Source organism: Euleptes europaea, chromosome 18 (assembly GCF_029931775.1).
Source record: "Euleptes europaea isolate rEulEur1 chromosome 18, rEulEur1.hap1, whole genome shotgun sequence".
In the NCBI taxonomy this organism is placed as follows: domain Eukaryota; kingdom Metazoa; phylum Chordata; class Lepidosauria; order Squamata; family Sphaerodactylidae; genus Euleptes; species Euleptes europaea.
Window position 1 is genome coordinate 20,093,619 of NC_079329.1, and position 142,759 is coordinate 20,236,377.

The following is a 142,759-nucleotide window of genomic DNA, read 5'->3' on the forward strand; positions in this document are numbered from 1 at the left end:
CAGGCAGAAAGGTAATGACTCGGGACTTTTCTGAAGCACCTGCTGTTTTGCTTGGGGAAAAATATGCTTCAAGGAAGAAGACACCACATTGGAGATCATAAAAGCAAGGGTCATCATCCCATCTCAGTCATGCTTGCACATGAAAAGGAAAGAAACCCAGACCATGGTCGTGCAGATGAAGAGGTGGGGCAATGCAGAAAGAGGGTGGCTCCCACTGAAGGACAAGCGCTGAAAGAGGGGAAATACTGAGGTTTGTGTTAGGGAAACTGTTCCCTGGGTTGCTCAGTGTACAGACTGACAAAGAATGTGCAAACAAGCATGGGAAAGCATCTCACCCATGTGATACACCAACAACATGATGTAGTGGCTAAGAGAAGTGGTTAAGAACAGTGGACTCTAATCTGGAGAACCAGGTTTGATTCCCCACTGCTACAACAAGAAGTCTGCTGGGTGACCTTGGGCCAGTCACAGTTCTCTCCGAACTCTCTCATCCCCACCTACACCTCACAAGGTGTCTGTTGTGGGGAGGGGAAGGGAAGGTGATTGTAAGCCAGTTTGATTCTTCCTTAAGTGGTAGAGAAAGTCGGCCTGCAAAAACCAACTCTTCTTATCAATAACAAGCTTATGACCAGTGTACCCCATTTAAACACCAGTGAGGAAAATACCAACTGTAGTTGGCCACCCAGAAATTCTCCTTATAGGCATGCGACAGAGTGAATTCTCTCTTCATAAGGGGGATGAGGGATGAATCATTCTACAGCTGAAAAAGCAGGATATATGTCTACAGGTGTCATTACAGTAATAGCTATGAGGATGGAAAACAGGGTGTGGCAGGCACCTCCACACACTCAAGCAAAGTAGACAGAAGCTCAGGCAAGCCGAGGCTTTCAGCATGTATTATCCTCTCTCCTTTTTGTACAAGGCCATCTCCTCAAGTTGGAGGAGAGTGTTACGGATTCCGTGGACTGCCAAAAAAACAAATCAGTGGGTTATAGATCAAATCAAGCCTGAACTGACCCTAGAAGCTAAAATGACTAAACTGAGGCGGTTGTATTTTGGTCACGTCATGAGACGACAAGAGTCACAGGAAAGACAGTCATGCTAGGAAAAGTTGAGGGCAGCAGGAAAAGAGGAAGACCCAACAAGAGATGGACTGACTCAATAAAGGAAGCCACAGCCTTCAATTTGCAAGATCTGAGCAAGGCTGTCAAAGATAGGACATTTTGGAGGACTTTCATTCATAGGGTCGCCATGAGTCGGAAGCGATTTGACAGCACTTAACACACACACCTCCTCAAGTACTTGAGGCTCTTTTCCAGACCTATTCACAGAAAGCAGGAGAAACCGGGGGGAGAGATACAACTATAAGAGTGTTCAGTTCCCTGCTCTGCCTTGAGGGTTGCCCACTCCAGGTTGAGAAACGCCTGGGAAGGGCAGAGTTTTGGGAGGGAGCTCAGTATGGTGTGATGCCCTGGAGCCTGCCATCCGAAGCTGCCATCTCCTCCAGGGGAACTGATCTCTGTCGTCCGGCGATCAGCCGTAAATCCAGAAGACCTCCAAGCCCTGTCTGGAAGCTGGCAACCCCCCACCCCCGGGGCCAGACACAGACAACCTAGCCTATTTATTCATTGCATTATTTCAAGCGTTTATTAGCCGCCTTTCAGAACTCTCGGCCGGCTTAGGGCAGTCGCCTACCTCGCAGGGTCATTGTGAGCATAAAAGGACAGGAGAGCACCCATCGACACAGCCCTGAATTTCTTAAGGGAAAGAGTCGGGTGAATGAAATTGTCTGGAGGGTGCGAAGGACAAGAGGCAGAGGGGGATGGATGAGTAGCTGCTCACCCTTCATGTGCCCCTTGCACCCTCCTCAGATCCCCCACCACCCCCCACCACCACCCCCCACCACCACCCCAGAGGATGATGCCACCACACTCAGAGGAAAAGGGGAACCCCAAGGGGGCGCCTCTCTCGACCCCTGCCCGTCCTTACCCAGCAGCAAGAACCTACAACCTCCCTTTGGCTTCCTGTTGTTTCCTCTCCTCTCTTCTTCCGCCTTGGCCAGTGACGTCACAAGAGCGGCGTTCCTGCGTCAGGGTCACGAGGGGAGGAAGGCGTCACCAGGCGGAGGCCTCCCTTCTGGGGCTGAGTGGAAATGGGTGTGTGTGTGGGGGGGAGGATCATAGAAACCGAGCGGGAGAGAGAGGCGACGCGCCTTTGTAGGACACTTCCGGTCTAGGAATTAACCTCGGGGGGGGGAGAAGGAAACGGGGGAAACCTATCAAAGGAGGAGGGCGTCGCCATAGAGACGGTCCGGGAGAGAGCGACGCCACGGCACGAGCGCACAGGGGAACCGTGGCCAATGAGCGGCCGCCCGTTGATACCGGAACTTCCGGCTCTGTCTCGCTGCAGCCTTTTATTCTCTGCACGGGACAGCGTGAGAAACGCAACGTGGCTAGTCGATTAAAGTGTCTAGGCTAGTAGGTGATGAGAAAGACCTCTGCCTGAGACCCTGGAGAGCCATGGGGAGGGGGCGTGGCTCAGTGGTAGAGCCTCTGGTTGGCACGCAGAAGATCCCAGGTTCAGTCCCCGGCACCTCCAGTTAAAGGGACCAGGCAAGCAGGTGATGTGAAAGACCTCTAGCCTGAGTGCCATGGAGAGGGGCCATGGCTCAGTGGTAGAGCATCTGCTTGGCACGCAGAAGGCCCCAGGTTCAATCCCCTGCATCTCCAGTTAAAGGGACCAGACAAGTAGGTGATGTGGAAGATGTCTGGAGAGCTGCTGCCGGTCTGAGTAGACAATACTGACTTGGGGAGGGGCTGTGGTTGAGTGGCAAAGCCTCTGCTTGGCATGCAGAAAGTCCCAGGTTCAATCCCTGGCATCTCTAGTTAAAGGGACTAGGCAAGCAGGTGATGTGGAAGACCTCTAGCCTGAGACCCTGGAGAGCCGCTGCCAGTCTGAGTAGACAATACTTTGATGGACCAAGGGTCTGATTCAGTAGAAGGCAGCTTCACGTGTGTTCGTGTGTAAGAGGTACGTCATGGAAGCCTCTGGGAGCTCCTTAACATGGGCGGTGGAAAACAAAACGGGAGCTGCTCTTCGCAACACGAATCCGCATATGAAGACATGAAGCCGCCTTATGCTGAGTCAGACCCTTGGTTACATCAAATCAGTATCGTCTACTCAGACCGGCAGCGGCTCTCCACGGTGTCAGGTGGTCTTTCACATCGCCTACTTGCCTAGTCCCTTTAACGGGAGATGCCGGGTTTGAACCTGGGACCCTCCTGCGTGACACACAGATGCTCTGCAAACTGAGCCATGGCCCCTCCCCTAATGAACACATGCAAAATTTATCCAGCAGCTCGTTTCTTTACGGCCACAAGTATAAGCGCCTGTTTCGAGGCGGCCACTTGCAGATCCTGGGCTTTCCATCAGGCCTGAAACTGTCTTCTCCATCTTCAGGGCATGGATTAGGGATCACTGTGGGTGTAGGAGGGGGTGAATTTCCTGCATGGTGCAGGTTAGACTAGATGTCCCTGAGATCCCTTCCAATTCTATGATTATATGATCTTTGGCATGACCTGCCACTCAGCACATCCCCTCGGCTTTAATGTCTAACATTCAAATGCAGCTTTGATGCTTTGTGCTGTTTCTCAATCAGTATTTTCCTGTCACCTGCCAAAGTACTTTCGAGTCTGAGGCAGCTTTGAAAAGTCAAAGAGGAGCTTGCATGGAATGGTAGCCAAAGCATCCCACCTTACCTGCATGTGTGCCTTAAGGTGGCACTAGGGATGCCCCCCCCCAAAAACAAAACATGGTATGTGTGTGAGAAAGCAGGCAGTTACCAAAGTCCATTAAAAATGTAACAGCCAAAGTAAGAAAACCCAAACTCAGAATACTTTAGACTTTTGCACACTGGAATCATTGGAATCATTCCCAAACATCTAAAACAGGACCCTTAGAATAACTAACCAAATTACAGGTAAATGTTGCCTTGTTATATCTCTTCCCCCTCCGCCAAATACATATCTTTTCAGATGCAGAGAGATGCCAACCTTGTGATCACAAGGAATCTGGGTTTAGCTCAAGTCATAGTGAGCTACATGAAGGTCCTTACTAGTGGAGGTCCTTGCTACTTTCAGTTCTCGCTTTTCTTAACTCTCCAAACACGATTCTCAAAAGTAGAATAGGCCACCTACCCCTAAAAGTCTGAAAATAGCCAACAGCCGGGGCAAAGGTAGGGAAACGAGTCAAACTCAACCATTATGGTTCCATAAAGTGCAAACCATGTGCACATCTTTTCCAATAGCACACAAAATAACAGGAAGAACAAAGTGGTATGTATGTAGATAGTACAAATAAATATTTCCCAAACTGTGGGTCTCAAAACCTCTGCAAATGGGTCACAGGCCAGCCCTCCCTAATAGCAGCTTTCCTTTCCTTTCTGTCTTCCTTGTCAACTTCTCACATTCTCATCTCCCCGTCCCTCTGTGAGACAATGGGGGGGGGAAGTCATCTGATAACTAGTAACTTCATGGTAGTGTCTGAAAGAAAAGGGAAAAGGTTGGAGAATAGGTGGGAGATGTTCAGCATGCCATAGAAAAACCAGATAGAAAGGCACGCTGATGCAACCCATGCACATCATCACAGTACTAAGGTCTGTAGCCATATTCACAGTCCCGGTACAAAGCCGTCATTTAACCAGTCATGTAAGCAGGAACAGGTACTATCAAGGCGCTGTATTTTTAAGGCAGATATGAGAATTCCTAATTCTTAAAACAGACTTATTTGAGGACTGAGCTTTATCTTTGGCTGTGCTTGCAGTTGCTACTTCTGGGTTTTCTTACTAAGCTATCCCACCACAATATCCACTTTTCCACAGGAATGCTTAAAGTTGGAAAGAAATATTCCCAAGGGCTGTCACAGCTCCTGTTCAGGTGTTTTTAAGCCATTCCCATATACACAAGTAAGTAGAGGGTCCTTTTCAAATGCAGATTTCTTTATCTTACACCAAAAGCCACATCATTGCGAACCTGGGTAGAAAACAGGAGTAGCCAGATGGCGAGAAATCTGCCGCTGACTGGAAATCCTAAGGAAGCAGGATCAAAATGCTGGATTGCTCAGGCAGGGAACCGATTCAGCAGCTTCGAGAAAGCCGGTCTGCATGTGTAAAATCATGGCAAAAATCACAGCCCACAGTGCAACCAAGGTAAGGGCAAACCACTCAGAATGTACAGAAACAAGGGGGAAATCTGTGCAGACTCCACCTTTGCTAGGAAGTTTTGCTTCGCTGTGCGACATGCAAACGCTTCTTTCTACACTCCTTCCATGACTACAGAGAAAAACAGAACCCTCTCAGCAGTTTGGGAGTTGTCGCTACCCAGAATGGAACTGCCTTTAAGGCCTTTAGGATTTCCACCACCCCTAACCCGGTCTCCTACTCACACACTACTACACACATCTCCTACTCACCCTTCTTTTCCTTTATCCCTTAGAAGCTCCTTGATCCATTGATCTTGAGCAGCATAAATCTAATGTTTGAGGGATAGAAGGACTGAAATAAATTTTGCCACTGACAATGTAGCCTTGGGATCCCTGTCAATTAATTAAAAAGGCATGTCAGAGACAGAGGGGCATTAGATTTATATGTTAAAAGGGGAGAGAGATAACATGATCGAAGTTCCTCATAAAAGCGGCATTCTGAAAGGGCATGAGCTAACGAATCAATAGAGCCAGAAGAGCCAGGACAGGTCCTTTCTGGGTAAGGTATATTCAAAATTATGCCTTGCATGACCATAGAGGGGTTAGCATTCAGTCTAGCTAAACAGAAGGCTCTAGAAAGACGAGTTGTCGTCAAATAATAAGTATAAGCGGGCAAACCGCGTGGTGGTGGTATTCCGAAAAACTGAGACAAACAAGCGCGGCGAGCACGAAAAGTAGTGCTGTTACTCACCCTTCCAAGGTTAAGCACAACAGAACCACTCGTTTCATCTTGAGTGTCGTAAGAAACGCACCACGCCCTTACTGAAGATTAGGAGATTACCCCCACACACACACACACACAAATATCGGCCTTCGCTTTCCCCCAGCCTCCCCCAACCAGGGCAGAAGGAGGCAGAAAACAAGAGGAGACAAGAGGGCTTGAATTTTGAGTGCGCTTAACATTCCCCTTTAATAACCCGACACACTAGAAGTACAGTGGCTTTATTTTGGCCAGGGGCTCGCAGGAGTCACTTATCAGGCAGCGAGTTGGTTGCTGGGCAGGCCCCGGTGGACACAGCACCGCCCTGGTTACATTTTTTTTATTACTACTATTATTAGCACTGGTTGGTTTGGTTGTTGTTTTTATTTTATTTTTTCCTTAAAAACCAGACACACGAGTGAGTGGAGTCTAAAAGGAATATCCCAGGACTGACCCAGCCCCTCCCCGAAGCCCCAGTTCCCGGAGCAGCAGGAAGGGGGCCTAGCGCCCCTCCCCAGCCTTCCAGACTCATCCAGCCCCTCGAGAGCCTCCCCCCCCACCTCCCCATGTAATAAATATTTAACTCAGAAGCCTTGGTGCCCAGCAGGGGAGGAGGAAAAGAAGAGGCAAAGTGGCCCGTAGATTGCGCAGGGCAGTTGTGCTGCATGGCAGGCGGGGGGCGCCAGAGCACAGAGAAGGAATCTTTCTGATCTTAGCAGCAAAACCACCGCCCACCCCCAAAGGCAGACGGGCACCAGCGTGGGGGTCCTGCACACTCACCCACCCCTGTTGGGCAGGCGGCTACCCCGACACATTGGGTGGGGCAGAGAAGCAGCAGTCACCTCCCCCCTCACACCCCGCAGCAGCACACAGGAACACGCGGAGAGGGAGGTCCGAGGATTTGGTGAGGCAGTGGCTGCTGAGGCCCCAGGCTGGCAACGGGCGGTAGGAAGGCGAGCAGGCTTGGGGGGGGGGAGAGGGGGGAGAAGACGGGAAGGGGGCCCCTGCCAATTCCTGACTCCTGTGCCCCCTTGGTGGCCGAAGGCAGCAGTGTTGGCAGAGTCCCTTAGGAGAGCTGGAAGGGAAATGAAGGGGCAGGGGGAGGGCATGTTTGGGCCTGGAGCCGGTCAGTTCTATTTGAGGCAGCGCTCAAAATAAGTGGAGCCGATGTAGCCGCCCCGCATCGAGCGCTGGACGTTCTGCTCGAACAGGCGTCTGTTGTTCTGGAGGACTTCTGCAGCCTCTTTGTTCAGGGGGTCTTCAGGGTTTGGCTCCTGGGGAGATAGGGAGAGAGACAGACTGTTAAATTCTGCCATCTTCATTCCTGATCTATTGCTAGCTCCTCTCCAACGCTATTCAAAACTTAGGACTTTGAAAACTCATGCTTTGACGGATTCTGTCCCCAAGTACAAGATTTCTCCGTTAGTCCAATATAAACAGCAAATTACCCAAAATTTGGTAAAATCTACAGCAAAAGGTACAAATTCCGTACTCTTAAGGGCCAACCGGCTCCCATAGGAGTCTGCCAAGCAGTCAGGACACTCTTCAGAGCCTCTCTCCTCCAAGATTTTTGGGTTTAAGGTGCCGGATGAACAAATTTTTATTTGCCAAAGACTCTGCTGACTGTGTGGTTTTACTGGTTTTTATGCCCCAATTGCTTTCTAGAACCTAGCGTTCTGTTTTTGCTGTGAAGTATATACTGTGGGTCAGATCCCATGGAACAGATCCGCACATGCAAGATTTTTGCTTGTTTTTATGCTGTGTCTTTTGTACTGTTCATTTGATTGGAACTCTCTTGCTGGCACTACTCTGCCAGTTTTTGCTTAGTTTTTTCCCCTCTGCATTGTGTGTTACCCTCACAGCTTTGTCAAGTTAGAAGTACAGGAAGCAAACGCTTTCATTCATTCAGTCACCGCTCTGCTCAGTCTCCCACGTCAAGTGGCAGGAAAAGTCATGGTCCAGCCAGCACTCACAGAGCTTCAGACAGAGAGGTCTTTCAGATCGACAGAGAAAATTACTATGTCTGCTTTAAAACATGCCCCACAACTTGCTCTGGGCTGAGGCAGATTTAGTTCTACGTTCTCTTTACAAGACATGCACATGATTTTCGTCAGTTTCCTAAAACGAGTCCTCTTCCCCACGGAGGAAATGAAAGACAGCCCTCCAAACGATGCCCTCGAGAAGCGATTAGAAAAGCCACAGTAAAGGGGGCCAAACTAAGAGCCAGCTTCTACATTCATCAGATCCCTGCCTGTGCCACCAACCGGCCTTAAGTCTGATCTAAATGGATCATGTGGCCCTCAACCCTTACGTCCAAAGGGCTTCCGATTCCTGGGCTCGCGCTGAACCGAGGGCAGAGCGTTTCAAGGCATCACAACGGTCACTTTTCATCTTATTTTGAAAAAATTGCTCTACTGCCTCCCTATTTTAGGCTCCAAAACACGGAGCAGCTCAAACGTCAGAAGTGCGGCAACGCAGTCAGTTAACGCCTGTTAACGGGAAATACAAGGGAGGGCCAAACTCGGCCGCAGCAAGAAGGCCAGAGAATCCGCCGTCCAAATTGTCTCGGGCACTGAAGATACTGACGAAGCGTATTGCACAAAAGGGAAATCCTCTCGCCAAGCTTTTTCTCACAGGTTGGCACACCATTCATCAGTACACACATTCCCACCCAAGCAGAAACACTTCCCATGTAAAGGGAAGACCAGTCTCCTGTTTGCCTTTCCAGGACACATGCCTCCTCACACACAAATTCACCCAAAGCATGGGGAGTGGGGGCTGTATCCCTTCCTACCTCCTATGTTGTCTCCCCCTTTCACATATACACTGAACTCAGCTTCCGTACAAATAAACGGAGACGCGGAGTTCTGGACAATACCATTCTTCCCAATGCTCCCCACCATTCGTAGGCTTCCGTTCCCACATATACTCACCAAGAAGAGATACTGCAGGCCATAAATTATAGAGTTTATTGTTAGTACAGGCTTCCAGTCCTCTCTGCAGGACAGAAGAACAGAAGAGAGATAAGAATGGTGATCCAAATCAAAGGAAAAACACAACCAAAGGATGCAACGTAGGATCAGAGTTCAGTAAGCAGCAACGCAGCACCAAACACAGGAAGAAGCGGTCACTTAGCAAAGGGGCAGGACAGCGTGTTTTGCACAGTGAAAACACTTACCCATGTCTTGGAGAACAAAAATAACCCCTTTAAAAAAATCTGGGTTTTGGTGGCCAAAGTCAGTGGGTTTCACAACCCCGAGCCCGTTTTAAACAGCCAAAACCTTTATACAGTCTTTCACATAAGGTGAAATGAACAGCCTGACTCCAGCCAGGTTTTGCCCACAGTCCTGTACGACTCTTCTTCTTCCTGCACCCCATGTAGCTTTTGCCCAGGCAAGTCCCATAATTCCCACTGTAGCCTTTTTTGGGTTGTCAAAGGCAACCCCTTCTCTTTTTTCCTAGCAGAAATAGCTGATGGGATCCAACACCCTTTGTTTAGATTTCTTTCCCACTGCTCTACGAAATATTAGGCGGTCATCTTTCTGCAGAAAGAGGAAGGGGGCCATATTGCTCCAGAGCGCTTAACACTGTGTCCCTGGATCAATCTCTGCTAAATAAAACACTGGATTCTTTCTTACCCCAATGCATGCTACCTAGAGTAAAAAAAACTTCTGTTTGAAGGAAGCAGGCCTATCCAAAATGCAAGAATCCGTTGATTTTTCTGAGGCTGTTTTATACCCCAGTGCTTTCTGTTTACAGCAGTGGTTCTCAAAGTGGGCAATACCACCCCCTGGGGGGGATTACCTAGGGGGGCACTAAGTGGCAAGGGGGCAGCAGGGGGGTGCTAGAGGTGAGCCCCTTCAACTGTGTTGTTCTCTAATTTACAATAGATCAAGCTATGACACCATGCTGGCAAATTTGGTGAAAACTATCAGTTTGAAGAGCTGGTACCACTAGATCAAGTACATCAGTTTTGTTGATTAAATTTCAACTAAAACGTTTTAATTTGATTTTGAATAGATGTGCAATTAATTGTTACTGTTTTGAAATTTTATTGTTATCTTCTTTAGTGTATCATGCAAACCCCTATTTTGAATAATGCTTTTTATAGGATAGGGTAGGGGGTGATGGGGTTGAGTTTGTGGAACCAAGGCCCAAAAAGTTTGGAAACCACTGGTTTACAGGGGGGGGGGGCCAGAACCGTTTAAGCAGCTGTACTTTGCGGACACTGTTTACTAATGTCCAGGTGACAATGTTCTAAAAGGACAATGTTATTCAGCCACTTCTCTGGGCATTCTGCCAAAAAACACCCAACGCAACTGCCAAGGAATTTTGCCCCAGAATGTTGATGAACAGCTTCGAATGCTTGGAGATCAACTAAAGGCACGTTTTGTAAGTGCAATGCCCAGCCATTAATCGAGTCAGACCCCATTTCTGACACTGCAGTTACAGAGAAGCCCACCAGGTTATGATCCCACGGAGGGTCAGAGCAGTGTTCCAGTCCAAACAAAACAAAACACAAGCCAAGTTCAGGCACTCAACTTAGAGAAAGCAATAAGGGGCCACAACGATATGGTGGAGCGGACGATAAATTACCCCTGCGCTGAGGGAGTCAGTACATGCAATTATCCCCACAACTAAAAAAAGGCACTACGTCGAGTAAGCAAGATAACGGGGTGTCTAACTGGGCAGCAGATCCTGCTCGGTACCTGAGGATATTTAGGCAGACGTTGCCTTCTAGATCGATGTTGGGATGATAAACCATGGTCTCACACTTCACCTTGGGTGGGTCATGAGGGTAGCCTTGCCCCACCTGCAGCCAAGATTTGAGACAAAAAGACAGAGGTTAACCTTCCCACGATCATCAAAACTTCATGACTCCCCACGCCCCATATCACAACCTCCGCTAGGTGACCAGATGAAAAAAGATTAGGACCTTCTGAGGGCATCTTCCCCCATCTCCCACTCTTAAGTTCCTTGACACGGTTATATTATCTAACACACTGCCAGCGTGGTGTCGTGGTTAGGAGCGATGGACTCTAATCTGGAGAACCGGGTTTGATTCCCCGCTCTACCACATGAGCGGCGGACTCTAATCTGGAGAACCGGGTTAGTTTCCCCACTCCTTCGCATGAAGCCAGCTGGGTGACCTTGGGCTAGTCACAGCTCTTTTAGAGCTCTCTCAGTCCCACCTGCCTCACAGGGTGTCTGTTGTGGGGAGGCGAAGGGAAGGAGATTGTAAACCAGCTTGGTTCGTCTTTTAAAATGTAAAGAAAATGGGCATATAAAAACCAACTCTTCTTTATTTATCCATTTTTATCTTCATAATCACCCTTTGAGGTAGGTTAGGCTGAATGTGCCTGACTGGCCTAAGGTCACCCCACAAGCTTCCCTGGCAGAGCGAGGACTCAAGCCTGAGTCTCCCAGATCCTAGACCACCACTCTAACCATGGCACCACACCGGCTCTCTTAAGTGAAAGCAATCCCCCAAAAAACCCTTTAAAAAAACGCTGCAACATGTCCTCTGTGGACAGGGATCTGTCCTGTTACAGCAGATGAGTCGTCCCCTGAAAAGCGAGGCGTTTTCCAATCGCACTAACATCAAACCCAAATGAAAAAACCAAATACGGAACTATTCCTGCTGGCTGCTCACTACCATTAACTTCCTTGTCAAGTTGCAGATATCATTTGGAAGCTTCCCATTTGTGCTTCCTAGTAACATCTGTTCTTGAAAACAAGTCTGAAGGGAGCTACAATCTAAAGTTTTATCACCCATCCTCCAATTCGGGAGGCAAATATCCAGATTTGGCACAAGGCAGCTTCAGTTTAACTGAAGGTAAAACCAGAACTCCAGACAGACAGACTGGATTATGTTTGGGGGGTTTTTTTGCTACAGAAGCAGGAAAATGCTTTCGTCTTTCAGCCAGGGCGGTGCAGTGGCTAAACCACCAGACCAGAACTGGGGAGACCCAGGTTTGAATTTCTGCTCATCCAGGAAACTCACTGGTTGATCTTGGGTCAGTCGCTCTTCTGCAGCCCAGCCTACCCTCTCAGGGTTGACACGAGGACAAAACGGAGAAGAGTGTACCATGTAAGCCACCTTGAGTTCTTTAGACAAAGGCCAGGAAAAATGAAATAGATAAATTTCCCAGGACATGCTGACTTAAAAAGGCACCACTCTTCAACAAAAGAACTTTAAAGGGAAATTGTTGAACTGGAATTTATAGGGGGGGGAGAAGGAGGAGAGCTGGTTTTATATGCTGACTTTTTCTACCACTTAAGAATCAAACCGGCTTACAGTCACCTTCCCTTCCCCTCCCCACAACAGACACCCAGTGAGGTAGGTGGGGCTAAGAGAGCTCTAAGACAGCTGTGACTAGCCCAAGGTCACCCAGCTGGCTTTGTGTGTAGGAGTGGGGAAAACCAACCCAATTCACCAGATTAGCCTTTGCTGCTCACGTGGAGGAGTGGGGAATCAAACCTGGTTCTCCAGATCAGACAGGGCATTTCTCGCCCAGTACAGGTGTTTATCTCCATAACAAATGTTTGGAGACCAACGACCGCTCTTGTGAACGGTCACTGTGTTTCTCTTCAGCACATCTGAGTTTTTAACTGCCAGCATCACACACTGTACTGCTTGTATTTCATGACCTTCTGGAGCCTGCTGTTTACACCTCTTACCATGTACACTTATGTTTGCCAACCAAGGGTTTTTTGTTTTTTTTAAACTCCATTTACACTCCCACCTTTAAACCCAATTGGCACTCCAAGTGGCTTACCTCATCCTCCACTCCTCCATTTTATCCTCACAACCCTGTAGCACTTTAGGCTGAGAGAAAATGGCCCATTTCCAAACAGCCCTTTTTATCCGTTTGATCAGCCGGTTGCTAGCAGGGTTTTTTTGGTGTCATTTCAAACACAACTGTTTTGCCTCCCGGCTGCTAACGGATTTTTTTTTTTTTTTTACCTTTTTCAGACAAAGAAGAAGAGTTGGTTTTTATGCGCCGACTTTCTCTACCACTTAAAGGAGACTCAAACCAGCTTACAGTCACCTTCCCTTCCCCTCCCCACAACAGACACCCTGTGAGGTAGGTGGGGCTGAGAAAGCTCTAAGAGAGCTGTGACTAGCCCAAGGTCACCCAGCTGGCTTCGTGTACAGGAGTGGGGAAACAAATCCAGTTCACCAGATTAGCCTTTGCCGCTCATGTGGAGGCCGCTTGTGCCCTGCTGGCATCCCAGCGCTCAGCCATTTCTTATGAAAACTGCTTGCTCCCGTCTTCAGTTCTTCCTTGCACTTCTGAATCGCTGCAGTCTGTTGTTTGAAATGTCTGGAGCGCTTCCGAAAGGACTGTGCTTCCGCCGCCGCCGCCTTTTTGGATTTTTGTAACATTCTAAGATGGCCTATAGCGCTAGACCATCACAGCAATCCAATGCATCTGAATGCTGGGAGGGGAGGGGCCGCCGCTCAGTGGTAGAGCCTCTGCTTGGCATGCAGAAGGGTCCCAGGTTCAATCCCCGGCGTCTCGTTAAAGGGACTAGGCAAGTAAGTGATGTGAAAGACCCCTGCCTGAGACCCTGGAGAGCTGCTGCCGGTCAGAGTAGACAATACTGACTTTGATGGACCAAGGGTCAGATTCAATCCATGGCATCTCCAGTTAAAGGGACTAGGCAAGTAAGTGATGTGAAAGACCCCTGCCTGAGACCCTGGAGAGCCACTGCCAGTCTGAGTAAACAATACTGACTTTGATGGACCAAGGGTCTGATTCAGTACAAGGCAGCTTCATGTGTTCATGTGATACAGTAATTCAGTGCTGCACCACCAGCATTCAGATGCATTGGATTGCTACGGTGGCATAGCGCTATAGTACTAACCTTAGAACCTTTTTTTAAAAAAAGCCAAAAAATAACATGCCGTGAAAAAAGGCGAAAGGAAAAGTGTGGCACTGTTCGAAATGGCTAGAGAGCTTCAGAGCACTTTAGAGGCAGCTCATAGATGGAGTGCAACCAGCTGCATGAAACACCCGTCCCTGTATTGCTTTACTTGGAATCAGGCCAACAATGCATAACATCCGGTTTAGAACGGTAACCTGAACGAGGCCAATGACTGACCCCAAGTCACCCAGGAAGCTTCCATGGTGGAGCAGGGACTTGAGCCTGGGTCTCCCAGAGCCTAGTCCAACACTCTCACCACTGCAGCACACTGGTGCTATTTCAAGAAGAAGAAGAAGAGTTGGTTTTTATATGCCGACTTTCTCTGCCACTTAAGGGAGACTCAAGCCGGCTTACAATCACCTTCCTTTCCCCTCCCCACAACAGACACCCTGTGAGGTAGGTGGGGCTGAGAGAACTCTAACAGAGCTGTGACTTGCCCAAGGTCACCCAGCTGGCTTCCTGTGTAGGAGTGGGGAAACCAACCCAGTTCACCAGATTAGCCTCCACCGCTCACGTGGAGGAGTGGGGAATCAAACCTGGTTCTCCAGATCAGACTCCACCGCTCCAAACCACCGCTCTTAACCACTACACCATGCTGGCTCTCATGGACACATGAATCTACCCTTGTACTGAATCAGATCCTTGAAAATAGTTTTGTCTACTCTGACTGGCAGGGGCTGTCCAGGGTCTCAGACAGAGGTCTTTCACATCGCCTATTATCGGACCGTTTTAACTGGACGCGCTGGGAATTGAACTTGGGACCTTACGAATGCAAAGCAGACGCTTTACAGCCAAGCTCAGCCCCTCTCATTAAATCCATCTCTAAGGTGCTGCCAGTACAATATTGGGTGAATAAAATATACCACACAGCAGTAACCTATAGCAGGTCATCTTCAGTTTGTAGTAAAACAGGATCTCACAACCAATGTAAACCGCGCTAGAGACAACACCAAGAGAACAGAGAGGCTGCTTACCTTAAAACTGAAAACAAACTTCCCGCCTTTATAGAAGCCCTGTAAAGCAAGAATTAAAAGGGGAAAAAATCATAACCAACTTTGGAACTCCATGCAAAAAAAAAGAAGAAAAACTCATAAAGATTAAGTAAGGAGGCGAGCTGAAGTTAGAACTCTGCACTAAGACTTTCCCAATCTGTGAACCAGAGCAGTCAAATTGGAAAAACAGTCTGCGAAAGTGGCAAACTCCGTGTAGGTTGCCCCGCCTTGCCAATGCCAAATTTCAACAAACAGGTTGGATCTGGATTAAGCCAGCAAGTTCCCCATTCCCACGACAGACTCCTCATGTCATCCCTTAGGGTCCTCTGCCCCCTCGGAGCCGCATTTCATGGGGACTAGAGGGCTGCAATGAAAAGCGGGGAAGTTTCATTCTGGAAAACGTAGTCTGGATTCAACCCACTGACTCCCTACCCCACCCCCAGCCCAACTCTTTGCTGCAATTTGGTAGACTGGGAATTCCAGAGGACTGGAAGGCACACAGACACAAACACAAAAGAGTTGGAATCATGGGAGAAGGGCCAGAATCTTCTTAGGGAAGAAACCACCTGGCAGTACAATCTAGCAATCATGGATACCAGAAACTTTCTGTCTGAAAATGCAAACAACTCCTTGGGTTTCTAACATCTAACAAAGATGGTGAGGGGTCTGGAGACCAAGTCCTATGAGGAAAGGTTGAAGGAGCTGGGTATGTTTAGCCTGAAGAGGAGAAGACTGAGAGGGGATATGATAACCATCTTCAAGTACTTGAAGGTCATATAGAGGATGGTGCCGAGTTGTTTTCTGTTGCCCCAGAAGGTCGGACCAGAACCAACGGGTTGAAATTAAATCAAAAGAGTTTCCGTCTAGACATTAGGAAGAATTTTCTAACAGTTTGAGCTGTTCCTCGGTGGAACAGGCTTCCTCGGGAGGTGGTAAGTGCTCCTTCCCTGGAGGCTTTTAAGCAGAGGCTAGATGGCCATCTGTCAGTAATGCTGATTTTATGACCTTAGGCAGTTCATGAGAGGGAGGGCATCTTGGCCATCTTCTGGGCATGGAGTAGGAGTCACTGGGTGTGTGTGGGGGAGGTAGTTGTGAAATTCCTGCATTGTGCAGGGGGTTGGACTAGATGACCCTGGTGGTTCCTTCCAACTCTTATGATTTTATGATTCACATGTGCAACTGCACCCACACTAGACATCACAGGTCACTCTCCACTGTGCCACTGTAGCTTGGCTCTTATTTATGGCATTTCTCCACATGAAAAACAATGGAGAAAGAGGGAATTCACAGGCCCACGTTTTGAGGCACTGAAAATTCCCCCTTGTTACTGGCACATTAACCTTGCATGCGTGCTTCACATGATGAGGGTCAGCATTTATCCACTCCAGCAACCTCTGGCTGCTCATTTGGCATCTCGCCACAGGGTGGCACAGTCAAAATATATGGAATCATAGAATCATTGAGTTGAAAGGGGTCATACAGGCCATCTAGTCAAACCCCTGCTTAAAGCAGGATCAGCCTAGAGCATAGAAAAATGTTTGTCCGGCCTCTGCTTAAAGACTGCCAGTGAGGGGGAGCTCACCACCTCCCTAGGTAGCTGATTCCACTGGAAAGCCAACATATGCTGAAAATCAGGCCAGATTCCAAAGGCTTCCTGCGTTCATGTTATCAAATGGCAATTGCAAACATCATGCCCATTATTTGAACTCGGTCCAGAGTTGAACACATTCATGGTCTTGTGGTCTGGATTAAGCCACCAGCTCTCCACCACAGGACAGAATTAGATGCCTGGCACAGCAGAGAGCATCAGTTTCAGCGTGCTCATGGTCAGGTCAACCACCGCCCTCGAGGAAACAGAACTGCAAGAAAAGAGCGTGGCTGGAGGTGAGTTACATGCAACACAGTCTAGGAAAGCTCTGTGTTAAAGATGTGCTGAAGGCTAGAAGAAAACAGAGTCTGTGAATGCACTGAATTAGCTGAACTGCAGGAGTCTGTGTATTCCAGAGGACTGAGAAAGTAAAATACAGGGATACTTTAATCCAGTGGTTCTCAACCAGTGGGATACAGAAACAGTGTAGGTGGGATGCAAGATTCTCATGACAATCCCAAATAATTCAGTCTTCCTCAATCCCAACACTACTGCAATTTCTTATTTATCATCTGTGTGTGTTTATAGTCACTGTAGCAGTAAAATTTACACTCAAGAGCATTATGTCGGTTTTCAGCCGCTAATGGTATTATTTTTGTTTGTGCTTTAAAACCACAGCAATAAAATTTGCTCTCAACAAAACTACTCTGTTTTATGTCCACACTACAAACGATAAACAGAATGTATAGAAGCGTATAAATGTCCTCCTTTTAAAAAGTGGGCTTTTTGCTTCTATCGTGGTGGCACCCAGGTTCTATGACAGCCCAATTGGTGGGGCACAAGACACGGACAGCTGAGAACTACCCCTTTCATCTGTTGTTAATACTTTGCGACAGGCAAAAAAAAAAGATCTAAAGATCTTGTGTACGGCTTGCTGAACTGTTATTTATAGCCAGCCTTGTTAGGACTGAGAAGGAGGGCAGGAAGAGTTGCAGTAGTGTTTGGCGCTTGTGGCCCTTTCTTACACGCCCAGGGTAATGCTGATCGCCACTTTGGGGTCAGGAAGCAATTTTCCCCTAGGCCAGATTGGCCAGGGATCCTGGGTTTTTTTTTCCTTTGGCCATCCTCTGGGCATGGAGCAGTGGTCATTGGGGGTGTGAGAGGGAGGTAGTTGCGAATTTCCTGCATTGTGCAGGGGGGGGTTGGACTAGATGACCCTGGTGGTCCCTTTCATATGATTCTATGAAATAAAAGCGCTGCACAGATACCAGTGGAAGCCCTTCTCATCCCTCTCTCACCCTACCACAACCACAGTGGTTGCTACAAAACTCTTCACTGTTTAGGCTGCAGAGTAACACCTGATTACAGTTCAGGAACAAAACCCCGTTATCAGGGCCAGTATGGCCAAAGCCATCTGTATTACAGATGGACGGGAAGACAAATTGTGTCCCCCGCAAATCAAGGAATTGAAGTCAATCTGCAAATACACAGCAAATACTTGAGTTTTCAAGGAGGCTTAACTCCTTCACCCTCCTGCCCCAGAGGCAAAAGGGCAGCAAGAAGACACATCAGCATGTAGACAGCAGCATTCAAGGGTATCACAAACAGAAAATGGGTGCAGGGAAGCAAAAGATAACAAAGACAGTAAACAAGACAGGAGCCCACAGGCTAAGATAGGACAGAGCGTCTGATCACTGGAGTCTTTCCAATACACTGCATGAACAATTTCAAATGCCACCACAGACCTAAGGGCTAGAAACATTTTTAAGAAGCAGAAGTTCTACAGGAAATCAGGCACACAAGTAGAATCATGGGATAGTGGAAAATCAACCAGCTATGGGCACAGACTGCTAATTTTGGGGGGGGGGGATCCAAAGATGCTGCATACTCACAATGGGTGTTATTGCTTGCCAGCCAATTCAAACTAAGCTCTAATCCCTTTACAGAGCTGGACCGTTATGGGATCAAGTTCCTTGCCCCGTCTCCACCTGGGTTTTCTATGGCCACAAATAGAATGGCAAGTCCCAACACGCCGCATTCGGCCAGCTCGGTGCTTTTGGCTGCCATGCACTTACCTCATCAGGGGAGATAACTAACTTGAAGTTGAGGAGATCGTCTTGGTCTGAAAAGTCTATTTCACATGTTTTCGGCAAATTCAGTTCATTAATATCTGGAAGCAAAAACAGAGGAGATTGTTAATTTGCAGAGAAAAAGAAGATTGTTAATCCAGCAAATGGGAAAGGAAACCTCTATTATACACATATCCACCAGGACCCCACCCCCGTTACTTTTCTGATTTCATGATTCAGTGAAAATCAGCATCTATTCATCTAAAGCCTTTGGAAAATAGATGACAGAGTCAGCAGCACTGACTACTTAGCAAAAAAATAAGGAGTCCTTCAAAATATACCACATACTTCACAGATATTTAAAAAATGAAAATTGCAATATCTAATATCTTGCAGTGCTAATGTCAGGTAGACTATTTTCCTCATCTCTTTCTTTAGGGAATGTGTGCTGTAGGGGACACACTGTTGAACAGGAGAACCGGAGTTCAAATCCTTGCTCAACCACACAAAATGACCTAGAACAGGCATGCACACTGTCTCACAGCTCGAGTTACCGCAAAGTAGTCATAAGAATAAAAATAGAGAAGCCCCAGCATATGCAACAGAGCTACCCTGAGGAAAGGCAGGATATATGGAGCACACACCCCATTTACCCCCTTGAGAACCAAGGCGCTAACACAGATACAATGTTAGCGCTGAATGGGGAAATTTGGATTCATATCTCCACTCAGACATTAATAAGCTGTTATAGGATTTTGTCAGGGCAACCCACACACACATTACCTTGAGATCCCTAAAGGAAGTTTTTTTCAAATGCACTTTGCAGACAAACAAGTTACAGAAAGGCTCAGCACTAAAATTCAAACAACTGCAAACTTCCTGGGGCATACACAGAGTATTTTTAACTTCATTCATGCAATCCTGGTCACCCTTCAAGATATATACAGAATGTGGGAGTCTCCAAGTGGAGTGATCAGAACATCAGACTACAAATGTGTGGACCTGGACTGCAATCCATACTACCATGAAGTTCGACAATAACACTGCACCAACTATTCTCTCAACATACATCACAGGGTCACTAAGAGAAAATGGGAGAAGACCTTGCAACGGTGGAGTGTACTCTGTCACACAGAATTCCTCCAAAGAAACAGCACTTGCAGAAGGGGGAAGCTGCAATTTCCTGTCTCACAGGGGTGTTACAAGAAGGAACTGGGGAAGGAAGGTGCTTCTGTCTCAAGTTAATCTGCCTCACGGGTGGTGGGAAAACCTCATGCCCGCCATCCTCTACAAGCGTCACCAGATTTTTGCAAGACCAAAAGAGAAAAATCACCATGGGTAGCCATGTCAGTCCGTCACTCGCAGTAGAAGAGAACAAGAGCCCAGTAGCCCTTAAAGACTTGACAAAATGTCTGGCAGGGTGTGAGCTTTCGTGAGCCACCGCTCACTTCTTCAGATAACCTGAAGTGAGCAGTGGCTTACAAAAGCTCCTACCCTGCCAGACATTTTGTCAAGCCTTTAAGAGGCTGCTGTACTCTTGCTCTTTTCTACTAAAAGAGAAAAGGCCACCTCCTTGTGCAAGTTCATCCTTTCTGGGCCTCGCCTTCCTCACAGGGGTGTTATGAAGTTAACATAGGGCTCCTACCCTGCCACAAATTTTGTCAAGTCTTTAAGGGGCTATTGGACTCTTGCCCTTTTTCTACTAAAAGAGAAAAGGCCGCCTCCTTGTGCCAGTTCATCCTTTCTGGGCCTCGCCTGCCTCACAGGGGTGTTGTGAAGTTAACACAGGGAGAAAGGGAGAGGGAGATTGTGCCACATACAACAACCTGGAAGAAAGGCACCTGGCTGGCCCCTGTGTGAACAGACTGCTGGACTTGATGGGCCTTGCTCTGATCCAGCAGGGCCTTTCTTATGTTCTTATGCCTATTATATCTGGTGCGGTGGAACACAGGCAGGATGGTGCTGCTGCAGTCGTCTTGTTTGTGGGCTTCCTAAAGGCACCTGGTTGGCCCCTGTGGGAACAGACTGCTGGACTTGATGGGCCTTGGTCTGATCCAGCAGGGCCTTTCTTATGTCCTTATGATGCATACCTATTCTCTCCAAGCATGTGTAATATATTAGGCGCTCTCCAAGCATGTGTAATATATTAGGCACTGTGGAGCACAGGCAGGACAATGCTGCTGCAGTCGTCTTGTTTGTGGGCTTCCTGGAGGCACCTGGTTGGCCCCTGTGTGAGCAGACTGCTGGACTTGATGGGCCTTGGTCTGATCCAGCAGGGCCTTTCTTGTGTCCTTATGATGCATACCTATTCTCTCCAAGCATGTGTAATATATTAGGTGCACTGGAACGCAGACAGGATGGTGCTGCTGCTGTCCTCTTGTTTGTGGGCTTCCTGGAGGCACCTGGTTGGCCCCTGTGTGAGCAGACTGCTGGACTTGATGGGCCTCGGTCTGATCCAGCAAGGCTTTTCTTGTGTCCTTACGATGCATACCTATTCTCTCCAGGTTCAGATGAGCATGCCTATTAAATTAGGTGCATTGGATGGTGCTGCTGCAGTCGTCTTGTTTGGGGGCTTCCTGGAGGAACCTGGTTGGCCCCTGTGTGAGCAGACTGCTGGACTTGATGGGCCTCGGTCTGATCCAGCAGGGCTTTTCTTGTGTCCTTACGATGCATACCTATTCTCTCCAGGTTCAGATGAGCATGCCTATTAAATTAGGTGCATTGGATGGTGCTGCTGCAGTCGTCTTGTTTGGGGGCTTCCTGGAGGCCCCTGGTTGGCCACTGTGTGAACAGACTGCTGGACTTGATGGGCCTCGGTCTGATCCAGTAGGGCCTTTCTTATGTTTATCTTAAAGGCTGGCTAAGGAGAGGGGGGGGGAGCCCCAAACCCTCTTAAAAATTGGAAAAATTCAGAATTAGGGAGGAGGACCAGAAGCGCTCCCTTGCAACGAGAGCAGCGGGGAGGCCCCCTCCCTCCATACCTCTTCTCTCCGGGAGGCCCCCTCCTTCCCCATCTCTCTTCCCCGCCCCCCCCCATCTACCTACCCACCTACCTACCTACCTTTCTGGATGCGGAGCTGCGCGGCGGAGGCTTTCTTGCTGGAGCCTTTGGTGCCGCCGGCCGATTCCTCCTCCTTCTTCTGCTGCTTCAGCGAGAAAAGCTTGATCATCCTGGCTAGCGGGCTGGCGGGCGGGTCGGTCTCCGCGCGCCTCCCTTCCGGCCCCGGCCTCTCTCCCGCCTTCCTACCGCGGCCCGGGCCTACCCAGCCCGGGGCTTGGGGGGGGGGGAGGGAAGAGGGGCGGGAGGGGGGGTCGCCGCGGCCTAGCCTGGCCTGGCCTGGTCGGGAGGGTGAGGGAGGTGAGAGGGCCGGGGGGAGAGGGAGGGGAGGAGGGAGGGGAGGCGCGAGAGAGCCACGCGGGACCAGCAACCGGGGCCGCCCCCTCCGCAGAGCGCCGCCGCCGCCGCTTCTCCCGCTGCGGGGCTCCTTCGTGTCGGACGGCAACGGACAGCCCCTTCGGCCCTTCCCGGAAGGCCGTCGGCAACTTCCGCCTCGCCGCTTTCTTTCACGCCGCGCGGGCCCCGCCCACTCGCGCGCCGTCTCCGGAAGCACTCGGCTCCTCTTCGGGAGGGAAGAGGTGGGGGAAGAAAAACAGGCCCTCGGCTCCTTCCGGTTAGCAGCTTCCGGCTTTGGCTCCGCGGACCAAAGGGGCGTCGACGAAGGAGCGTCTAGGAAGCCCCGCTAACACTTCCGGTTGCCGAGCGGGGGCGGCCACGTGCGGGGCGGCCTGCCCAGAATAAAGGCGGCGCCGGCGTGGCATTGGCTCTTACCGCGCTTGTATTCCCAGCGATGTATTGAGTTTGAAAACGTTATAAAAAATACCGTTCGCACTTTCTATGGATTGCCTCCAATGCGTTGTTTGAAAACGTTATAAAAAATACCGTTCGCACTTTCTATGGATTGCCTCCAATGCGTTGTTTGAAAACGTTATAAAAAATACCGTTCGCACTTTCTATGGATTGCCTCCAATGCGTTGTTTGAAAACGTTATAAAAAATACCGTTCACGCTTTCTATGGATTCCCACCAATGCATTAAGAGTTAGAAAGTGCAAACGGTATTTTTTATAACGTTTTCAATGTATTCCCACCGATGCATTAAGTTTGAAAACGTTATAAAAAATACCGTTCGCACTTTCTATGGATTCCCACCCATGCATTAAGAGTTTGAAAACGTTATAAAAAATACCGTTCGCACTATGTATTCCCACCCATGCATTAAGTTTGAAAATGTTATAAAAAATACGGTTCGCTCTTTCTATGGATTCCCAGTGATGCATTAAGAGTTTGAAAACGTTTAACATCGCTTTAAAAGGGTTTTTAGATACCACGGCTTATAAATGGTTGGAAGACATCTTCACAGCTAAAGGGGCCAAACAAAGTGCAAACAGTATTCGCTGGGAATACAAGTGCGGTAACAGCCTTTGTTTGGCCCCTTTTGCTGTGAAGACGTCTTCCAACCATTTATAAGCCATGGTATCCAAAAACCCTTTTAAAGCATTGTTTTTTATAACATTTTCAAACTCTTAATACATTGCTGGGAAGATCAGAGTACCTGGAAAAGACAATCATGCTAGGAAAAGTTGAGGGCAGCAGGAAGAGGAAGACCCAACAAGAGGTGGACTGACTCAATAAAGGAAACCACAGCCCTCAGTTTGCACGATCTGAGCAAGGCTGTCAAAGATAGGACATTTTGGAGGACTTTCATTCATAGGGTCGCCATGAGTCGGAAGCGACTTGACGGCACTTCACACACACATATTCCTTGGCTCCATCATCAGCCAAAAGGGAGACTGCAGCCAAGAAATCAGAAAGAGATTGAGGCTGGGAAGGGCAGCCATGAAGGAGCTAGAAAAGATTCTGAAGTGTAAGGATGTTTCACTGACCACCAAGATTAATTTTGGACAGGCAGGGTTTGGGTGCTGTTCCGATAAAAACAGCAAATTGTAAAAGCTTGGTGCATCACCCATTATTTTTCAGGCAGAGTTCACACTTCGAAGTTTTATGGTGAAATTTAAACCCAACTTTTCTACCTCCCCGCCCCCCGCCAAAAACACACACACAATTCACACTTGGAAGATTCATGACTGAATTCCCTCTTTGCCTTAAGCCCCCACCCCATGATTTCTTCCTTAAGTAGAACCCCAGGTTTGATTTCACATATCTAAAGTACTGAGTGGTGACTCATGAAAACGTATATTCTAATTAATGTTGTCAATCTAAGGTCCACAGGGCTTTTATTTTGCTAAAATAGACTAACATGGCGACCCCTTTGCATTTTAGACTCTCATGATAGGAATGTCTTCCTCAAGCCCAATTCAGTTTGTCTACATACCAGAACGGTTGTAATTATGAAATGTTTGGCTGGAAACTGGTTGAAATTCCTACTCAGCCATAAAGCTCATTAAATAGCCTAGGTAACCCCTTCCTAATCTACTCTTAAAGCTTTCATAGAATCATAAGAGTTGGAAGGGCCACACAGGCCATCAAGTCCAACCCCCTGCTCAATGCAGGATCATCCTACCTAGAGCATCCCTGACAAGTGTTTATCCAGCCTCTTCTTAAAGACTGCCAGTGAGGGGGAGCTCACCACCTCCCTAGGTAGCTGATTCCACTGTAAAGCAACTCTTAGTATAAAAAACGTTTCCCTGATATCCAATTGGTACCTCTCTGCCTGCAATTTAAATCCATTATTGTAAGTCCTATCCTCTGCTGCCAACAGGAACAGCTCCCTGCCCTTCTCAAAGTGACAGCCCTTCAAATGCTTAGAGAGCAATCATGTCCCCCCGCAACCTCTTCTCCGGACTAAACATTCCCAACTCCCTCAGGCTTTCTTCATAGGGTTTGGTCTCCAGGCCCCTGATCATCCTCGTCGCTCTCCATGCACCCGCTCGATTCTGTCCACATCCTTTTTGAGATGAGACCTCCAGAACTTCACACAATACTCCAGGTGCAGCCTGATGAACCCAGTGTACAGCAGGACTACGACATCTTGTGATGATGTCATCTTTCTGCTCGAAAGGATAGGTTTTTTTTTTAATAAAAGTGCCACCAAGGTGCCCACATCCTTTCGATTATGGTGGTTTTCAACAGGCCATTTCCTTCAACAGGCCAGAATGGCAAGCGAGATAAGGACAACTGAAAACACAGGAGACATGCCTTTGACGGTGCTGGATTATGCCTACAGGGTAATGTGAATCCACCCTGTTCCCCCGGCCCCAGACCGCGACAGAATCAAAACACCGCTTCATGAACCGAAACCCAAGTCACAAACAAGATTTTATTTCTTGAACATGGAAGAAGCAAGTTCTAAAATATACATAAGCCAAAAAAAAAAAAAAGTACAATTCCATGAGAATGGCTCTTGGGAGATAGTGTGGAAAAACTACTAGGCCCAAAAAGCATTTGAAAAAAACGTACAGCCAGAAAGAACGGCTACACGGAGAGGGGACAAAAAACTGGATTTTAAAAACTACAACTACCTTTCGCCTATGGAGCGGGGCACCTCTTGAATAAACAGAATGAAAAAATGAGGCGGCCTTCTGGGACATTGGGGGGGGGCGCAAAATTAATTCTGCGAGAGACTAATAATTGCCTCAGAAAAAGGCTCAAAGTGGAGGCACCTGTCAGATCAGAGGGCGGCAGACGTCTACGCTGAAGTTGGCAAAAGGGGGACCAGGAACCGAGTGTGAGGAACTCTTATGTGTCTAGAAGCGTCACCCCTCTTATCTCAAGCCAGATTTGCTGTCACAGCAACAGTGCCCTCGACTCTTGGTATGGTTGGGAATCTACCCGAGACAGACTAAGAACCGCCAGTACATAGAGAGTGGAAACAAGAAGATCCACTTTGGGTGGTGGGCCCACGAGAGCTTTCTCTGGATTGGGGAGGGCAAGGAAAAAAGAATAAAAGAGCAGTAAAAGGATGGAAGAAAAAAAATAGCCTGCTCCCCCTTCCCCAAGAATAAGGAATACAAGAGGACAAACAAAGGGAGAAGGTCCTGATTTTAATTTCAATACAAAAAAAAACGAAATGTCAGAACAAGGGCATAAAACTCATCAAGCAAAAAAAAGGGAGGGGGGGGAAGTGTGAAGAGAGACAAACCATTGATAACCATTTACCTAAGCAGTCAAATTCTACAATAACTCTCCCAAAAAAAGGCAGAGGTGCAGAAAGGGGGAGACAGAGGGCTGCTTAAGGAAGGACCAGAAAGGGTGGAGGGGCAGAGAGAGGTGAGGGCGGCTTCCCTCCGTCGCCTCTCCTCCATGGAATGCTGGCCCAGGAGATGGGAGGCAGGGTCTGTTATGCTGCCGTCCCATCACCCCCGCCACTTCCCTCGGGCTTGGAAGAAGCGACTTCGCCCGGGTCGGTGGCAGGGGAGCTGTGGAGGGAGAGGCTGCTCTCTCCTCTCGGCAGCTCGTCCACGTTGATGGGGTCCGCCTGCACAGAGAACTTGCGGTCCCCAAAGGCGGCGCTCAGCTTGGACTCGAAGAAGCGCTGCAGCACGATGATGGACTGGACATCCTCCTTGTCCTGGGAGGGGGGGGAATACAGCCATGGGGAAAAGAGGTCAGTATCCCAGAGTGCTGACACCGCACAGTATCCCTCTTGGTAGGCAAGGAACATACAAAAAGTGGCTGGGACCAGCCTGTCCACATGGTCCTCGTCGATGAGGAAGCCATCTGCACTCGTTCCCGTCCCAAGCGCCATTATCCCAGCTGTGCCAATGTGGAGGGGAGGTTTAAAAATTCCTCTTGCCCTGCTAAGAGCAGTGATTTCCCCCCTCCCCTCAAAGGCAGAGGAGGGAAAGGACAACGCCTCAGAGCCAACCACTGCCGCTGCCTTCCCCGTGCGAGGCAGGAGAGAAGCTGGAGAGGGCGGGCGATTCTGGCCAGGAACAGGAAGTTCAAATTGATCCTGCCTACCCTGACCACAATAAGGGGAATCACACGTCTCTTCAGATGCCCTTCCCCCTCAGAGTGAGAACATAAAAAGTACTCTACTAGTACTTCTGAGAAACCAGGCAAAACAGACGGCCAAGGTTATTTTGAGCTCCTGAAACTGGTGACAGCCCCCCCCAACAGGTTCAGGGGCCTTCTCAATGTCCAAGGAACCATAACTGATTTAATGAGCCATTCACAGTTCCACGGTCGTACCCATGTGAACAAGCTTGTCTTAATCTTTGAGCCAAGCATACATTACTGGCAGGGTCAACCAGGTAGCCCCATCCCAAGGAGTCTCCAAACCTCGCTGAGACTTTTGGAATTTGAGGAAGCGGTGAGGCACCGCCACAAATTGTAATGGGCCAACAACCAAAGGGCCATCATGGGAGAAGGGGGCAACCACAAAATGTGCAGGAATGGCCTAAAGTCAATGACTGAGGCCACTGGTTCTGAATGGCACTGCTTCCTACAGATGTGCCACGGGTGATACAATGCCTCTCAGGGGTATTCCAAAGCACCTCCCCCTCCACTAAGGGAAAGCAGAGGAAACCCAGGACTTTTCCTCTGGGGAAGACAAACAAGTGGCCGTCAGAACATACACTGACCAGCGCCATGGTGCTCAAAGGTACCACTTTGGGGATCACCAATTGAGCCTCTTGTGGACCAGCTGTGCTCTGCAGAGATGCCTGTTCAGACATAACCTGGAGGAACATCGGCCCCATCCTATCAAACTGGCACAGATTCTCCCAGGTCCTACAATCCTCCACCAGTGAGCAGGTCAGCTCCGTCACTTCCGAGGATGGAAAAGCCTCACCTCTGTCAGCTTGTTGAACTGCCTGAACATCTTCCAGACGTCGTCAGCGAAATGATCGGGAGAGTTGTAGGGTGGCGAGAGCTTCCCCTGCAGCTTGGCTCTGATCAAGGTCAAGTCAATGGTGTTCTGCCCCTCCTGGGAGATGCGCAAGAAAAGGGACACGGGGCCCCGGGATGAACAAGGGAAATGTTACAGCTCGCCTCAAGCAACCACAAGGGAAGAGGACCTGCACTTATGCTCAGAGACCACAAGCCCATGCATCTTGCCAGCTTCATAACTTTGGAGAGGAGCTCAAGAATGCTCATGGCAAAAAGGGAGGGCTGGGAATGAAGTTTGGAGATTTCTTGCCTTGCACCAAATAACAGCGCAGGGTGATTTAGGCTTGCTATAGACAGGACTCTCCCCTCCCCGCACGCATCCGCCTTTCCTCCTGCTCTCTTCAAGCCTGGAGCAGACAAGGGCCTTAACTGGCCACCATTACTCTGGATCTAGGGCTTTACTAGCAGGGGCCAGAGCATCCTCCCTGCCCCCAGGCAACTCCCTCAGGTCAGGGAGTGCCTGGATGTATGGCCAAATCTGAGGCATGAAGAACCCAGGCACAGCAAACAAGACGTTAGTTTATGAAGCAATATTGCAGCAAGTAAAATGGGGCAGAATTCATACAGGGCAAAACTCACGAAGGAAGAAGCCAGCCAGAAAACAAAGCTTCCTGATTTGGTTCCTACTGTTTCACTACCTGCTCCCAGAAGGCCAGATTCACCATACCATGGGGGATAGATCAATTCCCTCCAAAAGCAGCCTCATTGCTACTCAACTTCAGAAAGAGGAGTTGGTTTTTATATGCCGACTTTCTCTACCTTTGAAGGAGAATCAAACCGGCTTACAATCTCCTACCTTTCCTCTCCTCACAAGACACCTTGTGAGGCAAGTGGGTATGGTTGCCAACCTCCAGGTAGTGGCTGGAGATCTCCTGCTATTACAGCTAATCTCCAGGCAGCAGGGATCAGTTCACCTGGAGAAAATAGCTGCTTTGGAAGGGGGACTCTTTGGCATTACACCCCATTGAAGTCCCTCCCCTCCCCAAACCCTGCCTTTCCCAGGCTCCACCCCCAAACTCTACAGGTATTTCCCAACCCGGAGCTGGCAAGCCTATAGAGGTGGGGCAGAGTGTTCAGAGAGCTGTGACTAGCTCAAGGTCACCCAGCTGGCATCATGGGGAGGAGTGGGGAAACCAACCCAGTTCCACCAGATTAATTAAGAGTCTGCCGCTCGGAACTACTGCACCACTACTTCCTCCTTCCCTGAGCAGGGCCTTCTACGATCTGTTAGAGCTCTGCCTCCTTGGCAGCAACTGGTGCCTCTCTTCCCTCCATTTCCCCTCAGTGCAATTCTAAAAGCTTGGAAAGTGCCTGGGAAATACAAGCCTATTGCAGAATTTACACAAAGGCCTCAAAACTTTGTGGAACAGGGGCTTTCTTGAGGCCTACAGGCCATTCACTCTTCAGCCTTCGGCCTAGGAGCACGACACCCCTGGATGCTGGACCCCCGAACTAGAGCCAGCCTCTGACACTTGGGAGCAGCAGGAAAAGCACAGCGCCCACCAGAAAGGTGTCAATATCTGTAACTAAGGTGGCGTTTCTTTGGGCCTATACATGCCCATACCACCTTGTAACACAGACTCACCGTGGCGTTGGAGAGCCGGTGAAGAGGCCTGCAGGGCTCATAACACAGCAGCTCCAGGAGGACCCGTTCACATCTCTGTTGGGAGACAATAAGAGGTGTGAGGGATCTGGCCTCCCCACTGAAGGGGGCAACTTCATCCTGACAAGCGTTCCTAAAATCAAACTTAGCTTTCTGTTGCTAGCATAACGGTTCAAGAAAGCGTTTTAATATTTACTCTTTGTTCATCTAAGGATACTCTGGTCACATGGATGAATCAATGAAGTCCCATTTGGACACCCCCTGCCATGTTTGGGGACAGTTGACTTGCCTTACAATGGAGCTAGTCTTCCAAACGGAAGGACTTGCCTTCCCCTGTGCTGCAGGGCTGGGTAGGATGCTTCCAGCCCGCGCCTTTTAGAAGCGGAAAGACACAGCCACCAGCAAACTTAGGCGGCTGCTGTTGAGGCTGGCAGCGCATTGTTGATGCAGGAGGCTTGGTGTGCTGCTGAAGGCCAGGGAGTAATGCCTGCAAGTAATGTTTGTGTTTTGATGTGTGTTGTCACACTGGCTCGAAAACTTTCCGTTTTCGGATAAGGCAGGGGTGGGGAATGTCAGCCCCGGGGGCCATTGAAGGCCCGCAAAATCATTTGGTCTGGCCTTTCATGGGTCCTGGCAGATCTCTAGCTCAGAAGGATCTAAGGCTGGCGACCCGCCCCCTTCCCGCGGACAGGAATAGCCTCTATTCAAGGCGGATGTTTGTTTTGCAGAGAAAAGGAACCTTTTTTCCACCTTGCAAGAGTCATTAGCTATGGAGCTGCTAGGACTGCCCAAGAAACTGTGTTAACCCTTTCCCACCCGGGCCATGGAGAAGCATATTCCCTCTGTCCTACAAGAGGGCTGGGGGCGGAAGTGGCGACAATGGAGGGGTTAAAGGGGGCAGGGCCAGAATGCGCATGGGGGGGGGGAGTTCTTAGCCAGTGTGTCCTCATTTTTATCCCTGCAGGTGGAGGTAGCAGGAGCCGGCTGTAGAATCAGGCCCCGACGGTGCAGAGCAACTCTGGCATGCTGCTGGACTGCTATGCCCGGCTGGTGCAACAGACCATCCTGTGCCACCAGATGGGCAACCGGTTGGATGCCTGCCTGCTTGCCGCATGGGGGAGTCATCTGGGGCAGCTGCCTGCTTGGAGCTTGGTCGGCTAATTTTTAAGTTGATAATTTTGTATGGCTCGCAAATGATGTTACAAATATCCAAATAGCCCTTGGCGGAAAAAAGGTTCCCCACCCGTGAGATAAGGGATACACAACCTATATGATAAGCCTTTTTTTTTAGTGTTAAAAGATGCGCTATATATCAGTGAAGGGAAAAGCAGTGTGAATTCCCTTTTCAAGCAGGTATTTCGCTTAAAAGCGGATCTCATTACCGGTTTCAGGTCCACCCCTGTTCAAATCCTCATGGGGCTGTTGTGAGGATAAAACGGAGGGTGACTTCGCATTGACGGTAGCAAGATTCTTGGAAACCTCCCTAGGAGAGCTGCGCCAAGCTCCTCCACACAGTTAAACTCTATCAAACTGATTATATAGCACTTAAGATTTATAGATTTTAACTAGGTTTACTGATATTTTATTGTTCAAAGATTGTATTTTAACATATTGTCGAAGGCTTTCACGGTCAGAGTTCATTGGTTCTTGTAGGTTATCCGGGCTGTGTAACCGTGGTCTTGGAATTTTCTTTCCTGACGTTTCGCCAGCAACTGTGGCAGGCATCTTCAGAGTAGTAACACTGAAGGACAGTGTCTCTCAGTGTCAAGTGTGTAGGAAGATATAGTCAGAAAGGGGTTGGGTTTGAGCTGAGTCATTGTCCTGCAAAAGTAATGTGCTAATCATTGTCCAGTAAGTACAATGGACTTCACACATTAACAGATCACTTCAGGATACAATGGTTCCATATTAACATACCACACCGTCATTAGCACATCTTGATACTTACAGGACAATGATTAGCACATTACTTTTGCAGGACAATGACTCAGCTCAAACCCAACCCCTTTCTGACTATATCTTCCTACACACTTGACACTGACACTGTCCTTCAGTGTTACTACTCTGAAGATGCCTGCCACAGTTGCTGGCGAAACGTCAGGAAAGAAAATTCCAAGACCACGGTTACACAACCCAGATAACCTACAAGAACCAATTGTATTTTAACCATTGAGTAAAGGTCCCCTGTGCAAGCACCGGGTCATTCCTGACACATGGGGTGACGTCACATCCCAACGTTTCCTAGGCAGACTGTTTTACGGGGTGGCTTGCCAGTGCCTTCCCCAGTCATCTTCCCTTTACCCCAGCAAGCTGGGTACTCATTTTACCGACCTCGGAAGGATGGAAGGCTGAGTCAACCTCGAGCCAGCTACCTGAAACCGACTTCCGTCGTGATCGAACTCAGGTTGTGAGCAGAGCTTTTGACTGCAGTACTGCAGTTTACCACTCTGCGCCAATAAAGGCTTGAATTAATAAAATGGAGGACAGGAAGATGTCAGCCCCTCTGGATCCCCACTGGGGAGAAAGGCGGGAGGGTGTAAACGACGCAAAGAAAACAGCTGCTCAGCACACCGCATCCACCAGCCCCACCATGCCGTCCTCCCTTCCAACCGCAGCACCGTCCGCCCCGACCCACCACCAACGTACCTGCTGGTCGGCATTCCTGAGAATGCTCTGCTCCCCATCGACGGAGATGGCGGCCAAGGCGGCTCCACCTTCTTCGCTGGCAGCCGCCGGCTGCTCGCACAGCAGGCACTTCCATTCCTGACTGCGGGGGGGGGGGGGGAGCGAGAAAACAGTCAGGTCTTTGATCACTTGTCCCATCCCCTTCCCCTCCCATTATTTTGATAAGTGTTGTCTGCAAATCAGGGGCAAACCCCGCTGCCTATTAGCAGCATCATGCAAGCAAAGAAGCCCCTACGCTCTTGACTGCTAAATTCTGCGCCGCAGCTATTAAAAAACGTCGTACCCTGACAGGGTAAGAGCAACAGAAATACTTTATTACTCAAAATATTAAGGGGGTCACACCAAGTTATATGATGTTTATATAAATTTTATTTATACACGTAGTATGTAATTTTTAGGCTCAGATTATCTGTAGTTGAGGTAGTAGCTGTTGTGGTGGTTTTCTTATTATCTATTGTGGCTGTTTGTTTTTGCTGGTCAGTGACCCTATTTTTTATTTGTTATTGTTGGTATTACTGCATCATGCAAGCATATTACCCAGAAGCCTTCAGACACTGACACAGCAGTGAAATTTCAGTGCTGATTAGTCTGACTTATTTAACCTGGTGAGCTGCTAACTACGTTTCCTTTACAATGTTGGAGCACAGTAAAAGATCAGAGCCTGTTTGAAAAGCTGCCACCTATAAATTTAACTGCAAGTTGGGTGTACAAGTGTAGCGTGAGGCTCTACCTTATAGAAGTTGTCTTCCCTCTCAACCACTGCAAAAGTTAAGAACGTAGGAGCGTAAGAAAAGCCATGCTGTACCAGACCAAGGCCCACCAGGTCCAGCAGTCTGTTCACACAGTGGCCAAACAGGTGCCTCTAGGAAGCCCACAAACAAGATTGCAGCATTATCCTGCCTGTGTTTCACAGCATCTCACAGAAGAGGCATGCTCCTCTGATACTGGAGAGAATAGATACTGTAGAAGTCAGCTAAGCAAGAGCTGTGGGAGTGTTTTCTGTAAATTCTTCATCACTGTCTTGCACAGAATCAGACTCTAGATTGCAAATTCAAAAAAAAAAATACACACACTGGGGCCAGGGACAGACAGGGGAAGCAGTTACTACAAACCCAGGGGAAGCTCAGGATTTCAATAAGATCCCATTTGTAAGTGGTTGACGTGGTAAGATGTGAGATTTTCCATCCACAGAAGTGAGCTTTATTCAGGCAAGTGTTAAAAGCCACAATTTCATGAGCGGTCGCGGTTTCAGTTAGTTAGATTTTAGAGGACTTCAAACATTTTATGTTTCTTTTTATAAATTTCTTCTTTCTTCCTCTTTGAGTTCTAATTTGAGACTAAAATGTAAATATAAATGTTGTAGCAGATTGTCATACAAATTTAGTTTTTAGTGTACTCCTTATGATGGCCTTTGGTTCTATGCAATAAACGTGAAATTTGAATTTGAACAGGGAGCGGAATTTGAAAAAACCCCAGAGCACATAAGCGACGAGTGTACAGGCACACACGGCTTGAAAAAATCTTGCAAGATTATGGCCAACGTAACTGGGTCGCCTGGAAAACCCATGAATGAGGTATAAAGGAAAAAGCGGTAATGTGGGGGAGAGAATGGATTTGAATCTAGGTCTCTCATTTGAATCTTCAGTCTCCAGAATCCTAGCCCAACCATACTTGTCTTAAGCAGAATTGCAAAGACAAGAAAACCAGGCACTCTCAAGGAGAATGCTGAAGTCTTCAAGTTGTTTTTGCCACCACCACCACCCCCTTCCTCAGTCACATCTTGAGTCCACACCTCCACAACCACATATCCTTCCTTTCATCTCCAGGGGAAAGGTAGGGGGCAAGCTGGGAAGGGGGAGCTCGCACCTGGGGATGTCCTGAAGGGAAGGCAGGTGACAATCCAGGTGGTAGCACTTCTTGCACCCGTCACACATGACGACGGCGCCAGCTTTCAGGCATACCCGGCAGCAAGCCGCTTCGTCCCCATTGGCTGTGCCATCGTGGCTCAGAACGGACTGCATTTCCGTGGCGGAGCTGCTGCTGCCGCTGGGAGAGATGAGACGGGGGGCCGAAGAGCCTTCTGCCAAGGGCACGTCCTGAGGCAGGACGACGGGCTTGGTGTCCTTCCCTTCGGTGGTCACAGGGTGTTCGATGGCTGCCTCCATCTGCTCCTCCTGCGAGCAAGCACAAGTTTTAAAAAGGGGTTGGGGCAAGGAAGTGCATGGAGGCCTCTGACAGCCCCCAACAGGAAAATTCCCAGGGGCCTTGCTGGCATCTTCATAGAATCATGGAGTTGGAAGGGACCACCAGGGTCATCTAGTCCAACCCCTATACAATGCAGGAAATTCACAACTACCACCCTCCCACACCCCCTGTGACCCCCTACTCCATGCCCAGAAGATGGCCAAGATGCCATCCCTCTCATGATCTACTGAAGGTCATAGAATCAGCAGTGCTGACAGATGGCCATCTAGCCTCTGCTTTAAAACCTCCAGGGAAGGAGAGCTTACCACCTCTCGAGGAAGCCTGTTCCACTGAGGAACAGCTCTAACTGTTAGCCTATTCCACTGAGGAACCGCTCTAACTCTAAAGAGTGGGTGGCTAGCCCAAGGTCACCCAGCAAGTTTCCATGGCGGAGTCAGGATTTGGACCTGGGTTTCTCAGGTCCACACCTTAAGCACTACACTACACTGGCTCTCTTGGGATTAATACATCATGTAATAAATTATAATACATCATGTAATAAACTATAGGAGCCCCGTGGCGCAAAGTGGTAAGCTGCAGTACAGCAGTCCAAGCTCTGCTCACGACCTGAGTTCAATCCCGACGGAAGCTGATTTCAGGTAGCCGGGTCAAGGTTGACTCAGCCTTCCATCTTTCGGTAAAACGAGTACCCAACTTGCTGGGGGTAAAGGGAAGAATACTGGGGAAGGCACTGGCAAACCACCCCGTAAACAAAGTCTGCCTAGTAAATGTCGAGATGTGTCAGGAACGACCCGATGCTTGTACAGGGGACCTTTACCTTTAATAAACTACAGGGCCTCCTGCACCAAAGAGATAATGCATAACACTGTCCTCTCAATCTCAAAGAGGAAGGAGGCTTACCTTCACTGCAGTGGAGGCTGTCGGCAGTCCTGCTTGTTGGGCAGCGGCGGCTGCAGCGGCGGCTGCAGCTTGCTGGGCCCCACGTTCAATGACAATGAGATTGTAGTCTTCGGTCGAAGTGCCTGGAAAGACTTTGAAGACAGGTGGCTGGCTGTCTGATGTCAAGTCCACATCCAATCGCTCCAAACTCACGCGGGGCACTTTGCGCATGACGCCCGATTCTCCATCTTGGCCACGGGGTCTGAGACAGAGAGCATTAGAAGTACAAACAGAGCCCCAACGACCAGCAGGTTAAACCTGCACAATTTCTGGTTCTTCAATGTTTGAAGAAGCCCTGCTTTGGTCCCCATGAATCTTCCCCTCAAATATGGTTTCTTTTACACTTGCCTGATGTCTGTTTTATGCTTAAACATGTAAGCTGTCTGGTTTCAGGAGTCTTTACTACAGTACCTTCATGGACTATTCTATTTATTTCCCTGTGTATGGAAGAGGCCAATGCTCATGGTCCCAAGTTTACTCTCTGACATCTCTTGTTAAAAGGGACATGAAATAGGTGGTGTGAAAGACCACTTAAAGGCCAATCGTCATTCAGTATACGGCAAATTATTGTGAATGTTAACATCTTCTACAGAAATCGGTGGGATCCAACTACTCTACGCTAATAAAGTTTGCAAACATCTTCCCTCCTACCAACGTCTGCACGACTTTTAAAAAGTCAACCCATGTTTTTCAATTGTATCCATTACAAGTAAACCCGGAACAATTCAAAACACGCTGCTTTTGTTTTGAGCCACGGCATGTGAAAATGGCAGGGATGGGAAGGATACAGACAGAGGAAAAAATTGCTGTCACTCAAAAGGAGCGATGTCTTGGGAGGCATGGATTGGATGGGCACAAGCCCCACAACCTAGAGGACTCAGATATACTGTGTCTGCATTGCCATCTACACACACCTGTAAGAGCTAAAAATCACATTTGTTTGTGCTTAGTGTTAGGACAGTCCACTAACCTCCGGATACCAAACACACATATGATATCCCTAAAAAAGATGGTTGGAAAATTAAGGGCTACAGGGCTACTCAGAACTGCCCCAAAAGCCTCAAAGCAGATGCTGAAGTCTAGCAACAGGAAAAAATAGAAGCCATACCTTTTCATTCCGGACACATTTGCTTCACCAGAATACGATCCTTCTGTGTAGGGGGGAGGGAGGATATAAGAACGTTAAATAAAAGAACACTTGCCCCACAACTTAGGCCTCTGTCAACTCTGTTCAGTCCAAAGGAAGCATTCTACAAGGCCATAATATTTTTGACATTTAGAGCTCGATAGATGTGTGAGAAGGTCCATGATTAACCCACCACCTTCGTCCCATCACCATTAACAAAAGGGCTCCCCAATTAACAGCCTTCCCTAACCCCCCTTATTTTACTCACCAAAGCCGTCACTGATGTCCATTGGCTGTAAAAGAACAAAGCAAGGTCAAAAAAGGTATATGCATCCCCCTCTCAAACTAGGCAAAATTAGGTCATCCACAAATAGGGCAGAGGTCCACAAACTCAGGGGACTCCCTAGGTATACAGTACGGTTTTGTAAGCTAACCCTAAGAACAGCGAAGGCCTAAAGCTTTGCCCAATAAGGACTGAGCAAGGGTGTCAAACTCAATTGTTATGAGGACCGGATAGGACATAAATGTCACTTGGTCGGGCCGGGCCATGCCTCACCAGCCCAGATAGGGAGAAGATTCTGCAGCCCAAGCACTGGTTCTTCCCTGGACGTGGCACACCTGAGGACTCCCAATAATAAACATACCCAGAAGTACTCTGCACAAATGTTTATTTTATTGCACTAGAAGTCTGTGCGTTGTTCTCATTTGGATTACTGGCAATTCCTCAGCTCTATTATTTCCCTTTTTGTAAAGCAAGCTCACAGAAGCCCATTAAAATGTCCCCTTTCATATACTGATTATTCTAGCACCTGCCGTTCCAGTGTATCTTTCGTTTCCAATGGTTTTATTTTCTTCCTCTGAAAAGCCATATTTGGTCCTGAACCAAGCCACGTTTGGGTCTGGGGCCACAGGCTGAAGATCCCCCAATTTAAGCGGAAAACAGGAACAAGACAATCTGGACACCAAATTCCCTTCCCCCCCCCCAGGACAAAACGGCCACCCTCTCACTGCGTAACCGCTATACCCAGGCGATAATGCCACGGGTCGCCATCTAGGCAGACTTCCCTCGTCCTGGAGGAAAGCTCACCTGCCCTGCAGAAGAGGCGCCGGCATCATTAATGTAGCAGTCAGGGATAGCCTGGCTGTTGGAAGGCAGCACAGGCTGAAGCAGGGCTCCCTTGTTCATCACGCCCGTCTGCAGAGACATTTGCTGGACCCCCTTCGAGGAAAGAAGAGGAAAGTCCTGTAACTGGAAGGACTGAGCATCTCAAGAAGAGTTAGTTTTCTATATGCCGACTTTCTCCGCCACTTAAGGGAGACTCAAACCGGCTTACCATCACCTTCCCTTCCCCACAATAGACATCCTGTGAGGTGGGTGAGGCTGAGAGGGCGTGACTAGCCCAAGGTCACCCAGCTGGTTTTGTGTGTAGGAGCGAGGAAACAAATCCAGTTCACCAGATTAGCCTCCACCGTCCCTGCAGAGGAGTGGGGAATCAAACCCGGTTCTCCAGATCAGACTCCACCGCTCCAAACCACCACACCACCAGCTCCTCTGTGGAGACTCCACAAGCTGTGCAGAGGCATCTCCCCTTGCGCAAGGAGCACCTGCGATGGGATTTGGCTGCCATGCCAGCTAACACATGGCTCACAACCACGAAGGGCTTTACAGGGGGAGACTGGTAGCCCGAGCAGCCAGTACCTGAGCAGGTGGGGCACCGGGCGGTCTGACTGGTCCTCCTCCAGGCGCAGCGCCGGAGGTGGCATTAGCGTTGAGCACCACTGGCACGCCGCTCCGTTCCGAGATTATCTGACCTGGGTTGGAGGAGAATGATCTGGTTATGATCTGTGCATCAAAACACAATTACAGTCCAGCTACTAGAAGAAGAGTTGGTTTTTATATGCCGACTTTCTCTAGCACTCAAGGGAGAATCAAACCGGCTTACAATCACCTTCCCTTCCCGTCCCCACAACAGACACCCTGTAAGGTAGGTGGGGCTGAGAGAGCTCTAAGAGAGCTGTGACCAGCCCAAGGTCACCCAGCAGGCTTTGTGTGGAGGAGTGGGGAAACCAATCCAGTTCACCAGTTTAGACTCCGCCCCCCCCTGCTCCTATCCACCACTCTTAACCACTACACCACACTGGCTCCGTCGAGGTGGTATAGCAGCGGGTGGGATGGCACTGTGCCCATTCCCAAATCAAACGTTCCTTCCATTCCTCTCCCCAAGTGGGCAGGAACCATAGAATCATAGAGTTGGAAGGGACCACCAGGGTCATCTAGTGCAACCCCCTGCACAATGCAGGAAATTAACAACTACCTCCCCCCACATCCTCAGTGACCCCAACCCTCCCCCCACCATGCAGGATCCCACAATCAAAGCACTCCCGACAGATGGCCATCCAGCCTCTGCTTAAAGACCTCCACCACCCTTCGAGGCAGCACATTCCACCTTCGAACAGCCCTCACCGTCAGAAAGTTCTTCCTAATGCTTAGGTGGAATCGCTTTTCTATTAGTTTAAATCCATTACTCCGTGTCCTAGTCTCTGGAGCAACAGAGAACAAGCTAGTTCCCTCATCATAATGACATCCCTTCAAATATTTAAACATGGTATCATGTCTCCCCTCAACCTTCTCCAAACTAAACAAACCCAACTCCCTAAGTCTCTCCTCATAGGGCATGGATTCCAGACCTCTGACCATTCTGGTCGCCCTCCTCTGGACACCCTCCAACTTGTCAACATCCTTCTTAAATTGTGGAGCCCAAAACTGGACACAGTATTCCAGTATTCCCCTTCATCATCGCTCACCAAACGTCTCTGCGCTTTTGGTCCAGGCATTTAAGTCCCACTGGAATTTCATGTCCCCGTGGGGTTCCACAGGGTCAACGATCATTTTCAGAGCCCTATGCAGCTGGAAGTAGATCTACAAGCAGGAAAAAAGAAGACCGTTTCATCACACCCGGAAGTATCGCTTATAAAAAAACCTCTGGCGTTTCCACCATCGCGGAAATTTGTGGCTGGCCAACTCCAATCCTTTAAGGAGGTTTGGGATGGACCCAGCTGACTGCCGGACTTGAGTTATTGCTGGGTTTTCACTGCTCCACCTCATGCGGGTGTGGCCCTAACCCCCCAGGGATCAAAACCAAGCTAATGCCGCCCAACCTGCCCAAAAAGGAACCCTAAACCCAGGTGGTGTCAACCATGTCAAGGTGCTGCCCTCAATATCTGATTCAATACCCAAGCCTGGGAAAAAGTCAGAGTGACTACCTTTTAAAAAAAAATTAAAAACCCTAAAATGCAAAGCGTGGATTTAAAAAAACACCCTAAAATGGAAAGCGTGAATTAAAAAAAACCCTAGAATGGAAAGCTTGAAGAAAACCAGCCCATCTTACCAACTTTTTGGAGAGCAGCAGGGCAGTGTTGTTGTCACTCTCTAGGGCCCAGTTAGCAAAGCGCAGGATGTGCTCCTGGTGGCGCTGGAGCTTAGTCATGGTCCAGTGCTGTCTCTCCAGCTTCTCCTGCTGCCCTTCAGTAATTTTCTAATGTTGGGAGGGAGAAAAGAGAAAACTCACGATGTTCCCTGTTTGTACATCAGCCTCCTAACATGCCACACAATGCTGTTTTTCAGCTCATGCCCGTTATTAGAGCCAGCACTGCCACAAACAGAGATGCGGACTATCCATCATCTAAGTCTGAAAAAGCCCCATTTATGAAATCTACTCTGCCTAATAATTGCAGAGAACAAACTTTTTTTAAAAAAATTAATTGTATCCTAAGGTTTAAAGAAGTTTTAACATTATCCAATATTTCTTCCCATATCGTGTTTTCTGAATTTGGGTAGCGAGTTGTATGTTTCAATTCCGACCCACAGTTTTTAGATTTATGATGAGGGTTCAAATAAGCATGTAAAGATTTCTGTGCTTTTGGAAATTATTCTACAGATGTCAAGAAAGACAACGGGGCTGGTACATCTGAAGCCTGAGTGCATCCAGGCCAAATCTGGCCGCTGACAAAGTCAACGCGTGAACTGTAGATACTGGCATTCCAATTGACTCAAAGATTAAAAAGCTGATTTGTCAATGATGCACTGGGGATTGCACCCCAATTTAAGAAAGATGTAGACAAGCTGGAGCGTGTCCAAAGGACGGCAACAAACTGAAGTTGGAGTAAAAAAAACCCTTCCCCATGAGGTTTGCCCAGAAAACATTGCTAACAGGAAGCATTTTTAGGTGTTGTTGAAAGATATGGCTCTTCCTAATAACCTAGTTCACCTCAAAAATGTATGTCCACGGGATTCAAAAATAGCTCAAATTCAAACCAAGCCTGCAAATGGCTACAAATGAGATTGTTTTCTGCTTCATCTGAAAGTATGTTTTCATGCCCTAGGTATTGGGTTTCCCAATGTTTTCTGCCACCACAAGTAGTGCTTTTCATGAAACCTGTTCTAGCCCAAGAGACATTAGAATTATACTTGGGCTCTAAGCAGAAGGAGGAGGGTTGGTATTTATGTGTGGACTTTCTCTACCTTTTTAAGGAGAATCAAACCTGCTTACAATCTCCTTCCCTTCCTCTCCCCACAACGGACACCTTGTGAGGTAGGTGGGGCTAAGAGTTTGGAGAGAACTGTGACTAGGCCAAGGTCACCCAGCAGGCTTCATGTGGAGTGGGGAAACCAAGCCAGTTCACCAGATTAGCGTTCGCCACTTATGTGGAGGAGTGGGGAAATCAAACCCGGTTCTCCAGATCAGAGTCCGCCACTCCTAATCACTACACCACGCTGGCAACTGCAGATACATGGGTGTTTCCTACTGCTTCCAGCTTGGAAGGCAAGTCTTAATGGAGGAGGCTTACTTTCCCCCCAACCCCCCAGGATGGTGCTACTGCAGTCATCTTGTTTGTGGCTTCCTAGAGGCACCTGGTTGGCCACTGTATGAACAGACTGCTGGACTTGATGGGCCTTAGTCTGATCTAGCAGGACCTTTCTTATGAGCCCTTCCCCAGAAAACCCTGGGCCACATAGGTACAGGAGCCCAAGCCACCTGCCTCACCTGTGCATCGCTGACCAGGACCTTGCCCCTCTTATTGAGCTCCTTCATGATCTGCAGAATAGCCATCTTCACGTCTACCTGTACTCTCTTCTGCACGTCAGCCACCTGCCGGATCCTGTTGGGGGGGAAGATGACCCAAAAGTTTTAGTGCAGCCTTTTTCTCTAAAGCAGTTTTCATAAAGACCTGCCACTCAAAGGTGCAACAACATGACACCGGGGGTCCCCAAACAGGAGGGGAAAGCCCCCTTTTCATGAAGTGAGCCCAATCACTACAAAAGGGGGCGGTGCTCTCTCTTCAGATGGTTTAAGTATCACTTAGCTGGGTCACAGAGTAGAGATGACAGACCTTTCCCCACAACCTGAAGTCAAAACAAAAATGTTTGTGTTTTTCTACCAAAGGAGCTCAGGACCAGCTGACACAGCCCCTTAGTCAGCCTGTGAAGGTCAGGGAGCACAAACCCCCTGCTACTACCCTAGAGGCAGTACTGCAATTTAAACTGTGCTAGCCTGCTAAAATTCTTAACTATATGTAAAATGGTTACACAGATGCATGAACACATGAAGCTGCCTTACACTGAATCAGACTCTTGGTCCATCAGAGTCAGTATTGCCTGCTCAGACCGGCAGCGGCTCTCCAGGGTCTCAGGTAGGGGTCTTCCACATCACCTACTTGCCTAGTCCCTTTGAACTGGAGATGCCGGGGATTGAACCTGGGACCTTCTGCATGCCAAACAGACACTGAGCCACAGCGTCTCCCTACAAGATCACTTGTACTGCACGTGTATCAAGGCCAGTCCAGAGCGGATGTAGCTTTGGTAGGCTTTATCCCTGGTTAATTGTTGCTTTTTACATTCGTATTTCCTAGGCCTTTGTTCCCCTAACAGCGGATTAACTTGAGGATTTGTATATAACTTTTTTTGTTGGTAGCAATACTATTACTTTCCGAAGGCACTCTTACTCTACATTTCTGTATTCTAGCCTCCCTGGATTTGTGTTCTAGCCTCCTTGGTTTTGTGTATCTGTTAATATATAATAAACTTCTTTTAAAAAGAACCCCTGAGCACCAAGCACCAAGCAAGAGTTTCCATCAGATTCTTTTCCTGCAAACCTCCAAAATCACAAGCCAGATCAGAACGCAAAGGTATTATCCACAGCCCTTCCCGGTGACCTGGTGCTTCGTAGCACCATTCTTCAACCTTCTCCCCGATAAGGCCTTCAGTGACTGGGCTACTTACGAGGAACGCACGTCCTTGGTTGACTTCTGGAGATTGGCATGCTTATCGCCGAGGCGCTTGACCAAGGAGGCCAGCATCTTGCGCTGGTTCTTGACCGCATCCTCCAAGAACTGGTACCTGCGGGAAGAGAGGCTGTCCTCAAGTACCTGGCAATAGCGCTTTAACAGTTGTCCCACATAAAACCAGTGCCCCTCTAGAAAGTATGCTATTATTCCTCCAGGCATACAGCATGTTATCTGGACATGGGGGAGGAGGGAGTCAGGCGTACAGCTGCTTACTCATATCATAACCTTCACGTTGCCAGTTCCAGAATACTGAGGCATCACCAACGTTTACTTTAAATGAACACACACAGGGGCAGCTTCCTTTCCCTTGCCATAAGCCCAACAGGATTGGGATACGGGAGGAGGAGAGGGGGAGACTGAGAAACAAGCCCAGGATGCCTGTTCAAGTTTGGCATAGCCAATCCTGTTCATCATTTTGTCTTGAAGGGTAAACTCCAGTGATTACAAGAGAACTTACAAGCAAGCGCGCACAAGACTACACCTTAAGAAAAAGATATAGTAAAACTTGAGCGAAAATATGTTAATATAAATAAGACTGAAGCAGAAATACTATAGACAGATATTATAATTTTAAATATAGAATCTAGAAGGTGGCTAAAACAGTAGGACGAGAAGGTAACCTCTTCTAAGAAATAGTCAAAATAGAATACATTATAGTGCAAACAGAATAGAATGATTATACAAATTGTCATGATGACTATGGATCGTGATTGTAAGAATTTTTAAACGCTAACCCTGGAAGAAGTCCAATCTGTATGTGAATGGGAATGTATACAGTGTATGCTGTTTGTATGTTAAGTGTTAAAATTTTAATAAAAATGTATTTTAAAAAAGGACTACACCTTAAGAAGATGAACAGCATAGGGAAATTGACTCTGGGGTTGACCACACAAAACAGCAGGTGGCATTTATGCATGGAAACATTTTTAACCGGCCTTTCTTTCTCGCTCAAGGAAGTACCATTCCACAAGCTCCCATCTACCCCATTTGTAACCCCCCCCTTTCCCCATGGAGGGCGCGCTCCCCAACCCTTTTTATCTTACCCACCCAGCAGGGTGGCTTAGGCTGAGATAGAGCGAGTGGCCCAATGTATTCCAGTAAACTTCAGGGCTGAGAGGGGATCTGAACACAGGTCTCCCCAGACATGGTCTGATATTTCAACCATGGTGGCCAACAGGAATGCTTACTGATGATCCTTGTGCGCGTTCAGCTGGCAGTCCCGGCAGGTCAGGGTGTCACACGTGTCACAGAACAGCACCAGTGGCTCGTGTTTGTGGACAGAGCAGTAGACAGTCTTCTCTCTCTCCTGGGTCTTGGGGGAGCCTAGGGAGATCAAGCATCAACCTATTGGTAGACTGCGAGGGTCTGCCATTGAAGGTTTACCAGAATGCTTTCTTGCATGCGGCCAGAGACTATTGGCAAAAACGCATGGTTGCTTTAGCCTCCTTTATTCCCTGTATCAGCCAGGATTCAGCCAGGATCAAACGCATGTTTGGCGAAACACATGCGTTCAATCCGGGCTGAATCCTGGCTGAAACAGGGAATAAAGGAGGCTAAAGCGACCGTGCATTTTCGCCCTATGAGAACTTAAAGCCTTTCTCTGCCACTCAAGGCTCTGTGTCCTCCTTCAGAGGTACAGAGCTTTAACTGGACTTGGAAGATGCAGAAGGGAAACCGTTTTAGAATGCAGGACATCAGTTTCTAAGGGAGGGACACGGCTCTGGGACAGAGTAGATTTAGCAAGTTTTTATACTGCCTCTTCAGAGAAACTGCCCCCCAAGGCCGCTTACAAAATAAAAAATGAAAACACATTAAAAATTACATTCCCAGCATTGAAAATTCAGCCACAGCATAATGACAGAGACCACTGCACAGCTTAAAGTGCAAACTAAATGCACACTAAAATGGTGTCAAAAGTCCTGTTCATTAAAAGCCTGGGTGATCATGTACCAAAGATTGTAATCCTTGCCGAAAGTATCTTTTAGAATCTCTTTTAATACCATCTGACTGAAATGTGCTCAAGCATTCTGACATGTTACATTAATCACCTCTCCTCTTTTCACCATGTCTATCGGATTCATTCAGGTCTAATTTCTGACTCGGTTGAAGTTTTTAAATTCTACTACCAAAAAATACCAATAATTTTGAGAAGGGAGCCTTGACTACTTACCGTGAGGGCTCCTTCTCTTCCGAGGCGAAGGGCATCTTGGAGCTGTGGGTTACCAATAATTTTGAGAAGGGATCTTTCCCCAATGAGCTCAAGGAAATTACATCAGCCAGTGGCTTAAAAGCCATTGTTCATAAGCAAAAATTAGCCCACTGAGATGGGCAAAAGAACAGAACCCAGTGGAACCCCAATAGGCCTGACCGTCTCAATTTGTTTCATTATGGGTAGTACCTTCCTCTGAAGAAAGGCACTAGAGGAAGCGGCTACCCTTAAGTGAACACAGACTCCAACCCAATGAAGCTCAACTTTTTATCTCAGCCATGAAAACAGATCCCCAAGGTTTTATATACCCCGCATTTGTGCACGCCTTGGCCACTGGGGTTAGTGGCTTTGGTGCCTCCACCCAACCTCAGACCTGCAAGCAGGCATGGCTGTCCGCAAACCCCCTTGGAGGAAGCTTACCTCCTACCACATTTCAGTGCCCATGAGCGGGGGGGGGAGGGACGGGGGGGACAGCCCATGTGGACCTTTCTGTGTGCAGCTGCCTACCTGTGGACCGGACAGTGTGGTCCTTGGTGTACTTCACTCTCTGGTGAGCTTCCACGCACGTCTCACACAGGGGCTCCGAGCATTCCACGCAGTAGCTGGTGGCAGGGGCGTTGTCTTCACAACTGGTGCAACACTGTTTTGGACAAGTGAAGGGGTTGAGCTAACCAAGGAGAACACAAGACAGGCCCCTTCCGTGTCAGACTTCATGCCCTCGCTGACATTCCGCCAATCCCAAGAGGATGTGTGTGTGAGTGCTATTCAAGTCACAGGTGACTTATAGCGACTCCATAGGGTTTACAAGGCAAGAGAGGTTGGGAGGTGGTTTGCCATTGCCTGCCTCCGCATCACACCCCAGGTAGTCCTTAGGTCTCCCATTCAAATTCTAACCCGGGCCAACCCTGCTTCGCTTCTGAGATCTGACGAGATCGTTTGCATTATGCAAAAACACATTAACATGAGGAGCTCCTGAGGGAAGACTGCATACCTGGTTAGCATCTCTGGCATCCCCAAGAGGCTCTGGCCCACCGTCCCTCAGGAAGTAATTCTCCACTACGTCCTTCAGATAACATTGGTGCTTGCACACAGGACAGTCAACCACTGTAAAAAGATGAATCAAACAGACAATCAGGCAAGAGATGCAAGAGCCTGCACATTTTTAAAAAATTCTCCTTTCCAGCAATGTGGACAAACTGGCTTTATCCTCTATTGGCTGTTTCCATCGTTACAGCAAGCTAGAAAACAATTTCCTTCAGTCACCAATGGTAATCTTTCCTCTTTGTACCAGTAAATATTATTTCATGCCAACAGAGCCCTCTCTCCCCACACAGAATGAATCTATGCCATTTCTCTCTTTTCGTAGAAATCAACCCCTTTCTTTTCAGTTTAAATCACAACTGTTTTTGGTTTGGTGTGACCTTATTTCCCAGGCATATTACGCAAACCTCTGAAGGCTGAAAAATAAACATCTGGCTCCTAAATGTTTAGGGTGGCTCATAAGAAAATTTTGTCACGGCTTGCACTGGCTTACACGCAACATGAAAGGGCATAGATTTCATGGGAAACAGCTTGGATAGGACTCGTTTGCTGCCCCCAGTTAAATGGAGTCTCCAGGTTCACAGGTAGTCTACCTCTGATTAATGGATTCTACACTGAAAAAGAAAAGCAGATCGCTAGCTACCCTAAGCGCCTTGAAGCAAATGTGGGATGTAAGAAACAGGATTAGGAAGCTTATTACAGGTACCTGGTTGTTAGAACGCCAGGCTGACCCGAGTCAGACCCAACAAGGCGCTTTGTGTTCTGAACCGGTGGGAGTGACCACAATGGAGGAGGAAAGTGGGAGGGAGACCAAAAACAGGAGATACAGTGCTTGTCTACACTGCAACTATTATCTCAGCAGCAGCAATATTTACAAGACTGTGGCAATGGAATTAGCAAAATCTGAACAGCAGCAGTAGGCATATTCATTTGTGCAACGTATGCAGAAACGCAGATGGTCTACTACAACTGATCCACTGCAATGTACTCTACTATCCCTCCTGGAGTAGACATGAGCCAACATACAATGCTGCTTATTGCCCTCAGGACTCTTCCAAAAGGAGCACATTTGATTTATAATATGTATGCCTGCTTTAACTCCTGACACTCAAGACAGCTGACAATGCAACAGCCAGTTGCAAATGCATCAACATAAACCTAATAATCCACCAACCAGATAAAAACAGAAGAGAAATCACATACAGCTGAATCTGCCCAAACGGTTTACCTTCCACCCAGAACTCTCTGAAATACGCCTTCATGAATGCAGAAAAGTGAAGGCAGCTGTGCCATTCCAAAGGACTGGCGCTACTGTATGAATGAAAAGCCCACCATCTGACCTTTGCCAGATGTGCAAGCCTAACAGGGCACTGCCTGACAGCTGTGTGAAACTCAGCCACTGTCCTATACTCAGAGATGCAGAGTATCCCGGGGCTACCACTGCAACAGGAAATCCAGGGCACTGAGTTTAGAAGAGCTATAAGCAATTAGACAAGACAAAAGGCCATCCACATTTTATCTCTGCAAAACTTAACTGGACTGTATGTTATATTCCACCCTGAGCCTTCACATTATGCCAGCAAGACTGTTAGGCAACTTGTGCATGGGGGGGGGGGGGTTTGCCTTGGATTTGCTGCTCTCTATATGCACATTTCCCCCATCTGAATTCTCAAAACTCTGCATTGGGGCCTTTTTTTGAGTTTTGAGGATTCGGATGGGGAAAATGTGCATCTAGAGAGCGGCAAATCCAAGGCAAAACCTCACATGCATAAATGGCCTTAAATTTCCATTTATAATGCGAAACCTGGGTATTGTCACTATTCTGAAATGAAGGTTGCTTTGCTGCATTTCCTTTGATTCCAAGGACCCCTGCCAAACCGCACTTCTGAACAATGACCCTGAGCCAGGCATGACATCATTCCCCCAGCGAGGCAAAAAAGTTGCTTTGGCACCTTATTTTCTGCTTTTGGACTGGGCTGACCAGGAAGCATCTCCATGCCAGGCAACTGCATGCCTCATGTGTATGCGCACATGCGCACTGGCAACTCAGAACTGACTTGCGGCGACCTCATGGGGTTTTCAAGTCAAGAAATGTTTGGAGGTGGGCTGAGAGTTCTCAGAGGTCTGTGGCTGGCCCAGGGTCACCCAGCAGGCTTCATGTGGAGGAGTGGAGAATCAAAGCCAGTTCTTCAGATTAGCATCAGCCACTCTTAAACCACTACACCACGCTGGCTCTCATCAATATATGCAGTGCACAACAGATTGGTGACCAGAACGTCTAAGGCGGGCTATGCATACATTAGGAAGTCACTATGAAATGCTACATAGTAGGGTTCAGTTGATGTTAATCCCTGCCAGGGTCACCATTTTCACAACTCAAAGATGAAGAGTTGGATTTTAATATGCCGACTTTCTCTACCACTTGAGAATTAAAACCGGCTTACAATCACCTTCCCTTCCCCACAATGGAAATCATGTGGGGCAGGTGGGGCTGAGAGAGCTCTAAAAGAGATGTGACCAGCCTAAGGTCACCCAGCTGGCTTCATGTGGAGGAGTAGGGAATCAAACCCAGTTCTCCAGATCAGAGTCCACCACTCCAAACCTCCACTCTTAAGCACACCACACTGGCTTGCAAGAATGTCCAGGAGAGGTTTTTAGCAGTCTGTGCACACCAGGAGGGAGAGTTATTTATTTATATCCCCAGCAGGGATCCAAAATCGCTTTATCGCCTCTCCTCCATTTTATCTTCACAACCACCCTGCAAAAGTTGGTCAAGCAGAAAGAGTGACTGGCCAAATGTCAACCGCCAAGCTTCCCTGGCATACCAGGTACTCTCAAACCTGGATCCCCCAAGATCTCAATGCATATCCAGAATTTTGCTTAATACTGCCATATGCACAACCAGTGAATCTGTTAGTGCAAAATTAAATTCAACGCTATTTGACTTGTTCAAAAGACGTATGCAAAAAAAAAAAAAAGCCAAGCACTGTAAGTAGCAAGCCACCGCTGGTATAATTTTACGCTGCCAGTGCTAGAAAAATCCTTTACTCCCCTTGCATGAAGCCTGACATAATGGAAGTGGCAACCACTGATTACTAACCCTCTAAAGTTCCTCTGGACAGCTCAGCACAAAACCTGGACAGAACTTATTTCCCTCAAGTGTGCAAAACTGCACTCAAATGTGATTTTTCTGCAACTGTCCTCCATTCAAATTAATCAAAGCAATTTCAACTCTTCTACTCAGCTTTCCAATTACTAAAAAATTCTTAATTATGGAAGACTGCAAAGTGTGAAAATCATGTGCATAAGATGAATAGTGTGAAGCATGGTAAGATTCCCTTCCCAAAAAAGAATTCTCTCCCCCATCTTGTCCTCATTTACTTTACAAAGCAAAGAATCTGCAACCATTAGGTAGAAGATAAATCCTTCTCAGAATGGGAGGGGAGGGGAGGAAAGCTAATTGTTTGCATAGTTGAAGGTATACCAACTTGCCCTTGAGACATTGGAAGCTTGGGAGAAAGAATAAGATTGCTGATAAGACCAACTCCCACTACATTCCCTCAGCACAAAGCTCAGGAGGAAGGTATTTGTCACTTTGTTAGAAAAAGAACTTTTGAAATCAACTGAGCTGTAAAGAAGATAATCATATCTTAAAGCAGAAGTTAGTTTAGGACAGTAACATTTCCTGCTTTCCACAAGGCATTGTGACAATGGAAAAGAGTCCATGGACTTTCAACTTAATTATTTTCCTTGTCCTGCCATGAAAGAAACTAAAACCACATTATCATTGCCTTTGTCTACCCTCAGTATATCATGAGCAGTTTTAAGACAACCTCTCCTTGCATTTGGACAGGTTTTCAAGGAGGAAGTCAATGGGGGTTACCGCACTTGTATTCCCAGTGATGTATTAAGAGTTTGAAAACGTTATAAAAAATACTGTTCACACTTTGTTTGGCCCCTTTAGCTGTGAAGACGTCTTCCAACCATTTATAAGCCGTGGTATCCAAAAACCCTTTTAAAGCGGTATTTTAATAACATTTTCAAACTCTTAATACATCGCTGGGAATACAAAGTGCAGTAACCCCCTATAGCTTCTAGCACATTTTTGTGGGTTCTCCACTACAGCAACAATTTCCATCTAGGGCTCAGGAAGCAGTACCCAACACTGAAGTAGAGAGCCAGCATGGTGTAATGGTTAAGAGCAATGAACACTAATCTGGTGAACCCGGTTTGATTCCCCACTCCTCCACATGAGCTGTTAAGAGAGCTGTGACTAGCCCAAGGTCACCCAGGTGGCTTCATGTGTCGGAGTGGGGAAACCGGGTTGGTTTGATTGTACCTTAAGTAGCAGAGAAAGTCGGCATATAAAAAAAAACCTTCTTTCCCCCATTTGTCCACTAGCTCTTATTTAGCTGGACTGGAAGAAGCATCCTAACTGACCAAAGAGCTCCAGGATCCAGCATCAGTATTTCAGTCCTTCCCAAAGCTGGGTACAGTACCTGTTGAGATACAGTTTCTTTCAGAGGTTATTTCCCTTCAGCAAATACTGAATGCCAGAAGAAATGGGAGCAAGAGATTTTGCCAACAGCACTGTATGAAAGAACCATGAAAAATCCACATCCACTGTTAAAACCAGCGCTTCCTTTAAGGACATATTATGAAGCAATACCCCAAAACTCCCTCATCGCTCATGAAACACTGCAACTTTTTGATGTCTACTGAATCCAATAAGAAAAAAATGCATGTCCCTTATCTAAGTGTGCTTCTTTACCATGCCTTTCCTCTGGGCTCACAGCAAGAATACCACCAGCTACCCGCGAATGATGCTGAAGATCCTTTTAATTACTCCCTAGGGTTTCCCATGTGTATGGTACTGCAGGCAGCCATAAAGCAAAATCCCAAAAAACAGACATAACTTCAGTATCTTCTCCCCAAAATGGCCACTAAACAGTGTGCCCCTTCTGACTTCTCCAGAACTCTTCATCAGGCTGGACGCCTACAAAAACTGGGGAGGGGGGGCTGACCTTAAGATAATGAGTTTTTATTTAAACCTCCAGCCTGATGGAAGAGTTTGACTGTTGAATGTCATTTCAGATGGGCTTAATAAAACACTGGCTTTCGTATTTGGGCAATGCAGATGCCACAAGCTTTAGCTTGACTCGGAGCCCAAACAGTACAATCCTAGGCAGAGAAACTCCAGTCTATTCCACTGAAATCAACGGGTTGGATGGAATACCTCTGCTCAGGATTAACATCAGTCCATTTAATTATCAGTTATGGAGCCTTTAGAACTACTGCAACTTCCGTTCAACTGCTGGCACACAAGAACCCTGCTAAAGTCTTCATTCACTGACTCCTACTGACGGAAGAACACAAAATACCGTCATACCTTCTACAGAACATACTCCTGATCAAATGGTAAGCATTAGAGTCAGCCCTCAACAGTACTGAGAGAAACTCTGCTCAGAAACACTGCCTAAAATGTTATTTTGTCTGCTTGGCACTGTACAGTACAGCTTTTCCAGATTAGCTGCTGAATACCTCTGCATGACAAAGGTTTGTCTTCCTATGCCCGCAAAAGGTGACTGAGTACCTATTTAATAAGTCTTAAGTGTACATACAGCCCTGTATAACCCAGGCAGGCACCACATTGTGCCTAGCTTTCAAAAATCCTTCCACTATTGCTTTTAGGGTCTGCAAAATGTAGTTTATGAAAAGCAACGGATAAAACCGTTAGCAGACTGGGGAGAGAAAGCAAAGGAAGGTTTAGCTCTAGACTGCTGCAAAAATTCTCACAAGGCATGCCCCAGAGGTCTGTCTTCCTACACCATTCCATGACAGCAGTGATAGGGAGGGTGCTCCTAAAACAGAGCTAAGCTTACTTCAGTTTCCTCTGGACAGGGAAATTCTGCTCTGAGGCAGAAAAAAGATCTCTGAAGTCAGCAAGTTTTCACCTGTGCACCAGCAAGTCAAGCCAGAAATCCATGACAAGAGAAGTTCACAATAGGCCTGGAAGAAATAACGGCCTCCTTAATGTATGCAAGCTGGTACCTGGGAAAATTTTTGCCACTGGCTTCTGGGAATTTGAAGGATTTGGCAATCTTGGTTTAAAATGTGCTCTGAATGGCTGTTTGTGTTAGATTGTTTGTACCAAGGTTAATAAAGAAGAAGAAAATATAAAAACTTTGCTAGTATTGTGCTATTTAGAATGCTCCTTTAATGTAATATACTATATAAACAGTATTATAGGATCAAAGCATAAACAAGCCCAAACCTCGATTGTGAACAAAGACAAGAACATTAAAGCATTTAGTCAAATAAACATCGTGAGATAGATATAGATACACACACATGAATGATCTGGAACTGATCCAGCACATATAGTAGAACCTTGCATACAGACTTGACACTGCTGGAAACTACACTTTCCTTGACTGAAAGTCTCTCAAGAGAATGAAAACTTTTCTAAACCAAGACTATATAAACTGGGCTGTTTGCTCAAGTCTCCCCACGCACACAGTTAATAAAGCCAACTCCAAACCTAGGGAAAGAAAATGAGGAACTGGCTTACAGGCAGCGGAACTGACTTAGGCAGCGAAAAACTGTTTCTTTTAAGTTAAGATGGCCCATAAAAAGGTTTTTACTATGGCAGTGTACTGCAAATAGATCTAGCAGCCTGGTAAAGCAGTGGTAATTGAATTTGAGTTCCCACTGGTAGCCAGGTATTCGGATGCAACCTTGGAAACATGGGGGGTGGGAGACACACAAGATTTGCTGTTAAGTACTTTACACACTCACTGTACAATTCAAGTTGAATCTGCTGTTGTGAAGAGTAGTTAGGGGATCAAGACAACTATCAGAAGGAGCTGCAAGAATGTTTGAGCTGGAACAGGGTGAGAAGCCTAAAAGAGTTGGGGCACATGCAGATCAAGCCAAGCAACTGAATATTAGGGAGGAAAAGCAGAGAACAAGAGAAATGATGAGAAAAGCACATACATTTTTTTAACTTCCTCCCCAACTTCAGGCTTAAACAGCTTACCTGTGTTAGCTCAAGTTCTGAGATAATTAAGACTTCTCAGAATTTGAGGTTACGCAGGTAAGCTCTCCCACCTCCCATATTTCCAAGGCTGCATCCGAATACCTGGCTACCAGTGGGAACCCAAACTCAATTACCAGTGCTTTACCAGGCTGCTAGATCTATTTGCAATAGACTGGGTTATGGGCCAACATGGCAAATACTCGGTTTTGGGGGGAACTCTCATGAGGAATGCTGAGGTTTAACATGGAAGGGCAAGCTCTGCTTCCTGACCCAAGGCCCACCCCACAAGCAGCTTTTCTGGGATCCAACTACTGCAATTCCTTCACACCATTCAAAGGGGACCCCCTCTAATTCATCGGGAACCAGCAGCCAAGATGAAAGAGCCATTAAAGAAGAAAAATTGGTTTTTATAAGCTGACTTTCTCTGCCACTAAAGAATCAAACCGGCTGACAATCACCTTCCCTTCCCCACAACAGACACCCTGTGAGGTAGGCGGAGCTGCAAGAGCTCTAAGGGCAAAAAGGCATGGAAGGTTTTTGCCTTGGATTTGGCACTCTCAAAACGCACATTTTCGCCCCCACAAAAGTTTTGAGGATTCAGATGGGGGAAAATGTGCATCTAGAGCGGCAAATCCAAAGCAAAAAAAAAAAACCCATGCGTTTTCGCCCTAAGAGAACTGTGACTAGCTTGTGGTCACCCAGCTGGCTTCATGCGCAGGAGGGGGGAAACCAACCCGGTGCCCCAGATTAGTAACCACTACTCCACGCTGGCTCTCCAACTCAAAAGGCAGAGAGGAAGAGAATGCAAAATCTGCTAAACCATCAACCAAACCCAAACATAGAAAAGGGCAAGAGTCCAGGAGCACCTTAAAGACTAACACAAATATTTTCTGGCAGGTTGTGAGCTTTCGTGAGCCACAGCTCTCTTCTTCAGAAAGCTCACACCCTGCCACAAAATATTTTTTTTAAGTCTGTCTGCAGTAGTAGAAAAGGGCAAGAGTCCAGGAGCACCTTAAAAGACTAACAAAAATATTTTCTGGCAGGGTGTGAGCTTTCTGAAGAAGCGAGCTGTGGCGCACGAAAGCTCACAACCTGCCAGAAAATATTTGTGTTAGTCTTTAAGGTGCTCCTGGACTCTTGCCCTTTTCTACTAGAAAATATTTTTGTTAGTCTTTAAGGTGCTCCTGGACTCTTGCCCTTTTCTACCAGAAAATATTTGTGTTAGTCTTTAAGGTGCTACTGGACTCTTGCCCTTTTCTACCAGAAAATATTTGTGTTAGTCTTTAAGGTGCTACTGGACTCTTGCTCTTTTCTACTACTGCAGACAGACTAACACGGCGACCCACTGGGAATTGAACCCAAATATGTTTCCCGCACTACATTCGTTTTGCACACGCACAACATCCTTAGGGACTTGCAAGGAACTGGGGAGGACCAGCGAATAGGCTCGCCTTGCAGAGCAAGAAGGCGGGAAAAGGAAGCCATAGATAGCTGGAGGCATCCCCCCCCCGCCCGCCTTCCTCCCTCCTCTCCCACCCAGGAGCCCCGAGACAGAGCAGGCCCCGCACTTCTCGCGAGACTCCCAGCCCCGCCGATGCCCCCCTCGTCGGAATGCACGTGGCCACGCCTCCCTCGCTGCACAGGCGCCCTTTTCTCCCACCCCGCCCCCCCCCTCCCAATAGCTGCGCGGCCCGGATCTTCCCCCCCACACCATGCCTATCTGAGCAACACGCTCCCCCTTGCAGCCTCCCCGCCTTTTCTTCCCATGCATCGTCCCCGCCCCCCCCTCCGTTTACACGAGCGACTCTTCCCCCTCCCCCCAAAAAAAGAAAACCCTCCCCCGCCTTTTGCAAGGTCTTTGCACGAGAACCCACGGCCCTCCCCTCGAGCACTGCTCCGTTCACACGAGACGCGCGTCGGGGAGGCCACGCGTTTGCGCGGCAACCGTTCCCAAGGGTTGTTTGCTGGGCTCGCCCTTTCTCCCCCCCCCAACACGCCAGCCCACCCCCCCGATCTGCACCCCCCCGGGCGAAATGCACCCTCCCCAGGGCGAAATGCACCCTCCCCAGGGCGAAATGCACCCTCCCCCCGCAGTTTGCACGCTCCCGGGAGCCCCCCCGCCTCACCTTGGCCTTCCTTGTTGTTGCCCCCTGCGGCGGGGGCGGGCTCGGCCTTCAGGCACTCCTTGCAGACGGTGTGGAGGCAGGGCAGGAGGCGCGGGTCCCGCTCGGAGCGCAGACGCTCCCGGCACACGCCGCACTTCTCCAGCAGGTCGATGCCTTCCGAGGCCGAGGCGGCGGAGGAGGACTGCTTGTCCCCGCCGCCCGCTTCTGCAGGAGCCGGCGCGGTCGCCGAGGCCGACATGTCCGCCGAGCCAAAAAAACAACAACAAAAAGCCTTTCTAAAACGGCGCGAGCCGCCCGAGAAGAAAAGGGGCTGGGACGCCGACGGAACGCTCCGCCACGGGAAACCGGGGTGGGGGGGGCCGCCGCGGCTGGCACGAACAGCGCCGGAGAGGGAAGAGCGCGCGCGACACAGAGAGAGAGAGAGAGAGAGAGAGAGAGAGAGAGAGAGAGAGGAGACAAGGGGAGCTGCGCGCGCAGCCAACACACCACGCAGGCCTCGGCTCGCCTAAGCGCCACCCACCCGGCCCCGAGGAATGACGGGCAAGAAGAGGGAACTCGCACCCCACGCGCGCCTCCTAGGCCGCAGATAAGCCTCCCGCGAAGAGGCGGGGCCGCCGCCGACCCCGCCGCCCAATCGGCGCTCCCGAGGAGGACACAATGCTCGAGGGGCGGGCCAATCCTCGCGTTGCCCTCCTTGGACCGACGTCGGCTGTACCCTATGGGCGCCCGGCTGGGGGGGGGAGGAAAGGCGTGGTTCAAAGAGAACGGGCACGAAACCGGCCCAATCAAACAGCCCGGAGAACCTACAAGGACCAATAAACTCCGGTCTAGTCGTGTATCCCATCCTTTAAATGGGGAGGCGGGGGGGGAGAGAGAGACTAATAGATCAAGGTGGTTGAAAAAGCGCATCGAGCGACGCCCCGCCCTCAGCGAAGGGGCGGGACGTATGAAAAAATATTTAAAGGATGAGGTGCCATGGCAACCTTCTCTTAGTCTTGGGAGGGTGATTGGCAGAAAGACGCGCCAATGGCTTTCTTGCGTGGGAAAGGGACCTGTTGGGCGGTAGAAGCCATCGTTATCGCCCGTCCCTTGTTTCACGTGTAGGGTTTTGCCACCAGCCCGGTTTTTAAGTCTCCATGTTGGCTGTTAGAATGGATACTAGTCGTGCTGCAGGCCTATTCCCTCTAGTATCAGAGGAGCAGGCCTATTCTATTAGGTGCTGTGGAACACAGGCAGGATGCTGCTGCTGCAGTCGTCTTGTTTGTGGGCTTCCTAGAGGCACCTGGTTGGCCACCATGTGAACAGACTGCTGGGCTTGATGGGCCTGGGTCTGATCCAGCAATGGCCTTTCTTATGTTCTTAAATCAGCTGGCATAGCTTTGTAGCCCATGGCTGCAAATTCTGTGTACCATCTCCTTTTACAACTATATCTCATTCAGCCAAGTGGGTATGTGTTGGTGTTTGGAAGAAGTATCCGACACCCCAGAGGCGAGTGAATACTGCAGAGTCAGCACGTATACAAAAGTGCTCTTTTATTTCACAGTGTCAAAGTGCTTCGCAAAGCATTCCACTTCTCACAACCCACAACCAAATACATATATGTTACACTTATATACATAACTGGCGTAGTCTCCCAGCCAATCAACTGTTGGCTGCCTCGTCTCCAGGACCATCTAGCTCAGTCCAGTGCAAGCCCGTTTTTCTGCTCAGTCATTGAGCTGTCATGTGACATCACCAATCACCTGGCTGTCACTTAGATCTTTTCTATCTGCTTGCCAATGTGCAGTCTTACATGTCAACAGTATGAAGTTCCAACTCAACATGCCTGAGGTGAGGGCTGTAGGCTGCAATCCAACCCTGGTCTGATCTAGCATGGCTTTTCTTATGGGAAGTGGGGAGATGCTTCAGGTCGTGGTGAAGAACCATCTAGATCACAGTATATGGAGTTTTAAAGTGGAGCAGCAAATGGGTTTGATATGTTAGGTGAAAAATATGTTTTGTGATCCTTTGGCTAGCCCTGTTAATGCTGCTGCGGTCGTCCTGTTTGTGGTCTTCCGAGAGGCACCTGGTTGGCCACTGTGTGAACAGACTGCTGGACTTGATGGGCCTTGGTCTGATGCAGCAGGGCCTTTCTTATGTCCTTATGATGCATACCTATTCTTTCTAGGATTAGAGGAGCATGCCTATTATTTTGGGTGCGGTGGAACACAGGCAGGATGGTGCTGCTGCAGTCGTCTTGTTTGTGGCTTCCTAGAGGCCCCTGGTTGGCCACCGTGTGAGCAGACTGCTGGACTTGATGGGCCTGGGTCTGATCCAGCAGGGCCTTTCTTATGTCCTTATTCACAGTGGGTTGCCGTGTTAGTCTGTCTGCAGTAGTAGAAAAGAGCAAGAGTCCAGTAGCACCTTAAAGACTAACAAAAATATTTTCTGGCAGTGTATGAGCTTTCTGAAGAAGTGAGCTGTGGCTCACGAAAGCTCATACCCTGCCAGAAAATATTTGTGTTAGTCTTTAAGGTGCTACTGGACTCTTGCTCTTTTCTACTTATGTTCTTATGACAGGGTTTTTCGTGGGATAGGCTGTGGCAAAACATGCAGGCCCAGCTGTCATGGAGTAATTCTTTTTTGAATAAGGAACATCAGAAAGGCCATGCTGGATCAGACCAAGGCCCATCAAGTCCAGCAGTCTGTTCACACAGAGGCCAACCAGGTGCCTTTAGGAAGCCCCCAAACAAGACGACTGCAGCAGCACCATCCTGCCTGTGTTCCACAGCACCTCATATAATTATACATCATATAATTATAATAAGGAACATAAGAAAAGCCATGCTGGATCAGACCAAGGCCCATCAAGTCCAGCAGTCTGCTCACACAGTGGCCAACCAGGTGCCTCTAGGAAGCCACTAACAAGACGAGTGCAGCACCACCATCCTGCCTGTGTTCCACCGCACCCAAAACAATAGGCATGCTCCTCTGATACTAGAGAGAATAGGTATGCAGCATGACTAGTATCCATTCTAACTAACAGCCATGAATACCCCTCTCCTCCATGAATATGTCCACTCCCCTCTTAAAGCTCTCCAAGCTGGCAGCCATCACCACATCCTGGGGCAGGGAGTTCCACAAGTTAACTATGCGTTGTGTGAAAAAATACTTCCTTTTATCTGTTTTGAATCTCTCACCCTCCAGCTTTAGCAGATGACCCCGTGTTCTAGTATTATGGGAGAGGGAGAAAAACGTCTCCCTGTCCACTCTCTCCAAACCATGCATAATTGTATAGACCTCTATCATGTCTCCCCTCAGCCGTCTTCTTTCCAAGCTAAACAGCCCTAGCATCTTAACCACTCCCCATAGGACAGTTGCTCTAGTCCCCTAATCATTTTGGTTGCTCTTTTCATGGCGACCCTATGAATCAATGTCTTCCAAAGTGTCCTGTCCTTAACAGCCTTGCTCAGATCTTGCAAACTGAGGACCGTGGCTTCTTTTATAGAGTCAATCCATCTCTTGTTGGGTCTTCCTCTTTTCCTGCTGCCTTCAACTTTTCCTAGCATGATTGTCTTTTCCAGTGACTCTTGTCTTCTCTAATATGTCCAAAGTACGACAGCCTCAGTACATAATATAATTATAATAAGAACATAAGGAAGGCCATGCTGAATCAGACCAAGACCCAGCAGTCTGTTCACACAGTGGCCAACTAGGTGCCTCTGAAAAGCCCACAAACAAGACGACTGCAGCACCATCCTGCCTATGTTCCACAGCACCTAAATGGTAAATGAACTAGAGCCAGCACCTAGGGTAGCCAATAGGCCTGAATAAAAATGAATATACCTTGTCCTAGGAAACTGTGCCCACAGTCCTGTATTCATAATAGCTTTCTCCCCACCCCTTGGTTGTAGCCCAGAGTGGAAATCTCTCCGGTAATGGAATGTAACACTAAAACAATTGACAAAGTGAGTCCTGGCTCATTAAAGTTTATCTCATAATAACAGTGCTTTCCTAAGGAGAGTTACTCCAGTCTAAGCCCATTGAAACAAATGGGCTTGGACTGGAGTAATTCTCCTTAGGAATGCAATGTTATTATGAAACTAGAAGGGTACAGCACTGTTTAGAATTAGGACTGGCCATCAGTTTCATACCTGAGCAGGCATTTGAACCCACGTCATTCTACTCTTCTTTCTACAAAATCACCTGTTGAATTACATTGATGAACAAAGCAAAGTGTGCATTTTTGTGGTGCTGAAAATAGGGATGCTGGCTTCCAGGTGGGACCTGGGGATCCTCTGGAACTACAGTTAATCCCCAGACTACAGAGATCAGTCCCCCTGGAGAAAATGGATGCTTTGGAGGGTGGACTCTATGGCATTGTGCCCCTCTGAGGTCCCTGTCCTCCCCAGGCTCCGTCCTCACATCTCCAGGAGTTTCCCAACCAGGATATGGCCACCCTACCCCCCCATCCCCCACAAAGCATGTTATTTACCTCTTGAAGCGTTTAAACACATAGTCATTCTTCTTTGTCTAGCTCAAGTGACAAACCACCCACAGGCCAAATTTTGCAAAAAGGACCATGAGTTATCAAGCACTTATACCAGATGGCCATTACATTTAAACTGGAGATCAGAAGGTTTCCGAGTATCACTGATTGTAACAACAACTGGAAAAATGGAACAACCCTCTCTCCCAGGAGGGACAGAGGTGTTCATGCTCAAAGTCTTAACAGTCATAACACTGTACCAGATTTGAGATCAGCTGGGTATTTCTTATGCATCTGATGAAGTGGGCCCATAAAATATCTTAGACCAGAATAAAGTCTTTAAGGTGCTCTCAGTAGAATACCTCATTGTGTGTAGAATTGCTTGATTGAGTCTGCCGGGTGTGTTTTATTCAACTTATTTAAATATAACATTCAACAGGAACATCTACAGCCAGTGTGGTATAGTAGTTAGTGTTGGACTAGCATATTGGAGGCCCAAGTTCAAATCCTCCATGGAAGCTTGCATCGCATACTCTCAGCTTAACCTACCTCAACGGGTTGCTGTGAAGCTAAAATGGAGCCGTGAATGATGTACGCCACATTAAATCCCCACTGGGGAAAATAGCAAGGTATAAATTGGGTTGCCAGCCTCCAGGTGGTACACAAATGCACAGAGCCAAGTAGCAAAAATGCAAATGTTAATAAGTGCAAAACATCAAAGACAGCAGTGTGAGACAAATAGACCTAACAGTAGTGACTATACAATGTACACTAACAGCAGTGACTACACAATGTACAATATATATGTGTACCTTTTACCCGTGCTAATTTCCAAACCATATGGTATAGGCACGGGAGTGCTTTTGTTTTGTTTATATTGAGCCTCCAGGTGGTGGCTGGAGATCTCCCACTATTACAACTGATCTCCAGGTGGCAAAGATCAGTTCCCCTGGAGAAAATGGCCTCCCTTCCAAATACTAGCCAGGGCTAAGTTTGCCAAGTGCCCCTAGCCACCAATAGGATTGAGTGGAGTGTAGGGTGGCCAGCTCCTGGTTGGGAAACTCCTGGAGATTTGGGGATGGAGTCCAGGTAGGACAGGGATCTCAGTGAGGTACAATGCCATTGAGTCCACCCTTCAAAGCATCCATTTTCTCCATGGAAACTGGAGTCTGGAGGAGCTGTGATTCTGGGGGATCCCCAAGTCCCACCTAGAGGCTGGCATCCCTAGCTTGAGCAGACCCTGCTTAGCTCCTGAGATCTGATGAGATCAGGGTAGCTTGGGGCTATCCAGGTCAGGGTGTTACAGGGCATAGGTGGAGCTATTTGGATGCTAATTTAGTGGAGTAAAGCAACAGGAAGAACTCAACTGCTCCAGGCATTTACTTTGTCTTTGGGGAGAAGAGCCTGCCTGCCTTTTAATTGTTACACTAATTGAAAGTATGTTCACTGTGGCCATTTATGCATGGGAGTTTTTGCCTTAGATTTGCGCTCTCTAGATGCACATTTTCCCCATCCAAATTCTCAAAACTCAAAAATAAGCCTCCATGCAGAGTTTTGAGAATATGGATGGGGAAAATGTGCATCTAGAGAGTGGCAAATCCAAGGCAAAACCTCCCGTGCATAAATGGCCAGAGTCTCCTGGATGGATACAATTCCAAAGAAAAAGCTCTTGCAGTCAAAAACAAAAAACTAAAACACCCAACACATAGCCTTCCTAGAGATTTGGAAGTGCAGCCTTGGGAAGATGGGAGTTTGGGGAGGAGAGGGACCTCAGCAGGGTTTAAGACCATACAGTTAATCCTCCAAAGGTGCCATTTTCTCCAAAGGAATTGGAGATCAGGTTTAGTTCCTGGAGATATTCAGGCAGCATCTGAAGGGTTAGCCTGTGGAACAAAATAAAACAGGAGTCCAGCAGACACCTTAAAGACTGTCCGAACTGATTCCAGACGACGCTTTAATGAATCAGAGCTCACTTCATCAAATGCATGGAGTGAACGTGTATAACTCTGATAAATAACTGCTACTAGGGTTGCCAACCTCCAGCTACTAGCTGGAGATCTCCTGCTAGTACAACTGATCTCCAGCCGATAGAGATCAGTTCCCCTGGAGAAAATGGCCACTTTGGCAATTGGACTCTATGGCATTGAAGCCCCTCTCCAAACCCTGCCCTCCTCCAAAAACCTCCCGCTGGTGGTGAAGAGCGACCTGGCAACCCTACACTGAAAAGCCACTGCCTCACCATTTTGTTTAAAGTTCAGCCCCCCGCTGCTTGGAGATGGTGTGCTTCTCCCATGGTTCGAGAATGCATTGCTCACGTTGAAAATAGGCAAACAGCAACACAGTGTTTACAGAAGGCTCTTTCTGCCTCCCTTCAATACATCAATGGACGAAATGCTTCCCTTTGGCTATGTCTGCCTTTAATATATCCTCATATTCCTCTGACAGCCCTTGGCTAGTCTGAGACCATCCCTTCGGTTCGACCCAAATTCCCATTTGTTGCCCAAAAACCCTTCTCCTACTTCCTGTGTTCGCATCTTATCTTGGAACTCCATTCATTCCCTGGGCTCTGCCCTTCTTACCCTTCCTGGAGAAAGATGTTTTTACATGTCTTTTCTAATCAGATAAGATGTTCAGGAGGTCTACTCTCCTTCCTGTCCCTCATGTTTCTGTTTAGACTGTAAGTCTGCAGATAGTGCTCTGAGTTTTGTACAAATGGGAAAGCATCTTGGTGCTTTTTAGATATCATAATTAGTTTCTAAGGACGAAGGCTTTTGGAAGTATGATGTAAGGGATCACGTTTGATAAGGACAAACTTTGTTGAACTGGGGGTGGGTGGGAGTATAGCTCAGGGTTTAAAGCACACAATTGGCCCGCCGCAATTCTCAGCTTCAGTCCCTGACATCTCCAGTTCAAAGGACCTTGGTCCTGATTTAAAACCTGGCACTGGGGTGGGGGAGACAAAAGAATGCAACCCATGTGACTTTGTGCTCATTCCTGTCTCTTCTATAGAGGTTTAATGAGTAGGAATGGGCAACTGAAGCTTTTCATTGCAGGAAGCTGGATAACACAGCTGGGTAGTTGCTTCAAGATCAAACTGATATTGAAGGGATAGCTAGAGAGACCAGTTTAAAAGTTGCCCCCCCTACCGAGTTAGCCTGCTAGAGATCCATAGCCTGGGAAGGTGTTACGGTAATGTTGCAGAAATATCCACATTGCATGTGCAGCAACTAGGATAACTAATCTCCAGGGGGGTTCGCGGTTGGTGTTAGACCATGAGGCCTGCATTGTGTGATAGGCACAGAGCAGTTTCAGGGGCAGTTGGTTTCAAGTTACTCCAAGGCAGAGGCAATAAATCAATCATTCTTCAACCGCAATAGAACTAGGACAAATGGCTCTGGTGTCTCTGTAAAAACAGCAAGACTCTTAATGCCTTTTTGGAAGTGAGATTTCACTTGCAACATTAAAAGTAAAAAGGTAAAGGTCCCCTGTGCAAGCACCGGGTCATTCCTGACCCATGGGGTGACGTCACATCCTGACGTTTACTAGGCAGACTGTGTTTATGGGGTGGTTTGCCAGTGCCTTCCCCAGTCATCTTCCCTTTACCTCCAGCGAGCCAGGTACTCATTTTACCGACCTCGGAAGGATGGAAGGCTGAGTCAACCTTGAGCCGGCTACCTGAAACCAACTTCCGTCGGGATTGAACTCAGGTCGTGAGCAGAGCTTGGACTGCAGTACTGCAGCTTACCACTCTGCGCCACGGGGCTCATTCACATTGACAGGAGATAAATTGAAAGTCTTGCACAAGGTATAAAGTCCAATTGCCAAAGCGACCATTTTCTCCAGGTGAACTGATCTCTATCGGCTGGAGAGCAGTTGTCATAGCAGGAGATCTCCAGCTAGTACCTGGAGGTTGGCAACCCTAATCATGACCAGTATCCATTTTGACTAGTAGCCGTGGATAGCCCTCTCCTCCGTGAACATGTCCACACCCCTCTTAAAGCCTTCCAAATTGGCAGCCATCACCTCATCCTGGGGCAGGGAGTTCCACATCTTAACTACGCATTGTGTGAAGAAATACTTCCTTTTATCTGTTTTGAATCTCTCACCCTCCAGCTTCAGCAGATGACCCCACATTCTCATTGGGAAGAAAAGTGGGGTGTAGATATCCAAATCAATAAAAATCAGACATATTTTGCATTATCCTCCATTGGTGGGTTGAGTGCACACACACACACACACACACAGAAAGCAGTGGTTAACATTTAACAGTCTAGATTTAATTTGTGGCACGCCGGCCGAACCAGAAGATAAAATCCAGACTACCGCTGATTTATACAGCTTTCTTCTGTTCACCTATTCAATACAGATACCACCCTCCTTTTTACACTTTGCCCAGCTCTGATTTGAAAAGGGGAAGAAGCAAAGTGCAGCTTTTCCCTTCACAGTTCCCTGGCAGGGGAGAAATGATGAAGGAACAACTCCCTGGACCTGTGAAGGAGAAGAAAAGGCCTTCCTTCCCCCAAAAAACTGCTGTCTCCTTGTGCATGTGATCCAATCATTGTGAAGAATCTGCTGCTTGCCTCATAAATCAAGCACTTAAAATGGAAATGGTCTGTGTGGGGAGCATCTCCACCTCCCCGGGTATTTAAAAATGCAGTTTTTCAGCAGGAAAAAAAAAAGTTTTAAAGGGAGATTCCCAACCAGAAGCTGCTCAGTTGCCACTCACATGCAGATTTGATACTATCAGACTTGGACTCAATGGGAAATTAGGATGTTTCGCAGCGCATTACAAAAAGGAATTGTTCCACTTTACAGGTTAAGTCCATTGTTTTAAGGTTCATCCATAGTTGGGAGTGGACCACACCCTCTGAAATCACTCTTTGGATTAGATCTCATTTATTACCTGGGCTCTGCAATGTAATGTAGCACACCTTATCCTGGGATAGTAGAAAAGGGCAAGAGTCCAGTAGCACCTTAAAGACTAACACGAATATTTTCTGGTAGGGTATGAGCTTTCGTGAGCCACAGCTCACGTCTTCAGATAACTCCCAAGGAAAGCTCATACCCTCCCAGAAAATATGTTAGTCTTTAAGGTGCTACTGGACTCTGGCCCTTTTCTACTACTGCAGACAGACTAACACGGCTACCCACTGTGACTTATCCTGGGAAGCTGAGCTCCCTCTCCTCCCTTTCTTTCTGCTGATTATAGCCCTGGGTCTAAACCTCTCTGCCCTGCCAGTCCAGTGTAACACTTAATGCATCTGAGAAAGTGGGCTCTGGTTCAAGAAACCATATGCCCTATTTTAAAGTTCTTAAACGTGGCTGTTTTGAAAATACGGCTGCCTCTCTGGGATGTATTTGAACGGGCTCCTTTCCTGCTGGCGGCAATTCAGCAGTTGTTTCACCTAGCTCAAAAGCTGCAGGAACCCACTGTGATTCCAAACAAAAACTGGAAGCGAGATAGGGTTGCCAACCTCCAGGTGGTGGTTCGAGATCTCCCGCTATTACAACTGATCTCCAGCCGATAGAGATCAGTTCACCTGGAGAAAATAGCTGCTTTGGCAATTAGACTCGATGGCACTGAAGTCCCTCCCCTCTCCAAACCCTGCCCTCCTCAGGCTCCATCCTCAAAATCTCCAGGTATTTCCCAACCTGGAACTGGCAATCCTAAAGTGAGATCTTTCTGGGATGAGGCACAGCACACACACACACACACACACACACCCAGAGGCTCACTGTTCTGCTTGTGTTTCCTGTGGTATGTAGCCATTTTATTGCCCCCATTCATAAAAGAGACGGATGTCACTGGGTACTGTTGTGCCGACCTAATGGGCTTTATAACTACTATCTATAGCCCGATACAGACTATAGCAGGATTTTACATCTTCTTCCTATTATATTTACAGATTCTTCCTATTATATATTTATTTTGTAGAACATCCAGGCTGAAGAGTTTTAGTACTTTCTACTACTACTGAGCAAGGCTGTCAAAGATAGGACATTTTGGAGGACTTTCATTCATAGGGTCACCATGAGTCGGAAGCGACTTGACGGCACTTAACACACACACGCTACTACCCTGCCCTCTCCTTGTGATTTACACCAACACTTCTGTAGTGAAGAGGCCAGAGCACAGCCATGTAGGGGTTTAAGGTTAAATTAGCTCAATCTTAGCACTTTCTGTCTTTGTTCCTTGCTTGCTGGGAAAATATGTGCTATGTGGCTGAGTTTCAGCCAGCTTTTTTTACTCTGTACTGCACTCCCCTCCACCCAACATAGCTTTTGTCCATGACTGCTTATTGCAGCCCCTTCCCAATGCGGCTTTTGCACACACGCATGCCTCATCGTAGCTTTTGGAGTGGACAGAAGGGAGCTCACCTCCCTCTCTCACCAGCAGAAGCGCAGGTTGGATCCCACCCAGCTTCACAACACTTATGCATGGGAGGTTTTGCCTTGGATTTGCTGCTCTCTAGATGCACACTTTCCCCATCCAAATTCTTAAAACTCAAAAATAAGCCCCCATGTAGAGTTTTGAGAATTCGAAGGGGGAAAATGTGCATCTAGAGAGCAGCAAATCCAAGGCAAAATCTCCCCATGCATAAATGGCCTGTATTGCAGATAATGTTGCATATCCGTGCCCATTCCGTCCCACTCGGGCTTCGAATTGTTGCCTATTGACATGATTTTTTTAAAGCACCTATCTGAGGCTATCATATTTGGGTCACATTTTGAGAAGGCCAGAGTCACTGGAAAAGACAGTCATGCTAGGAAAAGTGGAGGGCAGCAGGAAAAGAGGAAGACCCAACAAGAGATGGGGGGTTACCGCACTTTGTATTCCCAGCGATGTATTAAGAGTTTGAAAATGTTATAAAAAATACTGTCCGCACTTTGTTTGGCCTCTTTAGCTGTGAAGACGTCTTCCAACCATAAGCTGTGGTATCCAAAAACCTTTTAAAGCGATGTTTTTTACAACATTTTCAAACTCTTAATACATCGCTGGGAATACAAACTGCGGTAACCCCCTATGTATTCCCACTGATGTATGAAGAGTTTGAAAAAGTTATAAAAAATACTGTCCGCACTTTGTTTGGCCCCTTTAGCTGTGAAGACGTCTTCCAACCATTTATAAGCCGTAGTATCCAAAAACCCTTTTAAAGTGATTTTTTTTACAACATTTTCAAACTCTTAATACATTGCTGGGAATTTTGGATACCACGGCTTATAAATGGTTGGAAGACGTCTTCGCAACTAAAGGGGCCAAACAAAGTGTGAACAGTATTTTTTAGAACGTTTTCAAACTCTTAATACATCGGTGGGAATACATAGAAAGCGCGGACAGTATTTTTTTATAACGTTTTCAAACTCTTAATACATCGGTGGGAATACATAGAAAGCGCGGACAGTATTTTTTTATAACGTTTTCAAACTCTTAATACATCGGTGGGAATACATAGAAAGTGCGAACAGTATTTTTTATAACGTTTTCAAACTCTTAATACATCGGTGGGAATACATAGAAAGAGCGAACAGTATTTTTTATAACGTTTTCAAACTCTTAATACATCGGTGGGAATGCACAGAAAGTGCGAACAGTATTTTTTTATAACGTTTTCAAACTCTTAACACATCGGTAGGAATGCACAGAAAGTGCGAACAGTATTTTTTTATAACGTTTTCAAACTCTTAATACATCGGTGGGAATGCACAGAAAGTGCGAACAGTATTTTTTTATAACGTTTTCAAACTCTTAATACATCGGTGGGAATGCATAGAAAGTGCGAACAGTATTTTTTTATAACGTTTTCAAACTCTTAATACATCGGTGGGAATGCATAGAAAGTGCGAACAGTATATTTTTATAACGTTTTCAAACTCTTAATACATCGGTAGGAATGCACAGAAAGTGCGAACAGTATTTTTTATAACGTTTTCAAACTCTTAATACATCGGTGGGAATGCATAGAAAGTGCGAACAGTATTTTTTTTATAACGTTTTCAAACTCTTAATACATCGGTGGGAATGCATAGAAAGTGCGAACAGTATTTTTTATAACGTTTTCAAACTCTTAATACATCGGTGGGAATGCATAGAAAGTGCGAACAGTATTTTTTTATAACGTTTTCAAACTCTTAAGACATCGGTGGGAATGCATAGAAAGCGCGAACAGTATTTTTTTATAACGTTTTCAAACTCTTAATACATCGGTGGGAATGCATAGAAAGTGCGAACAGTATTTTTGTATAACGTTTTCAAACTCTTAATACATCGGTAGGAATGCACAGAAAGTGCGAACAGTATTTTTTATAACGTTTTCAAACTCTTAATACATCGGTGGGAATGCATAGAAAGTGCGAACAGTATTTTTTTATAACGTTTTAAAACTCTTAATACATCGGTGGGAATGCATAGAAAGTGCGAACAGTATTTTTTATAACGTTTTCAAACTCTTAATACATCGGTGGGAATGCACAGAAAGTGCGAACAGTATTTTTTTATAACGTTTTCAAACTCTTAATACATCGGTGGGAATGCATAGAAAGTGCGAACGGTATTTTTTTTATAACGTTTTCAGACTCTTAATACATCGGTGGGAATACAAGCGCGGTAACAGGTTGGCTCAATCCAGGAAGCCACAGCCTTCCGTTTGCAAGACCTGAGCAAGGCATTTTGGAAGACTTTGATTCAATAGGGTCGCCATGAGTCGGGAAGCGACTTGCCGGCCCTGAACGCACACCTCTCGGTCAAAGCAACGCGCCAAGCGTGCACGCTCGCGCCCTCTTTTGTCCCCAGGCATGCAAGGGGCTGCCCTTGCCACCCAGCGCCGCCGTTCGAACGCCGGCTCGGCTCCCCTCGGCACGGCGAGGGTTAAAACCACCGAGCTGGAGGCGCCTCGCCGGCGGGGCGGGGAGGGGACAGGATGCAGACGGGGCCGCCTTTCCTGTGCGCCGAACCCGCCGCCGCTCGCGCGCTCCAGGTGGCTCTTCCTCCCCCCCCCCCCCGCTCCTCCCAGGCCGGAGACTGGAATGCGGCCGCCCGAGGCGCGCGCCGACCCTGCTCGGACCCCCCGGGCTGGGGCGCATCGGTGAGAGCGGCTGGCGCGGCGGTGGGGGGCCGTCCAGCGTAGGGGGCGAGGCAGGGCAAGGAGGGGGCCCCCGCGTGGAGGCGCCCGCTCCCATTGGGCGATGCCTCCGAAGGGCGATTTCCCTCCATTCCTCCCCGATCAGTTTGCAACGGAGATAGAGCCTCCTCCTCCTCCTCCTCATTTTATTTAATAATTATAGGAGCTATAGCCTTCATTTTTAAAGAATTTTGTTTTATTTAATAATTATAGGAGATATTTCCTTTTTTTATTTTATTTAATAATTGTAAGAGATATATAGTTTTTTTATTTAATAATTATAGGAGATAGATCCTTTTTTTTCTTTTTTTCTTTTATTTAATAATTATAGGAGATAGATCCTTCTACTTTTTATTTAATAATTAAAGGAGCTATCCTACTTTTTAAATTTTATTTTATTTAATAATTAAAGGAGATGTATCCTTCTTTTTTACTTTATTTAATAATTATAGGAGGTAGATCCTTTTTCTTTTTTCTTTTATTTAATAATTATAGGAGCTATATCCTACTTTTTATTTAATAATTATCGGAGCTATCCTTCTACTTTTTAAATTTTATTTTATTTAATAATTATAGGAGATGTATCCTTTTTTATTTTATTTAATAATTATAAGAGATAGATCCTTTTTCTTTTTTCTTTTATTTAATAATTATCGGAGCTATCCTTCTACTTTTTAAATTTTATTTTATTTAATAATTATAGGAGATATATCCTTTTTTACTTTATTTAATAATTATAGGAGATAGATCCTTTTTCTTTTTTCTTTTATTTAATAATTATAGGAGATAGATCCTTCTACTTTTAATTTAATAATTATCGGAGCTATCCTTCTACTTTTTAAATTTTATTTTATTTAATAATTATTGGCGATATATCCTTTTTGTTGTATGTAATAATTATAGGAGATATATCCTTTTTATTTTATTTAATAATTATCAGAGATATATCCTACTTTTTATTTAATAATTATCGGAGCTATCCTACTTTTTAAATTTTATTTTATTTATTAATTATAGGAGATATATCCTTCTTTTTTACTTTATTTAATAATTATAGGAGATAGATCCTTCTTTTTTATTGTATGTAATAATTATAGGAGATAGATCCTTCTACTTTTTATTTTATTTAATAATTATAGGAGATACATCCTCCTTCTGTTTTTTTATTTTAATTTAATAATTATAGGATATATATCCTTTTTTATTTTATAATTATAGGAGATATATCCTTCTTCGATTTCTCTTTTTGTCTTTTTCTTTAAAAAAAAAAAAAGATACACCTTGCCCTGCTTTTCCTTTTCTCTCCCTCCCATTTGGGCAGTTAAGCGTGGCTCCAGTTGGGAGGCGTGTTTTTAAAAAAACTATTGTGAGTTATTTTATTTCAGACGGCAGCTTTATCCTTATGCATAACGAAGCGATAGCTGGCTATACCAGCACTTTGTGGACTGCTGCGCTATTTTTGTACGGTAGCAAATCATTAATCCGGATTGCCTTGTCCACACAGGAAAATACAGTGAATTAAACCTAGCCTGCAGCAGTGGCGCAATCTCCAGCCATGTGCGAATGTATCCTCTGTGATGTTGTATGACTCATTTTGTTCTTACGGTTGGTGGGGGCCATTTGTAGGGTTGCCAACCTCCAGGTGGTATATATAATATAAGGCAAATATGCACTAGTACTAACAGGATAGTTAGGAAAACTCTAGTACCAGGCTCACCAACCAAAATAAATAATTACACAAGCAAACTATGCAAACATGTATTGTGAACGTAAACATCTACAAACAAGTGCAAACATCAAAGAGAATATATACAAGTGAATCCACAAGGGAGAATTGGGAAGTCTCTTTCAAGGTAGGTCTCTATCAGAGTAAGTGAAAGTCTTATCTCAAGGTAGTTTCTTCAGATAATAACCCCAAGTGGAACAAAGGGGAGAAGGTCCACAGTAACGCCGTCCGGATGTTCACGAGCGTTTTCACTGCGTAATTGCAGCTTCATCAGCTAATATCTTCTTAATATATATCATTTATCTTAGTAGATGCAATAATAGCAGTTTAATACAAGTATTCAGTCTAAATGCACATTTAGACTGAATACTTGTATTAAACTGCTATTATTGCATCTACTAAGATAAATGATATATATTAAGAAGATATTAGCTGATGAAGCTGCAATTACGCAGTGAAAACGCTCGTGAACATCCGGACGGCGTTACTGTGGACCTTCTCCCCTTTGTTCCACTTGGGGTTATTATCTGAAGAAACTACCTTGAGATAAGACTTTCACTTACTCTGATAGAGACCTACCTTGAAAGAGACTTTCCAATTCTCCCTTGTGGATTCATTTGTATATATTCTCTTTGATGTTTGCACTTGTTTGTAGATGTTTACGTTCACAATACATGTTTGCATAGTTTGCTTGTGTAATTATTTATTTTGTTTGGTGAGCCTGGTACTAGAGTTTTTCTAACCTCCAGGTGGTGGCTAGGGATCTGTTACTGCAACTGATCTCCAGGTGACAGAGATCAGATCACCTGGAGAAAATGGCCACTTTGGAAGGTGGACTCTATGGCATTATACACCAGTGTCCCTCCCCTCCCCCAAACCCCACCCTCCTTTGGCTCCACCACCATCTCCAGGTATTTCCCAACTCGGAGCTGGCAACCCTAACCATTTGAGATTGAAATTGGCTTGTATGCTCCTTGTGGCAGGGACCTGTCCATTTTTAGTATTTATTGTTTTAGATAACGTACTTTTTGCCTCTCCAGAGAACTGACAGAGGATACTCACCTTGCCCGCTGATGCTACTGTATAAAGAATCCAAAATAAAGGCTTGCCTAGTTACGGACGTACTAAGTGCTGTACAGAACAGAGAGACTTCGTCTCTGCCTGGACCAGGGGTCCCCAACCTTTTTGAGCCTGCGGGCACATTCGGAAATCCGAAATAGCATGGTGGGCGCAGCACCAAAATGGCTGCCACAAAATGGCTACTGCCGGAGGTGGATCCAGCCACAAAATAACTCCAGTAACACAGTGTAGATCCTTGTGCTGTGGTGACAGTCGCCGCCAAAGCAACGTTTTAAAAAAATCTGCACTGCCAATCAGAAACCTTGCTGGGCAAAAGCCCTACCTGGCCCCACTTGCTTCCTAAAAACACTTGGTGGGTGCCAGAGAAGGTGTCAAGCAGGCGCCATGGCACCCACAGGCAACACGTTGGGGATCCCTGGTCTAGAGTGTTTGCGATTAGATGGAGAGAAGGGAAGAGGTTGACATTAGATGGAGTGGTGTTGGGGGAGGCATAGACTCCTAGAGTTGGAAGGGACCACCAGGGTCATCTAGTCCAACCCCCTGCACAACGCAGGAAATTCACAACTACCTCCCCCCACACACACACCCAGCGACCCCTACTCCATGCCCAGAAGATAGCCAAGGTGCCCTCCCTCTCATCATCCGCCTAAGGTCATAGAATCAGCATTGCTGACAGATGGCCATCTACCCTGTGCTTAAAAACCTCTAGGGAAGGAAAGCTCACTACCTCCCGAGGAAGCCTGTTCCACTGAGGAACTGTTCTAATTGTTAGAAAATTCTTCCTAATGTCTAGATGGAAACTTTTGATTTAATTTCAACCCGTTGGTTCTGGAGAGGTTGTGGCTCAGTGGCAGAGGATCTGGCTGGCTTGCCAAAGGCTCCAGGTTAGTTCAGAGGATCAGGCAGTATGAGACGCGAAGGACCTTTCTCTGCCTAATACCTTGGAGCGAACCAATGCCAGTCTGAGTAGACCATCCTGACTTTAATGGACCGACAATTTGACTTGGCAGAAGGCTGCTTCAGGAGTACGTTGTAAAGGTTAGGTTGATTCAGGACATTCTGTGCTGAGCAGGGGGCTTTTAAAGTGGATATCAAGAAAAGAAAAAAGAGACCAGAAATCGAGTGGCTGTTGCAAGCATAGGGATGGGAGGAGAAGACAAAGACGGCGGGTCTCTGTCTTGTCTAGATTAGATAACTTCAAGGCGTCATTCTTGCAGGTCTCTTGTCTTGTCTAGATTAGATTACTCTTTCCTCCTTTTAACAGTCCCCGCACTAAAGTGGGAATTAAATTGTCTCCATGCATGTACTTTTTTTTCTGTGTATCACTATGGAGATAGCGATCAGAGACAGAAGACACCATGTCTATCTCTTAAATAAGAGAGACTTAGCACATGTTGACTCTGCCCTATGGTTGTGAGGATGAAGTGAAAGAGAGGAAAATAATTATGTAAGCTGCTTTGGGTACCCACTGGAAGAAGAAGAGTTGGGTTTTCTGTGCCGACTTTCTTTACCACTTAAGGAAGAACCAAACCGGCTTACAATCACTTTCCCTTCCCCTCCCCACAACAGACACCCTGTGAGGTAGGTGAGGCTGAGAGTGTGTGACTAGCCCAAGGTCACCCAGCTGGCTTCATGTTTAGGAGTGGGGAAACCAACCTGGTTCACCAGATTAGCCTCCGCCACTCATGTGGAGCAGTGGAGAATCAAACCCGGTTCTCCAGATCAGACTCCACCGCTCTTAACCACAACACCATCCTAGAGAAAAAAATGGGGTATAAAATATCTAAATAAATAAATTGTCAACGTTTTCCTGCTACGGGAGCAACCCCACCCCCCTCAATTTTTATCAGTAATTGATCTCTGTGTCTTTGCTGATTTAAAAGACAAAAATTGTTTTTCCAGATTGGAAATGAACAAGAGGAAAGTGGGGGGGGGGGTAGGAAATTGCCGCTGATTCCTTATTAATAGGGCGATGAAATGAATAATATATTATCCCTATGTATAAGAGAAAAGAGTGAGTTGCTTTAGAAAGACATTTGTCAATTGCCTCCCTTTTCTTAATTCACATCAAAATGTAAATTTAATGATGCTGGCAACATGTCCTAAATCAATACCGGTCCACCTGAGGAAGGTTTCCTTCTTTTATGAGCAATCAAAATGTGAAAGAGTCATAACTGAGTTGACTGCTAATTTGACATCAGTTCCTGTTAGGGTGCCTTTTTGAATTGGAGCTCCTTTGTGAATTTTAACATGTGTAAGGTTTTTAAATTTTATAATGTGTATTTATACTGAATTGTTTTCTGTTGGTAGCCGCCCTGAGCCCGACTGTAGTCGGGAAAGGGCGGGGTGTAAATCTAATAAAAGGAAAATACATCAATAGTGTCCTTTTGTCAAAAATACTCAGCTCAAGGTGCAGGTCTGGATCCTATGAACGAACTCTTAAGTGCTTGACAGCCTTTGCCACGGAGGACATTTCCTCTACTACTACTACCACTAGCTCTCATGTTTACACAAGATCAATGGTGTTCATTGAGCCCTTGTGCAAACCGAAGTGCTACTGGAAGAGGATGGGCCCTCTGCAGCAAAAGCTGGACTGTGGCTCAGTGGTAGAGCATCTGCTTGGCATGCAGAAGGTCCCAGGTTCAATCCCTGGCATCTCCAGTTAAAGGGACTAGGCAGGTAGGTGATGTGCAAGACCCCTGCCCGAGACCCTGGAGAGCCACATCCGGTCTGAGTAGACAATACTGACTTGGATGGACCAAGGGTCTGATTCAGTATAAGGCAGCTTCATGTGTTTATGTGCTGGTGGAACTCATTCATACGATCCAAGTCTCAATATACCAGCAAAATCTTGCCAATGCTTGCAAAGAGCCCTCCCACCCATCATTCACACAAGTCTGACCCCAGATGTCGTCCACTCCGCTTACCTAAAGTATCTGAGTTAGGGTGTGTTGGTTTGGTTCGTATCCTGCACATTGACTTCAAGGTGGTACTTGGAAAGATTCTCATCTGTAAATATTGGAACGTGCACCCCAAGAGCCAGTGTGGTGTCGTGGTTAGAGTGTCTGTCTAGGATTTGAGAGACCTGGGTTCAAATTCCCCACTCTGCCATGGAAGCTTGCTGGGTGAATGAGTCCCGGTCAGCCTAACCTACCTCACAGAGCTGTTTGCAATGATAAAATGGAGGAGAGGAGAATGCTGTGAGCCCATTTGGCTCCCCATTGGGGAGAAAGATGTATAGGTTAAGTGTCCCTTATCCGGGCATCCGATATCCGGACTGATCCGAAAACCAGACGTTTTGAGCCGGCATGCAGTCATTATTCACAGGCCCTCAATAAAGTTCAATGTACACAAAATTATTAAAAATATTGTTTAAAATTACTTTCAGGCTATATGTATAAAGTATATATAAGACATATACAAACAATAAATGAATTTCATGTTTAGACTTGGCTTGCATCCCCAAGATGTATATGCAAAAATTCCACAATATTCCAAAATGTGGAAAGATCCAAAATACTGACCACCTCTGGTCCCAAGCAGTCCAGATAAGAGATACTCAACCTGTTGTATAAATGAAGTAAACGAAATATAAAATAACTTTACCCACATATCTTACGTTCTTTCTTTTTTCCTCTCTTTTTCCCCCCTTAGTAGCTGGTGGGAGTAAAGGAAGTACTGAGGATCCAGAGACTGGTACAAAAGTTTTCGAGAGAAGGTTTCGAAGGAAGCAAGGCTCGGAGCTCAAACCAGACATCTGACCCTGGAGAAGTGGCTACAGGATTGCCCAGCAGGAGAAGCATTTGGGGCAGGTAAACGCTGACAAGAAGTCTCCTGGACCAGACCGCGAGGCTGAGGAGAGGCGCATCAACGCAAGGGCTCCCTTTCCCATCAAAATAGCGTTCTGAGGAACGGCAGCCATGGGAGAGAAGTCCCACACCTGCCCATACTGTGGGAAAGGTTTCCGGCGCAGCTCACACCTGACGCGGCACCTGGCGACCCACTCTGGCCTTCAGCACCCCTTAGGTGGGAAACGCCTCGGGCAGCAGGTGCCGGAGGAAGACCGCCCGTACAACTGCAACTATTGCGGGAAGTCCTTTGCCCGCAGCGCCCACCTGGCCCGGCACCAGGAGACCCATTCGGGAGAGAGGCCCTACAAGTGCACCTATTGCGGGAAGGCCTTTGGGCGCAACTCCCACCTGACCCGCCACCACAGCACGCACACCGGCGAGCGCCCCTATGAGTGTGGGGTCTGCGGCAAGGCCTTCACCCGCAGCGCCCACGTCACCCGCCACCAGGGCACGCACACGGGAGAGCGGCCATTCCGCTGCGCCCGCTGCGGCAAGCGTTTCACCCGCAGCGCTCACCTCCAGCGTCACCAGGGCATCCACAGCGGGGATAAACCCTTTTCCTGTGACCACTGCGGGAAGGGGTTCACACGCAACGCCCACCTCGAGCGCCACCGGGCCACTCATTCAGGCGAGAAGCCCTTCAAGTGCGCCAGCTGCGGGAAAGGGTTTGGGGCTGCCTCCCACCTTGTACGGCACCAGAGGACCCACAAGGTGTAGCTGGCTGGCACTGCTCCTAGATCCACCCAAACCTGGATGTAGAAATGGCCAATCTTGAGGTCTTGGATGGACTTTGGTCTTGATAATGGGTCTTTTCCCCACCTGTTTTCTCTGTTCCAAAACACCCAAGTCTTCAGCTGCTGTAATTTGAGATGGAGCGGAGCATAACAGATTCAACAGCGTTTATGTGGGTCTTCCGAGAGCCGAGAACGATGTGAACTTCTCCCAGAGAAGATTGTTCTAGATATCGGACTTGACAAACTGTTCACAAAGGAAGGACGGGTATCAAATCAGCTTGACCCCACATTCCCCCTCCCTTTTTTCCTCCAGTGCCTCAAATGAAGGCCGCTTCTTAATTCCAGGTTGTCAGTAAAATAACAAAACAAAAAGAATGCCACATCTATCAAAAATAAAAAACGTGGGAAATGAACTCCGAGCCTGCGAAAGATACTGGAAATTGTCGAGGATACGTAGTTATGTTAACATGGTCTGTGGAGGAAAATGACATTTTTTGGGTGACTGACTTGGAATGAGTTTAGAATAACTTTTCGTTTTCTCGCCCCCCCCTCCAGTCTTACCCTTGAGTTTCACCTTCAGCCCTTGTGACTAAGTAAATACTGTTAATCACACTTACCTGCCTACAGTGTCTAAGGACAGTACTGGAACATAGGAGTGTTTTGTGTGCCCCTGAGTATTTTAGCAGGAAGGCCTATAACTAGATCAAGAACTAGTTCACTCTCTCACCTGGTGCTTCCAGGGCATAATTCGCTTTACACGCCTGCTATCCGATCTTTAGCCTCGACAGCAGCCCTGCGGCATACGGACCACTTTACAGGAGGGGAAACTGAGACGGAGACAGTGACTTTTCTCCAGGTCAGCCGCTGCATGATGCTGAACAGAAATTTCCAGCCAATCCTGCTGAGGCACACAAGGTTTCGGATGGCACATGGTGTGTTTCATATCTCAAACTTCTCCAATGAATCCTATCTTGCTTTCTTTTGTTCGTGGCTTTTGTAGTTATGCTGATAAAGCTCTACAGCATTACTCCAATGTTGTTTAGGAAGAGCAGAATTAGACTCCAGTTTAGTTGATTGTTTTTTTTTTTTTTTGAAAAGTATTTTAAAGATAGTCTTTTCTGTATTTTGAAATGGGGATGAGGTGGATAAATTGATGGTCATCTGTCTCAAAACAAACTGCTGGCTCCGTGGCTTGATTTCCTGTGCCGAGAAAAAGGATGGAGACAAGTGGGGGAGTCTTTGATGTAAACGGACAAAAGCTATCACTGGGGACATCTGCCTGTCGTGCATTGCATTGGGATAACAGCAGCGAGAGACCACTGGAGTCCCCAAAATGTTTTTGTCACACATGCCCCAAGGCAATGGTGTCTTGCTTAGCTTGCTTCTACGATTTTGCCACAAGGATCTGTGCCAGCTGCCCCAATACTCGTGGGCACAACTAATTTGATCTGCTTCCAGATGTGTTAGGGAATGAGACTGATCTTGCGTCAGGTTCCTATGTGGGTCAGCAGCCATGCCGCCGACTGAATCATATGCTTGGCTGCAGCACCGGCCATGCTTGGGTATGATACAGGTTGCGATTTGGGCTTCTTGGAATCAGGGAAATGCAGCCAAACAGGAGCAAAAACCTTGTAAAATCAAGGAGACAGCAACCATGGCCAAGAACTGACCGCGGCCCACAAATCCCCCATCGGTTATACTGAATAGGAAGTACTTGATTAAAATTTTACCATTTACCAAATAACAAGATTATTTTTTTTTTAACAAACCTTAAATACCTAATCCCAAAGGGACCCTCCAGTGCTATACGGCCAGCCAGTCTTTTCTTGTACATTTTTCCCCTCCCCTGGATGGACAAAATGGAGGAACCTAGCTTCTGTGCAGCCAGATCTTGGTGATCGTGTTCGGCTTGCAGAACAAAAATCATAACTTTGGGGGAAAGAATACCAAGAATGACTGGTCAACCTGCACTTGCTTCATGATCTTGTATAAACATGTGTTTTCTTTATTTGTGTGATCTTACATGCCAGCAAAAAGACAGCGGTAAAATGAGTTTGTCACTTATGAATTGAAAACCACACCAAGACTGCCAATTTTTTTTGCTAGAACAATGAGGAAGTGCTAAGACTGTGAATCCTAATCCTGCCTGTGCAGTATTCTTTGTAGTAAAGCCTGTGACTGTTGACTTTATTTCTTTTCCAGGACTCAAAAACTGACAGAGCCATACTCAGATATTCATCCTGATCCTACATGGCTTTTTCCGTCTTTTAATCATTGTAGGATAGCTGAGCAATCATTCTCTCCAAAGTCAGACTTTTAGCTCCCTAAATGAAGATACCCCTGGTAATGTTTGTACCACCTTGCCACACTTGTGTGGCTTGCCACACACAGTGGCTTGCACTGGGGACTACCCAGCTGACTTTCACTCAATCTCACCTAATTCTCCTTTTTATCAGAGCCCCTGTCCCATAAGCAAAGTCTGCCTAGTAAACGTCGGGATGTGACGTCACCCCATGGGTCAGGAATGACCCGGTGCTTGCACTGGGGACTACCTTTACCTTTTTATCTGTCCCACATGGGTTTTGTCCAGGCAGGTCCCATGATCCCCAGCATAGCCTTTTCGGTGGTCAAAGGGGACCAACACCTCCCTATTTCAAGAGTGGGAAAGCTGGTTGGATGCAGTGCTAAGACTGATGTCGCTTTCACAAATGCCAAATAATGCACTTTCAATGAACTTTGCAGCTGGATTTTACTGTGTGAAATGGCAAAATCCACTTGCAAACAGTCATTAAAGTGCATTGAAAGTGCATTATTCATGATATGTGAAAGCACTCTTAGTCACATGACAATTCTTTGCTCTTCAGTGGTCAGTCTCACCAGTAGGAAGATGGTCGGCATGAGCTGGTGCCTCCCTATGTTGCCCATCTGAGCAGGGGTCCCACCGGTATTCTCTTTGGTGGAAACACTGCAGAGGTAGAGGAAACAAAATCCAAGAGAACCATGCTTTCCTGTATTTTCCAGGTACCCTTGTCAGTCATACCCTAAGAGGGAGATTGCATCCTGTGATGGAGCTATGATACGGGTTGGGAGAAAGGAAGGGAGCTACAAAACGGGCAAATAGAGAGCAAAGGAGCAAGAGAGGAGAAGGAGCTGTCATGGCCTACAGACACACGGCTCAAAGGCCCAAAATAGCTCTTGTTATCCCTGAATCTCACAATTGTGCTGTGTCCCTAAGAATGAAAATAGTGAATGGGCTCCATCTTGTCTTGGAGCAAGAGGCAGTGTTTCAAATCTGTTCAGTCAAGTATAAGGTATTTAATGATGTGGGTTTTCTTTCTTTTTAAAAACTCCTTAGCCTGTTGTAACCCTTTTATAGTGTATATCAAAGAGTTTTCAAGAGGCAGAAATTTTCCAGAGGTGTGAGATTAGAGTTGCCAACCTCCAAGTGGTGAAGCAGTCAAACAAATTATCGAGTGCCGAACGTATAGTTAAACAACCACAATAGCACTACTGGCAATAAATACACAATGCATAATATGCCAAGTGAATGTAATAAGCAAGTCTTATAACAACAAGACTCAGCTAGCTATCCATTTACTACAGGAGATTAGACACCTAAGTGTGGAACATGTTCCATGAAATAACTTTTCATAGGATTGCCTTTATTGAAGAAGGTGCTGCGAAATGGGAAGATTTACCGGATAGCCATTATCTTGGCTACTATGAACTTTTTACTTGAGTGGCATACTGCATTTTGGAAAGATTGAATTTCTTTTGGAAAAACCTTTCTACTTATAGACACTATAGTTTTGTATATTGTGTCATGCATTACTTATGACAACTGTTGGAACGCTTGTTGTTATAAGACTTGCTTATTACATTCACACGGCATATTAAGCATTGTGTATTTATTGCCAGTAGTGCTATTGTGGTTGTTTAACCTCCAGGTGGTGGCTAGAGATCTTCTAGGATTACAACTGATCTCCAGCCCACAGAGATGAGTTCACTTGGAGAAAATGGCCACTTTGGAAGGTGGACTCTTCAGCATTATACCCCACCTGAAGTCCCTTCCTTCCCCAAATCCCCCACCCTCCTCAGGCTTTACCCCTCCCCCAATCTCCAGGTATTTCCCAACTCGGAGCTGGCAACCCTATGTGAGATCCAGCCAGAGTCTACAACGCCTTTAGCCCTTCATTGCCATGTCGATTCTAGACCAATGTAGCCACTCTCCCCCCCCCACTTTTTGAACAGTAACTATGGTTTATTTTTCTTTCCAAGCTACTGATACCAATCAGAGACGTGTCCTAGACTGCACACTTACGTACCATCTCAAAGAGCATTGACTTGTTCCCCCCAAAAAACGGCAGCAGTAAACTACTTCTGGTTGGCAAAATGTGGGCACGCCAACCCCAAAAGAAGGAGCAGGTGACCCACCACTGTGTCAGGAGCGCGCAGAACCGTAGAAAACTCCTGCTGTTTTGACGGCGTCGTTGCAGACGCACGTGGAGGAAATCAAAATGGTGCTGCGTCTGCCATCATGAAGTCACAAAGCGGCTGCCATTTTGAAATATGTTTGGGCGGGGAAGAGCTTTCTGGCACAAACTACTGTAGAAAGGGGCAGTCTGCTCAGGTCTAAAGCTGCAGTCTAATAGAATCAACATCAGTCTTTAATGGTACAGAACTAGCATATCTGGGACTTCGTCATCTCAAAAGGAAAGGGGGTATGCAGGCTTTGCTGGCGATATGCAGATATCTAAAACTAAAGAACAATATCCCTGATGCCGTGCTTAATTGGCAGTTCCAAAGATACGTTCCTGTTAGATATTTCCCCTCTTGCAAGGACCATTTTGAAATATGGACTAGGTGGTTGGACTAGATGACCCTGGTGGTCCCTTCCATCTCCATGATTCTGTGACCACATACAGAACTATGCCTCAAAATTAATGCAATACGGTCTTCCTTCCAGTGTTACTGGGGGGGTGATCCAGAGAAAGGTCCGCCAAAGGCTTATTGGTTTCAGTAGGACTATCAGTTTAATGCATTGATTTCTGATTTTAATGCAGTCATTTTTCAATGGCCTAACGTTCACTGGGTTGTATCCACTATGGAGGTTCACCCTGCCTGCGAATTGTGCTCTTACAAGAGATGTGTGCCATAAACTGTGAGGCGAAAACGGGCAAGTCTTGTGTCTTCAGAGGTTGCGTTATTCAGCTGATAACATTTCATCAGGTTCTAAAAGTGATATTATAGAATTGCTGGCAGTATATAATTTCTCCCTCTCCAGTCATGCCCTCCGATCAAGTCCCCATAATGCTTCAAGTAGTGTCTGAAAGCAGAATATGAACTCCCCAAATCCTACCCAACCCCACTGTAAGTGGCACGCGGGTGGTAGTTTTTCTTAATTTGTATTTAGTACGCGAGCATGATTACCAACACACACTTCTTCCATCTTTTTCTCCTTAGTAGGTTATGGATAGATGCATATCCACTAGAAACAAACTTCAGTAAATAAAATATATAATTTTTAGGGGGGGGGAGAACAAGGCAACCTGCTCCCACCAATTCTGCCCCAAACAAAACTCAACTCATATGAGGGATGATGCGATCATGGGAGAAAAGCTGATGTCTAATTTTTATTTTATTTTATGTAAATTCACATGGAGGGAGATTTTTGTGATAACTTGTGACAAGAAGTCACCCTGAGATGATCTCCCCCCCACCCCCATACAACATCCTTCTGTGGTTTCTTGTAAACGTGCCTTCGAGTGGACATACAACCTTTCTTTCAATGTTAGGGGTTCTCCTGCTTTGAAGATGTTGCTCAGGATATGGTTTAAAACAAGCATGGCAGCACCAACACCAGAGTATTACCGCAAGACTACGATGGGGGGAAATGTGGAAAGTGATTTGGATGACCTCTGATAGCTTTGAAAACCGCTTCAAAGCTAGCTCATCTCTACACATTAGGAATCTGAATTGGCAGACATCTCCAGGAGCCATTTTCACATGAAAGAAAACGGTGTAACTGCTGTTGCTTTACTCTTTAGGCGTCACCTAACTCCTTTTACTACGGAGTCCTCTGCTGTGGAAAGTCACCCGGCAGTTGGTTGGGAAGTGAGAAGACGTGGTGGAAAAGTGCCGTCAAGTGTCACGGCGGACTTAAGGCGACCCTGTAGGGTTCTCAAGGCAAAAGACATTCAGAGGTGGTTTGCCATTGCCTGCCTCCGTGTCTCGAGCCTGGTATCCCTTGGTGGTCTCCCATCCAAATGCTACCCAGGTCAGACCCTGCTTCACTTCCAGGCTCAGGCTAGCATGCGCTATCCACATCAGGGCTGGCCTGTCATATAACCAGCCTAGATTACTCTTGGGCTCTGTGCCCTGCTAGTTGGCCCTCCGAAGCAACTGGTTGGCCACTGTGAAACGGTGCTGGACTAGATGGACCACTGGTCCGGTTCAGTAGGGTTCTACTTATGTTCTTACGGCCCACCTGCAGTATTCCTTCACTGCAACAAAAGCTTTCAGTTGTAATTTTATAGCAGGAAAGCCAATACAATGTCAAGGGAGAACCACTAGTCCTCTAAATCATGGGTGTGCTTGCTGTGGCAGGCCATTTCATGGTTGGTCTCCTAAGCGATGCAGCGTCTTGCTTCAGCAAACGGAGCTTTTCTTGCTTCCTTTCTGGAAAGAAACATATCTTGGCAAAGCAGGAACTGCAGTTGCAAAGGTCAAAGAGGCTAAAAATCCAGGCTTTTGATCGTCCCTAAAGCTGGCCTGGGGCGCGTTTAATTCTTCAAGTGTTGGCTCGAGGAAATAATGCAGAGCTGGATCTTACCACTCAATGAAATCTAGAGCCTTCCTCCATCACGAGGAGCTTTCCTGTGTCGGAAGAGCCTCTTCGGCTGGAGGAAGACTCCACCTTTAGCTGAGCAGAGTGGCAGGATCCAAGCTGTTGCACCGATAGTTCGCATTTGTAAACTCTTTTACTCATTCTGTGCTGAGAGTAGCGAAGTTTCTTCAATCCATCCTGCTCAGTGACTAGTTCAGCTATAGTGATTTTACCATGGCTCAGCTTGGTGTTTTGTCCCCGCCAACCTCTTTCTTCCACGGGAGAGGTGGCAAGTTGACTTTACTTCGCTTGTGTATTGGTCTGGGGGTGGGGATAGGTTGGGATTTATCTGGAATTGTTTGGTTTGTATTTTCTATAGGTTTTTATTATTATTATTATTGCCAACGGGTATGCCTTAACAGGACAGGCACAAATGCTATTGCAGAAGTGGCGTAGCCAGCCTTTTGCACGCGTCCCTGTTCCTGTGAAAGGCTTACCATCGTCTATTTTCCCTGGTAATTGCCTTTGGTATCTGACTCTATTTTCCTATTGTACTAACAGTGTCTATCTCTGCTCTGTATGAAATAAACACCTTTTTTTTGTTTGTTCAGATGTCTCTTTTGTAACACGATCTGTCCTATGAACAGCCAAGGCTGATAGAGGTTTATAATGTGGTGATAAAGTTTATTGCGTGTGGGCAAAGGCCATCACACTCTGTCATACAAATCATTAAAATAAAATTAAAAGATAGAGGTTTATAAACTTATGCACAGGGTAGAGAGTGAACTCCCCCCCCCTCTAAAAATACTAGAACTCAGGAGCACCCAAGGATTTTAATGGGCAGTAGAGTCAAGACCAACAAAAGGAAATAATTCTTTACTTGACGAGTGATTAAAATGTGGGAATTTGCTGCCAGTGGATGCAGTGATGGCCACAAGCACAGATGATTTTAAACGGGGGATGAGGTTCATGGAAGAAAGGTCTACGGTGGTTTATTAGCCATGGTGACGAAAGGGAACTTCAACATTCAGAGGCAGTAATCCTCTGAATACCAGTGCCTGGAGAAAGCACCAAGGGAAGGCCTCGGCCCCTGTGCCCTCTTGTTGGCCCTCTAGAATAACTGGTGGCCCACTAGACAAGGATGCTGGACAAGGTGGCCTATGATCTGGCAGGGCTGTTCTCATGTTACGTTCTTATGTTTGCATGCAAGATTATTTGGAAGTTGCAATGGGCAGGCACATCTCACATGTGTGTGTTAAGTGCCTTCAAGTTGCTTCCGACTCATGGCGACCCTATGAATGAAAGTCCTCCAAAATGTCCTATCTTTGACAGCCTTGCTCAGATCTTGCAAATTGAAGGCTTTGGCTTCCTTTATTGAGTCAGTCCATCTCTTGTTGGGTCTTCCTCTTTTCCTTCTCACATAGACCACTAGAAATGTATTAGATGAGGGCTTTACGCTCATTTCTCAGAAAGCCTGTCTGGTGTGGTTAGAGTGTTGGTCTAGAAGAAGAAGAGTTGTTTTTTATATGCCGACTTTCTCTACCACTTCAGGAAGAATCAAACCAGCTTACAATCACCTTCCCCTCCCCACAACAGACACCCTGTTAGGTAGGTGGAGCTGAGAGAGCTCTAAGCTGCCGTAGAGAACCAGGACAAAGGCCCTGTTTTGCATTTCAGCCTCTGGTGAACATATGAAACTGCCTTCTACTGATCCATCAAAGTCAGTTCTGTCTACTCAGACCCGCAGTGGCTCTCTAGGGTCTCAGGGTCTTCCATGTCGCCTACTTGCCTCATCTCTTTAACTGGAGATGCCGGGGATTGAACCTGGGACCTTCTGCATGCCAAGCAGAGGCTCTACCACTGAGCCATAGCACCTCCCCTAAAACCCATGAGCACATGAAGCTGCCTTATACTGAAACAGACCCTTGGTCCATCCAAGTAAGTATTGTCTATTCAGACCGGCAGGGGCTCTCCAGGGTCTCAGGCGGAGGTCTTTCCCATCACCTACTTGCCTAGCCCCTTGAGCTGGAGATCCCAGGGATTGAACCTGCGCCCTTCTGCATGCCATGCAGAGGCTCTACCACTGAGTCACAGCACCTCCCCTAAAACCCATGAGCACATGAAGCTGCCTTATACTGAACCGGACTGACAGGGGCTCTCCAGGGTCTCAGGCGGAGGTCTTTCCCATCACCTACTTGCCTAGCCCCTTGAGCTGGAGATCCCAGGGATTGAACCTGGGCCCTTCTGCTTGCCATGCAGAGGCTCTGCCACTGAGCCACAGACCCTCCCCTCCTGCTGGGCACTCCCCGCCCATCATTCAGAGGTTTCTCTCTTCTTTCCTGGTTTCACCTTTCACCTGCCTGGCCCGCCCGTTCCGCGGTGCAAAACAGGACCTTGTGGGCAGCTGGGGGTGGGACCCCCCGGCGCAATCCTCCAGCCAGGGCGGTCGGGGCATCCGTGATATGCCTGTATTATTGTATTAATTCCCAATGACAATGGGTGAAAACGCATGGTCACTTTATCCTCCTTTAATCCCTGTTTTAGCCAGGATCGAACGCACATTAGGCAAAACGCATGCGTTCGATCCTGGCTGAATCCTGGCTGAAACAGGGATTAAAGGAGGATAAAGTGACCATGCGTTTTCACCCAGTAACACAGTAGGAGGTTGAGGGTTCAAAGCAGTTTCTTTATTAGGCCCAATATACACACCGGGTGAGAACTGCCCCAAATGCGCAGAACAAAGGATTGCAACGACTTTATAACTTCTGGTCAGGGGTGTTACAATTACGTAATATAGGGCGTAGAGACACAAAGACCTAATAATGGACACATTTGGATTAGCAGATCCTATCAGTGTGGTTTTGAGGCATGGGTTTAGGTGGCTACGTGATCTGTAATGGAGAAACGAAACTTAACATTCTCACCCTACACCCCTAAATCTATACTCTTCATTAGGGAGGCTAGCTGTACCAGGCCTGCAAGGATGCTCTCACTGGCTCCTGATTTGTAGTGGATGCCAGTTTATGCTAACTCAGTGATCACGCAGGAGCGAATAGGAACCAAAGAATAAGACTTGACCCCTTATACATGGGGTATTGCCATTATATATAACCCGACCCTATCAGATTTCCGAAGCCAGGCTGGGTCTGTAACTTGTGCCACCCAGGAAGCCTCTGCAGAGGGAGGCAATGGCAAGCCACTCCTCGCTTGCCTCGAAAGCCGCTTGCTGTGATCACCATAAGGCAGTTGCGGCTTGATGGCACTTCGTTAGCGCGTCACGTATCAATAAATACCACAATGATAAAGCTTACTATCCCCTATATTTTATAATGAACCATATATTTCAAAATTTATAGCAGTTTTTAATTAATTGTTATTGGAAATGTATGCTTTTATACTCAGTCCGCATAACTCACACTTATAAAGATGCTAAGCCCGGGGTTTAAGGGTTAGCATCTAGCACAATACCATATTACACACACACACACACATATATATATATATGTGCAGAATATGGTATTGTGCTAGATGCTAACCCTTATACCCCGGGCTTAGCATCTTTATAAGTGTGAGTTATGCGGACTGAGTATAAAAGCATACATTTCCAATAACAATTAATTTAAAACTGCTGTAAATTTTGAAATATATGGTTCATTATAAAATATAGGGGATAGTAAGCTTTAATATTGTGGTATTTATTGATACGTGATGCGCTAATGAAGTGCCATCAAGCCGCAACTGCCTTATGGTGACCACAGCAAGCGGCTTTTGAAATGCCTGTGTTATAATATTAATTTTGGATTAACATAACACAGTAGGAGGTTGATAGTTCAAAGCAACTAAATTATTAGGCCCAATATACATACCGGATAAAGCTGCCCAAATGCGCAGGACAGTTTTTCACACAGAACAAAGGATTGCAACCCCAATTATAACTTCTGGTTAGGGATGTTTCAATTACGTTGACTCACTAGATATTGGTTGTCTACCTTACTTTAATTAACATAGCATATAGATTGGTAGAAGCTGTTTCTAAGCAAGCACTTGGTCTTGTGATTCACATTTCTAACAGCGAAGGTAAGACACTGTTTTTTTTTCTACTGGGGAAAGCCTGTACCAGGCAATGTGTTCCGTTGGCCTTTTATAGTTATGGATGCCAACGTTCCCAAAGTTTCCATGCGTGGGCAGAATACATTTGCCTGATGCCATGCTCTATTTTTGAGCACAGCACCTCATGAACCTTTCTACATAGGAAAGAATATATGTTTTTTCCATAAATGAAGTTTACAGGCCCTTCACTTTCGAGGCAAGCGAGGAGTGGCTTGCCATCGCCTCCCCCTGCAGAGGCTTCCTGGGTGGCACAAGTTGCAGACCCAGCCTGGCTTCTGAAATCTGACAAGGGTCGGGTGACGCCAGGCTGCCTGCCCTCCTGATGCACCGATTAGGAGGCAAGACACCATGGAAACTGGGAATCACGTTAGCGTTATAAAGCCACGATGTGTAGCAATGTGTAGCAATGAAGATTATAGGCATTGCATCCGCTGGTGCAGCAGGCAAAAAGCAAAAAAATAAAAAAAAGGCAAAGCGCGATGCCGCTAGAGGGCTCTGGCTATTGTCAAAATAAAGAGAGACAGGGAAAGAAGGCCGTGTCGGTTCCCGTGCATGCATATATTTTTTTTTCCCCCCTTCTCCTTTTCCCCGCTGCTGACGATTTTGGAGGCTGAACTTCCCAGGTCAGCCTCCCAGATCCTGCAACGCCGCGCCTCCCGCTCGCGTTTGCAGCCGCCTGGCGTCCGGGGTTTGCAGCGCTCCCGCCGCCCCGACGATCATTCTTGCTCTGAGCCTTGCAGGGGTTGCTTTCGGAGGCAAGTGCGCGCGCGGCTCCCCGGGCGGCCCCCCCCCCGCCACCCCCCCCGCCTCTGGCTCCAGGTCACTCTGCTGGAGATCCCAGGGATTGAGCCCAGGGCGATCCCAGGGATCGGGGCGCGCCGGGCGTCCGCCAAAGTCCGGGGAAGCGCAGCCGGGCAACTTCCCGAGGCCCGTCCTTCCCCTCCCCTCCCCCGGGTCCCTTGTGGGTTTCCAACCCGGGGTCGTCTGCTCCATGGAGGGAGTGTGTGTGTGTGGGGGGGGTGTGTGTGTCCTAGGGCTGGGGAGGCACAAGGTGGCCATTGATGCCTGGGAGGTTTCTCGATCTAGATCAGTGGTTCCCATCCTTTTTTTGACCAGGGGCCACTAGGACTTTTTTGTTCGGTGCAGGGACCCACCCCAAGGTTCAACATAAAAATCCTGAGAATTTGAAAAAAAAACTTTAATCAGAACTGGCAAGAGTCCAGTGGCGCCTTAAAGACTAACAAAAATATTTTTTGGTAGGGTGTGAGCTTTCGTGAGCCGCAGCTCACTTCTTCAGATACAGCTAGAATGTGGATCCATCGGGCTTTAAGTAGAGGAGAGTGAATTCAGACAAGCATTAGTATGTAAATGTTAACAGTATGTAAATGTGAATAGCAGGCTTGATGGGATTAGGTGTGATATGCAGAAGAGTCAGTGATGTCCAGGGGAGAGATGGGTGTGGAGAAATCAGCATTGGTAATGGGCCATGAATGCAAGGTCTTTATTCGGCCCAGGTAAATGCATTGACTTTAGTTTGAATATCAACTGTAATTCAGCAGTTTCTCTTTCCAATCTCCCTTTAAAATTCCCACTGTGAATTTTAATCATAACTGTTAGTTAAACATTAAACTCAGAATAATATTTGAATATATATTTTTATAATAGGGAACTTTTAATTGGAAATATTAATTTATTATGGGTTTCTGACTTTGTTTCGCGGACCTTAATTTAGTTCTCGCGGACCCCTGGGGGTCCACGGACCCCCGGTTGGGAACCAGGGATCTAGATGCACATTTCCCCCATCCCAGTGGTCAGAACTCAAAAATAAGCCCCCATGCCGAGTTTGGAGAATTCAGGCCATTTATGCCTGGGAGGTTTCGCCTTGGGTTTGCCGCTCTCTAGATGCACGTTTCCCCCATCCAAATCCTTAAAACTCAAAAATAAGCCCTCGTGTATAGAGTTCTGAGAATTCAGATGGGGGAAATGTGCATTCGTGTGTGTGTGTGAAGTGCCGTCAAGTCGCTTCCGACTCCTGGCGACCCTATGGATGAAAGTCCTCCAAAATGTCCTATCTTTGACAGCCTTGTTCAGATCTTGCAAATTGAAGGCTGTGGCTTCCTTTATTGACCCTCTTGTTGGGTCTTCCTCTTTTCCTGCTGCCCTCAACTTTTCCTAGCATGACTGCGCATCTATAGAGCGGCAAAGCCAAGGCAAAACCTCCCGTGCATAAATGGCCAGGGAAGGAGAAGATCCTTCTCCCGGTAGAACTCTTGTGCCTCTCTTGAAGGCAGCACTCCGGGCAGAAACCCAGCGGGCGAAGCTGTCTCCCTCCCCCACATCGTGCTGAGAAAAGCTTCACCTGTTGAATTTCCGCCACACTGAGAACGCTCACAGCAAGCCTTGTTGGGCAGAGATGGGGGGGTTAGAAGAATTGTGGGGCGAAGGCCTTTGAGTTCAGGTGAGCAAAGGCAGGGCCACGTTGCAAGGAGGAAAAAGAGCCAGCGTACAGGGTTGGTGTTGAATTTTTGAGCAGGGGACACTTATTTTTTCAGGGGCTTTCCGCAGAAGTGGCTGATGTATTTTGCTGAGATTCAGTGGGCCCTTCTGGACCCATGCCAGAGACCTGTCTACAGGGACATTGTGCAGGACAATTACGGGACCCTGCTCTCGCTAGGTAAGGACTTTTCTTTTTTATTTATTTCTTTTCCTGTTTTTTCCCTCTCCCAAAAAGTAGTTCAGACAGCTATTGCTGTATTGAGATCCCAGAGAATTATCAGCATTCTGATAACGGCAGCCATTTATGCTAGTTTGAGGATGTACGAGCTTTTGGGGTCCACAGAATTCTTGATCGGGTAAGAAGCATTCCTGTGAATCCTAGAAGTTCTCACCCTTTGCCAGCAGAGCTCTGTCCAACAAAATGTATCAGGCCACCTATTTATTATAAATTTTGCAGAGACCGAAACCTTACGGTTGTACTATTTTGAGGTGGAGTGGAGAAGGTTGGAGAGACGGGGAGCAAATTTCCCGTCCCAATGTATTCAGCGGTTGTACATGTCAAAAAGGTCACAACGTTCGGAGGCTGTGGTCCAGTATAATAGCTCTGGCAGAATTCTCACAGAACTCTGCAATTATGCACAAAATGTCAAAAAGTTGCCACTGTCCCCTGGTCCCTCTCATGGCCATTGGTACTACACCTCAGGGCTGGTTTTCCTAGTGTAGCCGTTCAAAGGGAAACACTGTTTTTGGAGTTGCGCATCAACGAACAGGCTTTCTTTCAATTTCTGACCCACCCCGTCCAAAGAGCGTTAGGTGGGTTGCGCTACTTAAATCAACAAACCAACCAGGTTAAGTATCCATTCAACTATCAGATGACATCTCTTTTAAAAAATCAAGCAAACATGTCCCTATGCTGGCTTTGCTCTCTTTCCTTTGATAGATAGCGGAAACATGACCACAAATCCTCAACCTGGAAGCACCGAGGCCACGCAGGCGCCAAAGCAGTTACCGGGACGGTCTGAAGGGTCCCTTTACTTGGGCCCAGCTGGGCATCAAGGGGAGGATGCGGGGAAAGGATGGACCAAGCCACCTCTCCCTCCCCCCATGCCTAAAGACAACCTCGGCCTCCCCCCCAGGGTATACATGGGGCCTAGCCAGAATATGTGTATCCAGTGTGGGGAGAGCCTCAGCCAAGCTCAGCAAAGCCTCAACCAAGCTCAGGAGAGCCTCAACCGGGCTCAGGAGAGCCTCAGCCAAGCCCAGCAGATCATCAACCATCCCCAAAGGCCACACTGCTCTAGCAATAAGCTCTACCCATGCTTGGACTGCGGGAAAAGTTTTGCCGTGAGCTCCCACCTCACCATTCACAAGAGAACCCACACGGGCGAGAAGCCGTACGCGTGCAACGACTGCGGGAAAAGGTTCAGCCAGAGCTCAACCCTTGTTCTTCACCGCCGCATCCACACAGGGGAGAAACCCTACAAGTGCACCGACTGTGGGAAGAGCTTTTCGGTGAGTTCCCATTTAACCAAGCACCAGAGGATCCACACAGGAGAGAAGCCTTACCAGTGCCAGATCTGTGGGAAACGGTTCAGCCAGAGTTCTACCCTCATCCTGCACCAGAGAATCCACACGGGGGAGAGGCCTTATAAATGCGACGAGTGTGGGAAAACCTTCAGTGTCAGCTCCCACCTCACGATCCACCAGAGGATCCACTCCGGGGAGAAGCCGTACCGCTGCATGGAGTGTGGGAAATGCTTTCGCCAGAGGTCCGGCCTCAGCACGCATCAGAAAGTCCATATGGTGGCTCTGGAGAGATCTTACAAGTGCCCACCGTAAAAACATTGGACTCCCAAACCCACCCAACTGATTCCCGTCACAAGTTCCCATTTTGCCATTAAAAGCAAACCAACATGGAGGGAGGAACTGACTTCGTTTTAAGAAAAATACAAGAGTTCAGCAACCAGATTTTGTAAAAAAAAAACACAATTAAAAAGAAAAGAAAAGACTTGTGCAAATGTGCAGACTTTGCCTTAATCTGCATACATTATTGTCGTGCAGCTGTGAGAAAGGTGGAATTATTGTTGGACTCTATTTTCTTTCCAGCAAAAGAGATTCTTAAGAGACTCTTAAGAATGGTAGGGATTAGCAGATGTACGAGGGGCACCAAACCTGCACACCGTGGTTAACTTCCAAAAAGAAAGTCAAAAGGTCAAATTTACTTGGATGTTACGGTCATTGGACTCGGTTTCTTTGCCCCAAAAGGTGCCTTGGCAAGCCAACCCTTGGATTGGGACCTTCCAGCCTTTGCTTGACAGCTTTTAAAACATCCTGTTCAGTGGAGGGACTCTAGCTGAAGACAGAAGGGAGTGGCTGTCCTTTTGCTTTTTAGGAGCCTGGTGGAGACATCTGGGAGGCTCAGAGCACCATTAACTTGGGGGGGGGGGTATGGTGTGTATGGTGGAATGCCATCACCTCTCCCTGTGCTGTGGAGTTGGGCCTTTTTGGATGAAACGGTTGATTCTTACTTGTTGTATGAGATCTGGTCCTGTTCTCTCCAGAAAGCACTCCTGCTTGGGGATATTGCATTTGCCAGGCAATTAAACCCCAATGTCTCGTGACTAGGAACATGTCCTGGTAAGCTAGCAATTCGGAGGGCTGTTTGAAAGAGCACTGTGTAAGTTTCACACCTATTAGCTAGCGTCCATGCCATCACTGGTAGCATTTTACTTCCTTTTTACCTTCTGCTTTTGAATGACCCCCAGCCCCACCCTACCGGTCCGATGAGGAACGTTTTGTGTAACTCAAGGTGGGGGATACCAGCAACACTTTCTCCTCTGCAGCTGTGCCGTGCCATTTTGTGCACTTTTTGTTTTGCTTAGTTGCTGCTCAGTTATGTTCTGCTGTTTTTAATCATTTTTTACAGTAATCATTGGTTATTTTAGAGCTTTTTATGACTGTAACCCACTGCAAGGGCCAGGATTTTGGATAGAACGTGGGATAGAAATATAGTACACAATCATAACATTTTTGTCCTCTGCTGAGTGACATGATGCTTTTCTCTTTTTTAAATACTGAGAACAGACTATTCCTGCACAGTGAGGCTTCTCCCACAAGGTTACATGCTTGCAATCCCAGAAATCCTGTCTGTGCCAGGGAAGTGGGAGAGGATGCAGCCCTAGCACTTCATCGTCTGTTTTTCCATCGGTTCCGTTGCCTACTTTCTCCTTCTGCATCTGTGACAGTAAGTCCAGTCTCACCTCAGCAGGTGAGAGAGAAGGATGGATCCAAAGACTACTGGAGGAATGGTTTCGGAGATGCACAATGCAGTTCTCAACAGAGTTGTGTGTCTGTGTGCACATGCATGCCGTCAAGTCATAGCTGACTTATGGCGACCCTGGTGAGGTTTTCAAGGCAAAAGATGTTCAGAGTTGGTTTGCCATTGCCTGCCTCCATGTTGCAACCCCGGTATTCCATGGAGGTCGCCCATCCAAATACTAACCAGGGCTTACCCTGCTTAGCTTCTGAGATCTGATGAGATCAGGCTAGCCTGGGGCTATCCATGTAAGGGTAGGATGGCTTAAGAAGGGTAAATTCCCCTCCATGGTTATGAGTGAGGTTCAGCAGAGTTACATCCTACTAAGCCCATTGGGTTGGAGCCAGGCTACGTTTTCCATCAGCGGAACAGAATTTTCCTTCCCTCCTGCTCTCCCTTTCCACTGCAGCCCACAGATCTCCCCTAAATGTTACTTGAGGGGTATAGGGGACCCTGAGGAATGAAGTGTGGGGGGGTCTGCCATGGGAAAAGAGAACTGATAGAAATCTGACTTCAGTGGACTTTGAAGGGTATAACTCTGCTTAGGATGGCACTGGCAGTCCCTCTCTGAACATTTAAGCAGAATCTTCAGGTTGGAACTGCAACCCTTTGCTTGGTTATGGATGGACACCGTATCTGTTGTTACTGCCTCTGGATCTAGGCTAGCCAAGCTCAAGCCCTAAGAGGAGAGTCTGGTTTGTTTTCAGCAGTCTAGAGATGCTTTTAGATAGGCCACTACCACAGTAACAGGAGCCCTTAGTCATTGTAGGTGTTCTTCCTTCCCACCTTCTCTGGTCAGCAGGCATTTAGAGTTCATCACCCACCCCTCATTAAAACCTCCCCCTGTAATCTCCAAGTTATTACTCAAAGTGTATTAAAGTTCAAAGAGGTGCGTGGATTATTTGTGTGGTTGTTATTCATCATAGAATCATAGAGTTGGAAGGGACCACCAGGGTCATCTAGTCCAACCCACTGCACAACGCAGGAAATTAACAACTACCTCCCCCATACACCCCCAGTGACCCCTACTCCACGCCCAGAATATGGCCAAGATGCCCTCCCTCTCATAATCTGCCTAAGGTCATAGAATCAGCATTGCTGACAGATGGCCATCTCTGTGTGTAAAGTACCGTCAAGTCGCAGCTGACTTATGGCAACCCCCCCTTTTTTAGGGTTTTCATGGCAAGAGACTAACAGAGGTGGTTTGCCAGTGCCTTCCTCTGGATAGAGCAACCCTGGTATTCCTTGGTGGTTTCCCATCCAAATGCTAACCAGGGCTGACCCTGCTTAGCTTCTGAGATCTGACGAGATCAGGCTAGCCTGGGCCATCCAGGTCAGGGCAGATGGCCATCTAGCCTCTGCTTAAAAACCTCCAGGGAAGGAGAGCTTACCACCTCCCAAGGAAGACTGTTCCACCGAGGAACCGCTCGAACTGTTAGATAGTGCTTCCTAACATTTAGACGGAAACTCTTTTGATTTAATTTCAACCCGTTGGCTCTGGCAACTGCTGAAGCTATTGCTTTACTTGCTTCTGGAAAAAAACACGCTAGGCGGGAGAAAAGATAAAGGCTGCCTGGGTGGGAATGACCCTCAAACACTGGTAAGCGTATTGGTAGGGAATAGAAATATTCTCTGGGGTCCACTATATCCCCCGGGAACACGACTGTAATTCAGGCCACCATACGAATGTGTGTTTCTTCTCCATCCCACGCTTTCCAAAGGACAAAGCCACACTGCCCTTCGAGCAGAATGAGCGGCAACTTTAATCCCAGCTGTACAGTGCATTCCTAGGCAGAGCTGTGGTGGTGGGAAGGGCTGCCAAGTCACAGCTGGCTTATGGCGACCCCGTAGGGTTTTCAAGGCGAGAGATGTTTGGGGGTGGTCTGCCCTTGCCTCCCTCCGCGTGGGCTGAAAGAGTATATGACTGGCCCGAGGTCACCCAGCGAGCTTCGATTGCAGACTGGAGATTTGAACCTGGGTTTCCCAAATCAAGTTTGACCACTCTAACCCCTACATCCCACTTAGGGTTGTCAGGTCCCTCCTGACCACCAGTGGGGGACGAGGGGGTAGGGTTGCCAGATTCAGGCTCGGAACTCCTGGAGATTTGGAGATGGAGCCTGGGGAGGACAGTAGGATTGCCAACCTCCAGGTAGTAGCTGGAGTTCTGCTATTGCAACTGATCTCCAACCAATAGAGATCAGTTCCCCTGGAGAAAATGGCTGCTTTGGCCATTAGACTCTATGGCATTGAAGTCCCTTCCTCAAACCCCGCCCTCCTCAGGGTCTACCCCCAAAAACCTCCAGGTGTTTCCCAACCCAGAGCTGGCAACCCTAGAGGACAGGGACCTCTGTGGGTAGAATGCCATAGAGTCCAACCTCCAAAGCATCCATTTTCTCCAGGGGAACTGATCTCTGTAGTCTGGAGATGAGCTGTAATTTCGGGGGATCCCCCGGTTCCACCTGGAGGTTGGGCACCCCTAATCCAACTGGCCCTGTATCCCTTGTCCAAACTAATTCAACTGTCCAAACTAATTCAAACTAATTTAACTAGCATAGCAACTTCTCATCATGGAAGTTGCACTGATAGGGGGAAAAAATGCACGTTGGTTTTCAGCCTGCTGTGAAGCCCGAAAAGTGACCCGAACCCTAACAGCAGAGCCCTTCCTTCACACAAGGAAATGAAGTTCACCGCACTAGGAGATTTTTCTGGTCAGAAAGGAAGGGGTTAAAACCATGCCGCAGGCCTGCCGGGTCCTTGCGTGTGGCCCAGAGCGGCTGTCTGGTGGCAAGACTAGTCAGCATGTGTCTCTATGGCATCCTTTCCCCTACCTCCCGCCCCACCTCCTATCATCACCATGCCTCCTTCCTTTTCTTGAGCGGGATCCAGGTCCGGGTGCCCCCTGCTGCTGGAGCAAGCGCTTCTCCTGGAGTTCCAGCCTGGCTCAGCACTGGCATCTCCATACTGGCCAGAAGCCTTATGCTTGCACCCAGTGCTCGGCTCCTGGAGCATCAGCGCACCCACGCAGGCGAACGGCCCTACACCTGCCGGCCAGCGGTGTCACAAACATTTCAGCCGTAGCTCCCACCTGGCCTGCCATCAGCGCCTCCACACTGTGCCGGAGGAGGAGGACCAGTAGCTTTCCCCCTGCACAACCATGCCCCTGTGGTCCATTTCAGAGGATGTACAGCCAGGGTGCATCTGTGGGTATACAGCACTGGTTCCCAACAGGGGGTCGCAGGGGTCCGCAAGAACTAAATTAAGGTCCGCAAAACAAAGTTATAAACCCATAATAAATTAATATTTTCAATTAAAAGTTCTCTATTATTTAAAAAACATATTCAAATATTATTCCAAGTTTAATGTTTAACTAACAGCTATGATTAAAGTTTATTTTCAAATTCTCTGAATTTTTATTTTGGACCTTGGGGTCCCTGCACCGAACAAAAAAGTCCTAGTGGTCCCTGGTCAAAGAAAGGTTGGGAACCACTGGTATACAGGAAGCACCATAGCCATGACTATGACCATGCCATACGTGAGAGAAATCTGCCTGTATGTTCTGCTGTTGCATGTGGTGCTAGATAAGTGGTGGTAAAATATACAGGGAAGAGCGGCGGGTGGGCTACAGCAACTGCTACTCCACAGATAATCAGCGGAGGAAATTCCTCCCGTTGTAGCAAATGCTACAGCATGTTCTCTGGCCAGGGCTCGCCCAGCCAAGAAGCCAGCTAGGCAACTTTCTGGCTGCCCAATTCCCAGTGGTTCCTGCCACAGTTATGGTAAATATTTGAAGGCAGGAGATACTGCATGCATTGTTGGAGGAGGTCTACAGAGGCAGCCTTGCAGGTTGTTCCGCTGGGCTGGTAAATCCTCCGTTCCGGGGGACAAAAACGGGGACCTTTCGCTCCCCACTGCATAGGGCTGCCAACCTCCAGGAACTGGGGAGAAAAAAGGCACCTCTGTACTAATACCACGAGGTTAGGAAAACAGTACAGGATAATATATATACACAAAGTGCAAATTTTATGAGCTACTGAGATGAAACAAGGACCATATACATAACACATACAAAGCACAAATATATACAATATATACAGAGTACCAGGTAAGTATTAGTATTGTAATCTTTGTGTATAAAGTCCATATAAAGCCACAATCATCAATGGAATTGTAATCTGTGTGTATAAAGTCCATATAAAGCCACAATCATCAATGGTTGATTGTGGCTTTATATGGACTTTATACACAAAGATTACAATACTAATACTTACCTGGTACTCTGTTGAGACCTTTGGAATCATTTCTGCTTTATGCGGATTGTATATATTTTATATATTTGTGCTTTGTATGTGTTATGTATATGGTCCTTGTTTCATCTCAGTAGCTCATAAAATTTGCACTTTGTGTATATATCTTATCCTGTACTAACCTCCAGGAACTAGCTGGAGATCTGCTATTACAACTGATCTCCAGCCCGTAGAGATCAGTGTGCCTGGAGAAAATGGCGTCTTTGGCAATCGGACTCTATGGCATTGAAGTCCCTCCCCTCCTCAAACCCTGCCCTCCTCAGGCTCCGCCCAAAAACCCTCCCGCCGGTGGCGAAGAGGGACCTGGCAACGCTACCACTGCACCAAGGATACTGCTGAAAGAGGGAGTAAAGAAGTGGCTGATGTTAAAGAGGAAGCAATATAAGAAAACAGTATCCCAGTCAACATGCCATGCTCATTTAATGTGTTAAATGAGCTTAGCGTGCATGTAGGTGGAGTGGGGTGAAACGAGTAATTTTTAATTTGCCTAGGGCAGCAAAAATTCACAAGCTTCTCTTTTCGTGAGAGTTCCTTTTCAACCCACCAGGGGGAAACATAAGGTTACAAGTCCAGAGCGACCACAGAGCTAGGTAGTCTCAATGGCTGAAGGACCATGTTGTCCCATTCACAAATTCACAACCTCCAGGCTTAAAGGGTGTGCAGCCCATTCAGGGTGTCCCCCCTCCCCATTCTTCTGCACATGTAAAAACATGTAAAAACAAACCCTACACGGCCTAGCACTTATTGACCAAGATTCGTCCTGATTAAGGTAAAGGAATATAGTTGGTTGAAGAAGAAGAAGAAGAAGAAGAGTTGGTTTTTATATGCTGACTTTCTCTACCACTTAAGGAAGACTCAAACTGGCTTACGGTCACCTTCCCCTCCCCTCAACAGACACCCTGTGAGGTAGGTGGGGCTGAGAGAGCCCTAAGGGAGCTGTGACTAGCCCAAGGTCACCCAGCTGGCTTCAGGTGGAGGAATGGGGAATCAAACCCGGTTCTCCAGATCAGAGTCCACCGCTCTTAACCACTACACCACGCTGGCTGGCTCCCCAGTGACTGGGAAAATAAATTGCCCAACATCATAAAATATTACCGAGGAAATATCAAAACTGGCTCTAAATAGTGAGTTTTTATTTTCATTCTTGGTGGCAAGTGAGCACCCCAGTAATACAGTTGCCATGTGCATGCCTGGAAGCCCCGGGAGACTTTTGGGGGTTGTGCATGGGAAAAAGGACCTCGGCGAAGGATTGCATTAAGAGCCCCATGGCACTAAGCTGCAGTACTGCTCATGACCTGAGTTTGATCCCAACGGAAGTTGGTTTCAGGAAGCCTGCTCAAGGTTGACTCAGCCTGCTGGGGGTAAAGCATAGACAACTCCAGGTAGTAGCTGGCAAACAAAGTCTCCTAGTAAACGTCGGGTTGTGATGCCACCTCATGAGTCAATAACAACCCTGTGCTTGCACCTTTACCTAATCCATTGATGTCACTTCTGGATGCAACTTGGAAGTGACATCACCAACACCCTAGGATTTCACCCAGTCTCTATGGTTAAAAGCACAGAGACCAGGAAGATTCCTAGAACATCACTAACAGGTTCCAGCTGGAAATACCGGCGGGGAGGAGCACTGGCAGGAGTCTGCCCGCCAGTACCAGCCAAATGGCAAACCTTTAAACTCCTGTTTATAACAACCGTAATGGTCACCTCTTATTACACCATCACGCTATAGTCAGGGCTGTATAGCAATAGTGCTATGCCTATAGCCAGGAGTGACATTCAAGGCTGGAACACACGCATCCTTGGCGAGGCTTGCAGCCCTCCGCTGACCAGAGATGTTCTCACCAGGGAATGAAAAGATTGACCCAGAAACCTTTGCCACATTTCAGGGGACTCCGGGACAATCTCCCATTTCCTGATAAAAGGGGCATCTGGGCGAAGAAACAAAACATACCCCTGTAAAACAGATGCCGCTTTCCAGGTGCATCTCTTATCAAGAAACAGGAGATCACTCCAGAGGCTCTTCAATGCTTCCGGTGCCTCTGAGATGATCCTAGGGTTGCCAGGTCCCTCTTCACCACTGGAGGGGAGGTTTTTGGGGCGGAGCCTGGGGAGAGAAGGGTCTTCAATGTCATAGAGTCCAATTGCCGAAGCAGCCATTTTCTCCAGAGGAACTGATCTCTATCGGCTGGAGATCAGTTGTAATAGCAGGAGGTCTCCAGCTACTACCTGGAGGTTGGCAACCCTAGGTGATCCTCATTCTCTGGTTGGACAAGTGCTACAGAAGACAGCAGAATGCAATTATTTTGTGATCCTTTCATTCCCATTGGCTGGCACTGTGCTCCTGATATAACCCCTGGAAAACCTCCCCCTTCCTGGTCTGAAGGATACTGGAAGGAGTATGGCAATGACTCTCTTTTGGTTCCCCTTCGGCAGACTCCAAACAGGGAGGAGACAGAGATGGTATACCAGTAGGGAGAGACACTGGAGAACATCTGGCCTCCCTCCCCCCCCCAAAAAAAAACCTTGTAGCTGGCCCCAACTGCAGTCATAATATTCTTAATGGACCAGGAACATGATTAACTCAGAAGCTTTCAGCAATTCTCTATTACCCTCCATCGCCTCCATCATTTGCTGTAGCGGGAAAATAATACTGACCTACATGAAGGGCTGTCATAAGGATTACTGACAACTGCTGATGCCCTGGGACTTCCCCACACAGGGGACCCCTGTTTTGATCCCTATACGCATGCACATCTTTGCATGGGCCTAGCCAGCATGGTGTGGTGGTTGAGAGCGGCAGACTGATCTGGAGATCTGGTTTGATTCCCCACTCCTCCACATGAGCAGCTGACTCTAATCTGGTGAACCAGGTATCGGAAGAAGGGAGCTGTGGCTCACAAAAGCTCATAACCTGCCAGAAATTTTTTTTTTGCTAGTCTTTAAGGTGCTACTGGACTCTTGCTCTTTTCTACTGGTGAACCAGATTTGTGTCCCCACTCCGCCACATGAAATCTGGACCGGTCCTAGTTCACTCTGAACTCTCTCAGTCCCAGCGACCTCACATCGTGTCTGTTGTGGTGAGGGGAAGGGAGGGTGATTGCAAACCGCTTTGAAGCTCCTTATAGAGGAAAAAAGCAGGGAATAAAAACCAACTCTTCTTCTAGCAATGAAAAATGGAGTCTGGATCAAACTGATATCAAAATGACAGTGAGTCACGCTGAGGGTGTGTAAAGAATGTGAAGACAGCTCCTCCATTAACCATGGGAAAGCCATCTCTGGTGGGAGTCAATGGAAGGGCCTTACCCCTGGAAGGACCTAAGGGGTTCCCTCCCTGGTAATCTGGACTTAACGAACGACCCAAATAACCAAGACAATGAGTAACAGGGCCAGCCCCAGCTATTTCCTCCTTATCTTAAGGATTGGACATGAATATCTCTCCTTCTGTGCCATCAGGTAATGTAGTCAGCCATCAAGGACCGCATCTCCTTGATATTTTTACTTGTAATGCAAAAGAAGAAAACTGCCCTCCTTTTCAAATTAGGGACTTTTCATCACCCCCATACTCCAGTGCCAACACCCTTTCGCCTTCTCACTCTTAGCAGAAATGTATTAAAAATTATTCCTCAGTCCATCCAACTTGTAGCTGGTTTTGAATCCCAGCCTGCAACCCCAACTGTATGGCTGGATTCTCTACTTTCCCACCCCATTCTGCTGCGCTTCTCCAGTCTGGTCAATTTCCCTCTCTGGGGCTGCCCCACGGTCTTAAGGAAGCAGGCTCATATGCCTTCAATTCTCCCCTTTTCTTTCCTCCCTTCGTAGCTGGTCGTCTGTTAGGGAAAGGGCTTAAACTGTGTCTGTACTTCACATATGCATTTATTTCCTTTATGTAACAACTCTATTTTTTTATTTACTTGATTTAACTTGCTTCTCTTTCTGTTAATTCAATACAACTCTTTTCTTGTTTAAGCAGCTTATTCCCCTTAATTTCTTTTGAGTGTTGGTCTGTACCTTGAACCCGATGTGCACAGGGTTATGGTCTTGGTAATTAATACAGGCGTTTTCTCCTTGTTAGCAGAAGGACACACTTTTGCTAGCTACAGGGGCTTCATGTATTTGTGCTTTGGGTAACAAGGCTCAGTTCAGATATAGCACAAATCCATGGATTAATTAGACTCTGGTTAGTTAGGCATAGTGGTTGAGAGTGCCAGACGAATGAATGAACGAAGATCAAGGAGACCCAGGTTCAAATCCCCACTCCACCATGGAGCTTGCTGAGTGACTTTGAGTGAGGCACTCACTCTCAGCTTAATTTACTTCACAGCGTTGTAATGGCAGAAGGGAGGGAGACCTGCATATGCTGCCCTGAGCTTCTTGAAGGAAGGGAGGGTTAACAATGTACTAAGTAAATAAAATTGGCCAGCCGTTCTGCTGCAGTGAGTTCGGGACTGCAACCAGGATCGGAAACCTCGGTTTGAGCAAGTTTATTAACTAGTTAGTCTTATTTTATTTACTTCATTTGTACCATATCTTTCTCCCCAATGGGGACCCTAAACAGAAGAGGGAAAAGAGGAGGTGGGGGAGGAGCTGGTTTTTATATGCTGCCTTTCCTTTTTTAAGGAGAATCAAACCAGCTTACAATCACCTTCCCTTCCTCCACCCAAAACACACTTTGTGAGGTAGGTGGGGCTGAAAGAGTCCGGAAAGAACTGTGACTAGCCCAAGGTCACCCAGGTGGCTTCATGTGGAGGAGTGGGGAAACCAGCCCAGTTCACCAGGGGCTGTGGCTCAGTGGTAGAGCATCTGCTTGGCGTGCAGAAGGTCCCAGGTTCAATCCCAGGCATCTCCAGTTAAAGGGACTAGGCAAGTAGGTGATGTGAAAGACCTCAGCCTGAGACCCCGGAGAGCTGTCAGTCTGCCAGTCTGAGTAGATAATACTGACTTTGATGGACCAAGGGTGTGATTCAGTATAAGGCAGCTTCATGTGTTCATTAGAGTCCGCCGCTCATGTGGAGGAGTGGGGAATCAGATTAGAGTCCACCACTCTTAACCAATACACAGCTAACATAGTTCTCTTCTCTATTTTGTCCTCACAAAAGCCGTGAGGTAGGTCTGGTTGAGAGTTTGTAAGTGGTCCAGGGTCTTCTGGCAAGCTTCCATGGCATGACTGGGGTTTCAAAACCAGGTATCCCAGATCCTAGTCTGACATTCTAACTATTACACCATGTGGTGTAATAGTTAGAATGATGGCTTGCACACTATGTGTGAAGATGGACATCCCGGCTTGATTCCTGGTTCTGCTTTCACACACTTACCAGGCAGGGCAAACATGATGAAACCAGCGTTTTCTGAGGACCTGAGAGATCCTCTGCAAGCCAAACCTTGGTTTCGCAACCTAACCATAGTTAAAGCAAACCACGGTTTGGTCTTATGCCTGAACCAAGTCAATACATAGGAAGAGCTTTCAACAGTCGAGTTCTTCAGATTGAAATGATTACCATAAAACAATACCAGTTAAACCTGACCTAACAGACAAGTTAAGCTCTCCATTTTTCCACCCCATCAAATTGTCCTCCTCCACCCTCCATGGCACTTTCTGGTCTTCATGATGGACCACCAAGACTGCCCCTTTTTCCCTTGCCCACCGTAGAGCCATTGTCAGAGTAGACCTGGGTTATATAAACTCTGGTAACATCCCCAACCTCCTCCATTGGCTAGTCCAGTAGAAACATCTGCCCCAAAAGGAAAAACCTGTGGGATCACTGAATAGAACAAGCTCTAATTGTTGACCAGAAGAAGCTCTAATTGTAGCAAGTTGCTTGGGGATTGATTAAAAAGGTGTCTCTAGATGCGTCCTCATCCTGGAGTGTAAATAAGCTCTAAGGGAGGTCTTTCAAACTCCCCAGCCCACCTCTCTCTAGAGAGGGAGGGTTAATTAATCCAAGCTGGGAACTATTAAAAGTTTCCACTTTTTTGAGAACAGTTCTACTTTGGCAGGAGCCTCCTCGGGGATTGGGGGAGCAGCCGGCGTGTCTAGAGGTTGTTCCTTGGCCAACCCGTTGTCTCCTCCTTTCATTCTCTGCCTCAGCAAAAACGAAGGTTACACCTCTGCCAAGGCGTGGAGTGCTTGGGGGCCTAGTATGCCCGATCTCAACAGAGGCAGGGCTAACGCAACCAGTCTCTTCAATGTAGGGTTGCCAGGTCCCTCTTTGCCACCAGGCCCCTTTGGGGTGGAGCCTGAGGAGGGTGGGGTTTGGGGGCCACTTTTCTCCAAGTGAACTGGTCTCTGTTGTCTGGAGATCAGTTGTAAGAGCAAATCTCCAGCTAGTACTTGGAGGCTGGCAACCCTACCTCAATGGGAGCAACAAACATTAGAACCAGAGATCTCAAATGTCAAGCGGGCAATCGATGCCCTCGGGACATTCAGCTAGCAATTACTACAGGCTTAATACATGCAAACAATGTTTTTTTCAGGGCATTTCATATTATGGGGCAAGCGAGCATTCAGCTCCTCCGAGACGGTCACGGCACGGCTAAAATTGCAGTCGAAACTGGAGCTGTTTTCCTGAATAATATGGGACTTACCTCTGAGTAGGTCTGCCTAGGCTTGCTCACTCTGTAATCCAGTTAAGGGAATGAAGATCTTGCCCACTTTTTGTGTGTGTGTGCCCTTTTTAAAGCAACTGAATAAGCCAGTGTGGTGTAACGGTGAGAGTGCTAGACTAGGATCCAGGTTCCAATCCCCTCTTTGCCATGGAAGCTGGCCGGCTGACCTTGGGCCAGTCACACACTCCCCACCTTACCTACCTCAAAGGGTTGCTGAGAGGATAAAATGGAGGACAGAAGGATGTAAGCCACTATTGGGTCCCTAGTAGGGAGAAAGGCAGACTATAAATAGAGTTGCCAGCTCCGGATTGGGAAATATCTGGAGATTTGGGGGGGGGGAGCCTGAGGAGAGCGGGGTTTGGGGAGGGGAGGGACTTCAGTAGCCATTTTCTCCAGGTGAACTGATCTCCGTCACCTGGAGATCAGTTGTAATAGATCTCCAGCCACCGCCTAGAGATTGGCAACCCTAGCTATAAATGAAGTAAAGAAAGAAAGGAGAAATAATCCCAATGAATTTCACCATCATGGGGTATGATATAACAAGAGAAGTCAAGCTAGCGTATTGTAGTGTATCTCTGTGTGTGTGTAAAGTGCTGTCAAGTAGCAGCCGACTTATGGCGACCCCTTTTTTGGGGTTTTCATGGCAAGAGACTAACAGAGGTGGTTTGCCAGTGTCTTCCTCTGTATAGCAACCCTGGACTTCCTTGGTGGTCTCCTATCCAAATACTAACCAGGGCTGACCCTGCTTAGCTTCTGAGAGCTGACGAGATCAGGCTAGCCTGGGCCATCCAGGTCAGGGCATTGTAGTGTATCTAGCTCTCATTAAAAAGAAGAAATCTCTAGCTCTTTTCTTTGTGTGGGCAGGAAAGGCCTACCTCTGCAACAAAGAGGGCTAGGGACTTACTTTTTCCAATGAAAGCTGGGGGTTCAGAGGAACTAGTGCGCTGTTGCTACAGTCCATTATTAGGGTTGACAGCTCCGTAATGGGAAATACCTGGAGATTTTGGGGGTGGAGCCTAGAGAAGGCAGAGTTTGGGAAGGAGAGGGGCCTCTGCCGGGTATAATACCATAGAGTCCACCTTCCAAAGCAGCCATTTTCTTCAGAGGAACTGATCTTGGTCGTCAGGAGATCGATTTTACTAAGCAGGAGATCTCCAGGTGCCAACTGGAGGTTGGCAACCCTAACCATTATGTAGTAATGACCTAGCAATTATTGCTTTTTTAAAAGGCCAAATAAAGCCCTTCAGGGGAAAATGGCAAGGCGGGGGCAGGGGAAGAAAGCACAGGGGAAACTGTGGATGTTTCATTGCTGCAAAGGCCTCCTGCTTTTGCAGCGACGAGAGCAACCGGAAGTATTGTTTGCGAGGGGATGCAGCCCTAGATTGCCTTTTAGCCCATTTCCAACCGTGCGCAGATACTTTCGGCAGGGCGCTGATCTTTCGGCAAATTGCCTGGGTGCAAAAGTCCTTTGGCCAGCGGCAAAGGTATGGAGTACGTTTGTCATTTTATTTTATTTTAATTCCAAAGGTTAAAAAAAGTTACACATGCTTCGCTGAGCTAGAACGTTGGCCAGGCGCAAGCACATCCCTGTCATTGCTGCGAGCCCGATTACCTGGATAAACAATGGCCTGCCACGAGTCAAACAATATCCAGAAGTTGGTGGTGCCAACTGGCAGAACTGTGTCCCTTACTACCACGGGCTACAGGATTCAGATGGCTCACTTTCCCTGTCCAGATCACAGGGTTGATCCCCAGGCAGGAAATGACGTAGAGGCCTGGTTTATATATGAAGGCGAATGAGGTGATAAGGACAGCCAGTGTGGCGTAGTGGTTAAGAGTGGTGATTTGGAGCGGTGGACATTAATCTGGAGAATCGGGTTTGATTCCCCACTCCACCACATGAGCTCTAATCTGCTGAACAGGGTTTGATTCCCCGCTTCTACACATGAAACCTACTCTCCCCATTTTTTCAATATATCTTGATGACTGAGTAATGTGAAAGGAATATTTCTACAGAAGCCTAAAATTATAAAGGCAACTCTGGATGAAATATACATAAACAAATTTTAGACTTTACAATTTACAAATGTCAGCTTACTCAGTCTAGGGACTGCAATTCTCTTATACATTCAAGCACTTTCAAAATGGCATAGAATTGTATTATTCGGACCACTGAAGAAGGCTTCACAGCTGAAATGCATACGGTCTGAGCTGTGATATTGTTTGGTTACATTGTCACACTGTTGTAATTTTGTGTTTATTTGGCACGTTCAGCACAGATACATAGAGGCGAGAACAAGGCTGCATACAAGTTGTTTATATTTACATTAATTTTGTGTTTGTATTAAATGTATTATATATTATTCACAAAATCACTTGTATCAATATTAGCCCGTGATTTCATGTTGATTCCTTACCTTTTGGGTATCTAGTCTCCCCACAACAGACACCTTGTGAGGTAGGTGAGGCTGAGAGAGTTCAGAGCGAACTGTGACCAGCCCAAGGTCACTCAGCTGACTTCGTGTGGAGGAGCAGGGAAACTGACCCAGTTCACCAGATTAGAGTCTGCCACTCTTGTGGGTTGGGGAATCAAACCCAGTTCTCCAGATTAGAGTCCAGCGCTCTGCACCACAGCGCCACGCTGGCTCTTGTCCCTGTACTCGACATCTTTGTGATTTGTGGGATGCCAGGCGCCCTTTCTTATTCAACAACTCAAGACAGGCCAGTGAGGCTGCCTGTCTGAACAGTGAGGACTGGGCAAGGTCCCTTCAAAACGTGGCCAAAGAGAATTTTCTAGGCTGGGTGAGTCTGTATGGATACCTCAGCTGCTGGGTCCCCTTTCCAAGCTGCAACTGGCCCTTCCCCTGTCGCCTCCCCCTTCCAGGCCACCAGGCTGCCTTCCCCCGAAACCGGGTCCCCTGCTTTCCACGCCGTGATGGCGCTCTCGGAAGACGGCTCTCCTGTTTTCCATGCAGCGGCGATGGTCCCCTCGGTGGAGGCGGCGGCGATGCTCGGCTTGTCCTTCCAGTCGGTGGCGGCGGAGGCAGCGGTGATGGCCCCCGGAGCGTCGGGCTGCCCGCCTTTCCAGGCGGAGTGGGTGGTCATGTGGCGCTCCAGCAGGGTGCGGTGGGAGAAGTACTTGTTGCAAATGCAGCACTGGAAGCGCTCGGGGCGGTGGGTGCGCATGTGCACGTTCAGGGAGCTCTTCTGGGTGAAGCGCTTGCAGCAGATGGAGCACTGGAAGGCGCGCACCCCCGTGTGGGTCACCATGTGCTTGAGCAGGTAGTCCCGCAGCGAGAACGAGCGCCAGCAGATGCTGCACTGGTGGGGCTTCTCGCCTGCCGGAGGAAGGAAGGCGGAAAGTCAGCACGAAGCGTGGGGAAATACAAAAACTCTGGAGAAGTTTCGGCCCCAAAAAACAACATCCCGGCTTTGAGAACATAAAAGGGTATCCATACTAGATATGATAAAATTCCCTATGAATCACAAACTGAAACCTGATGGGCTTGCACACAACCAAAGAATATAGACATTGGGTTGGATGCAGCCATTTTTTTTTGCCCAATTGTCCACCTTACTACAGCCCCCCTGGCCCACATGACTTTTGTCAATCCCACGATCCCCACACAACCTCATTGGAAGGGCAAAGGGGACCCTTTCTCCCTTTTTCTCCAGTGGAAAAACTGGTTGGTTCTAAACCCCTGGTTTCACATCCCTTTACTATATCCATATTATGATTCATTTCCTATACACTGCCATTGAGTCGATTCGATTTAATTCAATTTTGTTTAATTAGTCTGAATGGAGGTCAGCCCACTGAGGTTAGCTACAGTAAGTCAGACCAGGATCTGAAACCCTTTATTAAAGTTGGTTCATTAACTACAGTTAGTTTTAGCTGTGGTTAACAGACACAGATGTCTTGGCTTAATCCCTGGCTTGTTTCCTGGGGCCGCCATCGCACATTGCCTGGCTACAGAGCAAAGGAGACCAAATCACCATTTTTCAAGGCCAACCAGTATTTGAGCAATCATTTCAGAGCTCGGGGAAAGGCTGTGGCTCAGTGGTAGAGTGTCTGCTTGGCATGCCGAAGGTCCCAGGTTCAATCCCTGGCATCTCCAGTTAAAGGGACTAGGCAAGCAGGTGATGTGAAACACCTCTGCCTGAGACCCTGGAGAGCTGCTGCCGGTCTGAGTAGACAATACTGACTTTGATGGACCAAGGGTCTGATTCAGTTTAAGGCAGCATCATGTGTTCTCAATCCTGGTTTCGCAAAACCGACCACAGCTAAAAATAAACCACTGGACTGGATCCAACCAGCTTTGTCCAGTTTCTCCTCTTTGTGTGTGTAAAGTGCCGTCAAGTCGCAGCCGACTTATGGCGACCCCTTTTGGGGTTTTCATGGCAAGAGACTAACAGAGGTGGTTTGTCAGTACCTTCCTCTGCACAGCAACCCTGGTATTCCTTGGTGGTCTCCCATCCAAATACTAACCAGGGCTGACCCTGCTTAGCTTCTGAGATCTGACAAGATCAGTCTAGCCAGGGCCTTTATCTCACATGGCTTTTGTTCATGCACGTTCCATGATCCCCAGAATAGGCCTTTTTGGCTGGTCAAAGGGCCCCTCCCCTTTTCATCAATGGAAAAACAACCTGGATTGAACCTTATACTTTTGTGCAGCTGTCTCAACTAAGCCAATGTTTGACATTAATGGCCTATGACCTCCTGGCATCCATCTCACTTACTAAACCGGTTGTTTCCAGTTTTGCTGCTTGACGAGAGGCCTACGGAAATGCTGGAGGTTTTGCCAAGTCCGTGAGATCTTAAAAGTCTCTGGAACAGAAGGGTACCTGAGGATTTTTTAAAATCCCCAGGTACTTTGCATTGTATGTGTGTAAAATGCCATCAAGTCATAGCCAACTTATGGTTTACCCATCGGGTTTTCAAGGCAAGAGACTAGTAGAGGTTGTTTGCCATTACCTTCCTCTGCATAACGACCCTGGAATTCTTTGGCGGTCTCCCATCCAAGTACTAACCAGGACTGGCCCTGCTTAGCTTCTGAGATCTGACTTTGCTTTAGGACAACTTTCTATTTGGACAAAGCAAAACATCACAAAACCACATGCAAGCTTTTTGGGTTCCAGGATTCTTCATTAAGTTGGATTTTCAGCACAAAAATCAAAGAGGGGTAGAGAAAAAAGAAGCTTCGGGACATGAAGGAGCCCTCATCTGAGGTTCATTGAGTCTTAAAACAGAACAAAAGGGGATAGATCCAGGCAGCTTTTACACTCAATCTCACTCTCAGGAAGAAGGGAGTTTAACCATTTTATGAGAAATCAAATTAACTGCATATTATTTAGGACGGAACCTCAATTGTAGGGTGCCGATCTTGTAACAAATATTAGAATGTCTAGATTATGTAGTCTGCAAATGTTACTGAATTAACTTAATAGTGCTTTGATCCCCTTTTCCTGCTTTTTTATTATTATGGATATATTGAATTTTGGGAGGGAAGGCAGCATGGTATAGCCTGATCTCGTCAGATCTTGGAAGCTAAGCAGGGTCAGCCCTGGTTAGTATTTGGATGGGAGACCACCAAGGAATACCAGGGTCGCTATGCAGAGGAAGGTACTGGCAAACCACCTCTGTTAGTCTCTTGCCATGAAAACCCCAAAAGGGGTCGCCATAAGTCGGCTGCGACTTGACGGCACTTTACACACACACACATCTGGCAGGTGTAGTGAAGACAGGCAAGCAGAATAGGTATCCAGTAATTTTAGGACCTGTTTCTTAATGTCTTCATCAGCTGCCTCCTAAGCCGGACTCTGGAGGGCTTTAAAACCGACACATTGAATTTTGTATGCTGGCCAATGGCTGTAAATAAAGGTATCTCAATCTCACTCAAATCCTCTCTGTTTTACAGCCTCCGTCCCACATGGTTTGGCCGGTGCAGGCCCCCTGATCTCCAGCATAGCCTTTTTGGGTGGTCAAAGGGGACCCCTCCTCCCCTTTTTCTCCAGTGGAAAAGCTTGTTGGCTCCAACCCAGGATGTGTTGGATTATGTAGTGCCAGACAAAAAAACCCAGATAAGTCAAGGGCTACCGAGACAGAGAAGCCATAAACTAACAAACAAATTAATAAAAATAAACTAGCCACTCTCCCTCTGAGCAACAAAAAGCCAATAGCCAATCAAACCCTTCCCTGAGAAAATAGGGCTTTAAGCCAGGGGTGTCAAACTCAATTGTTACGAGGGCCGGATATGACATGTCAATGGGTCTAGCCGGGCCATGCCTCACCAGCCCAGATCGAGAAAAGGGTGGCGGCTGCCTTGGCTGGCTCACAGGCCGGAGAAGAGCTCTCGAGGGACCGGATCCGGCCCAGGGGCCTTATGTTTAACACCCCTGCTTTAAGCTGCTTGAATAAACCAAACAATTTTACCTGAACAACTCAAAATCTCTGTCTGTACGCCTCCCTGAGTAAGGAAGGACCCGTATGGCTTTCAGTAGCATGAAGGACTCCGGACTGTGAGAACGTATCCCTGTCCTTTTTGGGACATTCAGCCCATCAGAAACATAGGAATTCAACCTGTTCCTCCCTCCTTTTCCCGAGTGCACCCCTCGCATCCAATCCTTGTTTATCTAGCACATCCAGCATATTATGAGAGCCGTCTTGCTCAAAGTTGTGACAGCCGTCAAGAGGGATCTATTACTGTCATTTCCTAGGGCCTCCACGCCCCCCCCCCCTCTGCCATCCCCTCCCAAAAATGTTAGCCTGCCCGGCCGCCGTTACCAGAATGGATGAACATGTGCTTGGTATAGTTTTTACGGGAGCTGAAAGTCTTCTGGCAATGGCTGCACTGGTAGGAGGGCTCGGAGCAGCGCGAGGGGCCGGGCTGTTGGCTCTGCTGCTCTCCGCCGTGCAGGGCACCCGGGACCATGGCGCCAGGGCTGAGCTGCACCAGGTTGCCGGCGCCCGCCTCCTGCTGCTGCTGCTGTATGCTGTAAAAGCTCTGGGCGACGCCGCCAGGCTGGGGCAGGTGGAACTGGAAGATGCTTGTGGTGCTGGTCGCTGTGTTGGCGCCGCTGGCCTCGGCCTTCATCTCCCGTTGGATGCCCAGGGAAGAGACAAAAGTCAGCCCTCCACTGCCGCCGCTACTGCTGCGAGGTGGGAAGGCCGAGGAGGGGCCGCCCAAGTCAGACTTGAACTCCCCCGCCAAGCTTCTCAAGTTGGAAGCCTCCAAGCTGCAGTCAGAGTGGAACTTCTCCCTGTCCCGCGCGGCGGCCGGGGCGGCCTCCTCGCTGCTTTCCTCCCCCTGCCAGGTCGGGATGAAGGACTCGGAAAACACGTCTTGGTTCCCAAAGAAATCCTGGCCTTCGGCGGCGGCGGCGTAGTCCAGGTGGAGGCTCTCCTTCCTGCCGGCCCCACTAGCACTCCCTGCGTCCTTTGCCTCTGCCTCGTCACTGTAGCCGGTGGGGAAGTTGCCGCTCCCGCCGCACTCGCTGAAGCAGCTCAGCTTGGCTCCCCGTTCGGCCGCCACCCCCTCCCTGCCTTCCCCGCTGCCCTCCTCCTCGTCCTTGATGATGACGGGCATCGTCTCGGAGAGCTGCAGCCTCACCGGCTGGCGCTGCTTGCGGCTGTGGCAGCTGGTGGTGGCCTCGGCGGGATGCAGGTAAGGCGCCCCGGCCTCCCCGTCGCTCAGGCCCCCCTCGCAGGTGGCCGACCTCGCCTCCCTGTGCTGGGAGGAGAGCAGGTCGCGCAGCTTGTAGCGCACCTCTGAGGCGCAGAGCAGCTTGGGAGGCTCGAGGTGGGCGGCCTCTAGGTCCCCAGGCCGGGATACGCCAGCGATAGCCTCCTTGGGAGGCTGCTCTTGGGGCTTGGCGGGCAGGACCCTGGGAAGGGAGAGAGGTATAGACTGGGGGGCAGATGGAGGCTTCGGGCTGCGGCTCTGGGAGATGATCTGGGTGCACTCGTCGATTACCGTCTTGATCTGCAGGATAGAGGCGGCCGTGAGGATCTGCAGAGCTTCCGACTGGGCCACCACCAGCGAGCCGCTGTACATGAACTCCACCAGCTGCCGCACCACCTGGCTGGGCACCACAGGGGGCACCTCGATCTCAGAGTAACCCAGCAGCAGCTTATCGTGGAAGAAGGGGCTGCCAGCAGCCAGCACGCACCGGTGGGCACGCAGTGTGGCCTCCTGGATATGCACCGTCACATCGCAGAAGTGTCCGCCCAGACGCTGCCCATTCAGGGTCTCCAGGAGAGACTTGCTGAAGTTCTGAAGATGGATGTAATGGACCGCTTCGGCCATGATGTCCCGTCTTCCGCCCTGGGGCATCCAGAGTCCTCTAAAGGAGGGTGTGCATTATGGGTCGGCGTAGTCCAGAGAGGAACTATCTTCCACAAAACCCTGAAACAAAAGCAATGGAGGAAATGAGCAAAGCTACAATGCAAGATGTTTTACTTTGTAGAATCATAGAGATGGAAGGGATCACCAGGGTCATCAACCCCCTGCACAATGTATGAAATTCACTACTACCTCCCCCCACACCCCCAGTGACCCCTACTCCATGCCCAGAAGATGCCCTCCTCATGATTTGCCTAAGGTCATAGAATCAGCTTTGCTGACAGATGGCCATCCAGCCTCTACTTAAAAACCTCCACGGAAGGAGAGCGTACCACCTCCTGAAGAAGCCTGATCCATTGAGGAACTGCTGTTAGAAAATTCTTCCTGATGTCAAGACGGAAACTCTTTTGATTTAATTTCAACCCATTGGTTCTGGTCCGACCTTCTGGGGCAACAGAAAACAACTCAGCACCATCCTCTGTGTGACAGCCCTTCACACACTTGAAGATGGTTCTCGTATCACCTCTCAATCTTCTCCTCTTCAGGCTAAACATACCCAGCTCCTTCAACCTTTCCACATAGGACTTGGTCTCCAGACCCCCCTCACCATCTTTATTGCCCTCCTCTGGATATGTTGTAGAGTCATTAACTTTTCTTCAAGCACAAGTCTGACACCCACCCTTTAAAATCATGCAGTGTTTCAGCACTCTGTGATTCAACTGGGTTGTGTACCATGGGGGAACCACCAAAATTGGGTATGATTGCAGCTGTGGCCAGGTTAGGCAGACCCTACTACACACAGCACAACCATGATGCACTGCAGGAACAGCTACGCTGGCAGCCATCTTGGAGTGGTCATAAAGAGCTCTAGCCACTCTGCCATGCCACCAATGAGTGACTGATGGTTTTCTTTTCAAGACAGGCAAGGGGCAACTGAATAGCCGAAGCAAAACACCAGCCCTCTCGTCTGTAGTGGTTAACAGTGACGGACTCTAATCTGGAGAACTGGATTTGATTCCCCTCTCCTCCACATGAGCCGCGGACTCTTATCTAGGGTTAGATTAAAAATGACTTCAAAATAAACAAATAAATCAGAATTTCTCCCAAAGCAAATCTATGGAATTGAAATGTGGAAGAAGCACACACAAGTGTCAAGTATCCCCTTATCGACAGATCACAAAGAGGCAGAAATGATGGGGAGGGGAACAGATCCAGGTGAGCTATATATCAACACTATTGTTGATCATTGTAATTCTCCTCAAGTCCAGTTCCAGAGAAGGATAGATTAAAATGCTCCAAATAACATGTTAACTAGGAGCCCCGTGGTGCAGTGTTAAGCTGCAGTACTGCAGTCAAAAGCTCTGCTCACGACCTGAGTTCGATCCCAACGGAAATTGGGTTCAGGTAGCCGGCTCAAGGTTGACTCAGCCTTCCATCCTCCCGAGGTCGGAAACGTCGGGATGTGACGTCACCCCATGGGTCAGGAATGACCTGGTATTTGCACAGGGGACCTTTACCTTTACTTAACATGTTAACTAAATTGGGGATGGGTGGGTAGAAGTGTCTTTCTTGCAATGCTAGTTTTCAATGTGCACATCTGTTATGCAAACGTGTGGTCAGAACTGGAATCTAGCTAGGCTTGGCTAACTTTTCGATTGTTTACTGTAGCTACCCCTTTAACATGTGTGATCTACAGCAACTATGTAGTGATGTCATTTAGGTCCATGCCCTGAAAAGCTTCACCTGTTGAAGAGAGACACTGTCCTTCAGTGTTACTCCTCTGAAGATGCCTGCCACAGCTGCTGGCGAAATGTCAGGAAAGAAAATACCAAGACCACGGTCACACAGCCCGGATGACCTACAAGAACCAATGAACTCTGACCGTGAAAGCCTTCGACAGTATCTTCACCTGTTGATTTCCACCTATAAAACCTCTATTGAAAGGACAGGGCATCACACTCACACACACACACACCCAGTTGACCACCTTAAATCTACCCACTATAGTCTGCAGTACTTTCTACAGCTTCAAGACGCTCCCGCCTTTTTCTCCTGCAGGAACGAACCAGGCCCAAGTCCCACAATAGGGAATGCCGAGGGTCCATCTTGGCCAGACGTCCCCTCTTGCGCTCCAAAAGCCCTACCCTCAAATATGAAGCTGGGTGGTGAAATGCACTCTGTGCATGGTCAGAGACGGTCTCTCCCTTTCTCATTGCTGCACGTTAATTAACCTCATTGCTACCCACGCCCACCCAGCTTCAGGCGCCCAGGTCCTTTCCCACTGGCCCCGTCCCTAAAGGACCCAGGAGTCCGAGCGCCCTCCCCATCCCCCAGGGCACGTGACGACCGAACAGCCCAGGGAACTGGCCTCCGAGGGGGCGTGGCAAGCGGCGAATGGGCGTGGCTCAAGCCCGGGACGGGGCGGGGCTGTTCTCCCTACCTCCTCGGTCTCCCGTCAGGGTGACCCTCCGCCTCCGGCGCCCCAGTGACCTTTTCCCGCACACGTTTCCTCTTCCGGTCCGCTGCTTCCGGCGCGACTTCCGTACGGAGCGGCCCCAAGGCCCGGTCGGCCGCCTCAACCATAGAGAGGATGCCCCCCCCCCCCAGAAGGAACCTTCTTCCAGAACAACGGCGGCGACGGGGCCGAACCCGAGAGGGGAACGTCGGCGGTTGCTCGAGCGGCCTGTCAAATGACGTCAGCTCAACCGTGGTTGCCAGGGTAACCGGCTCTAAGCTGGAGGGGAGAGTGAGGGAAAGGAAAACCATAGAGATGGGAAGGCTAGAGTAAGGCGCTTCGCCCGGGTTCCTGTTTGACCATCGAATCTAATTCCAGAGAGGTGGTTGTAGCCCAAATCGTATCAGGGTTGTTGGGAAACGCCTTCAAGGCTAATATATTCATTAATAATATTATCAATAAATTATTTTATAATTTTATAATTTATAATATTATAGTTATTATAATATATATTTATAACAATATATTAATAAATGCATTAATTGCAATGCGTGTGTATGAAGTGCCGTCAAGTCGCTTCCGACTCATGGCAACCCTATGAATGAAAGTCTTCCAAAGTGTCCTATCTTTGACAGCCTCGCTCAGATCTTGCAAATTGAAGGATGTGGCTTCCTTTATTGAGTCCATCCATCTCTTGTTGGGTCTTCCTCTTTTCCTGCTGCCCTCAACTTTTCCTAGCATGACTGTCTTTTCCAGTGACTCTTGTCGTCTCATGATGTGACCAAAATACGACAGCCTGTTTAGTCATTTCAGCCTCTAGGGTCAGTTCAGGCTTGATTTGATCTATAACCCACTGATTTGTTTTTTTGGCAGTCCACGGAATCCGTAACACTCTCCTCCAATGCCGCATTTCATGAAATGCATGTGTTAGGGCTCAGAATTAAAACCACGTTCAGTTCAATAGGATTTACTCCCAGGTCAGCGTGCACAAGGATTGCAGCCCTTGCATTTAAGATGCTGCAAGACGCTGGTGTTATTAACCCTGCAGTCCTGGTCCACGCCTCCCCTCGAGCAAAAGCCACCGAATAAAGTGGGTTTTTTTTTACTGAATATGCATAGGGTTCCACTGGGTTATCTCTCTTGGTTTGTTAGGGTTGCAAGCCGAAACTCTGTGGGGTTCACCTCTGAGTACATATGTTTAGATTTATGCTGCGCGAGAAGTAAAAAACACAGCAGCGGGAGTATGCATAGATCCTAGGGCTGCCTGGTCCCTCTTCGCCACCAGCAGGAGGTTTTTGGGGTGGGGCCTAAGGAGGGCGGGGTTTAGGGAGGGGAGGGACTTCAATGCCATAGAGTCCAATTGCCAAAGTAGCCATTTCTCCCTCTCCCATAATACTAGAACACGGGGTCATCTCCTAAAGCTGGAGGGTGAGAGATTCAAAACAGATTAAAGTATTTTTTTCACACAACACATAGTTAAATTGTGGAACTCCCTGCCCCAGGATGTGGTGATGGCTGCCAGTTGGAGGGCTTTAGGAGGGGAGTGGACATGTTCATGGAGGAAAGGGGTATTCATAGCTGTTAATTGGAATGGATGCTGGTCATGCTGCATACCTGTTCTCTCTAGTATCAGAGGAGCATGCCTATTATTTTGGGTGCGGTGGAACACGGGCAGGATGGTGCTGCGGCAGTCGTCTTCTTTGTGGCTTCCTAGAGGCACCTGGTTGGCCACTGTGTGAGCAGATTGCTGGACTTGATGGGCTTTAGCCTGATTCAGCAGGATCTTTCTTATATTCTTATTTTTCTCCAGGTGAACTGATCTCTATCGGGTGGAGATCAGTTGAATTAGCAGGAGATCTCCTGCTGCTACCTGGCAGTTGGCAGCCCTATCTCCAGGGGAACTGATCTTTATCAGCTGGAGATCAGTTGTAATAGCAGGAGATCTCCAGCTAGTACCAGGAGGTTGGCAACCTGAAGGATTGCACATAGTGTTTTAGGTGCTGTTGGAGTACAAAAATCATAATGACCGAACAGGGCAACGCAGCAGACAAGGCACAGCTGGGAGTTGGCTGAAGCACCTTGAGGATATAGGATCTCTCTAGGAGATAATGCTGGGTGGTGGAACTTCTGCCTTGTAGGAATTCCTCTTTGCCTCCACCTGTATATTTGTCATAAAGCAAATGGTACAATAGTGTGCAGTGTGCTTGCCTCCAACCCAGGTAACCAACCCAGGTAAATGCTGCCTGTGAAATTTCTCTCTGCTTAACGTCAGTGGGGTGCATAAACAAGATTATTGGATTGTGTCTGCCAAAGCTTGCCTTCTGCCATAAGGCCAACAACAGTCATTATTTCTGGTTAGAAATACATCCTAGAAAAATATTTTGCAGCTGTGTCGAGAGAAGAACCCTAGCCCTCTGACTATGAACTCTTTTTTTGAGAATGAAGAGTTTATCCGAGTTCAGAAACCAATATTAGCTACCCTTTCGCTTAGCCCTGTTTCCAAGCCTTCTGGAATCAGCACATAAATTCTTCCCGTGTCCACAGTGGTAAGTAATAAACTGCCTGGATTGTTTCCATCCCATTCATTCTGAGCTAGACACACTAGACCCTTTGTTTTGCACAGCGCACCTGACCTGCATTCCTGATGGAGGGTTCTTGTTTTGTGCAGCACAGCAGCTGTGCACTAGGCTGAGAATCTGAAGGTGGAAACTTTGGAGTGAATCAGAACACCGTACTCTGAAGGCCACACTACGCAATGTGTTTTTAATGAGTCAGGTCCGGGTTCCCCACAGTCTGGGAATACTCCATGTACAGCTGCATGGGAGGGAGGTTCTACCCCATGTAGGCTTGCCAGGTCCCTCTTCGCCACCGACAGGAGGGTTTTGGGATGGAGCCTGAGGAGGGCGGGGTCTGGAGAGTCCAATTGCCAAAGTGGCCATTTTCTCCAGGGGAACTGATCTCTATTGGCTGGAGATCAGTTGTAATAGCAGGAGATCTCCAGATATTACCTGGAGGTTGGCAACCCTAACCCCATGCCATTTTGAAATGCTTTGTATGGTGCTTATACGATTCCCCTTGCTGGGTAAATTGCAGCTAGGGCTCAGTGTGTTACCATTTTACTTCTCCCCTCCTGAACCCCCGCTTAGCTTCTGAAATCTGACAACGTAGCCTGTGCCATCATAACTGGGATGCAACGTTGTGCAACAGTTTTAATTTCCACAGCCATGTTAAAAGCAAGGAGCGGGGCGGTGTTATCCAGCCATTCAATTAAACTCCCATGCCATGGGATAACGCTATTTTTCTTTAACCTGTAAACAGTTCGTGTTCATTATTATAGAGTGTTAATCCTATTCACCAGATAATTTTAATTTGAGCCTGCATGCTGGTTGTTGTTGCTAACTACGTTATTTCAGCATAGGTCATTGTGTTTTTGCTAACCTCCAGGTAGTAGCTGGAGATCTCCCGCTATTACAACTGATCTCCAGCTGATAGAGATCAGTTCCCCTGGAGAAAAGGGCCGCTTTGGTCATTGGACTCTATGGCACTGAAGTCCCTCCCCAAACCACACCCCAAAATGCTCCCGCCGGTGGCGAAGAGGGACCTGGCAACTCTAAATGAGAAGCAGCGCTGGAGTGGAGGGCGTGACATTCCACCCCAAGCAGGCCCTCCCTCTTCAAGGGTTATCGGGGTACTTTCCTTGGTCTAAGGGAGAGTCAGCAAGGAAAGGCACATTTGCCTCTTTCCTACCATAATAACTAGTATGTCATTTCCTACCATAATAACTAGTATGTCATTTCACATAACCTCGGTAAAGCTTCTTAGTGTTATAAGCCATAGTGGGGACTGGGACAGGGAAAATGTGCAGAAACCTGCCATGTGGAAGCTCTGTTGCCAATGTATAGTAGCAGGCAGCCACAGCGATACTGGGGTTTGCATGGTAAAAAGGTGCAAACTGTACGCAGGGTTATTGAACAGCTAGCATTGGTTCCTGAGGAAGGCCTAAAGGGTCAAAACAGGGTGATAACCGGACCCCGATAAAGAACCGCACCCCACTTGTTCTTCCAAGGCAGAGGTTCTTTAAGATTTGGAGGCAATGAAAATACTAGTAGGTGGAGAAAAGGCAATGCTTTACTTATAAAGTAACACAACATTCAGCTTATCAGCTTATAACCCACAATACAAAGTAATAACACTTCACATGAGTCTCTCTCTCCTCCTTGGCTGCAGGGGGCTCCGTGTGCAGCATCCAGAGAGATCCCAGGGTCAACAGTCCGGTCACACAGCATCCAGGCTGATCTGGGTAGAAGCCCCACGTTCCTCTCCTTTCTTGGGTTTTTCACTTAGGCCAGGTACTTTGGGTTGATTCAGGGCACCTGGCCCACAGCCCTGCCTTCCTGATCATGCACACCAGCTGCTGCATGAATCAACATAGACTGCCTAATCAACTAGTGAGTACATCTGGCAACACAACACTCCCCTTAAAGTAACACTACAGAAACTAGCATTCATTACAGAAAACTATACTTTCATATAGGGAATATGGAGAGATATGTGACATGTCAACCTAAAACTCCTCGTACAATATTCTTCCGCCTATTGCCACTACACCACTCTACAAGGGGAAGATCGGAACGACAAAGTTACCAACGCTGAGAGCATTACTATCACCCGGGATTTCAACGCGTAATATTAAGGACTGCACTCAAGCAAGTAATTTACTGTGAATGTTAACGGCTTACTGCATTTGCAGCTTTGTAACTTTGTTTGGAATGATAATGAACAATCTTTACAACATGATATGAATATACAATATCATTAATATTCAATATAAATTTGTAACATTAATTCTTTGTGTTTAGTACAACCACAAGGCTTTAGATTTTGGCTAAGTGACTGCTGGTTTTGTTTGCAACCACCGGGAGGTTGGCAACCCTACCGTCTAGCAATCAGGAACTCCCAGAATGGACCAGCACTTTTTCACTCTGTATCCTCCACTGCTCCCAGGACTTTCTCCTACTGGGGACGAAAGATTGATTCAGCAGGGAATGGTTCCTCTGCCTAGCTTCCCACCCATGATGCCAGCCCTGATTATATCTCTTATCTTAGAATTTAAATGCTGATAATGAACTCATTAAAAATTTGACATTAATTCACTGGATGAACAAGGTTCAGCAAGGAATGGTGTAAACACTACTATCACGTGCCCATTATACAGCCAAGAGAAAACTTGCTTAACTCTGGGAAAGGGAAAAAGTGTGTCAAATGGCACATTTGCCTGTAATGATTAAGAAATGGGGGGGGGGAGGTAGAGGGGTGATCCAACCGTGGACCACTGGCCAATTTTTGGTGGGCCACTACTATCTTGTGCATACTGGTTGCTGGGGTTCTTGCAAAGAATACTGGGCTAAGCCAATTTGGATCAGACCCATCATGACACTTCTTAAGAAGGTAAACTCAGCTCCAGAAGAATTATGACAAAGATCACAGATCTCAATCACAGGTTGACCTTGACCGAAACCTGGATGGATGAATCGGATGTTGTTAGTTTGACTCAGTTGGGGCCAGCAGATTATAAGGTCCTTCACCAAATTCGAATTTCCCAACCTGGAGCTGGCAACCCTAGCCAGGCCTGGTCCCAATGACTCCTTGCTCAAAGGCCAAAATAGGCCTGGAAAGGAACCTGCCCTCCCCCCCACCTTTTTACTCACAGAAACCCAGCCTGGAATACTGTGGTTGCCTAGCAATGACCACTGAGGGATTTTGTTGATTAAAGCTACAGGCCCTCTGTTTGGGGGGTTTAAACCCCCCAATGTACTTTTATTTTTCTTTTAAAGATTTCACATTTTCCGGCAAACTTGGGGCTCTTTTCAGGTTTGTAGAAAGATCTGTCTTGCCCATTCACAGCCCCAGTCACTAGATTTTAAGTATCTGAAGATTTGGCCAACTTTACTATTAGAATACAAGATACACCACTACTGTGCTCTGCCTGTGGAGCCAAAGGTCACCTGGCCAATAAATGCACCAGATGCAGCTTATGTAACAAGCTTGGACATATCTATGTGTCCTGTTCTCACTCAGCTACCAACACAAGGTACACAAAAGTTTGCAGAAGGCAGAGAAGAAGAGAGGAAAGTACCGTAGACAGCAAAATAGGGAACAAAACTAGCAAAACATTGGGAATGAAATCAGCTTACAATCACCTTCCCTTCCCCACAACAGACACCCTGTGAGGTAGGTGGGGCTGCGAGAGCTCTAAGAGAACTGTGAGTAGCCCACAGTCACCCAGCTGGCTTCATGTGTAAGAGTGGGGAAACCAACCCGGTTCACCAGATTAGAGTCCACCGCTCCAAACCAGCACTCTTAACCACTACACCACTATACCAAGCAGATACATCATGATGGGTAGTCATGTTAGTCTGTCTATAGCAATTGAAAGGAGCAAGAGTCGAACAGCACCTTAAAGACTAACAACATTTCTGGTAGGGTATGAACTTTCGTGAGCTTTCTGAAGAAGTGAGCTGTGACTCACGAAAGCTCGTACCCTGCCAGCAATTTTGTTAGTCTTAAACCAATAAGTACTGGAGGACAATGGAATGGGTTGGGTATTGCCTGTAACCAGGAAATGTCACCAAGTTCACCATCACCCTTCTTTTAAGTTAAAGGAAGGGAAGGGAGGAGTAGTGTTCTTCTTCCCCAAATACTAGCTCAGCTGCATCTCTGAATTTCTCAGAGGGGGCGGAAATAACGACAACAGCAGACCCGACTGAGAAAGCTCCACAAACTGAACTAGGAAATCTTCCAAAGCAGATTAGAAATCTGAAAATTAAGCCAGAAAAATTCAGAGAACTGGCAAGGGAGAGAACTGGAGTGATCTACTGGGAAACCCAAAAAGAAAATTCATTGGCTGCTGCTTAGGATAGGGTAGGGTTGCCAACCTCCAGGTAGTAGCTGGAGATCTCCTGCTATTACAACTGATTTCCAGCCGACAGAGATCAGTTCACCTGGAGAAAATGGCCACATTGACAATTGGACTCTGTGGCACTGAAGTCCCTCCCCTCCCCAAATCCCGCCCTCCTCAGGCTCCACCCCAAAAATCTCCAGGGATTTCCCAACCCAAAGCTGGCAACCCTAGGACAGGGGGAGGGCAAAGAAGACAGCTCTATTTGGAAGAACAATACTTTCCGATTCCCACTTTTAAAGACGAAATGGTTCCTTGTAGTGTAAACACTGTAGGGTTGCCAACCTCCCGGTAATAGAAGATCTCCTGCTATTACAACTGATCTCCAGCCAATAGAGATCAGTTCACCTGGAGAAAAATGGGCGCTTTGGCAATTGAACTCTATGGCATTGAAGTCCCTCCCCTCCCTAAAGCCCACCCTCCTCAGGCTCCGCCCCAAAAACCTCCCACCAGTTGCGAAGAGGGAATTGGCAACCCTAAGGTTCTGTGAGCTGGAGAGCTTACCACTGAATCTTGGGAGTGGCCAAAAAGGTTCCTCTGGTAGGGTTGCCAGGTCCCTCTTTGCCACCAGCGAGAGGCTTTTGGGGTGAAGCCTGGGGAGGGTGGGGTTTGGGGAGAGGAGGGGCTTCAGTGGCATAGAGTCCAATTGTCAAAGCGGCCATTATCTCCAGGTGAACCAATCTCTATCGGCTGGAGATCGGTTGTAATGGCAGGAGATGGCCAGCTAGTACCTGAAGGTTGAGGAAACAATAGTACAAGGCTCAAACAATCAATTTGCAAAAACATGTATTGGACAATTACAACAGTGAAAGTGCAAAGAGTGTTGAAAACGAAAACTTATAAACTAAGCTAACAATTATAGTCTTAAAAGTTGATAGGTTCAAGTCAATAAATATGTTCAATTCAGTAGATATATTTCAGTATGAAGTCAGGAAGACTCTATAAAAGTTCATGACTAGTATATCTTTCGCTTGCATGGAGGGAACGAAAGTCGGGAGGAGACGCGGAACGCCGTCCGGATGTCTTGCGTTTTCGCTGCCCCCGCGGGCGGCTTCTTCAGCTCTCCGTTCAAACCAAAAACAATACTTCTGCAAATAAAATAAATATACTACAAACGTATCTGGACTTCTACTCTGTTAGTTCCAAATTATACAATTATGCAATATGCCATAAAACAACATAGATACAACGTTCATACCTTCAATGTTCATTCAGCAAGGTTTTACATGCAGGATTCTTACACAGACCTTTCTTGCTCCCAACAGGGTTGCTCAGTGAAAGTGCATGTCAGCAAAAGCACAGGTGTTACTGTTTTAAGAGCTCAACTGAAGGGAACACATTATAATCACAACTGTGAGGAATTGATTTTAAACACAGTAACACTTGTGCTTTTGCTGACATGCACTTTCACTGAGCAACCCTGTTGGGAGCAAGAAAGGTCTGTGTAAGAATCCTGCATGTAAAACCTTGCTGAATGAACATTGAAGGTATGAACGTTGTATCTATGTTGTTTTATGGCATATTGCATAATTGTATAATTTGGAACTAACAGAGTAGAAGTCCAGATACGTTTGTAGTATATTTATTTTATTTGCAGAAGTATTGTTTTTGGTTTGAACGGAGAGCTGAAGAAGCCGCCCGCGGGGGCGGCGAAAACGCAAGACATCCGGACGGCGTTCCGCGTCTCCTCCCGACTTTCGTTCCCTCCATGCAAGCGAAAGATATACTAGTCATGAACTTTTATAGAGTCTTCCTGACTTCATATTGAAATATATCTACTGAATTGAACATATTTATTGACTTGAACCTATCAACTTTTAAGACTATAATTGTTAGCTTAGTTTATAAGTTTTCGTTTTCAACACTCTTTGCACTTTCACTGTTGTAATTGTCCAATACATGTTTTTGCAAATTGATTGTTTGAGCCTTGTACTATTGTTTCCTCAGCCAGACTTTGCTAATACTAGTACATATTTCTCTCAGCAGTTCCTGAAGGTTGGCAACCCTATCCCCTGGGTTGCGGAGAGAGGTCAACGGTACCGGAGACCAAACTGCAGAAATATTTGGGTGTTTGAACTTTCTGGGGAAGTGTTCCTGGAAATGATTGGACACGCCATGACTTAGGCATCTGCCAGACAGCCTTACGGGGTTATGGCTGCAGTTTCAGTTCCCTCCACTAGTTATTCTTATTCATTTCCTCACAGCTTCATTGCATATCCCTTGCTGCTGACCCGGCTTGCAACCCCAAAACCAGTTTATTCATATGTCAAATGGAACAAAGTATGGCAGAGCAATTCTTCCTCAATGAATCACCCAAAGGGATTCAATAAGGTATAGATGGATGATTCTATTCTTGCTTCATCTTTTATTCTGAGGAAGCTTGAGCAACATGGGTTATTTCCAAGACATTGTATTTATTGACTTCATTTACATCCAGGATTGCCAACCTCCAGGTGGTGGCTGGAAATCTCCGACTAGTACTACTGATCTCCAGGCAACACCTGGAGAAAACGGCATCTTTGGAAGGTGGATTCTATGGCATTATGCCCCATTTGAAGCCCCTTCCCTCCCCAAACCCTCCTATGGCTCCACCCCCAAAATCTTCAGGTTTTTCCCAACCCAGAGCTGGCAACCCTATTTACATCCCACCTTTCTCCACCGCTCTTAACTACTATACCACCACACCAAGCAGATAGATCACGATGGGTAGCCATGTTAGTCTGTCTGTAGCAGTAGAAAGGAGCAAGAGTCGAGTAGTACCTTAAAGACTAACAACATTTCTGGCAGGGTATGAGCTTTCGTGAGCTTTCTGAAGGAGTGAGCTGTGACTCAACTCTGCAACGTGCTCCGCTCTTAACCACTAGACCACGCTGGCTCAGATTAGAGTCCGCCCTCCAGGAACTCTCCCTGTCATTTAAAGGGTCGGTCCACTTCTGGATTTGGGCCGCTCAAAGTATTCCTTTGTTCCTTTCCCCAGCAATGCTCCTTGGGTTATCCCCCGAAAATCTCAACTGTCACCATGCCAGGGATGTTCTTGCGGATTCGTCGTTCAGCTTCCCCCAAACCTGCCCCTAGAAACTCTGCCAAAGACAAGTTTTTCCTTTGAGATGTCAACAGCTCCTCCCAGGGTGTATTCCCCAAATGCTCGCACTGGCTGCTCGGTGTTTTCTTGCTGCAGGCACAACGTGTGCTCAACTCGAGGGAGGTGTATGGAGAGGAGAAAGCTCAGCAGTTCCTGCAGCTGGGGTTAAAGTCTCCTGGGAGGGAAGGATTTCCTCAGAGCAGCCTACGGCGACAGAGAGGAGGGGAGAGAATTGGGGCCCCCTTTTATTGGTGGCCTTTGCCGTAACACGCTGGTGCTTGACAAAGCCGAAGGCGAGGGGAGAACGTTCCTTCAGACGTGATCCTGAGGGTAGATCATCTCAATCATGCTGGATCTGTACACTGTTCTGCTTGGACTTCTGATCCTCTTGCCCCTCTTGGGAAACCTTTTCTTCCCCTACGTTTGGCTGGACCTGGAGCTGTTCTTCCGCACCTTATACCAGGGATACAAGTGGGAGAGGCGCCTCCAGCGCAAGCCACCCTTCACCATGGTGGACATGTTTTTAGCCCAAGTCCAGAAACACCCTCAAAAGCCCCTGATTCTCTTTGGGGATGAGGTCTATACCTACCGAGACATCGACCGGCTCAGCAACCAGGTGGCCCGAGTCTTTCGGGGCCCGGTGGGGCTGAAAGGAGGGGAATCGGTGGCAGTTTTCATGATGAACAGCCCTGCCTATGTCTGGGTCTGGCTGGGCCTGGCAAAGATCGGCTGTGGCATAGCGTGTATCAACTATAATGTCCGATCCAAGGTTCTGTTGCATGCCCTCAGCTCCTGTGACTCCAAGGTGCTCCTGACAACTCCAGGTAAGGACAACTGTGTGCTGTGTGTGAAGCGGGAGGTCCAAAATGGAAAGATTTTGGTGGGGAGGGGCTGTGGCTCAGTGGTAGAGCATCTGCTTGGCATGCAGAATCATAGAGTTGGAAGGTACCACCAGGGTCATCTAGTCCAACCCCCTGCACAATGCAGGAAACTCACAACTACCTCCCCCACACGCCCCCAGCGACCCCTACTCCATGCCCAGAAGATGGCCAAGATGCCCTCCCTCCCATGAACTGCCCAAGGTCATAGAATCAGCATTGCTGACAGATGGCCATCTAGCCTCTGCTTAAAACCACCAGGGAAGGAGCACTTACCACCTTCCGAGGAAGCCTGTTCCACGGAGGAACCGCTCTATCTGTTAGAAAATTCTTCCTAATGTCAAGACGGAAACTCTAGATTTAATTTCAACCCGTTGGTTCTGGTCCAACTTTCTGGGGCAACAGAAGGTCCCAGGTTCAATCCCTGGCATCTCCAGTTAAAGGGATTAGGCAAGTAAGTGATGTGAAAGACCTCAGCCTGAGACCTTGGAGAGCCGCTGCCGGTCTGAGTAGACAATACTGACTTTGATGGACCAGGGATCTGATTCAGTATAAGGCAGCTTCATGTGTTCAAAGATAAAGTCATGCTTCTGCTACTGGTAGCAGAAGAATCTTGGGGAAATCCTGACACATTCCTCTCTCCTCTGAGCCATCCCAACACACCGTTTCCAATTCATGACAAGTTAGCTGGATGGCAAAGCTCCGTTTTGAATGTTGGGGGTGGGGGGAAGCTGCCAATGATGGGAACGTTTGCAGAATTTCCGCTCCGATGCCTGTTGCATCAGAAACCAGTTCCAGTGCTTGAAACGATCTTGACAGTTTGATCCGTATGCTCCAGATAGCCAGACTCCAGGCATAAGCAGGTGCTAAATTAGCTCAGCAAAGTTTGGCAATGTGTGTTAATGTCAACTGTGAAAATTGTGGTCGTGTGTAGACCTTGCATATAAGGGGTCTGCTCCCTTTTGTTATGAAAGAGCCAAACTACATCACCGTTAGGGTTGCCAGGTCCCTCTTCGCCATCGGTGGGAGGTTTTTGGGGTGGAGCCTGAGGAGGGCGGGGTTTGGGGAGGGGAGGGTTCAATGCCATAAAGTCCAATTGCCAAAGTGGCCATTTTCTCCAGGGGAACTGATCTCTATCGGCTGGAGATGAGTTGTAATAGCAGGCGATCTCCAGCTGCTACCTGGAGGTTGTCAACCCTAATCACCATTTATAGCACAAGATCAACAGAGAGCCTGTACAAGAAGGCCCGTTTGTGTCCCTGAAAACGTACAACTTAACATTATTAACATTAACTTATTAACTTAACATTATCATGATGGACCGCTTGAACCATACAATTTCCGCAATCCAGACACTAGTTTTTACAAATCCTTAAATAGGAAGTGGTACTCATGAGCGCCTTGCGAGATTGCTTTAATGTACAATCATAAATCTGTGCATGGTTTGTGCTTGGATTCCTGACAACTGTGCACCTCGGTCATTTCCCATTTGGTAAAGCAGCTCTTAGAAAACCCTTTAGTCTCACAAAATCTTTGCCACCCATTCCTACCACAGACTGGTTTTTCTAGCATCCTCTTTCCAATTCATTGTAATTTTCTTCTGTTGAAAAATAATATTTGGTTCTGTCACATTTGGCTCTGCAACCATACGTTGTAGAGCCCTGTTCTAGACGTTCAAGCTTTGCTTAGAAATACTGAAGATATTGCATGTTTATGTCTTATTGGTCCCACTGTTTATCATCTTTTTCTCTTCATACTCATACCTACATCATGTCAGCTGAGGACCATGCATTTCTTTGGGGGGGGGGGAACCATGAAATCTTTTGGAATAGTAAATCTCAAGCGTCAGGTTGCCAACCTCCAGGTGGGGTCTGAAGATCTCCTGGGAGAATAACTAGGGTTGCCAACTACTAGGCGGTGGCTGGAGATCTCCTAAGGTTGCTAGGTCCCTCTTTGCCACCTACGGGAGGTTTTTGGGGCGGAGCCTGAGGAGAGCAGGGGTTGGGGAGGGTACGGACTTCAATGCCATCGGGTCCAATTGCCATCGGGTCCAATTGCCAAAGAGGCCATTTTCTCCAGGTGAACTGGTCTCTGTCAGCAGGAGATCAGTTGCAATAGCGGGAGATCTCCAGCTAGTACCTGGAGGTTGGCAACCCTAAGAACTCCTGCTATTACAAGTGATCTCCAGGCAGCAGAGATCAGTTCCCCTGGAGAAAATGGTGGCTTTGGAAGGTGGACCCTACGGCATTATGCCCCAATACCCTCCTCGGGCTCCAGCCCTAAAATCTTCAGGTATTTCCCAGTCCAGAGCTGGCAACCCTAAGTATAACTGATCTCCAGACAAGATAGATCAGCTCCTCTGGAAAAAAAATAGCTTCATTGGTGCGTAGATTTTATGACATTGAACCCTGCTGAGCTCCCTCCCCAAACGCTGCCTCCCCTTGACTTCACTCCCTTAATCTCCAGGAATTTCCCAATCTGGAGTTGGCAACCCTAAAGGGACACGTCATCCAGTCCAAAGAGAGGGAGGGGCCTTTCACCTCCAAGAGGACATCTTGTGATGACGAAGTTGACCTGAACAAAAGTAAATTTGCAGGGATGCTTCAAACATGACCCTTGCAACTGCTGGGTGATGGGTTCCAGCTTGGACCAGGGGGTGGAATTTTAATCCAGGGCATGATAGGCAAGGCAAATAAACACTTTGCTCCTCAGCAAACAGCACCCCACTCAAGTCAACATCAGTGAGCCAGTGTTTTGTAGTGGTGAGATTAGGATCTGGGAGTGTGTGTATAAAGAGCAGTCAACTCCCAGCTGATTTGTCCCAGGTATCAACTTTGTATCAATTACAAAAGCAGGCTATTTAATTTAATTGCATTGGCTTCTTAACTGCCATTTTTATTATTTTATTGCTGGTTGCTGAACTTTTACAGCTATATGGTGATTTTTATCAGGGAGCTTTTTTTTTTTTTTAATCGCTGCAAGGATTCTCAACCACCTTGATATGGAACAGCAGGAGAGAAATGAGCACAACAGTTTCGGTTAAGGAACAAGAGCTTCTTTGTGCCTGTGTTAAGTGCCATCAAGTCACTTCCGACTCATGGCGACCCTAGGAATCAATGTCCTCTGAAGCGTCCTGTCGCTGTCAGCCTTGCTCAGGTCTTGCGAACTGAGGGACGAGGCTTCCTTGGTTGAGTCCATCCATCTCATGTTGGGTCTTCCTCTTTTCCTGCTGCCTTCCACTTTTCCTAGCATTATTGTCTTTTCCAGTGACTCTTGTCTTCTCATAATGTGACCAAGTGTGATAGCTAGTCATTTTAGCTTCTAGGGACCGTCCAGGCTTGATTTAATCGAGAATTCACTTATTTGTCTTTTTGGTAGTTCACAGTATTCTTAAAACTCTCCTCCAACCACATTTTAAATGAGTCAGCTGTCTTCCTGGCAGCTTTCTTCATTGTCCAATTTTCACACCAATACATAGTAATGGGGAACACTCTGGTATTATCTTGATCTTGGTTGCCAGTGACACATCCTTACACTTTTCTAGCTCCTTCCCTGCCTCAATCTCCTTCTGAATTCTTGGTTGCAGTCTCCCTTGTGGTTCATGAAGGAGCCAAGAAATAGAAAATCTTGAACTATTTCAATTTCTTCATTGTCAATTTTAAAGTTGTGTAATTCCCCAGTAGTCATTACTTTTGTCTTCTTGATGTTCAGCTGTAATCCTGCTTTGACACTTTCCGGTTTAACCTTCATCAGTAGTTGTGTTGTGACCCGCTCTGAGCCCAGCTTGCCGGGAATGAGGGCAGAATATAAATCCAATCAATCAATCAGTCAAACAATCAATCTTCACTATTTTCTCCTAGTAATGTGGTGTAATCTGCATATCTGAAATTGTTAATGTTCCTTCCACTAAATTTCACTCTATTTTTCATCTTAATCTAATCCACATTTCCTTATGATATGTTCTGCATACAGATTGAAGAGACAGGGAGATAAAATGCATCCTTGTCTGACGCTTTTGCCAACTGGAAACCATTCTGTCATATCTGGCCCTCGTAACAAATGAGGAGGAGGCGTGGCTCAGTGGTAGATCATCTGCTTGGCATGCAGAAGGTCCCAGGTTCAATCCCCGGCATCTCCAGTTAAAGGGACTAGTGGCTCAGTGGTAGAGCATCTGCTTGGCATGCAGAAGGTCCCAGGTTCAATCCCCGGCATCTCCAGTTAAAGGGACTAGGCAAGGAGGTGATGTGAAAGACCTCAGCCTGGAGAGCCGCTGCTGGTCTGAGTAGACAATACTGACTTTGATGGATCAAGGATCTGATTCAGTAGAAGGCATCTTCATGTGTTCATGTGAGTTCGACACCCCTGTGCTAACTTTCCTGTTCATAGAATTTAGGGCTTTCCTTTCAGTGTTGCGAGGGGTTTGCCAAAATAACAAAACATGGTGCCATCGACTCTTTTCTCTTTTCTTTCCCTCCTTTTAAGACTTCAAAACGGCCATTATGGATGTCCTGCCCAGCCTCAGGAAGGAAGGGGTACAGGTTTTCTATCTGAGCGACGACTCCCCCACTGAGGGCGTGGAAGCCTTGCTGGGACAGATAAAATCCAGCTCCGCTGAGCCCGTGCCGCTTTCCTTCCGAGAGGGCGACACCTCCAAATCTGCAGCCATGTATATTTTCACCTCTGGTACCACAGGTAAGGAGGAATAATTATGAGGGGGTGGGGGGGGGGCTAACTGAAGTTCATGCTGTGCCTTGATCTTTCTCCAGCTCTCCCTCCCCTACCCCTGGGCTGTTTTGATGGGGGACAGGTATGCATTTAAGGAAGGGCCAAAGCACACATTATAAAGTTCTCGAGTCCCCCATACGACCACAATAGGACCTGTCAACCAGACATCTTCTGGGAGTTCTCTGTTCAGAATTTAATTTTCAAGTGTGTAGGGACCCGATTCTTCGGAAAATCATGGCGCACAAGGAGATGAGCTCTTCGGAAAGTTTGCTCACTCCCTATAGGGAAATTCCTGGAGATTTGGGGGCAGAGCCTGGAAAGGGCGGAGTTTGGGAAGGAGTGCCGCAGGGATGTAATGCCGTAGAGTCCACCCGCCAAAGCTGCCATTTTCTCTAGGGTTTAACCATAGTTCTGGGTGAAGCCTAGAGCATCACCCCGATGCGATGATGTCAGTTCTGGTTTTGTGCCGGAAGTGACATTGCCCATTAAAGGTAAAAGGTAAAGGTCCCCTGTGCAAGCACCGGGTCATTGGGGTGACGTCACATCCCAACGTTTACTAGGCAGACTTTGTTTACGGGGTGGTTTGCCAGTGCCTTCCCCAGTCATCTTCCCTGTACCCCCAGCAAGCTGGGTTATTGCCCATTGCAATTGCCCATTGACAGGACCTTAATCACTTGTCCATCTGCCCTGAATCCTCCCGCTGGTGTGCTAGCCAGGGCTGGTAACCCTAATGGGTAACCCTAATGCTGTGTTTCTAGCTCTCTGCCACCTACAGAAAGCTGATCCGCAGCAGAAAAGGAATTGCTCAGATCTATTGTGTCTGCTCTTAACTATCCAGGGAGGGCTACTGTTGTGCGTTTTTCTAGGCACAACACTACCACAGTGGGCACACAGTAGGTTTCCCAATTGCCCGGTAATGCTGGGCACTTGCCCGCCAACTCACTGGGCTGCCTGCCAATCCTCTGCTGGCTGGCAGGCAGAAATAGGCCAGCTGGGAGGGAAGGCGGTGATACACATGCGCGCGTGTGCTGCACCACCAGCACTTTCGGGTTATTTCGGATGTGCTGACCACACTCTAGCAATCTTCTCCCCAAACTCTATAGTTTCCATAGAGTTTTTGGAGGGGAATTGGTAAAGTGTCCTGTATGCCTGCGGCACTTCTGGGGTAAACTGCACCTCATGGCCGCATGGATTAGGCGCCTGCCGGAACCAAGGTAGAACCTGGCAACCCTAGCGCACAGGAATTGCTACATGGGAAGAAAAGGAAAGAACCCTCCTGTTTTTTTGCTTAGGGGAGTCTCTCAAGATTGCTAAGTGCCATAGAGTCCAATTGCCAAAGCAGAGTTTTCTCCAGGTGAACTGATCTCTATCGGCTGGAGATCAGTTGTAACAGCAGGAGATCTCCAGATGGGTTGGCAACCCCCTGTATTTTTGCTTAGGGGAGTTTCTCAAGATTGCTAAGGGCACCTCCTCTTTCCTTTCTCTGCCTGCCTCCAGGGCTTCCCAAAGCTGCCATCATCAACCACAGAAGGCTGGTGCGTATGTCCAGCGTCTTTCACCTGTGTGGGATCTCTTCCAAGGACATTGTCTACACCGCACTCCCGTTGTACCACACAGCCGGGCTTCTCGTTGGGATCGGAGGGTGCTTGGAGGTTGGTATGTACAGCGTCTCCATGGAGGTCTAAATACACATTCGCTCGAAGTGTGTTTGATCGGCACTGATAGGTGAAATACACAGGAATACTCTCGCCGCGTCTGTTAATCTCAGTTTTTCGGAATACTACCACCACGCTGTTTGCCCGCTTATACTTCTTATTTGACAACTCCTCGTCTTTCTAGAGCCTTCTGTTTAGCTAGACTGAATGCTAACCCCTCTATGGTTACGCAAGGCAGAATTTTGAATATACCATACCCAGACAGGACCTGTCCTTGCTCTTTTGGCTCTATTGATTCATTGAACAAGAGAAAATACAGCACGAGGCTCACAAATAATGGAATCTATTGATTCATTAGCTCCTGCCCTCTTGGAATGCCGCTTTTATGAGGAACTCCACGTTATATCTCTCCCCTTTTAACATATAAATCTAATGCCTCTGTGTCTGACATAATGCCTTTTTTATTAAGTGACAGGGATCTCAGGGCTACATTGTCAGTGGCAAGATTTATTTCAGTCCTTATATCCCTCAAACATTAGATTTAAAATTATGCTGCTCAAGATCAGTGGATCAAGGAGCTTCTGAGGGATAAAGGAAAGGAATACTAATTAGAGGCCCTTAAGCATTTGCAGAGGAGCCCATGGCGCAGAGTGGTCAGCTGCAGTACTGCAGTCCAAGCTCTGCTCACGACCTGAGTTCGATCCCGATGGAAGTTGGTTTCAGGTAGCCGGCTCAAGGTTGACTCAGCCTTCCCTCCTTCTGAGGTCGGTCAAATGAGTACCCAGCCTGCTGGGGGTAAAAGGAAGATGACTGGGGAAGGCACTGGCAACCCCCCCCCCCCCGTCAACAAAGTCTGCCTTGTAAACATCGGGATGTGACGTCACCCCATGGGTCAGGAATGACCCAGTGCTGGTACAGGGGACCTTTACCTTTATCTTTTTAAGAATTTGCAGAGGGGAGGGCAGGAAGGGAGGTCATTGGGAGATTCCCTCCTTTCTTCCACTGTGAGAAAGCTCATCTCAAGATGAACCACTCTCTTTTTTGTGTTTGTAAAGTTGTGTTTGTAAAGTAAGTTACTGACTTAGGGCAACCCCAGCAGGAGCTTTCAAGGCAAGTGAGAAGCAGAGGTGGTTTTCCATTGCCTTCCTCTGCAGAGTCTTCCTTGGTGGTCTCTCATCCAAGTACCGACCCTGCTTAGCTTCTGAGATCTGACAAGATTGGGCTATACCATGTCGCCTTCCCTCCCGAACCACTCTCCTGATAAGTCTATATCTGTGAAACTGTATCACCCATAAGACTGCCAGCTCCAGGTTGTGAAATGCTTGGAGATTTTGGGGGTGCAGCTTACCACTCTGCGCCATGGGGCTCATTCACATTGACAGGAGATAAATTGAAAGTCTTGCACAAGGTATAAAGTCCAATTGCCAAAGTGGCCATTTTCTCCAGGTGAACGAATCTCTATTGGCTGGAGAACAGTTGTAATAGCAGGAGATCTCCAGCTAGTACCTGGAGGTTGGCAACCCTATTTCATCCTCCTGTGGTTGCAGGATCACAATTCCTAAGCAGTAGTCAAAAAAGGCAAGAGTCCAGTAGCACCTTAAAGACTAACAAAAATATTTTCTGGTAGGGTAGGAGCTTTCGTGAGCCACAGCTCACTTCTTCAGATACAGCTAGAATGTGAATCCATCGGTCTGTGAATTCCTAAGCAGTAACCTTTTCTGTCTCTCTGTTCCCATAAGGCTGCACGTGTGTTTTGAAGTCCAAGTTCTCTGTTTCCCAGTTCTGGGATGACTGCAGGCAATACCGTGTCTCTGTGATCCAGTACGTGGGAGAAATAATGCGCTACCTGTGTCATGCACCAGAGGTTAGTTAACATGTCGCTTGTGCTGACAGAGGTCAGCTTCAGGAGCACAGAACGTTGCAAAGAGTTCAGATCTCCTATAGGCAAGACCAAGTGATACAGACTTTGGAAATCACTGGCCATTTATGCTTGGTAATTAGCAGCGTGTTCCAGGCTGAAGTGCATATTTTTTTGGGTTTTTCATGCTGAACTGTCATTCAGGAAGTGACTGCGAAGCCAGCGCAGACCTGCTTCGCATTTCTTAAGAGCCCTTGTGTTTGTTCCGCCCCCGCATTGAAGAATCCCCTCAAGGAAGCATGCAAAATCACAGCCACGTGTTAGCTACGGAAATTGAGGTTGCTAATGGAAGGAACGAAGGAGCAGGCGAATGGAAGGGTGGAATTTCTCTTTTTGCGTAGGGACGGTGAATAGGCATTTTAAAGGTCACACCTAAGCATTTACTGAAAGAACCATGAAAAATCACAAAAGCGGCTTAGCTATGTAAACGACCATTGCCAATGCCTATGCAAATGAAGGAGCGAAGGAGCAGGCGTGTGTGTGTGTGTAATTTCTCCTTTTGCATTGGGACCGTGAATATGCATTTTAAAGGTCACAATTAAAAAAAGAGCTTTGAGCGAGCATCAAAATTGATCCTGAATAAATGTACACTGACAACAGGGCCAAGACCAGACCATGGAGTTCTAATATGTTTGCTTATGTACTGTACCATGCAGTTTTGTCAATCAATCTTGCCCAATTCCACTCCTGGTTACAGCCCCCATACCACATGGCTTTTATTCATACCAGTCCTAGGATTCCCATTGTAGCCTTTTGGGTAACCAAAGGGGATTCCCGCCTCTCTTTTTCACCAATGGAAAAGCTGACTAGATCCAACCCAATGTTTTCAGTAGAGGAGAGAGGCTATAGCTCAGTAACAGGCTTGTGTCTTTCCCTCAATGTCTTTCCCACAAAACCCAATGGAGCCTTTTCTGCCATATTAGTCATTTGTAGTTCATAAGAAAGAAGAGAATGAGCCCATTTTAATCAGGTTTTCCCTACTGAGTCTCTTGGAGGGTAAGTGGGCAAGCCAGTGGCTGTTTCTAAGGAGTCATGAGCACAGCTGCAGACCTCTGGGGAAGGGCCCTAGTTCAGTGGTAGAGCATCTGCTTGGCATTCAGAAGGTCCCAGGTTCAATCCCCGGCATCTCCAGTTAAAGGGACCAGGCAAGTAGGTGACGTGAAAGACCTCTGCCTGAGACCCTGGAGAGCCGCTGCCGGTCTGAATAGACAATACTGACTTTGATGGACCGAGGGTCTGATTCAGCAGAAGGCAGCTTCATGTGTTCATGTGTTCATGTGTTGCTTTGCAGAAGCCGAACGACCGTGAGCATGGTGTACAGAAAGCACTGGGCAATGGCATACGGGTGGAGGTCTGGAAGGAGTTCCTACGCCGATTTGGACCCGTCCAGATCTGTGAGGTCTATGGAGCCACAGAGGCAAACGTTGGATTCATTAATTACACAGGGAAAGTTGGAGCCGTGGGAAGGGACAACTTCTTAATCAAGGTAATGAGCGCTCAACTGGAAGATTCATGCGCTACAACTGTGGCTGATTCGCATGTTGCAAAGTCTCAGTGTTGAACCTTGGTCACCATGAGAAGGAGCAGGCGAGTGGGGGTGGAATTTCTCCTTATGCGTTGGGACGGTGAATAAGCTTTTTAAAGGTCGCATTTCAAAAAAGAGCTTTGAGCGAGCATCAAAACTGACCCTGCATAAATGGCCCTCAATGATTTGATGCTGCTGGTTTGCACAGGGTAATAGTGATTGGAACGACTTGCCGGAGAGCAGAGACTGTTGCTGGTGGACTGGGCTGGGATTCCTTTTTTAAAAAATAATCACTTACTTAGGCGTGCTCCTTGTCAAGGGTTGTGAGCATTCTGTGTAATGATGAAATCTGCTCCACCCACACAGGCAGAAGCTGCCTGGACTGATAAAGCCGCTGTGAGAGCAGTCAGGGTGTTTTAATAATAATTAAGGCGTGCCCTTGCCATCTCTGCTACTGGGATGGGTCAGACCTGTTCCCAAATCCTTTGCAAAGCTCTGCTTTGAAGTTGAAATCGGTTCTGCCACTCCTTGCCATGAAGGGAACGTCTCCTGGAGAACCGGGTTTGATTCCCCACTTTTCCACATGAGTGGCGGAGGCTAATCTGGTGAACTGGATTTGTTTTCCCACTCCTGCATACGAAGCCAGCTGGGTGAACTTGGGCAAGTCACTCTCTCTCAGTTTCACCTACCTCACAGGGTGTCTGTTGTGGGGAGGGGAAGGGAAGGTGATTGTAAGCCGGTTTGAGTCTCCCTTAAGTGGTAGAGAAAGTCGGCATATAAAAACCAACTCTTCTTCTTCTTTTGAAAGACTCTGGCCTTTCATGCAGGGACATTTCCCTGCCATCATCCCCGCCGATTGCTTTGGGGTTTCCTTTCAATTATCCAGACCTTTTCCGCCTGTCAGAGGTCACCTTGCTCTCCCCATGTGTTTTGCCCGTGTTTTCCAGATGCTCTTTTAGCCAGAATCCGGAAAATGCAGGCAAAAGGTGCAGGGAGAGTAGGGTTGCCAGGTCCCTCTTAGCCACTGACGGGAAGTTTTTGGGGTGGAGCCTGAGGAGGGCAGGGTTTGAGAAGGGGAGGGACTTGAATGCCATAGAATCCAATTGCCAAAGCGGCCATTTTCTCCAGGTGTACTGATCTTTATTGGCTGGAGATCAGTTGTAATAGCAGGAGGTCTCCAGGTACTACCTGGCAACCCTAAGGGGGAGTGAGGCAACCTCTGTCGGGCAGCAAAGGCCTGCATAATCAAAAAGAAGCCCCGAAGCAGTCAGCAGGGGTGACCGCGGGAAAACGTCTCTGCGTAAAAGGCCTCTGTTCCCCATCCTCGCTTCTGCTGGAAGAACCGTATGGATTCCTTGGAAGGAAGTCAGAAATGAACTCTTATTGCAGGAAAGGCAGCTGGTGACTTTTATTCACCTTAAAAGGAAAAGGTAAAGGTAGTCCCCTGGGCAAGCACTGGGTCATTACTGACCCATAGGGTGATGTCATATCCCAATGTTTACTCGGCAGACTTTATTTACGGGGTGGTTTGCCATTGCCTTCCCCAGTCCACTATGCTTTACCCACAGCAAGCTAGGTACCCATTTTACCAACCTTGGAAGGCTGAGTCAACCTTGAGCCAGCTACCTGAACCAATGTCCATCGGAATCGAACTCAGGTCGTGAGCAGAGCTTTGACTGCAGTTCTGCAGCTTACCACTCTGCGCCACGGGGCTTCTTTTATTCACCTTTCCCAATAGTATTATTCTTTTATCCCACTCTGGTACTGCTATTAGACCCTGAAGTGGAAGACAGGTTGCTTGTCTGTTTCCTTGGTGACACAGGAAAAAGGGTTGATGGTTTTAACTGGAAGGGTTACCAGTCTCCAGGTGGTAGCTGGAGATCTCCTGAGATTTCAACTGATCTCTAGGTGAATGAGATCAGTTCACCTGAAGAAAATGGCTGCTTGGGAAGATGGACTGTATGGGATGATACCCCGGAGATAGGGTTGCCAGGTCCTTCTTCTCAATCGGTGGAAGGCTTTTGGGCTGGGGCGATTGAGTGGCTGTGTGCAATGCTGTTACATCACTTCTGGATTTACCCCTGGAAGCTCCACATTGCCGTGGCCACTTTAGTACTCAAACCCAGAAGTGATGTAATCAGCCGCGTGCGATCCTCGCTCCGAAGCAGCCCGGTGGATTGTCAGGCAATTGCCCACCAAAAATACCCACCTGGCAACCCTACCCATCAAAGTCCTTCCCCTAACTCTGCCCTCCTCTTGCTCCACCCCCAAAATCTCCAGGTACTTCCCAACCCAGAGCCGGCCACCTTAGGGCACCTTTTTGCACCCCTGCTTGGAAGTGGCTTGATTTTAAAAATCAGGTTTTAAACTTGCAACGCAACTAACTCAGCCCCGTTTGACACCCTCTGTCCAGGGGGCATTGCTCGAAAAGGCAGCGCAAGTATTGACCGGGGTGGAGTGGGTGCACAGGGGTCAGGTGGGTTCGAACTTTGAATTAATTTGAGTCGAAAATTAGATAATGGTTCGTTGCCACGGCCAACGAGTAGAATGTTGCCAGAGAGCAAAGTCCTCTCTCTCTCGTGAGGTTCTTCTACGCAAATGAAATGCAACCAGATTCTGGGCATGTTTACTCAGAGACGAACTTTGCTGAACTGGTTTTGGTTGATTTGTGAACAAAAAAGAGAGCACAGATTGTACATTTGGACTGGTTTAATAATCACTCCAAGGACTTTGGGGCGGAGCCTGGGGAGGGCAGGGTTTGGAGAGGGGAGGGATTTCAATGCCATAGAGTCCAATTGCCAAAGCGGCCATTCTCTCCAGGGGAACTGATCTCTGTCGGCTGGAGATCAGTTGGAATAGCAGGAGATCTCCAGCTAGTACCTGGAGGTTGGCAACCCTGCCAACAGGCCTGGAGAAAACAGTTTCTGTCCCTTTTAATAAAGGCTTAATGTACATGAGCCAGAGTGGTGTGGTGGTTAAGAATGGCAGATTCTAAGCTAGAGAACCGGGTTCAGTTCTTCTTTCTTCCAAATAAAGCCTGCTGGGTGATCTTGGGCCTGTCACAGTTTTATTTTATTTTATTTTATTCCATTACGTCATTTCCCAGCCAGATCGGGCTCAGGGCAGCTTCCAACAGTTGGTATATATAATTCAATATAATATAATTAAAATATAAATTAAAACACAGAATTAAAAACATATACAATAAGATTAAAAGATGGCCGTCTGATTTTGCAACTGCTGTAACATTAAATATTTCCTAAAGGTGAGGTAGACTCATCACAGTCGTGGGCAGAGAGCCAAAAATAATCTAGTAACCATCCTCAGGGAGTAGAGCCAAAGGAAAATCCAGGGAAGGGAAGGAACCTGGCCTGCTCCAGCCCGATATGGCAGGATCACCCCTGGGAACAGGTCGTCCTGCGTCTGTGGCACCTTCGAGCGCCTCTCTCCAAACTCTCTCAGCCCACACAGAGGCAGGGCATAGGGCTGCCAACCTCCAGGGACTAGCCATGGGAATACTCAATCTGGATTAAGGCTATGGTGCTGGAGAGGGGTGGGATAATTCTCCCCCTCCATGCCAGTTTCCAGATTAAAACGGCACCCTCTTCCAGCCTGATTGAAATCCTCGCCAAGTAAAAAGACAGGTACTCTTATTGTGCCAGTCTTTTTTCCCTGGAGCAACTTTTAGCTCGCTTTTCTCCACTCCGGATCGGATCCCACTCCAGATCGGAACCCACTTGTGCTGCTTTAAAGAGCCACGTCCCATGTTTGGAGGCCCATTCACAGAATTCCAGGTCCCTCTTTGCCATCGGCGGGAGATTTTGGGGGCAGAGCCTGAGGGCAGGGTTTGGGGAGGGGAGGGACTTCAATGCCATAGTGTCCAACGGCCAAAGTGGCCATTCTCTCAAGGTGAATTGATCTCTATCAGCAGGAGATCAGTTGTAATAGCAGGAGAACTTCTGCTATTACCTGGAAGTTAAGAAAGAAATCACCAATACTGTAAAGTTGTTTGCAGGAAAAAACAGTATTAAGGCTCAACGATTCGAATAATAATATAAATGTATTAAAGCACAAAGTACAAACTATCACCGAAGTGCAATACTAAACACAGTACCCCCTACACCTTACAGACTATGTACAAAAACATATGTACGAAAAGGCTACTGCAGACGGTCTTCTGAATGGTGTCCTTCCAAGCCTATAAAATAGGCAGTATACAATTTTGACTTTTTGTATGACATTGATGGACACCACTCTGGATGTTCTTTTACTGTAATTCCATGAACTGTGAGAATTGTTACTTGTTTTTGTACATAGTCTGTATTGTGTAAGGGGTATTGTGTTTAGTTTTGCACTTTGGTGATAGTTTGTACTTTGTGCTTTAATACATTTATATTATTATTCAAATCGTTGAGTCTTAATACTGTTTTTTTCCTGCAATTACCTGGAAGTTGGCAACCCTAATTCCAGTGTTGCATGTAGTTTTAGCTCTTGCACTACAAATTACTGGCGTTTCCAGTGAACAGGGGCAAATGCAAAGGGGTTGAATAGTCTTGCTAAAAGAGGCTGCAATACAAGCGTGTAAAGGTTGCAACGGTGTGCTGCAGTTCCTAGACAGAAACTGGCAGGGGGGAGGCACAGGTGAAATACAATAGCAGCCACAACGAACCTCTGTCTTCTTTGGGCTCATGTTTCCACCCTCCATTTTATTCCCTTTCAGAAAATCACTCCTTTTGAACTTGTTCAGTATGACCCTGACACAGGTGAGCCTGTGAGGGACGAGAAAGGCTACTGCATCCCCGTAGCCCCAGGTAAGGGAACATAAGGAGCATTCAGATATGGACTGGGCTTGGCGTAGTCAGAGTTCTGGTTTCTCCCCACATTGTATGGGTGGGGATGAGTGGTTTGTCCACCTGGGAGTGACCTAAATTAGGGATAACATCAGGTCAGAGAGCCACCACAGTGTAGTGGTTAAGAGAGGCAGTAGGGTTGCCATGCCCCTCTTCATCACCAGCGAGAGAAGCATCCTTCTATTTTTACAGGGGATGGTGGAAAATTATGGGGGTCCACCAGCGAGAGTTTTTTGGGGCAGAACCTGAGGAGGGGAGGGACTTCGATGCCATAGAGTCCAATGGCCAAAGCGGCCATTTTCTCCAGGTGAACTGATCTCTATCAGCTGGAGATCAGTTGGAATAGCAGCAGATCTTCAGCTAGTACCTGGAGGTTGGCAACCCTACCAACAGGCCTGGAGAGAAAAGGTTCTGTCCCTTTTAATAAAGTCTTAATGTACGTGAGCCAGCGTGGTGTGGTAGTTAAGAGTGGCAGACTCTAATCTAGAGAACTGGGTTCAATTCCTCATTCTTCCCCATGAAGCCTGCTGGGTGATCTTGAGCCTGTCACAGCTTTATTTTATATGATCTGATGGCCCGAAACGGCACGCATAATCAAAACAAAGCCCTGAAGTCATTGGATGGGTGACTGCAAGGAAAACAGCCATGCATATAAGACCCTAGTCTTCTGAGGGTTTTTGTTTGTTTGTTTTTTGCGGTCAAGCATGGCGACCCTGTAGAGTTTTCAAGGCAAGAGATGTTCAGTGGTGGATTGCTGTTGTCTGCCTCTGCATAGCAACCCTGGACTTCCTTGGTGGTAAGGAAGGGTTGGTTTTTATATGCCAACTTTCTCTACCTCTTAAGGAAGTATCAAACTGGCTTACAATCACCTTTTCTTCCCCACAACAGACACCCTGTGAGGTAGGTGGAGCTGAAAGAGCTCTAAGAGAGCTGTGACTAGCCCAAGGTCACCCAGCTGGCTTCATGTGTAGGAGCGGGGAAACGAATCCAGTTCACCAGATTAGCCTCCGCCGCTCCTGTGGGGGAGTGCGGAATCAAACCCGATTCTCCAGATCAGAGTCCACCGCTCCAAACCACTGCTCTTAACCACTACACCATGCTGGTCTCCCATTTAAGTACTAACTATGGCCAACCCTGCTTAGTTTTCTAGATATGATGAGATCAGGCTAGCCTGGGGCATCCAGGTCATACCTCAGAAAATCAATCAAACCAGAGAAGTTTCTATCTGAGTTTTCCACTATGACAAGGGGCCTCCTCTCCAAACACAAAATGCTCCCCTCATGCCGCTTAATATCCACGTCCCATGAGTGAGCTGTGTTTCATGCATCCTGTCCTCATTTGATGCATGCATACCTTTGAAAAAGAAACCCAAGGATACCTGTTAATCTGTTCAGTGCTCTGCCATTCAAGAATAGTTATTCCTTCTCTTTTAGAGGGAAATTGACTAGACCAGAATCAACTGGTCTGGTCCGGTCAGTTTCACCATTCCATTGCTATGAACAGACCTGGGAGAAGTAGTTGCAAATATAAATTCATTTGTAACATTGATCGTGGTCTTCATGAGAGAGCCAGCGTGGTATAGTGGTTAGGAGCGGTGGTTTGGAGCAGTAGACTCTGATCTGGAGGACCGGGCCACTCCTCCACATGAGTGGCAGACACTAATCTGGTGATCCGGGCTGGTTTCCCCACTCCTCCACATGAAGCCTGCTGGGTGGTGACCTTGGGCTAGTCACAGCTCTCATAGAGCTCTCTCAGACCCACCTACCTCACAGGGTGTCTATTGTGGGGAAGGGAAGGTGATTGTAAGCCGGTATATTCTTCCTTAAGTGGCAGAGAAAGTCGGCATATAAAAACCAACTCTCCTCCTCCTCCTCCTCTCATTTGAAACACCCGAGATAGCAGCCCTGCCCTTGGCTCTTTGCTGGGTGGAGGGATGGCTCAGTTGACTCCACTCGATTCTCTTTTCATTTCCCAGGTGAGACGGGTTTGCTGGTGGGCAAGATTACAAACACCAACCAATTTGTTGGCTACGCGGGGGACCTCCAGAAGACAGAGAAGAAGATTCTCCGGGATGTCCGGAAGAAAGGGGACTGTTATTTCAACAGTGGAGACCTCCTGATGATAGACCGTGAAGGCTTTGTGTATTTCCAGGATCGGGTGGGAGATACTTTTCGGTGAGACTCTTCACATTGCATGGGTGGGGATGAGTTGTTTGTCCCCCTGGGAGAGACCTAAATTAGGGCTAACTACAGGTCAGAGAGCCAGCATGGTGTAGTGGTTAAGAGCGGTGGACTCTAATCTGGAGCACCGTGTTCGATTCCTCACTGTTCCACGTGAAGCCTGCTGGACATCCTTGGTAGAGAAAGTTGGCATATAAAAACCAACTCCTCCTCCTCCTCCTCCTCCTCCTCTTCTTCTTTTCTTCTTCTTCTTCTTCTTCTTCTTCTTCTTCTTCTTCTTCTTCTTCTTCTTCTTCTTCTTCCCATTCCTTTTGCCATGTAAGATAGACTCATCTGCACTAATCAGAATTTAAAACTCTGATACATAGGATAGATAGGATGTCCACTCAGGAACCTGACTGCTATTGAACTGCATAGTTTTCCTAGATGTAGAGAAAATTAATGGATGTCCACCTCTATAAAATCAAATATCAACAATGAACCCAGTGGTGATGGTTCCTTTCTCACTGCAGCTGGAAAGGGGAAAACGTAGCCACTACAGAGGTTGAGAAAATCCTGATAACACTGAAGTTTATTCAAGAAGTCAACGTATATGGTGTGCCGGTGCCAGGTGGGTCTAAATTGTCTTTTTTTAAAGTCTTTTTCTACCACATGGTGTCCAAAGAAAGGGCATCGACAGCGTCATTCTCCTGTTATTATGATGCATTCTTTAGATATTTATAACCCACATTTCTCTCCAAAGGAGCCTCTAAGCAACTTACAACATCATTCTCCCCTTCCCCATTTTATCC

At 47.5% G+C, this 142,759-nt stretch overlaps 6 protein-coding genes across 6 annotated transcripts in view; 3 read left to right on the top strand and 3 right to left on the bottom strand.

The window, feature by feature from the left end:
* Positions 1-6,935: 6,935 nt before the first annotated feature.
* On the bottom strand, positions 6,936-21,726 carry UBE2M (ubiquitin conjugating enzyme E2 M). The gene is made up of 6 exons (XM_056863240.1): positions 21,602-21,726; positions 18,547-18,641; positions 14,866-14,904; positions 10,669-10,772; positions 8,893-8,956; positions 6,936-7,233 (listed from the first exon to the last, which is right to left on the bottom strand). Exons 1-6 carry the CDS (start codon positions 21,708-21,710, stop codon positions 7,093-7,095), a joined length of 552 nt encoding a protein of 183 aa, XP_056719218.1. The 5' UTR covers positions 21,711-21,726; the 3' UTR covers positions 6,936-7,092.
* Positions 21,727-25,896: 4,170 nt separating this feature from the next.
* On the bottom strand, positions 25,897-55,005 carry TRIM28 (tripartite motif containing 28). The gene is given in 18 exon segments (XM_056863238.1): positions 25,897-26,127; positions 27,352-27,486; positions 29,035-29,109; positions 31,699-31,819; positions 33,604-33,911; positions 34,843-35,083; positions 35,990-36,032; positions 36,258-36,300; positions 37,095-37,226; positions 37,707-37,819; positions 38,813-38,927; positions 39,397-39,543; positions 41,053-41,167; positions 42,288-42,404; positions 43,540-43,675; positions 45,069-45,201; positions 45,553-45,665; positions 54,768-55,005. Coding segments are annotated over 18 exon segments (2,556 nt in total).
* Positions 55,006-75,067: 20,062 nt separating this feature from the next.
* Positions 75,068-75,809, top strand: LOC130490042 (zinc finger and SCAN domain-containing protein 2-like). Its single transcript, XM_056863839.1, has one exon. It carries the CDS (start codon positions 75,081-75,083, stop codon positions 75,726-75,728), a length of 648 nt encoding a protein of 215 aa, XP_056719817.1. The 5' UTR covers positions 75,068-75,080; the 3' UTR covers positions 75,729-75,809.
* A 14,404-nt stretch (positions 75,810-90,213) lies between these two features.
* LOC130490989 (gastrula zinc finger protein XlCGF49.1-like) lies at positions 90,214-91,025 on the top strand. The gene has a single exon (XM_056864814.1). It carries the CDS (start codon positions 90,282-90,284, stop codon positions 91,014-91,016), a length of 735 nt encoding a protein of 244 aa, XP_056720792.1. The 5' UTR covers positions 90,214-90,281; the 3' UTR covers positions 91,017-91,025.
* Positions 91,026-106,193: 15,168 nt separating this feature from the next.
* ZBTB45 (zinc finger and BTB domain containing 45) lies at positions 106,194-111,733 on the bottom strand. Its single transcript, XM_056864807.1, has 2 exons — positions 110,185-111,733; positions 106,194-106,738 (listed from the first exon to the last, which is right to left on the bottom strand). The coding sequence occupies exons 1-2, from the start codon at positions 111,731-111,733 to the stop codon at positions 106,194-106,196; spliced, it is 2,094 nt and encodes a 697-aa protein (XP_056720785.1).
* Positions 111,734-124,583: 12,850 nt separating this feature from the next.
* The window catches only part of SLC27A5 (solute carrier family 27 member 5), a 22,129-nt gene continuing 3,953 nt past the window's right edge, over positions 124,584-142,759 (top strand). Inside the window, exons 1-8 of the mRNA XM_056864808.1 lie at positions 124,584-125,061; positions 129,598-129,807; positions 131,338-131,496; positions 133,235-133,359; positions 134,705-134,899; positions 139,659-139,749; positions 141,764-141,962; positions 142,481-142,578. Coding sequence (XP_056720786.1) covers positions 124,584-125,061; positions 129,598-129,807; positions 131,338-131,496; positions 133,235-133,359; positions 134,705-134,899; positions 139,659-139,749; positions 141,764-141,962; positions 142,481-142,578 — 1,555 coding nt within the window. The remainder of the gene's footprint in view (positions 125,062-129,597; positions 129,808-131,337; positions 131,497-133,234; positions 133,360-134,704; positions 134,900-139,658; positions 139,750-141,763; positions 141,963-142,480; positions 142,579-142,759) is intronic.

Excerpts from the sequence above, each read along its gene's own strand:
- ZBTB45 (XM_056864807.1), bottom strand. The coding sequence starts at position 111,733 with ATGCCCCAGGGCGGAAGACGGGACATCATGGCCGAAGCGGTCCATTAC. Across the intron at positions 106,739-110,184 it reads GCACATGTTCATCCATTCTG|GCGAGAAGCCCCACCAGTGC; the intron begins GTAACGGCGGCC and ends TTCCTCCGGCAG.
- LOC130490989 (XM_056864814.1), top strand. The coding sequence starts at position 90,282 with ATGCCTAAAGACAACCTCGGCCTCCCCCCCAGGGTATACATGGGGCCT.
- LOC130490042 (XM_056863839.1), top strand. The coding sequence starts at position 75,081 with ATGGGAGAGAAGTCCCACACCTGCCCATACTGTGGGAAAGGTTTCCGG.
- UBE2M (XM_056863240.1), bottom strand. The coding sequence starts at position 21,710 with ATGATCAAGCTTTTCTCGCTGAAGCAGCAGAAGAAGGAGGAGGAATCG. Across the intron at positions 14,905-18,546 it reads TAGTTATCTCCCCTGATGAG|GGCTTCTATAAAGGCGGGAA; the intron begins GTAAGTGCATGG and ends CTTGCTTTACAG. Across the intron at positions 8,957-10,668 it reads GTCTGCCTAAATATCCTCAG|AGAGGACTGGAAGCCTGTAC; the intron begins GTACCGAGCAGG and ends TCTGTCCTGCAG.